The 131,439-nt window shown below is 37.0% G+C and overlaps 24 protein-coding genes across 37 annotated transcripts; 9 read left to right on the top strand and 15 right to left on the bottom strand.

Annotated features, from left to right (window-relative positions):
• Positions 1–15,925: 15,925 nt before the first annotated feature.
• On the bottom strand, positions 15,926–20,494 carry LOC105642114 (Protein kinase superfamily protein). 2 transcript variants are annotated; one of them, XM_089718229.1, is made up of 8 exons: positions 20,310–20,494; positions 19,862–20,153; positions 19,556–19,783; positions 18,318–18,653; positions 17,529–18,084; positions 17,188–17,374; positions 16,716–17,082; positions 15,926–16,304 (listed from the first exon to the last, which is right to left on the bottom strand). In XM_089718229.1, the coding sequence occupies exons 2-8, from the start codon at positions 20,132–20,134 to the stop codon at positions 16,176–16,178; spliced, it is 2,076 nt and encodes a 691-aa protein (XP_089574355.1). In that variant the 5' UTR covers positions 20,135–20,153; positions 20,310–20,494; the 3' UTR covers positions 15,926–16,175. The 2 variants fall into 2 exon arrangements, with proteins under 2 accessions (XP_089574355.1, XP_089574356.1); XM_089718230.1 differs by having other exon boundaries at positions 19,862–20,485.
• Positions 20,495–22,940: 2,446 nt separating this feature from the next.
• Positions 22,941–26,804, top strand: LOC105642115 (protein ENDOSPERM DEFECTIVE 1). Of its 2 annotated transcripts, none has more exons than XR_002285378.3 (6): positions 22,941–24,154; positions 24,608–24,727; positions 25,312–25,428; positions 25,558–25,647; positions 26,073–26,152; positions 26,391–26,416. XR_002285378.3 is itself a non-coding variant. In XM_012226806.4 (6 exons), the coding sequence occupies exons 1-6, from the start codon at positions 23,165–23,167 to the stop codon at positions 26,469–26,471; spliced, it is 1,506 nt and encodes a 501-aa protein (XP_012082196.1). In that variant the 5' UTR covers positions 22,948–23,164; the 3' UTR covers positions 26,472–26,804. The 2 variants fall into 2 exon arrangements, 1 of the variants encoding a protein (XP_012082196.1); XM_012226806.4 differs by having other exon boundaries at positions 22,948–24,154; positions 26,045–26,152; positions 26,391–26,804.
• Positions 26,805–28,004: 1,200 nt separating this feature from the next.
• LOC105642116 (aspartyl protease family protein At5g10770) lies at positions 28,005–30,023 on the top strand. The gene is made up of 2 exons (XM_012226808.3): positions 28,005–28,323; positions 28,462–30,023. The coding sequence occupies exons 1-2, from the start codon at positions 28,257–28,259 to the stop codon at positions 29,733–29,735; spliced, it is 1,341 nt and encodes a 446-aa protein (XP_012082198.1). The 5' UTR covers positions 28,005–28,256; the 3' UTR covers positions 29,736–30,023.
• A 1,158-nt stretch (positions 30,024–31,181) lies between these two features.
• Positions 31,182–32,440, top strand: LOC105642117 (uncharacterized). The gene has a single exon (XM_020682569.2). The coding sequence runs from the start codon at positions 31,182–31,184 to the stop codon at positions 32,079–32,081; it is 900 nt and encodes a 299-aa protein (XP_020538228.2). The 3' UTR covers positions 32,082–32,440.
• Positions 32,441–33,785: 1,345 nt separating this feature from the next.
• On the bottom strand, positions 33,786–40,823 carry LOC105642118 (putative WD repeat-containing protein C2A9.03). The gene is made up of 10 exons (XM_037639288.2): positions 40,685–40,823; positions 37,020–37,177; positions 36,613–36,780; positions 36,431–36,517; positions 36,132–36,266; positions 35,894–36,004; positions 35,557–35,648; positions 35,299–35,404; positions 34,400–34,486; positions 33,786–34,307 (listed from the first exon to the last, which is right to left on the bottom strand). Exons 2-10 carry the CDS (start codon positions 37,158–37,160, stop codon positions 33,894–33,896), a joined length of 1,341 nt encoding a protein of 446 aa, XP_037495216.1. The 5' UTR covers positions 37,161–37,177; positions 40,685–40,823; the 3' UTR covers positions 33,786–33,893.
• Positions 40,824–41,784: 961 nt separating this feature from the next.
• Positions 41,785–44,856, top strand: LOC105642119 (Phosphoglycerate mutase family protein). Of its 2 annotated transcripts, none has more exons than XM_012226814.4 (5): positions 41,785–42,341; positions 42,628–42,727; positions 42,872–43,051; positions 43,283–43,400; positions 44,242–44,856. In XM_012226814.4, exons 1-5 carry the CDS (start codon positions 42,068–42,070, stop codon positions 44,272–44,274), a joined length of 705 nt encoding a protein of 234 aa, XP_012082204.1. In that variant the 5' UTR covers positions 41,785–42,067; the 3' UTR covers positions 44,275–44,856. The 2 variants fall into 2 exon arrangements, with proteins under 2 accessions (XP_012082204.1, XP_012082202.1); XM_012226812.4 differs by having other exon boundaries at positions 41,786–42,341; positions 44,226–44,856.
• A 935-nt stretch (positions 44,857–45,791) lies between these two features.
• Positions 45,792–52,295, top strand: LOC105642121 (alpha/beta-Hydrolases superfamily protein). 3 transcript variants are annotated; one of them, XM_020682554.3, is made up of 15 exons: positions 45,824–45,950; positions 46,107–46,121; positions 46,421–46,822; positions 46,924–47,005; positions 47,132–47,235; positions 47,486–47,612; positions 47,685–47,779; positions 48,017–48,140; positions 48,739–48,819; positions 48,994–49,092; positions 49,173–49,355; positions 50,190–50,333; positions 50,424–50,480; positions 51,548–51,685; positions 51,941–52,295. In XM_020682554.3, the coding sequence occupies exons 3-15, from the start codon at positions 46,776–46,778 to the stop codon at positions 52,145–52,147; spliced, it is 1,488 nt and encodes a 495-aa protein (XP_020538213.1). In that variant the 5' UTR covers positions 45,824–45,950; positions 46,107–46,121; positions 46,421–46,775; the 3' UTR covers positions 52,148–52,295. The 3 variants fall into 3 exon arrangements, with proteins under 3 accessions (XP_012082205.1, XP_012082208.1, XP_020538213.1); XM_012226815.4 differs by lacking the exon at positions 46,107–46,121 and having other exon boundaries at positions 45,792–45,950; XM_012226818.4 differs by lacking the exon at positions 46,107–46,121 and having other exon boundaries at positions 45,792–45,950; positions 49,173–49,334.
• Positions 52,296–52,810: 515 nt separating this feature from the next.
• LOC105642122 (myb-like HTH transcriptional regulator family protein) lies at positions 52,811–58,409 on the bottom strand. Of its 2 annotated transcripts, XM_020682555.3 has the most exons (8): positions 58,300–58,409; positions 58,011–58,091; positions 55,524–55,754; positions 54,713–54,789; positions 54,537–54,579; positions 54,359–54,416; positions 54,020–54,089; positions 52,811–53,580 (listed from the first exon to the last, which is right to left on the bottom strand). In XM_020682555.3, the coding sequence occupies exons 3-8, from the start codon at positions 55,741–55,743 to the stop codon at positions 53,041–53,043; spliced, it is 1,008 nt and encodes a 335-aa protein (XP_020538214.1). In that variant the 5' UTR covers positions 55,744–55,754; positions 58,011–58,091; positions 58,300–58,409; the 3' UTR covers positions 52,811–53,040. The 2 variants fall into 2 exon arrangements, with proteins under 2 accessions (XP_020538214.1, XP_012082210.1); XM_012226820.4 differs by having other exon boundaries at positions 54,359–54,407; positions 58,011–58,392.
• Positions 58,410–59,603: 1,194 nt separating this feature from the next.
• LOC105642123 (protein PHR1-LIKE 3) lies at positions 59,604–63,687 on the bottom strand. Of its 2 annotated transcripts, none has more exons than XM_012226821.3 (6): positions 63,456–63,687; positions 62,283–62,359; positions 62,109–62,163; positions 60,713–60,791; positions 60,559–60,628; positions 59,604–60,284 (listed from the first exon to the last, which is right to left on the bottom strand). In XM_012226821.3, exons 1-6 carry the CDS (start codon positions 63,685–63,687, stop codon positions 59,823–59,825), a joined length of 975 nt encoding a protein of 324 aa, XP_012082211.1. In that variant the 3' UTR covers positions 59,604–59,822. The 2 variants fall into 2 exon arrangements, with proteins under 2 accessions (XP_012082211.1, XP_089573345.1); XM_089717219.1 differs by lacking the exon at positions 63,456–63,687 and adding an exon at positions 62,429–63,182.
• Positions 63,688–63,775: 88 nt separating this feature from the next.
• Positions 63,776–69,249, top strand: SRD2 (snRNA activating complex family protein). 3 transcript variants are annotated; one of them, XM_089717216.1, is made up of 14 exons: positions 63,776–63,911; positions 64,111–64,419; positions 64,543–64,601; positions 64,700–64,766; positions 64,905–64,963; positions 65,070–65,157; positions 65,281–65,336; positions 65,890–66,100; positions 66,582–66,670; positions 66,766–66,847; positions 67,308–67,406; positions 68,237–68,362; positions 68,442–68,702; positions 68,886–69,249. In XM_089717216.1, the coding sequence occupies exons 2-14, from the start codon at positions 64,273–64,275 to the stop codon at positions 69,168–69,170; spliced, it is 1,629 nt and encodes a 542-aa protein (XP_089573342.1). In that variant the 5' UTR covers positions 63,776–63,911; positions 64,111–64,272; the 3' UTR covers positions 69,171–69,249. The 3 variants fall into 3 exon arrangements, with proteins under 3 accessions (XP_089573342.1, XP_089573343.1, XP_089573344.1); XM_089717217.1 differs by having other exon boundaries at positions 67,311–67,406; XM_089717218.1 differs by having other exon boundaries at positions 65,890–66,079.
• Positions 69,250–69,645: 396 nt separating this feature from the next.
• On the bottom strand, positions 69,646–73,473 carry LOC105642125 (E3 ubiquitin-protein ligase WAV3). Of its 2 annotated transcripts, none has more exons than XM_012226825.4 (3): positions 72,858–73,473; positions 72,296–72,394; positions 69,646–71,318 (listed from the first exon to the last, which is right to left on the bottom strand). In XM_012226825.4, the coding sequence occupies exons 1-3, from the start codon at positions 72,987–72,989 to the stop codon at positions 69,951–69,953; spliced, it is 1,599 nt and encodes a 532-aa protein (XP_012082215.1). In that variant the 5' UTR covers positions 72,990–73,473; the 3' UTR covers positions 69,646–69,950. The 2 variants fall into 2 exon arrangements, with proteins under 2 accessions (XP_012082215.1, XP_012082214.1); XM_012226824.4 differs by having other exon boundaries at positions 69,646–71,321; positions 72,858–73,472.
• A 2,505-nt stretch (positions 73,474–75,978) lies between these two features.
• LOC105642126 (cell wall / vacuolar inhibitor of fructosidase 2) lies at positions 75,979–76,760 on the bottom strand. Its single transcript, XM_012226827.4, has one exon. The coding sequence runs from the start codon at positions 76,624–76,626 to the stop codon at positions 76,105–76,107; it is 522 nt and encodes a 173-aa protein (XP_012082217.1). The 5' UTR covers positions 76,627–76,760; the 3' UTR covers positions 75,979–76,104.
• Positions 76,761–77,804: 1,044 nt separating this feature from the next.
• Positions 77,805–82,134, bottom strand: GAUT4 (galacturonosyltransferase 4). 2 transcript variants are annotated; one of them, XM_012226829.4, is made up of 9 exons: positions 81,778–82,134; positions 81,653–81,687; positions 81,515–81,559; positions 81,301–81,406; positions 81,034–81,209; positions 80,150–80,412; positions 79,601–79,958; positions 78,929–79,504; positions 77,805–78,647 (listed from the first exon to the last, which is right to left on the bottom strand). In XM_012226829.4, the coding sequence occupies exons 1-9, from the start codon at positions 81,875–81,877 to the stop codon at positions 78,372–78,374; spliced, it is 1,935 nt and encodes a 644-aa protein (XP_012082219.1). In that variant the 5' UTR covers positions 81,878–82,134; the 3' UTR covers positions 77,805–78,371. The 2 variants fall into 2 exon arrangements, with proteins under 2 accessions (XP_012082219.1, XP_012082218.1); XM_012226828.4 differs by having other exon boundaries at positions 81,034–81,224.
• A 2,223-nt stretch (positions 82,135–84,357) lies between these two features.
• LOC119370677 (DNA binding / transcription factor) lies at positions 84,358–86,731 on the bottom strand. The gene is made up of 2 exons (XM_089717762.1): positions 85,029–86,731; positions 84,358–84,953 (listed from the first exon to the last, which is right to left on the bottom strand). Exon 2 carries the CDS (start codon positions 84,912–84,914, stop codon positions 84,492–84,494), a length of 423 nt encoding a protein of 140 aa, XP_089573888.1. The 5' UTR covers positions 84,915–84,953; positions 85,029–86,731; the 3' UTR covers positions 84,358–84,491.
• Positions 86,732–87,149: 418 nt separating this feature from the next.
• Positions 87,150–97,109, bottom strand: LOC105642128 (enhancer of mRNA-decapping protein 4). Of its 3 annotated transcripts, none has more exons than XM_037639313.2 (13): positions 96,877–97,109; positions 95,794–96,725; positions 94,760–94,809; positions 94,531–94,687; positions 94,162–94,380; positions 93,769–93,897; positions 91,889–93,523; positions 90,793–91,152; positions 90,313–90,432; positions 89,841–90,011; positions 88,694–88,849; positions 88,441–88,566; positions 87,150–87,666 (listed from the first exon to the last, which is right to left on the bottom strand). In XM_037639313.2, exons 2-13 carry the CDS (start codon positions 96,661–96,663, stop codon positions 87,358–87,360), a joined length of 4,302 nt encoding a protein of 1,433 aa, XP_037495241.1. In that variant the 5' UTR covers positions 96,664–96,725; positions 96,877–97,109; the 3' UTR covers positions 87,150–87,357. The 3 variants fall into 3 exon arrangements, with proteins under 3 accessions (XP_037495241.1, XP_020538164.1, XP_020538163.1); XM_020682505.3 differs by having other exon boundaries at positions 95,794–96,766; XM_020682504.3 differs by having other exon boundaries at positions 95,794–96,772.
• A 678-nt stretch (positions 97,110–97,787) lies between these two features.
• On the bottom strand, positions 97,788–100,612 carry LOC105642129 (ras-related protein RABB1c). Its single transcript, XM_012226832.4, has 6 exons — positions 100,306–100,612; positions 100,083–100,222; positions 99,874–99,956; positions 99,288–99,492; positions 99,121–99,189; positions 97,788–98,162 (listed from the first exon to the last, which is right to left on the bottom strand). Exons 1-6 carry the CDS (start codon positions 100,349–100,351, stop codon positions 98,070–98,072), a joined length of 636 nt encoding a protein of 211 aa, XP_012082222.1. The 5' UTR covers positions 100,352–100,612; the 3' UTR covers positions 97,788–98,069.
• Positions 100,613–101,044: 432 nt separating this feature from the next.
• LOC105642130 (putative galactinol--sucrose galactosyltransferase 2) lies at positions 101,045–105,217 on the bottom strand. Its single transcript, XM_012226833.3, has 14 exons — positions 104,698–105,217; positions 104,376–104,608; positions 104,009–104,099; positions 103,712–103,760; positions 103,529–103,620; positions 103,331–103,438; positions 103,125–103,250; positions 102,594–103,004; positions 102,368–102,509; positions 102,211–102,278; positions 101,996–102,130; positions 101,682–101,902; positions 101,497–101,585; positions 101,045–101,418 (listed from the first exon to the last, which is right to left on the bottom strand). The coding sequence occupies exons 1-14, from the start codon at positions 105,072–105,074 to the stop codon at positions 101,134–101,136; spliced, it is 2,427 nt and encodes an 808-aa protein (XP_012082223.1). The 5' UTR covers positions 105,075–105,217; the 3' UTR covers positions 101,045–101,133.
• Positions 105,218–105,384: 167 nt separating this feature from the next.
• LOC105642372 (subtilisin-like protease SBT5.4) lies at positions 105,385–108,772 on the bottom strand. Its single transcript, XM_012227193.4, has 10 exons — positions 108,494–108,772; positions 108,317–108,414; positions 108,062–108,226; positions 107,869–107,977; positions 107,159–107,714; positions 106,980–107,074; positions 106,641–106,886; positions 106,446–106,560; positions 106,154–106,367; positions 105,385–106,086 (listed from the first exon to the last, which is right to left on the bottom strand). Exons 1-10 carry the CDS (start codon positions 108,703–108,705, stop codon positions 105,548–105,550), a joined length of 2,349 nt encoding a protein of 782 aa, XP_012082583.2. The 5' UTR covers positions 108,706–108,772; the 3' UTR covers positions 105,385–105,547.
• Positions 108,773–110,002: 1,230 nt separating this feature from the next.
• Positions 110,003–113,392, bottom strand: LOC105642373 (subtilisin-like protease SBT5.4). The gene is made up of 11 exons (XM_037639278.2): positions 113,296–113,392; positions 113,061–113,176; positions 112,871–112,968; positions 112,614–112,778; positions 112,427–112,529; positions 111,793–112,336; positions 111,606–111,700; positions 111,276–111,521; positions 111,072–111,183; positions 110,770–110,983; positions 110,003–110,677 (listed from the first exon to the last, which is right to left on the bottom strand). The coding sequence occupies exons 1-11, from the start codon at positions 113,386–113,388 to the stop codon at positions 110,145–110,147; spliced, it is 2,319 nt and encodes a 772-aa protein (XP_037495206.1). The 5' UTR covers positions 113,389–113,392; the 3' UTR covers positions 110,003–110,144.
• Positions 113,393–115,760: 2,368 nt separating this feature from the next.
• On the top strand, positions 115,761–118,278 carry LOC105642132 (ABC transporter G family member 20). Its single transcript, XM_012226834.4, has one exon. The coding sequence runs from the start codon at positions 115,902–115,904 to the stop codon at positions 118,137–118,139; it is 2,238 nt and encodes a 745-aa protein (XP_012082224.1). The 5' UTR covers positions 115,761–115,901; the 3' UTR covers positions 118,140–118,278.
• Positions 118,279–118,823: 545 nt separating this feature from the next.
• Positions 118,824–122,028, top strand: RS2Z33 (arginine/serine-rich zinc knuckle-containing protein 33). The gene is made up of 7 exons (XM_037639319.2): positions 118,824–118,963; positions 119,571–119,684; positions 120,385–120,424; positions 120,557–120,652; positions 120,936–121,123; positions 121,263–121,358; positions 121,460–122,028. The coding sequence occupies exons 2-7, from the start codon at positions 119,578–119,580 to the stop codon at positions 121,824–121,826; spliced, it is 894 nt and encodes a 297-aa protein (XP_037495247.1). The 5' UTR covers positions 118,824–118,963; positions 119,571–119,577; the 3' UTR covers positions 121,827–122,028.
• A 3,070-nt stretch (positions 122,029–125,098) lies between these two features.
• Positions 125,099–126,924, bottom strand: LOC105642134 (uncharacterized). Its single transcript, XM_012226839.4, has 4 exons — positions 126,681–126,924; positions 126,413–126,591; positions 126,130–126,328; positions 125,099–125,428 (listed from the first exon to the last, which is right to left on the bottom strand). The coding sequence occupies exons 1-4, from the start codon at positions 126,718–126,720 to the stop codon at positions 125,205–125,207; spliced, it is 642 nt and encodes a 213-aa protein (XP_012082229.1). The 5' UTR covers positions 126,721–126,924; the 3' UTR covers positions 125,099–125,204.
• A 1,060-nt stretch (positions 126,925–127,984) lies between these two features.
• Positions 127,985–128,824, top strand: LOC105642135 (CAP (Cysteine-rich secretory proteins, Antigen 5, and Pathogenesis-related 1 protein) superfamily protein). Its single transcript, XM_012226840.4, has one exon. The coding sequence runs from the start codon at positions 128,069–128,071 to the stop codon at positions 128,651–128,653; it is 585 nt and encodes a 194-aa protein (XP_012082230.1). The 5' UTR covers positions 127,985–128,068; the 3' UTR covers positions 128,654–128,824.
• A 106-nt stretch (positions 128,825–128,930) lies between these two features.
• On the bottom strand, positions 128,931–130,413 carry ALS3 (aluminum sensitive 3). Its single transcript, XM_012226841.4, has 3 exons — positions 129,998–130,413; positions 129,522–129,767; positions 128,931–129,434 (listed from the first exon to the last, which is right to left on the bottom strand). Exons 1-3 carry the CDS (start codon positions 130,274–130,276, stop codon positions 129,120–129,122), a joined length of 840 nt encoding a protein of 279 aa, XP_012082231.1. The 5' UTR covers positions 130,277–130,413; the 3' UTR covers positions 128,931–129,119.
• Between the last annotated feature and the right edge of the window lie 1,026 nt (positions 130,414–131,439).

Below are 131,439 nucleotides of genomic sequence, written 5' to 3' on the forward strand. Positions count from 1 at the left end.
TGTCTGTCGCTTGTCACGCGATTTCGAGGCCATAAAATTTCCTCTAAGACATGCAGGAGGCATTGTAATCATTTTCAGGCCATTCCAAGCCAAAGCTTCCGGGCCCCAAAATCATAGGTATACCCCTTTGATCTTAGGAGCCCTGTGTGAAGCCCTGTTCCGGAGCTGATATCTTCTGTATGCCTGTCGGGCAGCTCCTATAGGCTCATCTAGCCGATTGTTTAGGGTCTTATAGTCAAATCGATATGCCTATCTTGGCTGCTCATTGCTTCATTAAGGATTGCAAACTGAATATAAATTAATGCGCAAAATCTGTGCCACTCCGGAACTGTTTGGCAGTTTTAGCCCAATATATCTTTGTCTGTCACTTGTCACGTCATTTTGAGGCCATAAAATTTCCTCTAAGACATGTGGGAAGCATTGTAATAATTTTGGGTCCATTCCGAGCCGGTGCTTTCGGGCCCCAAAATCGTAGGTGTACCCCTTTGGTCGTAGGAGCCCTGTGTGAAGCCCTGTTCCGAAGCTGATATCTTCTGTACGCCTGACGGGCAACTCCTATAGGCTCATCTAGCCAATTTTTTAGGGTCTTATGGTCAAATCGGTATGCCTATCTCGGCTGCTCATTGCTTTATTAAGGATGGCAAACTCAATATAAAGTAATGCGCAAAATCGGTGCCACTACGGATGCATTTGGCAGTTTTAGCCCAATATCTCTCTTTCTGTCGCTTGTCATGCCACTTTGAGGCCATAATATTTCCTCTAAGACATGTAGCATGCATTGTAATCATTTTCGGGCCATTCCAAACCGGAGCTTCCGGGCCACAAAATCGTAGGTATACCCCTTTGATCTTAGGAGCCCTATGTGAAGCCCTGTTCCGGAGCCGATATCTTCTGTACGTCTGATGGGCAGCTCCTATAGGCTCATCTAGATAAATTATTTAGGGTCTTATGGTCAAATTGGTATGCCTATCTCGGCTGCTCATTGCTTCATTAAGGATTGCAAACTCAATATAATTAAATGCACAAAATCGGTGCAAACTCCGGAAGCATTTGTAAGTTTTAGCCTAATATCTCTCTGTTTGTCGCGTATCATGCCATTTTGAGGCCATAATATTTCCTCTAAGACGTGTAGGAAGCATTGTAATCATTTTCGGGCCATTCCCAGCCGGAGCTTCCGGGCCCCAAAATCATAGGTATATCCCTTTGGTCTTAGGAGCCCTGTGTGAAGCCCTGTTCCGGAGTCGATATCTTCTGTACGCCTGATGGGTAGCTCTTATAGGCTCATCTAGCCGATTATTTAGGGTCTTATGGTCAAATTGGGATGCCTATCTCGGCTGCTCATTGCTTCATTAAGGATTGCAAACTCAATATAAATTAATGCACAAAAAAAGTGCCACTCTGGAAGCATTTGGCAGTTTTAGCCCAATATCTCTATGTCCGTCTCGCATCACGCCATTTCGAGGCCATAATATTTCGTCTAAGACATGTAGGAAGCATTGTAATCATTTTCGGGCCATTCCGAGCCGGTGCTTCCGGGCCACTAAATCGTTGGTATATCCCTTTAGTCTTAGGAGCACAGTGTGAAGCCCTATTCCGGAGCCGATATCTTCTGTATGCCTGACGGCCTGCTCCTATAGGCTCATCTAGGCGATATTTTAAGGTCTTACGGTCCAATCGGTATCCCTATCTCGGCTGCTCATTGCCTCATTAAGGGTTGCAAATTCAATATAAATTAATGCGTAAAATCGGTGCCACTCCGGAAGCATTTGCTAGTTTTAGCCCAATATCTGTCTGTCCGTCGCGTATCACAACATTTCTAGTCCATAATATTTCCTCTAAGGCATGTAGGAAGCATTGTAATCATTTTTGGGCCATTCTGAGCCGGTGCTTCCGGGCCCCAAAATCGTAGGCATACCCCTTTGGTCGTAGGAGCCCTGTGTGGAGCCCTGTTCCGGAGCCAATATCTTTTGTACGCCTGATGGGCAGCTCCTATAGGCTCATCTAGGTGATTGTTTAGGGTCTTCTAGTCCAATCGGTATGCCTATCTCGGCTACTCATTGCCTCATTAAGGATTGCAAACTCAATATAAATTAATGCGTAAAATCGGTGCCACTACGGAAGCAATTGCCAATTTTAGCCTAATATCTGTCTGTTCGTCACGTATCACAACATTTCAATGCCATAATATTTTATTTAAGGCATGTAGGAAGCATTGTAATCATTTTCGGGTCATTCCGAGCTGGTGCTTCCGGGCTCCAAAATCGTAGGCATACCCCTTTGGTCGTAGGAGCCCTGCATGAAGCCCTGTTCCAGAGCCGATATCTTCTGTACGCCTGACGGGCAGCTCCTATAGGCTCATCTAGGCGATAGTTTAGGGTCTTATGGTCCAATCGGTATGCCTATCTCAGCTGCTCATTGCCTCATCAAGGATTGCAAACTCAATATAAATTAATGCCCAAAATCGGTGCCACTCCGGCAACATTTGGCAATTTTAGCCCAATATATCTCTGTCTGTCGCTTGTTGTGCGATTTCGAGGCCATAAAATTTCCTCTAACACATGTAGGAAGCATTGTAATCATTTTCGGGCCATTCCAAGCCAGAGCTTCCGGGCCCCAAAATCATATGGATACCCCTTTTGGTCTTAGGAGCCCTGTGCGAAGCCCTGTTCCGGAGCGGATATCTTCCGTACGCCTGCCGGGCAGCTCCTATAGGCTCATCTAGCCGATTGTTTAGGGTCTTATGGTCAAATCGGTATGCCTATCTCGGCTGCTCATTGCTTCATTAAGGATTGCAAACTGAATATAAATTAATCCGCAAAATCTGTACCACTCCGGAACCATTTGGAAGTTTTAGCCTAATATCTCTCTGTCTCTCACTTGTCACATCATTTCAAGGCCATAAAATTTCCTCTAAGACATGTAGGAAGCATTGTAATAATTTTGGGTCCATTCCGAGCCGGTGCTTTCGGGCCCCAAAATCGTAGGTATACCCCTTTGGTCGTAGGAGCCCTGTGTGAAGGCCTGTTCCGGAGCCGATATCTTCTGTATGCTTGATGGGCAGCTCCTATAGGCTCATCTAGCCGATTGGTTAGGGTCTTATGGTCAAATCGGTATGCCTATCTCGGCTGATCATTGCTTCATTAAGGATTGCAAACTCAATATAAATTAATGCGCAAAATCGGTGCCACTCCGGAAGCATTTGGTAGTTTTAGCCCAATATCTCTCTGTCTGTCGCTTGTCACGCCATTTTGAGGCCATAAAATTTCCTCTAAGACATGTAGGAAGCTTTGTAACCATTTTTGGGCCATTCCGAGTCGGTGCTTCTAGGCCCCAAAATCGTAGGTATACCCCTTTGGTCTTAGGAGCCCTGTGTGAAGCCCTATTCGGAAGCCGATATCTTCTGTAGGCCTGAGGGGCAGCTCCTGTAGGCTCATCCAGGCAATAGTTTAGGGTCTTATGGTCTAATCGGTATACCTATCTCGGCTGCTTATTGCTTCATTAAGGATTGCAAACACAATATAAATTAATGCGCAAAATCGGTGCCACTCTGTAAGCATTTGCCAGTTTTAGCCCAATATCTCTCTGTCTGTTGCATATCACGCCACTTCGAGGCCATAATATTTCCTCTAAGACATGTAGCAAGCATTGTAATCATTTTTGGGCCATTCCAAGCTGGAGCTTCCGGGCCTGTTTTCGCCCAAAATCCCCCCGAAGGACCCGAAAACATCCTTTTTGTGGTTTTTGAAAAAATATTTTTATTTTGAATGCGGTGCCGATAAATCGATCTTATAAACAATTTTGAGTCGCCACCCATTGTTTAGGCAATGGGACCGTTTTTGAAAATGACTCCATTTTAAACCCAATTTTGTTTTAAGGCCAAATTATTTTAAAAGACTGGTCAGGCGCACCAATGCGATTCTGGGTAAGGGAATTGGGTACGTCGGCCTGTTGGAAGCCGACGCCCGGAAAAACCGGCCTCTATTATTAACCTATGATTTCTAATTTATTTTAGTTAGAAAAGTCCAATTGTTTATTTATTTAAACCCAACCCAAATAAATCGGACCGAGTTCCTATTTGGAAAATTATTTAATCGTCCCAAACAAATCTAATTATCACATAACAATTATTCAAATTAAAGCAATTAAATCAAAGCAATCAAACCAAATAAATAAAAGACCCGCTCTTGCCTTATGGTTCAAGGCGGGCGACAAACCGAATCAAAAATATTAAATAAATAAATAAATAACCCGCTCTTGCCTTATGGTTAAAGGTGGGTAACAAACTGGATCCAAAAAATATATACAGATCGAATCAAAAATTAAATCCATAAACCAATAAAAATTCATACAAATAATAAAATAATAAAATCCATACAAATAAATATATATAATCACATTTTAATATTTTAAGCTTAATTAAATTATAATCTGTTCATAGTTGGGCATTCTCAGATTTATTGAAGAAATTAAACTTTATTTTTGTACAAAATTTATATTTTTTTTTATTATTATTTCTGGAAAAATTGATGAATAGTACTGTTCATCGATGAACAAACAGTTACTGTTCATCGATCATTTCTGGGAAAAATAATGAATAGTGCGTGCATAGTGTGTGAACAGTATCAATTTCTGGAAAAATTAAGAACATTCATTGTTCATCGATGAACAAACAGTTACTGTGCATCGATTAAATTCTGGGAAAATTAAAAAACAGTTACTGTTCATTGAACAAATAGTTACTGTGCATCGATTATTTCTGGGAATATCGGCAACTGTAGCACATGCCTACTGTAGCACACGTTAGCTATTGTAGCACGCGTCTTTTTTTTTTTTTAATTTAATTTAATTTTATTATTTTATTTTATTTTTATTTTTTTTATTTAAATCCTTAGATTAAAAGGCTTCCAAATAGCATTAATCCACTAATCGAGAAAAATTAAGAACATTTACTGTTCATCGATGAACAAATAGTTACTGTTCATCGATTAAATTCTGGGAAAATTAAAAAACAGTTACTGTTCATTGAACAAACAGTTACTGTGCATCGATTATTTCTGGGAATATTGATGAACAGTTACTGTTCATCGATGAACATTTATGTGATTTTTGCCCAGAATCCATTTTTAAGTTTTTTTTTTTTACATTATTTCTTGTTCAAATGTAATTTAAGGACACATAAAATGGCCAAATATGAACAGAATATAATTTAAAGAAGCTTAAAATATTAAAATCACAAGAATATGTAAAAACACAAAAATATGTAAAAAAAAAATACAAAAATGTTAAGAAAATTACCTGATCCTCAGATTGAGGATTGTAAATGGATCAAGATCTCCAGAAGCTTTTTTCCAAGGATTGATATATTTTTTATCTTTTGATTTTTTTTTATTTAAATCACCTAAAATTAATATCTAACACCAATTTCTCTTCAAATCAATTCATAAGAATTTTTTGGAGAGAAATTGAGCAACACAGTATATTGTTTAGGGTTTTTTGCCATTTGTGGAGTTGTGTGTAAGAAGTTGTGAAAATTGTGAGAAAGAGATGAATTTATAGAGCTAGGTTAACACTGTAGCACACGGCTACTGTAGCACACGGCTACTGTAGCACACGGCTACTGTAGCACACGGCTACTGTAGCACCCGTTAGCTACTGTAGCACGCGTCTTTTTTTTTTTTTTTAAATTTAATTTAATTTTATTATTTTATTTTATTTTTATTTTTTTTATTTAAATCCTTAGATTAAAAGGCTTCCAAATAGCATTAATCCACTAATCGAGAAAAATTAAGAACATTCACTGTTCATCGATGAACAAATAGTTACTGTTCATCGATTAAATTCTGGGAAAATTAAAAAACAGTTACTGTTCATTGAACAAACAGTTATTGTGCATCGATTATTTCTGGGAATATTGATGAACAGTTACTGTTCATCGATGAACATTTATGTGATTTTTGCCCAGAATCCATTTTTAAGTATTTTTTTTTTACATTATTTCTTGTTCAAATGTAATTTAAGGACACATAAAATGGCCAAATATGAACAGAATATAATTTAAAGAAGCTTAAAATATTAAAATCACAAGAATATGTAAAAACACAAAAATATGTAAAAAAAAAAATACAAAAATGTTAAGAAAATTACCTGATCCTCAGATTGAGGATTGTAAATGGATCAAGATCTCCAGAAGCTTTTTTCCAAGGATTGATATATTTTTTATCTTTTGATTTTTTTTTATTTAAATCACCTAAAATTAATATCTAACACCAATTTCTCTTCAAATCAATTCATAAGAATTTTTTGGAGAGAAATTGAGCAACACAGTATATTGTTTAGGGTTTTTTGCCGTTTGTGGAGTTGTGTGTAAGAAGTTGTGAAAATTGTGAGAAAGAGATGAATTTATAGAGCTAGGTTAACACTGTAGCACACGGCTACTGTAGCACACGTTAGCTACTGTAGCACGCGTCTTTTTTTTTTTTTAAATTTAATTTAATTTTATTATTTTATTTTATTTTTATTTTTTTTATTTAAATCATTAGATTAAAAGGCTTCCAAATAGCATTAATCCATTTATCCTCGTGTCCTCATCGGATCAGGCGGGGCATAAAAAACACGCGTCAACAGGGCCACAAAATCGTAGGTATACCCCTTTGGTCTTAGCAGCCCTATGTGAAGCCCTGTTCCGGAGCCAATATCTTCTGTACGCCTAACGGGCAGCTTCTATAGGCTCATCTAGCCAATTGTTTAGGGTCTTATGGTCAAATTGGTATGCCTATATCGGCTGCTCATCACTTCATTAAGGATTGCAAACTCAATATAAATTAATGCACAAAATCGGTACCACTCCGGAAGCATTTGCCAGTTTTAGCCCAATATTTCTCTGTCTGTCGCGTATAACGCCATTTTGAGGCCATAATATTTCCTCTAAGACATGTAGGAAGCATTGTAATCATTTTCGGGCCATTCTAAGCTAGAGCTTCCGGGCCCCAAAATCATAGGTATACCCCTTTGGTCTAAGGAGCCCTGTGTGAAGCCCTGTTCCGGAGCCGATATCTTCCGTGCGCCTGACGGGCAGCTCTTATAGGCTAATCTAGCCGATTGTTTAGGATCTTATGGTCAAATTGGTATGCCTATCTCGGCTGCTCATTGCTTCATTAAGGATTGCAAACTCAATATAAATTAATGTGCAAAAAAAAGTTCCACTCCGGAAGCATTCGGCAATTTTAGCCCAATATCTCTATGTCTGTCACGTATCACGCCATTTCGAGGCCATAATATTTCCTCTAGGAAATGTAGGAAGCATTGTAATTATTTTCGGGCCATTCTGAGCCACTAAATCATAGGTATACCCTTTTGGTCTTAGGAGCAAAATGTGAAGCCCAGTTCCGGAGCTGATATCTTCTGTACGCCTAACGGCCTGCTCCTATATTCTCATTTAGGCGATATTTTAGGGTCTTATGGTCCAATCGGTCTGCCTATCTCGGTTGCTCATTGCCTCATTAAGGATTGCAAATGCAATATAAATTAATGCGTAAAATCGGTGCCACTCCGGAAGCATTTGCCAGTTTTAGCCAAATATCTGTCTGTCCGTCGCGTATCACAACATTTCAAGGCCATAATATTTCCTCTAAGGCATGTAGGAAGCATTGTAATCATTTTCGGGCCATTCCAAGCCGATGCTTCCGAGCCCCAAAATCGTAGGCATACCCCTTTGGTCGTAGAACCCCTTTGTGAAGCCCTGTTTCGGAGCCAATATCCTCTGTACGCCTGACGGGCAACTCCTATAGGCTCATCTAGGCGATTGTTTAGGGTCTTATGGTCCAATCGGTATGCCTATCTCGGCTGCTCATTGCCTCATTAAGGATTGCAAACTCAATATAATTTAATGCCCAAAATCGCTGCCACTCCGGCAGCATTTGGCAGTTTTAGCCCAATATCTATCTGTCTATCGCTTATCACGCCATTTCGAGGTCATAATATTTCCTCCAAGACATGTAGGAGGCATTGTAATCATTTTCAGGCCATTCCCAGCCAGTGCTTCCGGGCCCCAAACTCATAGGTATACCCCTTTGGTCTTAGGAGCCCTGTGTGAAGCCCTGTTCCGGAGCCGATATCTTCTGTACGCCTGATGGGCAGCTCCTATAGGCTCGTCTAGACGATAGTTTAGGGTCTTATGGTCCAATCGGTATGCCTATCTCGGCTGCTCATTGCCTCATTAAGGATTGCAAACTCAATATAATTTAATGCGCAAAATCGGTGCCACTCCGGAAGCATTTGGCAGTTTTAGCCTAATATCTCTCTGTCTGTCGCTTGTCACGCGATTTCGAGGCCATGAAATTTCCCCTAAGACATGTAGGAAGCATTGTAATTATTTTCAGGCCATTCCAAGCCAGAGCTTCCGGGCCCCAAATTCATAGGTATACCCCTTTGGTCTTAGGAGCCCTATGTGAAGCCCTGTTCCGGAGCTGATATCTTCCGTACTCCTATAGGCTCATCTAGGTGATAGTTTAGGGTCTTATGGTCAAATTGGTATGCATATCTCGGCTGCTCATTGCTTCATTAAGGATTGCAAACTCAATATAAATTAATGCGCAAAAAAAGTGCCACTCCGGAAGCATTTGGCAGTTTTAGCCCAATATCTCTGTGTTCGTCGCGTATCACGCATTTTTGAGGCCATAATATTTCCTCGTACACATGTAGGAAGCATTGTAATCATTTTTGGGCCATTCTGAGCCGGTGCTTCCGGGCCACAAAATCGTAGGTATACACCTTTGGTCCTAGGAGCCCTGTGTGAAGCCCTGTTCTGAAGTCGATATCTTCTGTATGCCTAACGGGCAGCTCCTATAGGCTCATCTAGGAGATAGTTTAAGGTCTTATTGTCCAATCGGTATGCCTATCTCGGCTGCTCATTGCCTCATTAAGGATTGCAAACTCGATATAAATTAATGCGTAAAATCGGTGCCACTCCGGAAGCATTTGCAAGTTTTAGCCCAATATCTGTCTTTCCGTCGCGTATCACAACATTTCAAGGCCATAATATTTCCTCTAAGGCATGTAGGAATCATTGTAATCATTTTTGGGCCATTCCGAGCCGGTGCTTCCGGGCCCCAAAATTGTAGGCATACCCCTTTGGTCGTAGGAGCCCTATGTGAAGCCCTATTCCGGAGTCGATATCTTCTGTATGCCTGGCGGGCAGCTCCTATAGGCTCATCTAGGCGATAGTTTAGGGTCTTATGGTCCAATCGGTGTGCCTATCTCGGCTGCTCATTGCCTCATTAAGGATTGCAGACTCAATATAAATTAATGCGTAAAATCGGTGCCACTCCGGAAGCATTTGCCAGTTTTAGCCTAATATCTGTCTGTCCGTCGCGTATCACAACATTTCAAGGCCATAATATTTCCTCTAAGGCATGTAGGAAGCATTGTAATCATTTTCGGGCCCTTCCGAGCCGGTGCTTCCGGGCCCCAAAATGGTAGGCATACCCCTTTGATCGTAGGAGCCCTGTGTGAAGCCCTGTTCCGGAGCCGATATCTTCTGTATTCCTAGCGGCAGCTCCTATAGGCTCATCTAGGGGATAGTTTAGGGTCTTATGGTCCAATCGGTATGCCTATCTCTGCTGATCATTGCTTCATTAAGGATTGCAAACTCAATATAATTTAATGCACAAAATTGGTGCCACTCCAGAAGCATTTGGCAGTTTTAGCCCAATATCTCTCTGTCTGTCGCTTATCACGCCATTTCGAGGCAATAATATTTCCTCTAAGACATGTAGGAAGCATCGTAATCATTTTTGGGCCATTCCTAGGTGGTGGTTCTTGGCCCCAAAATCGTAGGTATACCCCATTGGTCTTCGGAGCCCTCTGTGAAGCCCTGTTCTAGAGCCGATATCATCTGTACGCCTCACGTGCAGTTCGTATAGGCTCATCTAGGCGATAGTTTAGGGTCTTGTGGTCCAATCGGTATGCTTATCTCGCCTGCTCATTGCGTCATTAAGAATTGCAATCTTCATATAAATTAATGCGCAAAATCGGTGCCACTCCGGAAGCATTTGGCAGTTTTAACCCAATATCTCTCTATCTGTCGCTTATCACGCCATTTTAAGGCCATAATATTTCCTCCAAGACATGTCGGAAGCATTGTAAGCATTTTCAGGCCATTCTGAGCCAGTGGTTCTAGGCCCCAAAATCGTAGGTATACCCCTTTGGTCTTAGGAGCCCTCTGTGAAGCCCTGTTCCGGAGCCAATATCTTTTGTATGCCTCACGTGCAGCTCGTATAGGCTCTTCTAGGCGATAGTTTAGGGTCTTGTGGTCCAATCGGTATGCCTATCTCACCTGCTCGTTGGGTCATTATTAATTGCAATCTCAATATAAATTAATGCGCAAAATCGGTGCCACTCCGGAAGCATTTGCCAGTTTTAGCCCAATATCTCTCTGTCCGTCGCGTATCACAACATTTCAAGGCCATAATATTTCCTCTAAGGCATGTAGGAAGCATTGTAATCATTTTCGGGCCCTTCCGAGCCGGTGCTTCCGGGCCCCAAAATGGTAGGCATACCCCTTTGATCGTAGGAGCCCTGTGTGAAGCCCTGTTCCGGAGCCGATATCTTCTGTATTCCTGGCGGCAGCTCCTATAGGCTCATCTAGGGGATAGTTTAGGGTCTTATGGTCCAATCGGTATGCCTATCTCTGCTGATCATTGCTTCATTAAGGATTGCAAACTCAATATAATTTAATGCGCAAAATCGATGCCACTCCGAAAGCATTTGGCAGTTTTAGCCCAATATCTCTCTGCCTGTCGCTTATCACGCCATTTCAAGGCCATAATATTTCCTCTAAGGCATGTAGGAAGCATTGCAATCATTTTCGAGCCATTCCGAGCCGGTGCTTCCGGGCTACTAAATCGTAGGTATACCCCTTTGGTCTTAGGAGCACAGTGTGAAGCCCTGTTCCGGAGCTGATATCTTCTGTACGCCTGATGGCCTGCTCCTATAGGCTCATCTAGGCGATAGTTTAGGGTCTTGTGGTCCAATAGGTATGCCTATCTCGCCTGCTCATTGCATCATTAAGAATTGCAATCTCTATATAAATTAATGCGCAAAATCGGTGCCACTCCGGAAGCATTTGGCAGTTTTAACCCAATATCTCTCTATCTGTCGCTTATCACGCCATTTTGAGGCCATAATATTTCCTCCAAGACATGTCGAAAGCATTGTAAGCATTTTCAGGCCATTCTGAGCCGGTGGTTCTGGGCCCCAAAATGGTAGGTATACCCCTTTGGTCTTAGGAGCCCTTTCTGAAGCCCTATTCCGGAGCCGATATCTTCTGTATGCCTCACGTGCAGCTCGTATAGGCTCTTCTAGGCAATAATTTTGGGTCTTGTGGTTCAATCAGTATGCCTATCTCGCCTGCTCGTTGGGTCATTATTAATTGCAATCTCAATATAAATTAATGCGCAAAATCGGTGCCACTCCGGAAGCATTTGGCAGTTCTAGCCCAATATCTCTCTGTCTGTCGCTTATCACGCTATTTCAAGGCCATAATATTTCCTCTAAGACGTGTAGGAAGCATTGTAATCATTTTCGGGCCATTAAGAGCCGGTGGTTCTGGGCCCCAAAATCGTAGGTATACCCCTTTGGTCTTAGGAGCCCTCTGTGAAGCCCTGTTCCGGAGCCTTTATCTTCTGTACGCCTCACGTGCAGATTGTATAGGCTCATCTAGATGATAGTTTAGCGTCTTATGGTCCAATCGGTATGCCTATCTCTGCTGATCATTGCTTCATTAAGGATTGCAAACTCAATATAATTTAATGCACAAAATTGGTGCCACTCCAGAAGCATTTGGCAGTTTTAGCCCAATATCTCTCTGTCTGTCGCTTATCACGCCATTTCGAGGCAATAATATTTCCTCTAAGACATGTAGGAAGCATCGTAATCATTTTTGGGCCATTCCTAGGTGGTGGTTCTTGGCCCCAAAATCGTAGGTATACCCCATTGGTCTTCGGAGCCCTCTGTGAAGCCCTGTTCTAGAGCCGATATCATCTGTACGCCTCACGTGCAGTTCGTATAGGCTCATCTAGGCGATAGTTTAGGGTCTTGTGGTCCAATCGGTATGCTTATCTCGCCTGCTCATTGCGTCATTAAGAATTGCAATCTTCATATAAATTAATGCGCAAAATCGGTGCCACTCCGGAAGCATTTGGCAGTTTTAACCCAATATCTCTCTATCTGTCGCTTATCACGCCATTTTGAGGCCATAATATTTCCTCCAAGACATGTCGGAAGCATTGTAAGCATTTTCAGGCCATTCTGAGCCAGTGGTTCTAGGCCCCAAAATCGTAGGTATACCCCTTTGGTCTTAGGAGCCCTCTGTGAAGCCCTGTTCCGGAGCCAATATCTTTTGTATGCCTCACGTGCAGCTCGTATAGGCTCTTCTAGGCGATAGTTTAGGGTCTTGTGGTCCAATCGGTATGCCTATCTCACCTGCTCGTTGGGTCATTATTAATTGCAATCTCAATATAAATTAATGCGCAAAATCGGTGCCACTCCGGAAGCATTTGGCAATTTTAGCCCAATATCTCTCTGTCTGTCGCTTATCACGCTATTTCAAGGCCATAATATTTCCTCTAAGTCGTGTAGGAAGCATTGTAATCATTTTCGGGCCATTCAGAGCTGATGGTTCTAGGCCCCAAAATCGTAGGTATACCCCTTTGGTGTTAGGAGCCCTCTGTGAAGCCTTGTTCAAGAGCCTTTATCTTCTGTACGCCTCACATGCAGCTGGTATAGGCTCATCTAGACGATAGTTTAGGGTCTTGTGGTCCAATCGGTATGCCTATCTCGCCTGCTCGTTGCGTCACTAAGAATTGCAAACTCCATACAAATTAATGCGTAAAATTGGTACCACTCCGGAAGCATTTAGCAGTTTTAGCCCAATATCTCTCTGTCTGTCGCTTATCACACCATTTCGAGGCCATAATATTTCCTCTAAGACATGTAGGAAGCATTGTAATTATTTTTGGGTCATTCCTAGCCGATGGTTCTTGGCCCCAAAATCGTAGGTATACCCCATTTGTCTTAGGAGCCCTCTGTGAAGCCCTGTTCCGGAGTTGATATCTTCTGTATGCCTCACTTGCAGCTCGTATAGGCTCATCTAGGCGATAGTTTAGGGTCTTATGGTCCAATCGGTATGCATATCTCGCTTGCTCGTTGCGTCATTAAGAATTGCAATCTCCATATAAATTAATGCGCAAAATCGGTGCTACTCCGAAAGCATTTGACAGTTTTAACCCAATATCTCTCTGTCTGTCGCTTATCACGCCATTTTGAGGCCATAATATTTCCTCCAAGACATGTCAGAAGCATTATAAGCATTTTCAGGCCATTCCGAGCCGGTGGTTCTGGGCCCTAAAATCGTAGGTATACCCCCTTTGGTCTTAGGAGCCCTCTGTGAAGCCCTATTCCGGAGCCGATATCTTCTGAACGCCTCACGTGCAGCTCGTATAGGCTCTTCTAGGCGATAATTTTGGGTCTTGTGGTCCAATCAGTATGCCTATCTCGCCTGCTCGTTGGGTCATTATTAATTGCAATCTCAATATAAATTAATGCGCAAAATCGGTGCCACTCCGGAAGCATTTGGCAGTTTTAGCCCAATATCTCTCTGTCTGTCACTTATCACGCCATTTCGAGGCCATAATATTTCCTCTAAGACATGTAGGAAGCATTGTAATCATTTTCGGGCCATTCCGAGCCGGTAGTTCTGGGCCCCAAAATCATAGGTATACCCCTTTGGTCTTAGGAGCCCTCTGTGAAGCCCTATTTCAGAGTCGATATCTTCTGTACGCCTCACGTGCAGCTCGTATAGGCTCATCTAGGCGATAGTTTAGGGTCTTGTGGTTCAATCGGTATGCCTATCTCGCCTGCTCATTGCGTCATTAAGAATTTCAAACTCCATACAAATTAATGCGCGAAATTGGTACCACTCCGTAAGCATTTGGCAGTTTTAGCCCAATATCTCTCTGTCTGTCGCTTATCACGCCATTTCGAGGCCATAATATTTCCTCTAAGACATGTAGGAAGCATTGTAATCGTTTTCGGGCCATTCCGGGCCGGTGATTCTGGGCCCCAAAATCGTAGTTATACTCCTTTGGTCTTAGGAGCCCTGTGTGAAGCCCTGTTCTGGAGCCGATATCTTCTGTACGCTTGACGTGCAGCTCTTATAGGCTCATCTAGGCAATAGTTTAAGGTCTTGTGGTCCAATCAGTATCCCTATCTCGGCTGCTCGTTGCGTCATTAAGAATTGCAAACTCCATATAAATTATGTGCAAAATCGGTGCCACTCCGGAAGCATTTGGCAGTTTTAACCCAATATATCTCTGTCTGTCGCTTATCACGCCATTTCGAAGCCATAATATTTCCTGTAAGACATATAGGAAGCATTATAATGATTTTCGGATCATTCCGAGCCGGTGGTTTTGGGCCCCAAAATCGTAGGTATACCCCTTTGGTCTTAGGAGCCTTCTGTGAAGCTCTGTTCCGGAGCCGATGTCTTCTGTACACCTCACGTGCTGCTCGTATAGGCTCATCTAGGCAAACATTTGACGAGCAGCTTGTTTTTTAAAAAAATGTTCTTGCAAATAGCACATAAAATTTTAACTTTTTTTTTTTTGTTTTATTTCATAGGATGGCACTCAAAATAATTTTGCCCCCAAAATTTTTATTCAAGATTGACCATTGATTTCGTCGTTTCAATGTTTTATGTAGAATTACATACGCTATATAAATTTATCTCTAAAAATCATACCAATTCGAAAAAAAAAAAAATGGTAATTTTAACTCAATATCTTTGTATCTGGTTTTTGACACCTTATTATGAAATCTGGAACGAATTCCTACTATTTGGTCAATTTTCATGGATTTTATATTGCTTAGATATTTTCTTCATTGGAGGTGTGAAAGAAAACAAACTATTATACTTCAAAAAGGCTTGTAACTCTGGCTATATGCCATCTCGGTTACAATTACACTATCGCGTTTTGTCTCAGATAACAAATATAAAGGACTACACGTCTTGCTTTCATTGTTCAACCCAATTGAGGAACGAAAAATACTCAATGAATGCAAAGAAAATTTGAAAATGATATTAGCATAAGTAAAAAAAAAAAAAAAAAAAAAAAAAACGATATTAATCGCACATGATTATGCTCCCTTACAGGCCTAGGCATTAGTCTCCACGGAAAAGAACTCTTCACATAATATAGCAATATCCCCACAATGAACCCCCCACAGATTCATATAATAGTAGCATATAATAAATATATATATATATATATATATATAGCTTATTATTTCAACGCATCATCGTCTTCTTACATATATACATCGTATTTTTATTGAAATAATCAATGTCCAAGAAGTGCAAATTCAAACTCACATCGACAACATCTTGTATTCATATTTTCCTTCTAAAAACTATGAATAGAAACCTTAATAAAGGTCTCCGTAATATCAATCGTCCAATATTCAGCATCAATTTTTTCCATGCTTATCACGCCCCTGAAAGCTACGTGCATCTAGAACCACCATTTATTGGTGTCTAAAAAATATTAAATCTTTATCATACTAAATAAATTGCTTCATCCACAACTTCATTTACAATAAAACTAAAAATCCATTGCTGTAGGTGTACGAGTTCATGTCTAGCATATACTTTCATATCATACCAACTCAGAAAAAACATACAATTGCAGGAGTACAACTGGTTAATTATCTAATGCCACATAAATTACAAACTAAATATTTAAGGTTATGCCTATATGGATTATTATTCTCACTTGAAACCTATATAGATTATAGCATAGTTTATACTTCATACTAGTGTGACGAGTATTAAAAAAGAATTAAAATTACAGCACAGTTCATACTTCATACATTTGTGACGCAGTAAATATTGGGCTGTATTTACTAATACCACGCAAAGGAAGATATTCAATGGCTCATTTACATTCATTTCCATGAATTTAATAACAATGTGATTGCTCCAACATCCCTTCCCCAGAAATACATATTTCCAACGTCTGTACTACCAAATTCTCATATATATTCCTTTTTTTTTTTTTTTTCCTCTTTTCCTTTTCTAAGCATATATTACTTTATACTACAATCACATGTATCAGCACTACCTATGATAGAGACGTAGAAATTGTTGTTGGAGGTCGGAGAACTTGCTGTAATAACCGCGCTGCAAGACGTTGAGTAATCCCACCAATAACCCGCCCCCCTATACTACGTGCTTCAGGTTGTTGAAGGACCTGCACATTTACACGTTTTATTTAGTTGTAATATATAAAATGATGCAGTTCTTCAAATGGATTCAAGAAACATGCGTTCGTACTAGTTTTCTCAACTAATTGTCAATTAATGCAGTATCTATGATAATTTTTTTGTTCTAATATCGACAAAGGATACAACAAAGCTAGTAGCTACTGATCCAAAATAGACTACTCTATTGAAAACAAAAGGAAGAATATCAGTGTCACAATTTTACCAAGGTAAAGGAAAATGAGAGTTTCACTAAGCCCCTTAACTTTATATGTGCATAAGTATAGAGTTCGATTTTGTTGTGCCTAGCAAATGCTTTATACCTTGTAGGCATTAATTTTCACTGACCTATTGTAAATCCACATATCCTAGACATTAATTCAACAAAAACCTGTATTTACCTGTAATATGGGTTGTAACAGTGCTGGGTCGAAATCTTCAGAAGATCGCAAAAGGCCCCATATCCTAGAGATTTTGTCTCGAAGCTCCAACATGCTTTGAATTTCCATATCATTAATTGCAAGTGGCCCAGTTACGTTGCCATTAAATATTAGAGCCCTCATAACACTGGGGATAGAGTTGTAACTATCAATAATGGTGCCTAAAACAACAGCTTCAGTTATCCGAACAGCCTCTTTAATAACTAAAGTTCGAAGCTCTTCACCATCTGGGGCCAATAATAGCTGTAAAATAGGCTGTAAAGCATCCTTTGCAGAGAAGTCTCTATCTTTCCTTCCTTCAACAAGTAGGTTTTCAAGTCTATTCCATCTGCATGATAGAAAGAATTTTAAGTTTTCAAGTGAGCCTATAACAGCTAAAAATTATATACATGCTCAGCCAAAAGCATAAAACTAATGCTAGCTTAATACATACCTAAACCTTCCATCCTTGAAAAGCAACTCAATAAGAGCATCTCTAAGATATGGATTTGGATCAGTGAGGAGCCTTTTAGCAAAATAGGGATACGAAGCAGCCAACACCTTGAAATTAGGATCAGCATAAAGGGCTAGACCTTCAAGTACAGTAAGTGATCTCAATATCAATGCATAATATGCTGGAACTGCGAATTGAGAACCCAGAGATTAGATTAACACTGTACACAAGGCGGGCTTGCATCTACTAAATCAAGTCTGTTAACTTGATCTTAAATGCGAAGACCTAGAACCTACATCATGGGTATCAAAAGAAAATGATTAAAGCAAGTATTAACTCACCATTAAATGGATATTGATAAAAAACAGCACCCAGGCCATCCACTAGAGTTTTGAAGTTTAGTTCACTCACAGTGTAATTGAGTGCATCATCAAAGAAGTTCTGCAGCGCTGGTACAATTGGAGACACATCGACATCACGAGACAAGAAATCTAGAGCATAGTAATCACGAGCCATGGCTTCATAATCCCTATTAACCATGTGAACAACATGACCAATTATAGCAAATCTGGCTTCTTCCGGTGTCTCACTCATCATTCCAAAATCAAGAAAAGCAAGCTTCCCCTCAGGTGTTGCCAAGAGATTGCCAGGATGTGGATCAGCATGGAAGTATCCGTATTCAAGCAGCTGTCGGAGGCTGCATTGTATGCCTGTGTTCACTAGATCCAGAACCTTTAGACCTTGTCTCTCAATAGCATCTTGTTCATTTAATTTAACTCCATCAACCCATTCCATGGTCAAAACTTTGCCACTGGTATAATCCCAATAGATATCTGGAACAAGGATATCTTCTTTGTCAGCATACAACTTTCTAAATCTCCTCGCATTCTGTCCCTCCTGCAGGATCCTATCAAAACTTTCTTTCAAACCCAAAAGACTCGTGCTAAAGAAATTGCAAAGGCTGTAGCCAATTTAGAAAGGACATAATCATACGTTATGTACTCGGCCAAAGTTAAAGAAGCTAGAAGTGATGACACACTTTGCCTTTTCATTTTCCAACAAAAAGGATTAAGGAATCTATTCTGGACATTCTCATAGAAGACAATGATAAGAATTGAAAAGAAAATAACCTGCACATAGTTGAGCTCTTGATAAACTCTGCGAGCAAATTCATCAATAAGAGCAACAACATCACTAGTGATAATATCAACATATTTGTTGATAAAAGTTCCAATTCCTCTAATCAGGTAAAAGTCAAGTCCTATAGCTTCTTCAATGCCAGGGCGCTGGACCTTGACAGCAACAATTTGTCCAGAATACTTAAGCTGAGCTTTGTAAACTTGGCCTAAACTGGCAGCTGCAATAGGAGAAGGGGATATGGATGAAAAAATAGAATCAAGGGGTAGTCCCAACTCTTTCTCAATGCACGAAAATGCTTCTGCATCAGGGAATGTAGGCAGTGCATCCTGTTCAATGAAAAAAAAAAAAAAAGAAAACAAAAAACAAAAGAAAAGAAAAGAAAAGATAACATCAAGGTTATTTTAAGGCCTACTATAACTACTATCATGTGTGCTCAACTAATTTGTCTCTCATTTTTTAAAACATTGGAATTCAGACCTAAACAAATTAAGGAAATTAATTTCTAACTTTTACAGATTTCCTTTTTGGTAAAAGAGAGAAAAAGTAAAAGGTAGACCTGGAAAAGACATGAGATAGTAACCTAAAATCTTCCAAATATGTTAACCTAAGTGTACAATGAAGAGCAAAAGGATCCATATTGCCACTTTTAACTACTTTGGGACTACTGCTTAGTTTAGTTGGTTCTCTTAAGCATAAAACTAGTTTTTGTGTCAGAATAATTGGCTTGGGGATCCATTTTCCAGTGCAACAATTATAATTTGGGACACAACTTGTATGTGCGACATGATTTAGTACTTCTGTTTTGATAGGTATAAATTTGAAAAGAAGGTACATTGAATTTGTGTTCAAGTGAAAATTAATATATCATCAACATGACATAAATGCCTGCTCTTTTCAGATACAAATCTATTCAAATAGACCAAAAGAAAACTGTTCAGGAGAAATATTTAATTGCTTTAGCCATGATCAGCATGACAGCTATTGTTGTTCCTCTAAAATAATTGGTTCTATAAGTTGAACACAAAAAATGGAAATTTTCAAGAAGAGATTATTGGGAATTTGTGAAACAGTACTTCTACTAGAATTCAGATGGAAATTCTTGACATGAAGCAGCAGAGGTATATTGCAATGAGCACACAAACGATGTCTTTCCTTGCACTAAGCCTTATTATGATTAACATTCTGCATATAAGTGCCCACAACGACAAAAGGCTGAACTTAATTGTACCTGAAGTTCAGAGAGTTCCTCGAGATACTCAGTAGGGCAGATGTCAGGCCTGGTAGACAAGCCCTGGCCTAATTTGACAAAAGTAGGTCCTAGTCGGGTGAAAATTCTCCTGAGTTCAACAGCTCGCATTCTCTTATTTTGATCAAATACCCCATTCCTCTGGTCCAGCAATAGTTTTAAGGCAAATGAACCAAGGGCTACCAAAATTGCTAGAGTCCTTTGCAATACCTGATAACCAAATGCCAAATCAAATTGTTATGAGGTGCACATTAACCTATGAAGAAGAAGAAGAAGAAGAGGAGTAACCTTGATAGGCCTGGACCCGTATTTAATTGCAAGAAGCTCGGGGCTATAAATGGACGCATTGGCGGCACGAGCCATGGCCCTTGCCTCTGCCTGCAGGTCCTCCGTCCTATTCCCCCCTAGTACTAGATTAGTATCTCTTGGCACTGGCATAGCTTTCGGTCTCGCTTCCACCAAAGCTGCTCTTACTCTAGGTCTCGTTCTTTGCCCGGGCCTTGAACAAGGCACCGAAGCTAACCGGTGGCTGCCCACCGAAAAGACGCTCGTAATCACCATATGTTCTGCCGGTTAATTCCTGTGCAAGTACAAAAAAAAAAAGACAACTAAATCTAACGGATAAACCAAACACTCCCAAGACTAAGAACCTAAATTGAATTCAGGTCTGTAGCTGATTCTCCTGTGTCATCTAAACAAAGAATCGAAATTAGGAAAACCCAACTTGTGAACCCACCCTCTGTGCTCGAACAGCTCATAAAAGGTTTTTCCGGCGTCTAGGAAATCAGAGATCTCTAGGACATGCCAGAGTTCTAACGAACAACTCTGCAAACGAAATTGGGAAAATTTTGACCAATAGGCTTTCGAGTTTTCTTTTTCTTTTTTTTTTTTTTTTTTTTTCTGGCTTCCAGATGTTGCGTCGTGTCACCTTCACAAATCACAACCAAATGTACGCTTAATAAATGTTACCAGCTCACGCGACGAATAGGTTTAAACTAGTGGTATACGTAATTTTTAAAGGAATAAAAATTCAATTTGCCTCTTAAATTTAAAAGAAATAATTTGCTAAAAAATATAATTTTTTTAAACTATTTATCTTTCTAAACTTGCACCAAAAGGAGCCTAATATTTTACCAAAAAATTATTTTTAATATTTTTAACTAATAAAAACTATTTAAAGTTTAAAATTAGGAAAGAAAAAAGTTATTTAAAATGTATAGCAATCATTCCCAAAAAAGTATCTTACTTTGATTTAAAAATTAATTATATAAAATATTTGATTTAAAAAAATTATAGAATTAGAAGAATATTTTATTATATTGACTACTTGATTTGAAAAATATTTATTATTTTAATTTTTTTAATTATATTTCATTTAAATAAAATATTTTATTTATTTTTTAATTATATTTGACCTAAATTAAATTTTTTTATTTTTTTATTAAAAATTACAGCTTTTATTCTTTTGTCCTTTTGGTGCAAGTTTAAGGATAATTATAAAAAAATTAGATTTTGAGCAAATTAAGTATTGACTCCGAGGACAAATCGAGTCTTATTCCTCTTTTAAAAATTTAAGGAAATATTTATGAATATTTTTACAGGTATTGTATGAATAATATAATAAGAAGAAATGTCTATTTATAAAATAATAAAAAAATCAATGATCCATCCAAAAAAAATTATACCACCAATCCACTAAAACAATATTAATAGAGAAAAAAATGAAAATTTAATCAAATGTGAACATAAAGACCTGGCCTTATTTCTTTTAAATATCTAACTATTCTCTAGATTGAGCTAAAATTAAAACTACACGATTTACAAAATTTAAATAATTCAGTCATATCTCATTATCAGTGAAACAATTTAAATATGAAAAATTAAAAAGTAAAATAGAGGCACACTAAAGTATATTCTAACGATACATGTATATAAGACCGGAAAATAAATTCAGATTCAGTAAAACATTTAACAAAGACTTTTACAAAATGGATCAAGAAATTCTATTAGGAAAAAGAAAGACTAACCATTAGCTTATATCCTATAGTATCGGTCAAACAGCCATAGAAGGAAGTAGAGGTACTTTTATTTTGAAAAATACAGATAGATAACTTTATAACTTTAGTCTAAGAAAAATGTTTGATTATTTTCAATTAGTACTTATTATAATTAGTATTTTCAATTAGTCTAATGAATGGTGGTGATAAAATGGGAGCTATGAATGAATTAAGACGCATGCATCTACATATAAAAGTTATGCACTTATTTTTTATTTTTTGAAAATGTTAAATCTTGAAATTTATGAATAAGTACAAGCATTTTTATTATAGAATTATATATTTTTACTAAGTTTTAATTCTTAAGTTTTTAAAGTATTGGTTTAATTTACAACTTGGATCATTTTAAAGAAAGAAGTTTTGTTTCTAAAAAAAAAAAAAATCTTGAGGTGGTGCTCAACGGACATAATTAAAACTATTAACTAAAATTGATAACAAAAGGCTAAACTTCAAGCTTTTTGTTTTTTTTTCTATGATTAAACCTTTTAAATGATGATATGGCGTGTTCATGTGACGGTATGTTGGATCCACTGACGACTACATTGATCGGGGGATCTAGAAAAAAAGATTTATAGGGTCAATATATAATTTTTGAAAAGAGAGAGGTCAAAGACATAAATAAATTAAATTTTATAAATTGATTTAATTATATATATATATATATATATATATATATATATATATATATATATTCTTTTAAAAAAAAAAAAAAGAGAATTAACCCCTCTTTTTACATGTTGGATCTTCGTGACCACGTCAATGAGCTTCTAACGTTTCTTGGATGAATGCTGCAATTGCTATAAAAAAATTAAATTCTATGATACAATTGATAAAATTAAAAAAAAATTGCTAAAATTGTAAAAAGGGCTAAAGTTCAGAATTTTTTTAATCATTAATACATATGAAATGAGTTTTTTTTTTTTTTTAACACTATAATGGACCGAGATTCCAATTGTATTGCCCTTACTTCTATTATTCATTACATTAATCACATATCTATCGTGATATTTCGGCTCAGCAAAGCGATCCTAAGAGGCGAGTAGAGTAAAATTTATGGTTAGTTTTTAGAATGATATGCTAACTATGGTTAGTAAAATGCAGAACATATGAATGAATTGAATTATATATCGAAAATGGAAAACTAATAATCAGATTCGACTAATGATAAAATAGCATAGAGAGTTGAAAGAAATTTATTTATGCATGTGAGGTAAATTTTTCGGGGCTTTCAATTTTTTCCATTTTTTCGCCCTTTTGTACTTAAACCTGGAAGAAAACATCCACTCCTCGCCGCCGATCCAATGAAAGGTATAAATACCCTTTTCAAAAATAGAACCGTTAGGAAAAGCTCCCAGCAACGGCTAGTTTTCTCATTTTCTTTTTATTTTCCTTTTCAGTTAAACTCTCGCACGATATAGGAACAGAACAGGACGAGCGGCTACCATTTATTGCCTGGTAGGATTAATTAGACTAGTATAAACAAATCGAGAAGAATCACAATTTTATTGATTCCCAATTTTATTTTGACAATCAAATGAATGAGCCGATGGTGGAAGCTGTAGCATCGATGCAAGACCAGAGTACAAATCCCCATCTTCCTCCTCCTCCACCTCCTCCTACTCAGCGGCGGCCAAGGGTGAGGGAGGTGAGCTCTAGATTCATGTCTCCAGTAGCAGCGTCTCCTTCGTCCTCCCCTGTTCCCAATAACAAGCAGCAGCGATCCAGCTCTGTGCAGAAGCAGCGACAAATGGAGCCTCTCTCCTGTGCCGACGAGAACAAACTCACCGCTACTGATTTCACTCGCAGCCCGCCACAACGGAAGCTTCAGCAACGCGCTGTGATGAAACTTTTCAAGGAGAACGGAGGAGGCAGACAGGAACAGGCAACATCAAGATCTCACAGGCCTGACACCCCGATAGTCACTATATCCTCCTCTAAACTACGACTGATGCAGCACCATTCTACACCCATCATTTCAGCTGCTGCAAAGCTCTTGCAAACTTCTGGAATGTCACCATCTCATTCGGAAAATTTGAGTGAATTATCAACATCGCGATCCACTTGTGATGGCCATGACAATAGTAATAATCATAACATCCAAGGGAACCACTTAACAATTCCTGATATCCGCTCTTCCATGCCTGAGGCCACCGTCTCAAGTAGATATTTGGCAGATAGAAATATCAATAGGCTCAACGGGAGTGCTGTTGATTCTTCTAAATTCTCTGCTTCCCCCTGCTTCCGGTCCCTTGATTTGCCACGATCTTCTCCATCTGAATATTCTTTGATCCATTCCCTGAAAGCTGCTGAAAAAACAGCCAAACAATATAGTAATTCTGTCAAGATAGGTGGGCCTCCTCTTCCTCCAAAGCTGGTAGCCGATGTGTCCAGAAAGGGGAGGAAAATTCCCAGTCAGCAAGAAGATGTGCATTCTCTGAGATTGCTTCACAACCATTATTTGCAGTGGCGATATGTCAATGCAAAAGCTGAGGCCTCCGTCAAAGCTCAGAGAAGGGAAACCGAGGTACACAAATTGAATTTCAAATTTACCAACTTCAATTTCGAGGTTGAAACTTCAATAATCTGTTCAATTCATCACTAGGTTAGGCTGTATCTAAGTCCTATATGGGTTTTATCTTTTAATTCAGTGGTTATATGCAACTGCTAGTCTTCATTACCATAAAATGATTCTTCTTCTCCTTCTTCGTTTTTTTGGGGTTAGAATTCACCGTTTATTGGAAAGATAGAAAGTAATTGACTTTAATGTTGAATATAATTTACTATTATATCAAATAATTTGCAAGGAGTGGCTACGTAACCAAGAATGACATTATATTGTTCCACACCTCCACTTAAAAATTACAAATCACAATTGTAAAGAAGGAAAGCTTTTGGGTTGAAGGAAAAAAAAAAAAAAAAGGTTCTGCATTTTTTATTTTGCAAATTAGTATCCGACTTTCCTTCTATTTCTTTGTAGAGAACACTGTACTCTCTCGGTGTCAAGATATCAGAGTTATGTGACTCGGTGAAAAGGAAACGCATTGAACTTGGCCTTTTCCAAAACACTAAGGCTCTATCTACAATTCTTGAATCTCAGGTAAGAATGCTGGTTTGTTGGATATGTTTTGTATTTTTTCTTAACGGAAAAATTGTGCAATAGTTGTCTTCTTAATGTGTTGTTTTGAACGAGAAGATCTTTCCTCTCAAGAATATTCTGTTAAATTTGACTCAATTTCAATCAAACTGAGCTTTAACTGAGCAACTTGAGCAATTCTAGTTCAGTGTGACTTATGCTCGAGTAGCTTGCAAACCTAATTACATCCAATGGCAAGCATTACAATTCTCTTTACATTTGTAGTTTTGAAGTAATCTGTTTTCTTGAAGAAGCTACAACAGAACATATGACAGAAATGAACTGAGACAACAAAGAAAAACTTATAAGCATTGAATCATTGCTGCAATTTAGATAAGGTTGCTGAATAAATGATAGTTATGAAGTGTAGTAAATGAAATTTGGTTTTCCTTGTTTGGTTTGTGTTAAAGATAGCTAAAGTTTGGTGGTTATACAAGTCAACTCAATATTTTCTCATTCCACTTGCTTTTAAGAAACACATATTTGGAGATTCTTGAAATATATTCTTGCCCATAGTCATCATTTTCTAAAATATTTTATTTCATTAGATGCCATATCTGGAAGACTGGTCTACCCTCGAAGTGGATTATTCAGTATCTCTGCTAGAAGCAATTCAAGCATTGTCGAACGCATCACTTAGACTTCCAATCTGCGGGAACGTTAGAGTACGATTTTCTCGCTGTAAAGCAATTCAAGAATAACCTCTTCTTTTTTAAAACCATTTTGTAACTTCTTAATAATTGCCTTATTCAGGATTATCACTTTGCTCTCTATGCTGACAATGTGTGTTTCAGGCTGATGTAAGGGAGGTAGGAGAGGCATTGAACTCTGCAGTGAAGTTGATGGATACAATAGCCCACCATGTTCAAAGCTTTATGCCAAAGGTGCGCTGTGTATAGATATTCTCCTTTTATGATCAATAAAACGAAGTTCATCTGTTAGCTTTTCTATGCCATCATTAGTGGGTTATTAAGGTTAACTTGAGCCCAACTTTCCGTTCATGGGGGAATGGGAAGGCCATACTTACGGTTCCTTAGTACTCATACATTAGTGAAATTCGCAGGTGAGGACCTCTGTATTTTCAAAAATCAAATAAATGTTCCATCTATTTCGAGGGATTATTTAATTGATTTCTGAAACAGAGGTCTTGACTTTAAAATTTTCATTAAACATTAAGTACTACTAAATAGCACCCGTATAATGTGGTCATTAATGTGGTAATTGAATACAAAAAAAAAGGGATCTATGTCCATATTCTTACTCTTTGCTTCCCTGATCCAGGCTGAAGAACTGGAAATTTTGGTTTCAGAACTAACCAGGGTGTCTGGAGGAGAAAGAGCACTTGTTGAAGAATGTGGGGAGCTATTGTCTATGACATATAAATCACAGGTATTTTAGTATTTTAGATACGTCATACTTTATTATGAAATGTTCAGCTGTTGATATAGTTGTTACGTATTTCTCATACCATCTCCTTAATTATGTATTAACTGCTCGCTACCAAAGTAAAAAGTACACATGAACTAGAAAATAAATAATGGATCATTAAGAGAAGCATTTAGAGGATCATCAAGATTCAGCCCCATGTACTAGTATTTCCTGATAACAGATGATCCTGGCTTTTCAGGTGGAGGAGTGCAGCTTACGTGGTCAACTTATTCAATTAAATCGAACCTGTCGTGGTCAACTCCATGGAGATGAGCAATAATCCATTGCTATCTTTGATTTGAGCTTACTTGATGACGGTTTTCTTATGGGAGATGAGCTATAAATTTTGGTTTCAGCCTGAGGATTTCTTTTTTCACCTCTACGTCGATGTCCATATCACCGTGGCTTTTTCACTTATAAAGAACAAATCATAATCATTGAAAATCAACCATTCTTTTTCTTTGGCCATACTACCCATTTTTTCACAATTCATAGCACAGATGTAGTAATAATATTTGAGTTGAGAATGTGTAATATTGTAACTCTAATCAAGTAAGTAGTGGCGCCTGTATATATTTCCATATCAATGATTCACGGAGGTTTTTGTGTTCTATTTTATTTTCTCGTTGAGAAAAGTAAATATCTGAAGAAGAGCTAACTTGAAAATGTAAATGCAGTCTGCAAAATCCTTATCTCAACGAAAATGCAAAGTAAAGTATTTCTATGGTGAACCTTTCCACTAGCTAGAAGTGCAAGAGGATTACCATATCCAGCTTACTTCAGTATCTGTTATCTCTAAGGCCTCGTTTGGTTGGGGGTAAGTGAAGCAAGGAAGTTGAAATTTCTAAGAAATACAGATTTTGAGAATGTTTCGTTGGCACAAAGGAAAGTAACTTCCCCTGCTCACCCATAAGGAGTGGACTTCCTTAGCTCAAAAACTTCACATTCTCAATTTTACCCTTTTAGCTTCTACCGCACATGTGCTTATTTTAACTTTGTTCCATTGCACTTCTAATTCAACACATGCTTTTTCCTTATTAAAAACTTTTTCAGAGCATTATTATTCTTATTTTGTTTGTAATTATAACATTAACTAAATAAATAAAATTATAATAATATTTGCACAATATGTAATCAAAAAGTTATATTAATTACAAGCTAGTAGATCGTATAAAACGTGTTTTATTAAATTTTTTTAAATGAAATATTTTAGGTTTTTAAATCTTTTTCAATGAAATATTTTAATTATTATATATGATAGGTGTATTTTTATCATTTATAATTCCACATTTTAATAAAATCAATTTTAATTTCTGAGAATTTAATCTATCAATTAAATAGAATCGCACTTTACTCACTTTACTCGTCCAGAAGTAACTTTTTTTTAAATCTACTTCTCCATAAATAGATCGATTTGAATAATGGAATCTTTTTGGTCGTTACGTCTACGATTGGGTCCCCTTAATTGACTACATTTATAGCTTGTCCCTTCACCATCCAAATCATTTGGCCCACTAATTTTAGCTTTACAGTATGCGAATGAATGAGTCGCTCCATTGACATGAGGACGATGCATGGATCCTTGTATGCTGGAACCCACCCAAAGATTATTTGTGTATTGGTTCCTCATGTGGAGCCACACGAGTTGCAACCAAGAACCATTTGTGAGGTCTACAGGTGAAGTCCATGAATATCTTATTTGCTTTGGAACTGCAGGTGTATGTGTGTGTAGTATTCATTCGGAAATAATACAATGTAAATAAGCAAGCACCGTTGGCTAGGGGAACAATCTCTAATCTCTAATTGACCAATAGAACATTTCCGTGTCCTCTTAAGTGGTAGCTATAAATGCACCTCCCATCTCCCCAACTTATTCAAGGACTCTGTTGGTTGGCATAATGGGATGGCTTTCGCAAATTTCCAACTAATCTTATCATCATTTATAAATGATGTCACATCATCTTCTCTACTATAACAAGACCAGGGGAGCTGCTGCTTCTGCTTCTCTGTTTGTATTTAAATACTAATAATCAAGGGAGAGCATAAGCTGCACAGTCCCCAAGAGATGGGTTGTTTATGGTTGATTACTTGCTATCTGCTCCTTGCAACATCTTCTGTAGCAAAATTTCAAGGCATGTAAAATTCTCTACTCTTCAATTAAGCTTTTGAGTGCCCATGTAAATCTTTGGCATAATTTACTTATTAGTAAGAATCATCTAGTACGTGACATATATTTTGTATGCTTCATATGACAAATAAACATTTTGCAGGACACAAGTTATCAGACAACCAATCCAGCATACAGCTCAACTTGTATCATGTACGTGGCCCCGGCTCCCCTCTTTCTCCCAACTCTTCCTCGTCATCTCTTATTGATGTAATCTCACATGACGAAGATCGTGTAATGTATTTTACGAACATCGTAGCAAAAAAACGTGTCTCCCATCACAAATCGGGACATCTCCTGGCCCAAAATTCAGGGAGCATCCCCTTGAATCCTGGTTTTTCTATTGGCTCTGGTAACTTCTTTGTAAAGTTAGGGCTTGGCTCCCCTCCCAGGTACTATTCCATGATTCTTGACACAGGTAGCTCGCTCTCCTGGCTTCAGTGCCAGCCTTGTATTATATACTGTCATAGCCAGGTAGATCCCCTGTTTGTACCCTCTGCATCGAAGACCTACAGTATTTTACCATGCAACACCCCTGAGTGCTCTTCGCTCAAGGCTGCCACTTTGAATGACCCCATTTGTACTAGTGGTAATAAATGCATCTACACAGCCAGCTATGGTGATGCATCTTACTCAGTTGGCTACTTGAGTCAAGATCTACTGACCTTGACATCATCGCAGACCTTGCCCCGTTTCACTTACGGCTGTGGGCAGGATAACGAAGGGTTATTTGGAAGAGCTGCAGGTATTGTAGGGCTAGCCCATGACAAGCTATCAATGTTAGGCCAGTTGTCAACCAAGTATGAATATGCCTTCTCCTACTGTCTTCCCACAGCCTCTGGAAGAGGTTCCTTGTACATTGGGAAGATTTCTCCATTGCGCTACAAGTTCACCCCCATGATTAGAAACCCTCAGAATCCTAGCTTATACTTTCTAAGACTAGCAGCTATTACAGTTGCTGGTAGGCCTCTAGGACTCTCTGCTGCTCAGTACCAGATCCCCACCATTATAGACTCCGGAACTGTTATTACAAGACTGCCAACGTCCATATATGCTACACTGCGTCAAGAATTTGTAAAGGTCATGTCCGCAAGATATGCACAAGCCCCCGGATATTCCATACTAGACACATGCTTCAGGGGAAGTGTCAAGAGTATGTCTGCTGTGCCTGAGATTCGAATGATTTTTCAAGGAGGTGCAGACCTCTCTCTTGGGGCTCCAAACATTCTGATAGAAGCTGATGATGGTGTCACTTGTTTGGCCTTTGCAACTAGCAACCGAATTGCCATCATCGGAAATCATCAACAACTGACATATAACATTGCCTATGATGTTTCTGCTTCAAGAATCGGGTTTGCTCCGGGCGGCTGCCATTGATCAGTTTTCTAGCCTTATTGTCAATAAGAAACATCCAACACAACACGATCAACTGTAGTGTTGCTCTGTGTGTGTATATATATTGTTGTCATAAAGAAAAGAACCATAAAATCATTTGAACCATGGGAGCTAGAATACAGGAATAGCTTGCGTTCTGTTGGATACAGGAATGATCATGCAAAATTGCAGATAGCATTGTGATTATTTCCTTCTCTTCTGTGTAATTTGTGAAGCATATTAATTTACTTGAAAGTTATTTTAGTAAAAAAATTATGATGTCAGGCAAAATCAATCATGGCTCAACCTTTTTACAAGGGATGAATCTGTTTTCTGTCTTCTACAATTTTTTCCAAATCATTAACTATTGAGGTTACTCGTGTGATGGCGCTAATCACGGTCCCTTCTCTCCTATTTTCTACTATTCTTCTTCTTTCTTCATTTTGTTCTATCTTTAATTCCTCTTTAGGCTTATGGAACTTGAACCTAACAATTCTCTAATAAATGCAAATTCTTCCAATACAAAGTAAAGAATTGTACATGCGTTGTGGTTGGTAGCATCGCGGAAGAGCCAGTTAAAATTAATTTCCCATTTTGGACTTTAACGTAAAACTTACCAGTAAAGTAAAACTAATAAATAATATTACAGTAATCAAATTTGGAGCCTACCAATTAAGCAGTCAAAATCTACGTTCGATTCTTCCATTTTAATATTTGTATGGAGCCAAAGATTATAGTGTTTTAAAAAAAGAAAATGCAGACCCCATGCCAGCCGAGAGTCTGACTTTTCATTAATTAGGTTTAGGTGCCAATTTCAAATTTGGAACTTTGAATGCTTTATAAAGAATCTGCATTATGGGTCTGAAGATACAATTAGTATATGCCTGTATATAATTTATATATATATCCTTATTTTATATATTTTGCGGTTGCCTTTCCGGTTCTGAGAAAAATATTTCATAAAAGGACCAAACTTTTTACGCATAATCCGGGTTGTTAATTCATTATTTATAACAATAATAATAATCAATTTCAGCTGATTACTTTTCACATACTTCACAGGTCTCAATTCCAAGCCACATCTGAAAAAAGGATCTGGCTTTCAAATACCTCCGTTTCCATCATTAGCTGGTTCACTTCCAAAGGGATTGGTAAGATCTTGAACTCAACTGTATTTATTACGAATCTAAAACTTTTTGTGTTCTATGGTTCCAGACTTTTGCCTTTGTTTTGAATCTCCAGTTGCAGGACAAGTTTTTATTTGTTCTGCAACTGCAACAGGTAATTTTGACTTTGATCAATGTAAACCTAAGAGTTTCCTAGTAGTTGTTTCCTTTCCACCACCAGATTACATGCACCTTCAAGGTACTTGATGAAATAGTAATCTTTTATTCAAACCCTTTCTTGTGTGTTCAGTTCAACTGTGAATTCGACAAATATTAAAATAAAATGGGATGCATATCCTCAAAACTGATGCCTAGATCAATGAGTTTAAAGGAAGAGCTGAGCCAAAGAATGCAAAATAGGGATGATCAGTTCCTTACTTTCGTTTATACGGCCAATACGGATGCGATAGCCCCCAAACTCAGGTCTGACAAAAACCACCAATCAGAATCAATTGTTGACTTCAATGCATGGGAGTTTTTGTCAAATCTAGAACAAGGAAGAGACAGTACTACTGGCACACAAGCACTTCCGATGCCAAGAGTTGAGCTAACTAAATCGAAACGATCTAGCAGCTTTCATTGCATTACAGAACATGACAACCTGCAGAATTCTCAAGAGTGGAATCATAGGTGTGTGGGCCGAGCTAGGAGTTTCCACACGGTAGAGGAATTTGATGCCATAATGGTTCAAAGAAGCAGTTTGTCTGACGCCAAGCTGCAAGTTTATGAAAGCCAGCACATAAAGGATGAAATCTCACTAGAAAAGACTCCCATCATGCCTAGTTCACAGCTACACAATGAATTGAAGGCAGGCGAGGAGTCTCCTCAAGAAGGAAATATCTCAGAGAAGGGGAGTAAGAGAAAGAAGATTGCAAAAGCGCTAGACTCACTTGAAATTCCACATACAGTTGAATTCTGCACTATTGCAAGCCTCAAGGAATGGCTTCACTCTGGTGGAGCTTATATAACTCCAAAATTTGGCAGCTACTCTTTACCAAGCTCGGGGACTAGAGCAAATGAATGCAATGAGTGTGCTATTTTCAGTCCTGAATTGGTTGCCGCTTTTGAAGAACGTATGCAACAACTTGAAGCAGAAGCAGAAAGCGTTCTCAAACAGATTTCTGAGAAAAAATGTGCCCAAGATGAAATTTTATCAAATATAACTAGAGGCTTGAGCAAGTAGCAATTATAATGAACAGCATCCCTACACAAATAGAAATAGCAGTAATTGATAAGTATTTCCTGTTAGGAACACATTTGAATCGAGACAAAGAATTCATAGTTTCATCCATTACAATGTTTACAGGACCAGATCTAGAATATCATTTGTCAACAAAGAACAAGTATCATATGGATTTTTTTTTGGAATTTTCAATTTTTAGTTAAAGTACTTTTCTTATAGTTCAATTCATCAGGGTCTGAACGCAGGTTTTATTTGGCATTGTTGACCAATTGAGATTTGTTTTGTACACACTATAGCTGATTGTAATTCTGAGGTTGGCTATTTTTATATTTTAAATATAATAGATCATATTTTCAGCATGGTTTATAGTTTGTGTATGTTGTGATCCAGAATTCATGGAAGTCTAAGCTACTTTAGTTGGTGCTAATTGACCAAAGAAATCAGCTTTTGTAATAAAAATTCTCAGCCATGTATTTTGCCTATATATGAATGAAAATCGACAGATATTGTGTTGTGCCTTTCCATTTTCTCCTTTACTTCACATTTTGCAGGCATCCATAGTGGATAGCACCTTTTCTCCATTGTGATGTCACCAATCTTATAAAAATTGATGCGTAATAAAATTCCTTGCAAATGTTCTTCAATTTTGGTCGATAAAGCAAGCTCTCTCTTACTGATCTCTCACAGCTTAATTTTACTCTCTTTTACTATTGTATCTCACTCCTAACACTCCTAAGCGACTTTAACATACCATTGTCTATATGTTTTTGGATTAAAGAGGTTACGTAGTTGATTTATGAAGCTAGCTCATTTGACACGTCATTGCTGACTTGGCTAAAATTAGAGCCATTTTAATCCAGATGTCAAGTCCAGCTTGCCGCATAGGCAAAATGCAGCTGATTATAAATTTTTTAGACAATACACTTGAATCAAAAATCTCTGTTGAGACACCAGAATAGTAAAAATAAAGTTAAAGACGCCATTAGCACAACTATCCCTTTTCTTTTAAAAACAAGGTCCTTTGCTCAGTTCATCCTTTTACCATTATGGACAAATTTCACGTTCCAACATGAAACATGTAGAAAACATCCTGCATATTGGGAGGAAGTCGTGCACCCTCGCCAATATATACAAATTACTCAGTAGGATGGAGGCCATAACTCAGCTGAAGCAACTAGCGGTTTCATCCCATCACACGGGGGGGTTACCAAAGACATTGGTCAATGCTTCACGTCTACACTGATTCATCTATGGAAGTTAGAACCCATGCATCATGCTATTTCAGAACAGTCCCTCCAAACCCAGCTCATCTTAAATCATTCAATCAAACCATGAAACATAACCCTGTTCAACAGCGCGTAATGCATTTCATTCACCAATTTTAACTCTATGAAAAGGAGCTACAGTTTTTTGGAGCCAAAAATAAAAAAAAAATTAAAAAAAATAGAGGGGCTAACAAGATAAGGACCCCGAACCTCAGTTATACTGCGATCAGTCTAACCAGATACACTCACCAAAGCTTCTCTACATTCTCTCCATTATTTTACAAACCTGACTAAAACTCACACCCCATGTCCAGTCTTCCAAATTGTTTCCCTTATCATACATTGCCCCAGTATTATTTTAAACCCATGTACCATAACAAAAACTACAGCAGGAGCATTTCTCTTTGTCAGCCCCTCTACTACAGAATGAAACATGAGATATGTCACCCTTGTTCACTTAAATTTATGTTGGATCCAACATCCTCACATTCACATGGACATGCAAATTTGCCAGTGTAAATTCACAACTAGATATACACATGTTAAATCACAGAAACGAGTCAAGATATGTAAAATTCCGGCATCTGTTGTACTGAAGGAGGCTTCCATATGTGCGATCCCATACTCCTATGAAGAGGGATTCTGTGTCAGGGCTAAAAGACACACCAGAGATCTCCCCAAAAAAATCAATCTCCTGCTCTTTCTCAAACCCATTCTTCACATCATAAACATGCACAAAATCAGCTGGCTCTGCCATTGCCATGAATTGACCATCAGATGTAAACCGAATTGATCTAATGGCTCCTAAATTGCCCTTGAGCACTGCAACAGATTTTGACAAGTTTCGTGTGTCCCAAATACGACATGTCTTGTCTTGATTCCCAGTGGCAAAGATGCGGCCATCAGGATGCCATGCAGATGCAAATGAGAAATCTAAGTGTCCACATAATTGTGTAATGGTCTACAACAATGAAGGCCTAAAATTAGTGGAAGTTCTTGCATTAAAGGATAAGGAGGTTTGTGCCAAAGAGAGAGGAAGAAATATAGGACTACCTTTCCTGTTTGAGAATCCACTAGCATTCCCTCTGGGTTGTCACCGACAATGGTAAGAAGCTTACCATCAGGACTCAGTGAGGTGTGCTGCAACAGAAATTGCAGAAATGACACATTAAAGCATAAAATGAGGAACATGCTTGCTTGTTACTCAGATGCAATCTAGGAAAAGTATTCAATCAGCTGAATTATCTAAGCTCAATATAAAGGAACATGCCAGGGTCCAGTTGCATGGATTGTTTTTTCATGACTGTTGAAATTATATTTCTTTGCTTTTCAATTTTATAAACTAAAGCAACAGATAAATTGAGGTGCAACCAGGGAAGCACACATACACACAGAAACTGAAAATACACATGATATATGCATTCAGACAAGTAGAAATACCACAACACATTTAGGGGCAAGCTAAATTAGCAGGAGAGTAATTTTGATGAGAACAATGCAAGACTTCATACAGCAATCTGTAATTATTTCCAAGAAGTTGTAAAGACCATTGGACCATGTGTTGATTTAAATTACAGTAATCAATCTCAAATATAATAGGTTTCAACCCATTTGAATTTTTTGACTGGTTATACTGTTCTGCAACCGTTATTTCTACATGGTAGACATTAATGATTGGAAGAAAGTATAGATTAGACCAGCATAGAGTATGATACTAGCATGAGTTGAAACTAAATGTAATTAAGGTATGGCAAAGAGGAGATCCAACAGAAAAGTTATTACAATAACTAATTATCAGATTATCAGAAAACCTTATGCCAACAAATGAATAATAAACAGCATTTCAACTGCAAGCCTACGAACAATATCACAGCTTCACAAATCCATATAAATACATAAAAAGGAAGGAGGGGGGGGGGGGGGGGGGGGAGGGGGGAGGGAATGGTACTCACATTCACCGGCCAAGGAAAGCAGAAATGCTTAGAAAGTTGAAATTTCTCCATATCAAAGTCTCTAACTCCACAGTCATTATTTGAAGCCATAAAATGAACTGCACCACTGCAACAACAGTGTTGATTTCAGGTCAGCTAAGGTAAACAAAGCCCACTGTTACCATGACTGACAAGGAAAAGGGAAAAAGAAAAGAAAAGAAACAAAAACAATGGATAAAGGAATAAGTAAAAAAAAAAAAAAAAAGAAAAAAGAAAAACCTGGCACAATCATAAATCTCGACTGCATTTGTGATTGCATTATCATCGTAAGTTGTCCTGTAACAGAAGCTAACTCCTGGTCGATCTAAATGCTGCTCCCAATGGACAAACAAACAACTTGTCACCCATTATTCATAACATTCTATTGGAACCAACCAAATCTTACTCTAAAAGCATGTAAACAAGAACAGAGAGGTGTAACAACTAAGACAGCAAATGTATCATATATTGAATTGTTGTATTTATCAATCAAGTAGAACCTTCTTTTTTTAAAAAAAATACAAGTGAACACAAGAAGGAAAATTATCAAAAAGCATCACCATGCGAAATGTATTACCTTACAAATAAGTTCTCCCTGGAACCCCCCTGCAATCAACAGCTTATCCCGCACTGCAAGTGTGCTAACTTGGGTTTGAGTAAATCCTTCCAAGAGGCTTCCAGGATGTTTCTATAAAAGAAAAAGAAATCCAGAATACCATCAATGTAATCATAATATAAGAGAGGAGAAAAAAAAAAGGAACGCTTCAAATTTAAGATAGAATTTTATTTCATACAACACCAAGAGATTAGTGTACCTCACATGGCGCCACATGTCCAGAAACATTGAGAACTTCAGTTTTCTTGCAACTTAAAGATGACCAGTGAACAATGGAAAAATGAGACATAAGATAGACATCATGTTTTGTTGTTGACCAAACCAAGTTCCGCAACTGCAGTGCCAAAAAGGAAAAGAAAGCTTAAGTTTTCCAATCAATAATTTTGGATTTGAACAAGATTCTAGTATCTTGTCTTTAATACACATTCAAAACATTAGTTACATGCACAAAAAGCAGGGGAAAACCAAGTAAAGAGATGGATAGGAATATCAACATACTTGAAAATGAAGGATAGTTGACGTCACTGATCTTGTGTTTCGCCAAAACTCATAATACATCCCTCCCTTCTTTGTTGGTTTGCATTCCTGGAGAAGATCAGAATGGAAGAAACACGATGTGAAAATGAATATTCAGCAGTATTTGGTAGTCTACTACCACTACACCTTAGAACAAATTCTACCTTTTCAGAACCTTCTCCTGAGTGCGCAATGTTTTCATAGTTCTTATACTGCTCTAGCCTTGTTTGTCTGTACTTTTCACGGGAAATGCTCAGTCTGTCCCAAGGAATCCCCTGGATATCCTTTCCTCTCCTAGCATCTGCAGCAGATGTATCTGTTATCTTATTGTCCTGCGAAAACCAACCACCGCCAACCCAATCCCCATCCAAGGTAGAAAATGGAACAAAAAAGTTTTGTTACTAAATTGAAATATAAAAATAAAACATCGCTAACAAAGCAAAACTATAAATGCAGCAATGGAACAAAAAGAGTGTCATTGGGAGGGGAAGACCGGAAGAGGAGAGAGAAGGGAGGGAAGAACAACTTGCAATAGTGGAAAGCTAAAATTGGTATAGGGAAAAAAACAAACCAAATGATCATATTCATCATCATCATCATCAGACTCTGAATCACCCATGATTCTACCACGGAAGTACACATCTTCTTCAACTTCTGCCATCTCATAATCATCTGCCATGTAATCCATTTCATCCCCCTGGTACTGGGACATGTTTGTAGCAAAGATACCTGAGCCAGCCAACAACATATTGTAAGTATGTGATACTATGCACATGGAATATTTTCCTTGAAGATGCTTTATGCACTTCAAAAGAATATCAATTTTCAAGACATCCAACAATTATTTGTGGCAAGTCTGAATAGCATACATCACTTCGATCCCAAAATAGAATGGGTCATTGATTGTAAAGACTTGCTGCTAAATAGCATTGAACGTCTTCGCCAAGAAAAATTTTTAAGGTCTTTGATGAGAGAAAAGTGATTATGAAAATTCTGCAGTCTTACAAAATGCTTTCATTAACAATACTTAACACATGTTTGTTTCCAAATGAAGTAGTGATTCTCAAATCACGAAATACATTTCTATGTAAATCATAGTTGTTAAAAGCTTCTCCCAAGCAGTATCGAGGTCTTCCTACTTTTCCTAAAAGAGTGCAAAAGAAGCTGTGTAATGTTTTGGTGCCACTATTTATTTTTTTTCTATTTAGTTGATACTATTCAATTGGAGTTTTTTCTATTTACATAGGCTGCCCATTGCCCCGCAATCAACATTCCGTCCTCGTCTCTCTTCATTCCCCTCTATTCCTTATAGGAATATCTGATCTTTGAGTTTCCCTTGTCCCTATCTCCCCCGCCAGTCCTCCATTCTCTCTCCACCACCTTCCACCTCTTATATATTTCCTCCCACTTGCATAAAGTGAGGCACAGAACATAGGAATGCGAAAAAAAGAAAAAAATTATGCTTACAAGGACTTGATGTGAGTAACCATAAATATATTCTTCTCAACATGATAATTTGGAATAACACGTCAACTTAATAAATCAATTACTTGGTCTCTTCTCATTTGGCTATCGATCCCAAAGCCATAGCAAATTTTTAAAGGAGATTGACATCTAGAAGGGGACTTGAGATGCTTATTTGATGTGGAATATATAAGCCAGAAGTTAGGACCCCTTCAAACTTGTACAATAGATTATATCATACATTGTTAGATATTAAAACAGTGTAGGCATTGAGACTAGGTAGAGAAGTCCACAAGGATTCAAACTGTGTTATCAAATATTGTGACACCATTGTTAAAGAGTTATAGATGGCAAAAGGATTAGTCTTTCATGAAGGCTTTTTGATACACTTGATAAGAGGAAGCCGTTGCCAAATGCAAAGCAGACCTTGTTCCGTTAACATCATGCCTTTGCAAAAGAACAAATAGAGAAGCAAGGGTGGTGCTTTTAACACTATAAGACATGAGAACGTGTAATGTGAACAAATGTATGAGTTCATATTGTTATTGTTTCCTTGTGTTTCATTTGTGTTTATGATAGTTTGCATTTGCAACAGAATGCTTAAGAATTTGTTACAATTCTATCTTATGGCCACTTTGATTTGTTGTTTGTGTTTTCTGAGGCACATCTACCAAACCTATGAGGTACCACAACTTGAACGATGCTTTAGCATTTTTCGTGCATTCAAGCAACAGAGGATATCTCATGCACACAAGCAAAACATGTAAGTGTTTCCATACAAAGGAGCTATAAAAGGAAGTTGTTCCAAAAGTACAAACAGATCCCAAATGCAACCATAATCAATGAGAAATTCGATCGTTTGAGTGGGGAAGAATATATAGGAGGATCCTACCTACTTTGAGGGGGTGAAAATGGAGGAAGCAAAGGACAGAATGGTGGAAATATAGATTAAATTATCCCTTAGGAAGAAGAGTGGGGTGATTAGGAAAACAACTATGAATGTAAGATGATGTTTGGAAATATGAAGCTTTAGAAAAGGACAGTTCATAAATGAATACAAAAATTTCCTTCTTTCATGGTAGCTTGAAGAATATTCTTTTTCTTTGAAGTGATAGTGAGGAGTTGGATCACAATTGATGAGGACATCAACTTGTCTGAGTTGGAAAGAATGCCATAGTATGGTACAACACACGCCCAACATGCCATTGGGTGACCAGAAGGGCCAAAAATGAAGTATGCACAAATGATGGAAGGAATACTCTAAACTTGAATTTATACTATAAAAATGATGTGTACAAATTTACATGGGTTGATTTGATTGTGTATAGAAGTTATAGGTGTGATCGCTCAGATATAGATAGGCACATTTCTTCCTGCTAGCCCTAGTTTTGCAACATAATCTATATTATGTGGTGGGACTTGAACCTATAATCTAGCCCAACCATACTATCTCAGAGGTCTTATCATAATATTGAGGGACCATGTTGTGCACAGCTAAGAATAAGGGACTCCACACATCTATGGCCGAATTTAAGGCTTGAAGCATATTGTTGCATATAACCTCCCCCTATAAGTAAACCTTGCACTGGGAAGATACACACACTAAAGGCCTTCAGTCCTACAGTGTCCATAGAGCTTCTCCTCTATGGAGACACCAACTCCTCTTTCCTAAGTATGATGCCTGCCTCCTAGCTCACATAAGGCTTACTCCTGAATACTGACCTTAGGGTTGGTGTTGAGCATTACGCCAGGATTTCCCCCAGTAATAGCATTTTTGACACTAAACGTTCCAACACTAACTTCCACATATTTAAGTTAGAACTTAGGGTCTTCTTCAAACTTCTATAATTAGTTATCTTACATATTGGTGGATATGAAAACAGAGTTGGCATTAAGATTAGGTAGAGGAGTCTACAAGGATTAAAGCGTTTACTGTAAAATCCTTTTGTCATGCAATTGGCAAAAGGACTGGTCTTTCAAGAAAGCTATTGAATACACTAGTTTACAAACAACAGTTGGTTTACTAGCTCAGGAGGCTACCTAGAGAGGATTTAGACCATCAAAAACCTCCAGTACAAGAGAAAACAGGCTGCAGCTCATACTTGCATCATAATAGATGACAAGGCCATGAAAGCGTGTCTTTGCAACCATCATGATTTCTTTTATGACCAATTATTTACAGTTTTTCACCATGTTCTTTGATTAATTTGGATGAAAATCTAAAAGAAGAAGGGTGGGGGAACATTCAGAAAAAAAAATGCCTCTTTTAGCTTCTACAGATAAGTGGCCTTGGACTCTCAGATCTTGGGACTGCATGCAGCAGTTTCTTTCTAATAAATGACTTTACTTACACATGAGAAACAAAAAATCAGAAAACTGAATAAATAACAAAATTACAAGGCAACAAACTACAAACAGAGACTCTGACATGAAAATTTGGATATCAAATGTTTAAAGCACGAGAGAAGGAGAGAGGAAGCATATTAACTCAATTCTATTTCTAGGTTTGCATATTGCATAGAAAGTGCAAATAGTGTACGAAGAAATTAAGAAGGCAAACAATACAAGTAACAAAGAGATTAAATTGACATAAACTAGAGAAAGAAATTGAAGGGATGGTATCATAAGGTTCCTTTCAAGGATAGAAGAAATATTTTCAGATAAATTAGATCTTTTGGATTAAGATGTGATCTGTATCTGAAATAAAACCCTTGCAAAAATGTAAGAAACTGAATAACAAAAGCAAGCAATAGGAAGGATTAGAGGTGAAACCAATAGGATTCTCCGAGACGGCACAAATGGATGCGGTGGTGGTGACGGTGGCTGTGTCCCCGCAGCCTGGTCCGATATCCTTATGCTTCTGTTGATTACTGTATCCGAACTACCAAAGATCGTATCATCATCCTCATCATTTACGAGAAGAAGAAGAGGAAAGCATAAAAAGACGGGTGTAGAGATGGACAGCAATTTTACGATTCTGCCCCGTGTTTTTAGGAAAAATTTTCACCTAAATAAACATTTTTCCTAATAATAAATGAAATTATTAAGTGTACAGTTGGACGATAAATAGCTGAAGGTTTGTTTGTTAAGAATAAATGGAGATGACCCTCGAACAAACAAAATTTTCTTTATTAAATTGCATAAAAAAATAATATTTTTGTCTAAAAAAATATTTCACTTTCCATTTTCACACTGAATAAGAAAATAAAAATTATTATAATTAAAATATAAATTTATTTATATAAATATTTATTATGTTCATCTTAAATAATAAAAAAACGATTATAATATTGAAATAATAAATTTTAAATAACAAAAGAATAATTATTATATTAAAATAATAAATAAAAATTATTAAAAATAAGATAAATTTTAATAAAATTATAATAAATAATTTAAAAATTAACTGTAATAAAAAAAATTTCATTTTAAGACAAATAAAAAAAAGAGAAGATGTGCCGTCTTCTGACTACATTATTATATCCATATCTATTACTATCCATTGTCTTGAATTATTAACGCAAATGTATTTTCCCTTATTGCAGTTTCCTAGCTGGCGGGTCCAGGAGCCCTGCCCTGCCCTGCCCGTCCTGCTGTAAGAGATAACGAGATCTGGTCCAATTCGACAATTTATAAAAAATTAGGAATGACGCTATGGCATATGTTAAACGACAGCGTTTAATGTAATGTGTAAATTTTTTAAGTATTTATAACCTAAAGGGAAAACTTTTGTCCACCCAGTACATGAGCTCACTTACACCAAACTATTAATATTTTTGACTATATATAAAAAACAAAAGGATAAAAGAGTAAATATTTTTTGAAAAATCTTTTTTTTTTAATTGGCCTATATCCATTCCTGATTCTTGTGTATGCTGTTATTGCTGATTTGCTGTTCTACTGGTCTGCTGTTAGCAAGTCAGATAGATTATACAGTATAATAATGTCCATTTATCTTTATATGTAATAGTGATACATTTTTTTTTTTTGAACTGGTATTTGTCTTTTGTATTGAATTTGCTCTTGTACGCAATTAAATGAATAGATTCAGTTTTAGTTTTTGAATTCACAGAGTTGACAGCTTCTCGGCTTCTCCTACCCATATTCAACAAATTTATTCTGGATAAGATAGAAGGAAAACCGGCAGTGAAAGAAATGGAGGCGAAGACTAATGCAGCCCTGTTTCCGAGTCTGCAAACCTTAAATATAAGTGTTAATCCGTCGATGTTCCTTAAGCTCAACTCTCCAATTTCAGTTTGTTGCTGTCGCAGGAGGAACCCCAGTGCCCATCGCCGTTTGTCCGCTCACTCTAGTTCTTTGCCAACAGTCACCGAGGATGGATCCCAACTTGCTTCCTCCAAATTGGTGGCCCGTCGCCTTATTCTCCTTCGTCATGCTGAGAGTTCATGGGATAACCCTTTATTGCGAGGTGAAACTCATTTGCTTCAATTTTAGTTGCTATCTATTTGTAGTATGATTACAATTGCTCCAATTTGTTGTTTCTTCTTTAAATTCATCCTAAATTCGATAGTCAAATGTCTTATTTCTTGTTAATACTACTAGTTTGGGTTCATGGCTGCTTTCTTTTGTTTCTTTTATCTTAGACACTTCCAATAGTTAGTGCTTTATATCCTCTCTACCTGAGTTGGATTGTTTTCTTTTCGTTTTTTGTTTTCTTCAAATGTTTTATCTTTGCATTTGTGTTTTCCCATCAGATCATGATCGACCTTTGAGCAAGGGTGGAAAAGCTGATGCTGCCAAGGTGTCTCAAAAGCTCCAACAACTTGGTTGGATTCCTCAGCTTATCCTATCCAGGTTTTCATCTTTTCTTCCGTCTTTCTACTTGTCTGCAGCATCAACTGAGATAAGAATAAAAAGCTTAAAACTTTACTGCTAAATCACTTGCACCTTATTAGTTAATTGTTTTCAACTTCATACTTGATGTCTGTAATTATACAGCAATGCAACACGAACTAGGGAAACACTTAAAGTAATGCAGGAGCAAGTGCCAGGCTTTGTGGATGCAGAGGTTCATTTCATTCCAAGCTTCTATTCAATTGCAGCACTGGATGGACAGACTGCTGAGCATCTTCAGCAAGCTATCTGTAGATATTCTAGGGATGAGATCCTCACTGTTATGTGAGTTCCACTAAATTACCGTGACTGCTATTCCATGTAAATGTTCGTGATCTCCTCCACTAATAGGAGTGATGTCACTTGCGTGGTCCCAATTAGAATGAAGTCATTCTCCTCTTTTCACAAGATTTGAAATAACTGTATTAGCATTTGAAAATGTGGGTTGAAATTGTTATGAAGATAATACCAAAGCAAATGAAAAAACAAATTTTTGATTCTTAGTCAAATATACAGGTGCATGGGACATAATAGAGGGTGGGAGGAGGCAGCCTCAATGTTCACTGGTGCACCAGTAGAACTGAAAACATGCAATGCTGCTTTGCTGGAGGCTACTGGAAAGTCCTGGGAAGAGGTCAGGCTCAGTTTCATCATATATATATATAATATTTTAATACTTCATTCATTTACTTGCTTTAATTATATATTATGGTTAACACTTTTCTTGTCAGCAACACAAAGGGGGAAACAAAGTGGAGAGAGAAAATAAATTGGAAATAAAACTATTCTCTCTTTTCTTGTTTGGATATGGACAGAAGAAAAACAGAAAGAAAGTTATCCTATTAACAATTTTTGCTCCACTTTTTCTTAGAAAAATGAACTGTTCTAGTCATAAAGGGGTAATTCAACGTATTGTTTCCCCTCACTTTTCTTCGCCAGCCTGGGGAGAAAATTGCTTGTGGTTCCCCTATGTTGCTTTCACTCTTAATTTTATCTTCTTCGTATTTTCCTTCCTCCTGCATATAAAGAAAAGGAAAGCATTCTACTTCTTTTTTTTTTTTTTTTTTGAAAAGTAGTCTGGAGTGATTTGATGTGCATGTGCATGTGCATATAAATCGACGACCAGTAGTGTTGTAGATGTTTATCAAAAGAGGTTACAACCCTTCTAAAGATACTCTGAAAATTGGGATATGGTTGGGGAGTCTTTCATATGTTGCTAGATAATTTCCATGAGTGACTTCCATTTTCCGAAACGATAAACCTTTGTCCTTACACTCTAAAGGAAAGAGGATAGTGGCATTATAAGCTGCATCCTACTATTCAGATAAGTAATGTTCATTGCAAAATGAAAAGTTCCTGTGAATTAATTTGACATTTGTCGAAGACAGATCAGCGAAAGGTGATTGTTATTTTTAAGTATTTCTTTATCTTTATCTGATCCAGTGTGTTATAATGTCAGGCATTTGTATTAGCAGGAATTGGAGGTTGGAAGCTTCAAGGCATTGTAAAACCAAGTGACAGCCTGTTGCATTGACCATAAATTTTGAGCATAATCCAGATCTAGAACATCCCTTGTCCTTCTCCTTTCCAAAAAGAACAGAGAAGAGATACAACTTCTGGTTTATGATTAATTGCACGTGTTAGTGGGTAAACCATTAACCAATTTGTCCTCCTCTATGATATTCCAGACCTTAGATTAGTTGGGAAAACCACATCATTTGCCTGCTCAAGAAACATACCATGATGTGGAAAGATTAAAATAAATGCTTCCTGCGAGTGAAAATCTATCCACTAACAAAGCTATTTGTTGTATAGAGATGGTGCAAAGAGTTTGGCATGCCTGCCTGCCAGAGTTGAACATCTCTTTTTTCTGCATGGTGGAAAGGTTGCAGCGTCGAAGATATCACCTTCTGCAGTTCATTGATCTGATTGGTGTCCTTTTCTTTTAACATTATTCTTGATTTTTGAAAAATTTAGTCGGATGGATTGACTGAGCACCTGTACAGAAGCTAACATAGTTCTTAACTAGTGATTTCAACAATACAATATAGTGTTGCTATCAATCATGTTGCAGGAGTTGCATTGTTTTACTTGTGTTTACTTTGAGCTGGTGCTTCGTACTGTCGTCTGCCCACTAGGAAATTATTGTTCGGGGCAGGGGTTTTGCTCCCCTTCTCACAATTATATTGAGGTTACTGACTTGGACAGATTAAACTTGCCCATAGGGACCATTTGCTGACGATAAGCAGTTATGGCTAGGAGGCCAGAAATGTTTTGCTTGGTTTGTAGGAAAAAGAAGCAGCAAGAGCTGGAATTTTACATATGAATATATAAACGCTAATTGATGTGGGATAATTTGGAGGGGGACAAAGGCTTTCGATGATAATTAGGCGGTGTAGCTTTATACCTATATGTAATCAATTTGAAAAGTATGCTTGTGATTCAATAAAGTTGAGACTTTTACTCGGGTACTAAATGTAACGTTTTCTTAGAAAGGTACTGAGAGTCTGTTTTTGACTAATGAAAAAAAAAAAAAACTTCAAATAAAGGTAACGTGGACCAACGTGCTTTTTATAGTAATAATGGTGTATTTTAATTCAATTGAAAATTTCCTAAATGAACTATTTTGCTGTACAGCTTGGTAATCTCAAGTTAATGTACATATCAATATGCTATAATACCAGATCACGAGAAAGTGAAGTCTTGTACTTGTATTTGTAAAATGGGCCAAGTAGAAGCATGAGAGTCTAAGCAGCAAGCCGTGAGCATAATGCAAGTCAAATGCAATACTAAGGTAAAATGCGTAGCGGAGTTAATACAGTTACGCAGGTAGGTGGAATCAAATCAAATAAGTTTTGCCTTTTTGTGTGGAAAAATTATTTACTGAAGTTAAATTTAACTCTACTGCCTCTGCCTTGCTAATAAATATATTGACAAAGAAATTTTTTATTTTATTTTATTTACATAAATTAAGCTAAGGCAGAAGAAGAAATTTAAAAAGAGAAAGACCCCGGAACAAACAAACGAAATGAACTAAAAGTAAAAAAAAAAAAGGCTCAAAAGAAAAGGAAAAATAAAATAAAATCAAAAGGAAAAGTTATATCGCAGCTGGTGCCTCTCTGTCCGTGCTTGCTCCGCGTCTTTTTCTCCCAATACCCAGTTTCCGACGACACCCATTACTCAAGTAAGTAAAGAAAAGAGCTCATAACAACTTTTTTTTCTTCTTTGTTTGAAATTCCTTTGTTTGTCTGTCCCTCTTTCTCTCTCTTGACTGCTTTTCTTCTTTTGTTTACAAACACTTTGATCTCTTTCGTCAACCTCTCGCGCTCTTTTCAATCAGCATTGCTAATGTTAAGTAAGTTGTTTTTCAAAGGAACACCATTTCCTTAGAGTTATCTCTTTTCCTCCCACTTCTCCATTGAGTTTGTAGTTTTGAGATTAACTCATGAACCAAACTCAAATTTTCAGTTAATTATGTTGTTATTTTGAAGTTTTGAAGTTTTGAGATCTGAAATTTTGCTGGCCTTTATCTTTTTGCATTTATCCAACATGGGAACTCGTTTCAGCTTGTATTTATATACAAATTAAAGGTTACTTGTTATAGCAAACAGTAATTGATAATGCTATTTCCTTTCCCCTCTTTCTGGGGTTTAGGGGGCCGTGAGGTGGATTGTTATAGGAAATGGAGGTGGAAGAATGAAGGCTGGCTCCACCAATTGAACTGAGTCTTCAACTTCTAAAATTGTCAAAGTCCTTTTGGAACTCCAAACACAAAGGCTGGTTCTTTATCTTAATCTCCGGAGGAAGTCTGGCTTGATTTTGTATGTAAAGCAGGGAATATCCAGATAGCTATTTGTAATCCACTCCCACTAGCAGGAGAAAAGGGTTACAAATGGTGTAAGAAAGTAATAGTTTATGAGTTTTCTTGATGGTTCTGTTCCTCTATCTGTTTGGTTTCTATTGACGGGGAGATACTTCAGATGACCTACCAGATGCAACTCTCTAGGATATGAATATGATTGATCAATTCATCAATTTTGTCATTCGCCCTCCCAGGTTTTATTTCGCAAGTCTTTATAAATATGTATATCTTTAAAGCCCTTAAATCAACAGCTGTTATCTAATGTGTGTGTCTGTCATTTCTGTTCTATATATAGGGCGGATTATAACCCAGATCAGTATTTATGGGAGAGGGATTTCACTCTTGCCAGTAGAGCATACAAGAGACAAGACTTGGAGGCAAGTACGGACATCAATGCACACGACATTGCACTCTTTAGTTGCTGCCTTCCCCATTTACTACAATGTATGTGCAACTTTGTGCTGACTTTGGAGCCTGTCTTTCTCTGCTTTCATTTTTTGCAGCTCACTAATGCAAGGGGTCATACCTTACGCTGTAGCCATTATGTGCCTTCACCGTTCCCTGAAGACACCCCTCTTCCATGTGTTATATATTGCCATGGGAACAGGTACATTTCCATTAGTTTTTCATGTTTAATTGTAATATGGATATAGTCTAGATCTAAAATGAAATATGCTATGTTATACAATGTTGAAATGATTTTTCTCGTTCATTCCCTGTGTAAACATCTTTTTCAAAATCATTTTCTGTAAGATCATGAATTTCCATTCATCTCTTTAAAAGAACTTGAATTGCTGTCAAGACCTACTCTCTCTAATAAAGATGGAAACTTGTTTCCATCATGCACAATACTGCAGTGGATGCAGGGCGGATGCGAATGAGGCTGCAGTAATTCTTCTTCCCTCAAATATTACTGTTTTTACTCTTGATTTTTCGGGTTCCGGTTTATCTGATGGTGACTATGTCAGCCTTGGTTGGCATGAGGTATGCCTCTCCTCACTAATTCCTTATGACTCGAATTCTTTTATTTTCTTAGATTTTTTTGTTGTATAACAGAGAGATGACCTCAAGGTTGTGATTTCGTATCTAAGAAGCAACCAACAAATATCATGTATAGGCCTCTGGGGACGATCAATGGGGGCAGTTACTTGGTAATTTACCATTTAATTTCTTAACTTTTTTCCATGCCATTCTGTACTAGATGGTGTTTCACATTCTCAAGACTGTATGATATGAATTCTTGATATAATTGCCTGCTTAGTGTATGATACAGTTTTCAGCTTTGTATTCCTCCGAAAGATATGAGATGCTAGTTCATGCTATGCTATTATTTCTTTTTCCATAAACTCTTGATAGCTTATATGCAGTCTTCCAATAATATGATGCAGCCTTCTTTATGGAGCAGAAGACCCATCCATTGCTGGAATGGTGTTGGATAGTGCCTTCTCAAATTTATTTGATTTAATGATGGAACTTGTGGATGTGTACAAAATTCGGCTTCCAAAATTTACAGTAGGCCTCTCTCTCTCTAAATCTCTGTGTGTGGGTCCTCTTAAAACCAGACAGCTCCTAAGGTTGGGAGTTCAAGCCACTTCTCCTTTTTATAGCTGCTAAATCATTTGGATAGCAAGTAGCAAACCGTTCATATGTCATTTTCTTTGATTATTTCCCCTTTTGAATATTTTTGGTTGTTGAGGTTTCAGATGCTTTTGCAATTTATTCATGCCTTCTCTTAGGGTATTTATTTCCTTTTCAGTTGGAATAATTATTACCTGCATTTTTTAAAAGAAATTAAATTCAGCTCTCAAGTTCATAAACCTGTGTGTGTTTAATATGCATTTGCGTGATTATTTATCTGCCTAGGTTTCTGATTTTTGAATATATATGCTGTTTTATATTAATCAGAATCAAAATCCATAACTGCATCTTTTTATAATTCCTATGGTTTTTGAGTTCACATGCCTCTGGTTTCATAATAATTAAGCATACATAACTGATCTTACAATATGAGGTGGATTAGCGTTTTGGATACTATAGTTTTGGATTTTTATGTTTTGATTATGTCTAGTTTAACAGCAACTGTTTTTTCTTTACTTGTAACTGTAATAAGGTAAAGATGGCAGTACAGTACATGCGGCGAATAATTCAAAAGAAAGCAAAATTTGATATCATGGATCTTAACTGCCTAAAGGTTTGTCCTTTTCTGTAGATTATCAACAGACTGCTTTTGTTTGAGAAGTGTTACCCATTATATATATTCTTTAATGCTTTGAACTGAATATGACACTTTTTTTCTGTAGCAAATCTTTCAATACAATTGTTTCATTTATTTGAGCAACATGTTAATTCTCATTGATGCTTGCAGGTTGCACCCAAAACATTCATTCCTGCTTTGTTTGGACATGCTAGTGACGACAAATTCATTCAGTCCCACCATTCTGACCTCATCTTTAAGGCCTATGCAGTAAGGATATCTTTCAAAAAAATTTTACCCTTTATAATTTAAAATATTGGTTTTTTTCTGAAACTTCTGGTTCTGTGCAGGGGGATAAAAATATGATAAAGTTTGATGGTGATCACAACTCCTCTCGACCACAGTTTTATTACGATTCAGTTTCCATTTTCTTCTTCAACGTTCTTCACCCTCCTCAAAGTTCTTGTTCTTCGAGTAAGCTTGACAAGTACTACAATTTGGCCGATTTGAAGGTTGGTGCTGGCGTAGATGAGGTGATTTCCGTTTTCATCTAGACCTTTTTTGAGAAAGATTAGAACACAAACCTTGTAAATCCAATTGCTGATTTAGTAGTTAACAAGTCAAAGGCCTTTGTTAACCACTTACCATTTTTTTTGTTCATCCTGTTCCTCTTATCATCTGCATGTTTCTTAGAGTCCCTGCCAATCTCTCTCAACTTTTAGTAGCTGCATGCTGTAGCTCCACACTCAGACTGGTGATAGCAAGTTGAGATTTATGAAGTTGGGTGCTTGACACATTGACCAGCTGTGTATTCCATACACACACATATTCGTTCATTCATTTCTTCAAACATTTAATTGTAATTTACTTTTAGTGGTCGGGCTGGCATACACATACTCAGACACAGTTTCTTGTTCTGGTAATATTATAAACAAGAAGCAAGCAAATCTTTTTAAACAATTACAACAAACTCAAAATAGAGAACTAGCTAAAATTCTTAAACATAAGAATTCACAAGAGAAATCCAAATCTTCAGAGAACTAGATGAATAAATAACACCCTTCTGAATTGGAGTGAACTCACTTGGTATAGAATAAGCCAAAGTATAGAATTCTTCAAGCTAAACTTGGCTTCTTTGATGAATTAGCATGGAGGTGTAGTGTATCTTTAGAATGTTCTGATGCTAATGGTATCTCCAACATTATGAAGTCAATAATTTACATGAATTGTCACCTTAATTCTGACTTGTTGATGTTAAATGTTATAGTAATCTTGTTCTTTCCAATCTTACTATGCTAAAATGTCCTTTTCTTGACTTTTATGACATTGTTAGCGGACTAATAGAGTTCTGACTAATTTTTTCTTAGAGCCTCTTGTGTGAGATAATCACTGGCATCGGTTCAGCCTGTACTGATGCTGCGAGTTCATCTTCTGCACCTCCTAGCATTCCAAATGTAAAACCTGTTACCGAACTTCTTGCTGAAGTCATGCCTGTTACTAGCATAGAAGTGGTATGTATCTTCTCGGCTGCGCTCATTTACCCCTTGCCTTTTCTATGTTTTGGATTAAATAAATGTTAGTTTACCATATTGATAATGCAGGACAGTGTGGTCAATGAAAGTGACAGCCTTAGCAATGATGAGCCATCAAAGTTGCAGGTGATTTTTATCATTTTTATCATAATCGTTTAACTTGAAGTTATTTGGTCTGTGATGTAAACAACTAACAAATGCTTCTCCTTTGGCCTCATTGAATCTCCCTTTCCCTTAAGGCAAAGGGTTGCAGCTTCTCTGGTTGCCCAGCCACCTCCTCCCCTTCCTTTCCCTCTTTTTTCCTCTTTTTCCAATAAGATGCCACCTGCAACCCATTTTTTTCTTTCCAAAAAATGTTACTATAGATTTGATTAATTCATAGGTTTAAAAAGGTAGTGTTGAAGTGGTCTATGCCTGCTAATATTTCCCCTAGGAAGGTCTGGTATTGAAACAGTTTGCAAAATTCATGACTGAATCAGAAATGTTGTAATGTTATGTTTGGTAAGCTATAATGGAACATAGTAATATAATCAAAGGCTTTTTAGTGTAAATTTAGACTAGAATTGTCTTTGATTACATTCCATATGTTCTATCACGGCTAACCAAACATAGCCTAAAGGTTTGAATATGTGAGTTGAACAAAAAGTTAGGATCCCCCGATCTTCCCCCACCTACCCTAGAATCGCTAGCCTTTGTAGTGCATCAAATGCATAAATGAGAGGCATGATATGGATAAACTGGATCAACAACCTTATTTTTTAATCAGGCAATTGAACTCAAGGGTGCTTCACAATTTATCAAATGATACAGCATTGTTTTTGCAATCACTTTTGCGAAATTGTCGAACAGAACAAATGGTTGTGAGGTGGTTTTGCTTAAAACATCCAAAGGTTGGTCAATGGTTGTAACCAAAGTTCCAAATATATTCTTGACATGTTATTACCTTTTCCATTTCTGCAATTGGGCTTCTGAAAATCCAAGAGCACCATGAAACCCCTCTGTGCTTTAAGATTTGCTGTTGCTTCAATTAAATCCATGTAAGGCTAAGCTTCTTTAACAAGGATCACAAATGTCTTCAATGCACTTTCCTATACTCCAGATTGGACTTCCAAGATGATTTATTCTGAGTTGAATAGTGAATTGTACTTTTTGATACTGATGTTTAATGGGTTCTTGTGTCTATCATTCTACAGGATAAGCCAAATGGTCAGAGTGAGGAATGCTGTTCATATACCAGCTCAAATAGAGAGAGTTGGGGAAGATGCTCTTCTCTGGGAGGCAGTGACGAAGAATCATCTGCTGACTGCAGAGCTGCTGACAATGGCGATGAGGTCTCTCTCTCACTCATCTATTTCCTTGTCTTCATCTGGCTTGGTATATATATTTGGTTCAAGAACCTACTGAAAAGCATTGTTGCAGGGTATTTGGGTGAGCTAGAAAAATAAACTGAAGCCAGGAATATTCATTACAGTTCATGTCTCTTGCTGATCTGCTAATCTGAGCTATATATTTGTGCATGTGTTGTGTTGATTATATTTGCTTTCTTGATAAGCGAGTGATCCTTTAATTCTTCTTTTTGAATCTAGACGACTGTGAAAGCTTTTGCAACGCCTTCAAGAAGCACACAACAGAAATCCCTAAAGCCACCAAAAGAAGAAAAGAAAAAGAACAAGAAAATAACAGTTCCAAAGAAGCTCAAGGGTGAGAAGCTTGAAAAGCTTGAAGCATTTAGTAAGCGGTTGCGCCATTGCATTCTGAAGCGAGTAAACCATCAGAGACATCACACTTCATGACATCTGCACAGGAACATGTTTATAATTGTAACTTTGAAGTCATTGCCAATATTATGTTATGTGATTATGTTTCCCATGATATTCAGTTCTAGTTAGTAGATATTGGTTCTTTTATGACTACTAGGTAAATTGTGGCCAAACTTGTTAATTGAGCCTCCTCTGCAATTGCATCGCTGCACCTATTAAAGGCATAGGAATACCTTGAATAATTATAATTAAGGTTTTCAATGGCTAAAGAACAAGGAATTTGAGGCGTGCAATATCCCCTTGCTCCTTTTCGCAAATAGAATATAGGTCCAAAATTCTGGAAGGCTGTGACATTCAATTTTAAACTGGCTGTGATTCACTCTAGCATTATTGTGCTTTCATAGTTCTGCTTTTCAAGAGATTCTGCAGTTCCAGCCAAAAGAGTGATGCAGAATCACTCAGTTATAAGCTAGCACACCTGATAATCCCTACCCTAGAAACCTTAAGCATTTTCAATGCCTCTTGGCTCGTGCAGTATGCTTGTTCAGCACTACTTAATGGTAAACACCCAGCGAATTTCCCAAGATCATACAAAGTTCTAGCAATGATCTGTTTCCCATGGCAACGTCCCTTGGAATAGCAATAGATGGTCGAAACAGATGCAAGCATTTAGAGGTCTATTGTACAAACATCACATTTTAACCAACCCCACATCCCTATTCACCGCGCATGCATACTTTTGGATGAACCTCAAGCACCTACGACAGTCTACAGAAAATCAGTATAAATGAGCAGCTTTCCTTCAACCTAATTCTAATACATCTAACATTAATGGTTATTTAACCTGCTTGGAACATATTCTTGGAAATTACACAGACAGCAAATAAAAATAGTTGTTAAGGGCAGCTATCAAGTAGCAAGAAAAACTAAAGATCACTGCCTGAAACCTTTTCTATTTGATCATCATTTCCCATAGATAATCCAGATGAAGGATCAAATGGCTCTCTAGTCAGAAAGACAGAGTGTGACTGTGGATAGGAGTTTAAGCTCGACTCCAGTATCTGGTGCGTAAGGACCATCTCTGGTTTAGCATATGCAGTGGCCATGCACACCCGTTGCTTCTTCATAGATCTCTCACCTTTAGGGCTCTCAGCTGGGGAACCAACATTACAACGTGAATCTGGAGTTAATGGCTCATGGTGAGAAGAGAATGATTCGTCAATGGAAAGACTTTTGTCTGGGGCACGCTCCTTGGCAGCCTTCTCTTGAATGGGTGACTCAGAAGTTGGAGCAGGAGTTGCTGGGTCAGTCTTGTCAGATTCTGGACAACTATCACCTGATATTGGACCAGAGGCACCTGCACCAGGAACCTCTACAAGGACGCCACTGAGTCGCTGTTGCTCCTCGATTATCTTCTTCAAGTACTTCCCTTGAGCTTCAATGCGTAACTGCAGTTGTCTCTGCACCTGTTGGATTTGAAGTATAGGCACAATAAGAGCCCAAAAATTATAACCGAAAAGACCAATTTACAGTTGCTTACAATTATACAATTCCATCAGTTTCCCAAACCGAAGAAAAGAAAATACCTCTTCCTTCACGAAATTGTCTACTTATTTTTCATAAGAGAAAATATTGCCTCAACCATTAGTTACTATTTGATATATACAGGCAAATTCAAAACAAAGGAGCAGGATGGCAATTTGATATTTCAGGCATCCTTGTATGGTAAAGAATATTGTAAATGAGAGAACTTGAGAAAGGAAAATGCACATTTGAAAGCTAATATGATCTGTCTCACCCAGGGTTTGATAAATCTGACTTGTAATAGTGGTCATACCATTAGAAGAAAAACCTGATAAATAGTACAAAACTTGTTAAATGCTAAATGGCAAAGAAAAAACATGCCTCCAATTGCTCATGCAGTCGCTTTTGCACTTCCATCTGGAGCTTGAGTGCTTCTGTAATTTGCATTCCACTGCAAACAGAAAGAACAAGATTTTTCAAATCAAGTTTCAAATAGATAGCTGAGGATAATCTAATATAGTAATTAAATTGGAATTTGATTTTAAGCCTTGGTATCTGAACTTTTTTTTATGGCTAATAACAAGCTCCACCAGGCGATTCTATTATACTGTACAAATATTAATTTCCTAAGTTTACACTTCCACAAATATTTTGACATTAACAAGACCTAATTAAAGAAACTATTATGGAAAAGGAAAGGAAAAATGCAGATCTTCTTACGATGAACCATCCAAATTGGAAAGCATATCTCCAGTTTCTTTCTTGTCAGCTTTTTTCCCTTGCATTATCATTTGAATTAGCATCAGAAAACAGAAGTTTACACTGAATATTTCACTAAGTCTGCATTTGACAGTGTATGCAAAACACAAATATAACAGTAGACATCAGATAAACTTACCATCAGATGAAGAATCAGGAAGGTACTTCGCAAGTCGATATTTCTGGATGTATCAAAAATAAGAAATGAGAGCAATGAATATTCAGATAAAAACTACACAAGAAGCCACCCAAAAGAAATTCAGAAAATATAAAGGTTGAAAGTTCTAGTCAGGATAACAAACAACTCTTACAAACCTGTAAATGGCTTTTGACATGGTATATTGTCAAACCTTGTACGCCCATAACTCTGAGAACACCTTTAGGAGTAGCCCCTAGAGATAAGAACAATGGCGTACTTTTTAGTATCCACTTACACTTCAGATTCTATTTAGTCTTTACGATTTTTTTTTTTTTTTTGATCCCAAGAAAAGAAATAAGCTGTGACCTACAGATCAGCCTTCTTATGCAATTCATGAAGTTCGAATTCAAAATTGTGTAGTACAGTAGTTGCAATAAAAGGAATTTCTACTTGAAGAAAAAAACATAGATCAAATTGAAGGGCTATGATGGATCATCGTGTATCTATTTAAGTCTAGAACACGTGGGAGTACATGCATAAATGCATATGTGTTCACTTGTGAATATGCAGTGCACATGCATGAAGAACAATATTGAGGGATAGTGTAGTCTAGTAGTAATGAACTGAAATGACTTCATTTCTTAGCCAAGAAGGAACGTTTTTTCAACTTGTTTTCCCAATCTTTCCATCTCTGAAAATGCCCACTTGATGGTCCACATATGAAAAGCAATTACCAAGGTATTAATATAAGGAAACAATTAAACTGGTCAATTGTGTGTACATTTGCAAAAAATAAATAAACAAGAAGTAACAATTGAATAATTTCATTGGCTTGGCTGATTATGTGATTCATAAGTTCCTTCTAGCATTTTACTGACCATGGAAAGAAAAACATACTTATGGATTGGTGATAATAATAATAATATTTAAAGGACTCAACAATTAAAAATAAAAATAAAAAATCATCCAGATGAAAAGAAGACTCACGATCTGGCCCACCAAGTTGTGCCACTGCATCAACAAAGCGTTCATGAAGCTCATGAGTCCAGCGCAATCGCTGCTTCGAAGCAAGACTAGGGTTGTTGTTGAGACTATTTCCTCCATTGATGGGATCCATTGCAATGGCACCACAATCTAAATGCTGACCATGAACTGGAGGGCTTTTATGGACCAAACTTGAGCTCGGAACACTCTTCGGCCGATACATATGTCATTCATCTATAAATTAATTGGAAAGCCAGGCAAAGGTGTGAAATAAATAAGCAAAAGCTTCTAGTTATCCATTGTATGATTTAGAGGAGAAGCACTTCACAATCACAAGGTAAACAACATACTCAGAGAAGCAGGGAAAGATATTTAAACGAATGTACCAAATATAAAGAACAAGTTCATACTTTAACTAAAATTGCCAATTCAGTAGGCATTCAACTATTCAAGTAAGCCTCAATCTGCATCTAGCTAGGGTTAGCAGGCAAAATATTACAAATAAGTGCTAAAATATTAACAAGGATCAACCACTTTTTTTTTTTTTTTTTTGTAATTAATCACAATTGTAACACATAGACCTGAAGTGCGCAAAATATTTAAAGTTACACAGATTGATATCAAGGTAGAAGAATTGGATGAATGAAAAATAAATCAAATGGAATGTTTGAGTTCCCTACCAAAACAGGATATCTGTGAATCAAATGGCAAGAAAATCAATAGTTTAACTCTATTCTATATCAATCAGTCGACCAGAACCAAGTGCTTTAGCAACTATCCTTACTTAATTAGCCATGAATCCATATACCATAAGCCTAAACTAAATACTTTGAATGACTCTCGTTACTTCATACATGCCCTAGGTTAAAAAAAAATTACAATTTTGGCAAACCTAATCTGTCAATCATATATGTTTAATTGTTTATATGAAAAAACGTGTTCTCAAAAATAATTTTTGTCTCATCATATTCTCAAAAATGCAGTTAAGATTCTTACCTTGGCTTTTATTTTCTTAGATCTATTGTTATTTCAAACTTGGATACTTTGTTAATATTTTAGATGCAACCAAGACTTCTCTAAAATTTACTTATCCTTTTTCCATAAAAATCTGAAATTTAACCATGTACTATATTCAACAACCACTGCCTCATTCAATTAGAGTAACATTTTTTTTCATAAAAATGTTAAACGCTTCTAAAACCCAAGCAACAAAAATGGTAAAAGGGACAGGACTTGGGATAACCTGAAGACAGAAGAAGCTACATATAAACAGGCATGCCAAACATTTTAGGTAAATGTTGATCAAATTAAATATTATGTTAAAGAAGCTGCAAGTTGCAACTTTAGATGTACTCCCACAGTGCCAAAATGATAGTTCACATTACTAATTTGGGATGTCTAATTTCCTATTTTAGTTAATAGCCAACAAGTTAAAAAATAATCTCGAATCAAAACTCATTTGATTTGTGCCACTTTTTCACTAAAGCATAAAATTGATAATCTAACAAAATATACTCCATTCAAAAGACTTTTCTTAATATTCATGTGAAAGTTGAACTGAACTATTATTTTGGGACAGAGGAAATATATGATAAGAGATTGTGATGAGAAAAGTGCCCCAGTTTTTGCCATGCCCAAACACAAGATTGTCCAAAACCATTTCATATACACAAATGTATGAACATGTTAGACAGCAATGATATGACAATTGATAATAGGGAAAGAAGTCAAAATTACATATTCGCTTGTGAAATGTGATTAGCAACAGAAAACCCCACATAGAGACAACTCACAGTCAAAACATGGAACACATAGTTAATGGAAGATTAAATTTTGAATCTCCCCAATGCAGCAAACTCACATTAAGAAACAAGCTTAGTTTGAATTGCAAACAGTTCATTTCAAATTTTTAATCTAAAATGCAGCACCTTTATGTCCTAAAATACACATGAGCAGTATGTCCACCTGAACCAAGTTGAAGCAATGATTAATAGTGTGTGTTTAGAAACACGAACAATAAATAACAAACAAAAGTAGAACATGCCCAAAAAAAAAAGACCCATGCGTGATATAACTTTTAAAATTATGAAAGTTATGATCTGGGAAAAGAGGGGGAGGAGTATAAAGGTGCCAAGGTTGTAGGAGGATGGGACTATAGATTGCGCTTTCAATAGCAGCAGATACTATATCTCCTATATATAATAACCATTTAAATTAAAGAAACAAAGAAATGAAGCAACATCAGAACTTGTTCACAAAACAACCTAAGGAAATTAGGGTTACAGAAAATAAAAATGTATAGGAAGAAAAATAGAGCACAAAAAATATAGAAAATAGTGGACGTGAAGCAACACAAACTTAGGAACCCAAGCAAAAATAAAGCAAAAGAAAAAAAAAACTGTAGAGTCAAAAAATAACCAACCAAACCAAAAAAAAAAAAAAAAAAAAGGAGCACAAAAAGAGGATAACAGAAGGAAAATAAAGACATACCCAGATCTATATTCAATTAAATCCCGTGAAAGCAGAAATTTTGGAGCGATGGCCTTGTATCTACTGATAACGATTGCTTTGCTTAAGACACAGATTGAGTATGATTATAAATCAGTCAATCGAAGTGTTAATCTCAGGCGTTGAATAGATAATTATGAGAGAGGGAGGGAGGGAGGGAGGGAGAGAGAGAGAGAGAGAGAAGCAGCTGATATTGTGTATGTGTTTGAAAATGAAAAATTAAGAAAAAGAAAAGACAGAGAGAGAGAGAGAGAGAAAAGAGAAACTTGACCAAAATGAAGAATGACCAGCACCACCACCAAGTCACCCACCCCTGCCCTCCACGATGATACTTTTGTTTCTTCTTCAACTGCTATGCTAATGTTGTACTAATTCTTTATTTCTCAAAAAACAAAATGAAATGTGTCTGAATCTGAAAATTTACGTTCGAAGTGGCACCAACAGCCACGTGTCCACTAATAATACTTTAGTCATAATAAAATAAAATACTTGAGAGGGTAAAATAGGTGACCGCGGGCAGCTCTGGGTCATGGGCAGTCATTGTAATTTCAGGTCTTTCTTTTTCTTTTCCTTTTTTTTTTTTTTTTCTTTTGAGTGAGTACTGTGTTATAGCAATAGATAAATAAAAAAACTTTCCTTTAAATTTTAAAATGAATATTCATTTAGCAGTTAATTTTATTGATTATTATGAGAATAAAAATAAATGATTAAACAAGAACAACCGGCCTTTTCACGGAATCTACTTGAGGAAGATTCCATCCCGCTTCCACTAATTATTCTAGAAATTTTAATTTTAATTTTAATTTTTCCTGATTGCTACTTGTTTGGATTTTGCATGGATTGGGAACTAAATGCACAGCTTGTTTTGTTGTTTCTTCTATATATATATATATATATATATATATATATATATATATATATATATATATATATCGTTCCCTTGGTGTTTAGATATAGGATTAATTATAAGAAACTTCAATAAGAGAAAGAGGAAAAAAAAACTAACCCTCTCCCTCCCTTTAATCATCCAGACACATTTAATATTACAATAAAAATGGAGATAGACAAAAAGAAAATAATACATAATTCCTTCCTTGCTTCTAATGATAAAATGGGCCAAAAAGGCTTCGAAGAACCCGCAACCTCCATGGCCCCATTCATGCCATTCGGCTACACTCTTTTTTTTCTTCCAACTGTCTGCCAATCGATGTTCCAGGAAGGACTTACTTTTGACTTGGTTTTCTAAGATAGTCCCCAAGCCGGCTGCTTCTCTAACGTCTTTCTAGTGCCTGACAAGTGAAAACGAAGAGAGTGCTAAAATTGCCTTCTTGAAGCTTTCACCTTCGGTCTCACTCTATTGATCTGATCATATTACTTCAAAAAAAAAAGAAAAAAAAATTTTTTTTACAATCCCTGGGGCCAGCAACTCCTCGCATCGAATTCAGCCTTCATACATTCCGTCTGTTCAACATATTGATGCTATTTTCCGCGCAGATCCATGCCAATACTTGTACGTTGTAGCAAGCATAGCTATTTGCCACTTGAATTTTGTGCGCCAAAATCAGACACCATAAGTAGTATAAACGGAACAAGGAAATTACGTAGAAAAATCATCAAAATGTCTAACATGTCAATATTCAGCAATTTAAATTTACAATTTTGAGACGAGTCCTTTTCTGCTACTGCCCTCACACTGTTGCCACCAACATATTACCATTTGTACACTTAAATTGCAACTCTGAGTAAGCTGAAGAATCTCACCCTATCAAACAAGATGACCATCAACTAGCATTTTCAGCTCCATATACCATACCCAGTGATGCTGTGGGGATTAACTTGAGTCGTGTTCACCTCTGAGGTTCTCACCTTTGCTTCACCCCAAATCAGAGATGCTGTTGGCGAGTCCAAGCTTGGCATCTGCTTCTTACCTCCAGCTGGAGATCCTTCAAAAGTGAGTCCTCCAGGACTCTCATTTGAAGTTAGGCAGCTCTCAGTGGAACAATCTGCCCCTTGGTGATGCAGACTCGATGGTATTTCTAGTCCATGGACTTCACTCACTGCTTCAGTTTGTAATGATTGAAAGCCAAGTGGATCAAGAGATGCACTCCTTGGTGTCTTTGTGGCTGAACCCTTCTGACTCTCCGTGTCAATAACTGTACCTCCTAGAAATTGATCAGCAAGCATCTTACAAGCCCTCTCAAGCATCGCTAAATATCTTCGTTCGGCATCCTCACGAATTTGCAGATGCTTCTCTGCCTAGAAAATTAAAGTGGAAATACTTACTACTTGAATCTCAAGTAAAGTTTTGTTAATCATCAGTCAGTTGCTATTTTGTACAAATGTGGAAGTATGGTTTAGCAGTATCAAAAGCAATTAATAAGAGGTTCACTCAAGAATTATAAAAACCGTCTCCTTCGCCTAAACAAACCCACATCCAACAGCCACCACCAGCCAAGCATGTCTTTAACAGAACCAGTCCAACATAGGAGCAGGAAAATAATAATACCTACTCCAAAATGAGAAGATTTACCTCAACTTGTAGATATAATTTGCTTTGCACTTCCATCTGTACTCTTAATGCTTCCTTGACTTCATATCCCCTATACATAACATTTGCAGAACTCAGTAATTCCAACCATTACCAAGCACCGGACTTTTTGAGTGAAGAAGAAAATTAATCTTACTCGTTCATATCAGAAGTTGTTATATTTGGGGAACTATTGCAGCCACCGGGACTTTCTAAAAGGTAAGAGCCAGACAATCCTTCAATAAGGAAGTTGTGAATAAGTCAGATGCAAACAGGCAAAAAAGAAATATTCATCCCAGGAAGCATTTGGTATAATTGAAGTTTTTGGTTTCCCATTTTCTTTTGGGATAAAAACACATAGGGAATTCAGTAGCATGTGCTAAGTTTATTTTTTAATCGTTTATTTCAAAATCATTCTCAAAACAAAAAATTAAAAACAAGAAACAACAGATCACTGCATGCATATTACTGCTACTGCTTTTAAGATACAAAAAGCTAGTGTATTTCTTTCCTATCTTCTTTCACACTGTTTTTGTTCCAGTTTCTCTCCTTTTCCTTTGCTTTCTATATATACAAGTTAAAAGAAGAAATCAAATTCTCAAAGGCCAAAATCTGAACATGACTCCCATAATTCTTGGCTCCAAGCAATTTCATGCAAATCTTGTGTGCAATGACTGGGAATAAGAAATTGATGAGTTTCTCTTGGAGTAGCAGGGAATTGATCGCTCATGATGCAATTTTAGGATATGGTGGGTGGTCTTTGGTTGGATATTCAAATTTTATTAATGTCAAAAAAGCTAAAGAAATTGAGACTGTTGATAATTATATTAAAAAATAGAATAAATGAGGAAAATAAAACAACAGAACAGAAAAAGTGAAATGGTTTCGCAAAATCAAAAACAGAAAGTAGTTATTGTTTTTGATAAACAAAAAACAAAAAATGGGGAGTGTTACCAAACACACCCTTAGATTTGAAGTTTTTCATCAGATGATCTAATGGAAGAAATGCATTAAAATATAATCAAATTATTGATGGCCAATTTCCTTTTATCTTTCTTTTAGTTATGTATTATCATTAATTTTTCATCTTGGGGTTGGCCAAGGGGACATCACCTAGATAATATTGGAGAAATAACATCTCATCAATCTGAATCCAGTCAAATTGATTGATTGCTAATAACACATTTGTTGAGATTCTGGCTCTATATTTAGAGAAGATACTATATGGTATAATGTTATATTAAGGCCTAGATAGGTTCTAATTAGGACAATAATTCTTGTATTTCAGGTTTCTCCAATTCTATAGAAGGGGAAACAACTCCATTCTATTTATGGCAACTTATAACTTTCTCCTTCATAGTGAAAATTGCAGGTGACTATATGTGGATGGATATTAATTTCTTGTATCTTGTTCTATTTTTTATTTTTCCGCTGTTCTATGTTTCTTATTGTAATCCATTGGATTACTGGAATTTCAGTGGGGTTTTTCAACATAAATCTTGTGGATGATATCAAGAACTATGAAGAGGGGGAGAGGGAGTATCAGGGCTTACCATCTTTAGATGCTTCACCAATATCCTTTCCTGATTGCTTACCCAGTCTGTATTTCTATAATACCACAAGAAAAATTCGAGTTAATATTAAGTAACATCCGTTTTGTTTCCACAAAAAATGTTTTAAATTAAATAATATTGTATAAAAAATATTATTGAATAATGAAATGAAACCTGGAGATGGCTCTTCAAATGAAAGAGTGTGAGTCCCTTCACGTTCATTGTTCGCATGATGGCCTTTGGCGTAGCTTCTGCAATAATTATTTATGTCCTCATTTAAAATACCAAAAAAAGAAGCATCCATAGAGTTGAGATATTACCAAATAGTGAAAAGTCTTCATAGTGAATCAGGAACAAACAGATTACACACGATTGGTTTGAGCTAGTGCACATAAATATCAAAACCAGTCTATCTCCCAAGTGACAAATATGAGCTCATAATCACAAGCAAAAAAAGAGGAATCATTGACCTGAGCAAACTGATATTTAATCCAAACTTTCTTTGTTTGTCAATTAGTTAGTTAGTTCAGCTTGCAAGTCCGCCTACTTTGGATTGACTTGTAAAAGATTCAGAATTTCCCCAAGACCACAATGGAGGGGAAGACTGGTAGGTGGAAGGCTAGTGCATAACTTGTATGATTGGTTTCATCAAAAGGTCTGCACAAAGGTCTATCAAGGTTAGTGGAATTAGCCACCTCCTGAATTCCAAGTTGACCACATAAGAGCTTCATGAAATACACATGCAAAAGCTGGAATTCACATGAAACATGAGAAGAAAGAAAAGAAAAAGGCACAACTTTGCCCTCATTTAAATATAGACAAAGCACCGAAATAAAATTTAATTTGATAAAAAGGATAAAAGATTTAACGTAATGGAGTTATGAACCACTGAATACCAAACTTACATGGGACCAGACTGCTAAAAGGGAAAAAAAGTTCGCAACTTGTCTAACATAAAGAGCTTAATAGCAACACAAAGAACTAGCTGACTCGATGAACCAAGCGTATACACCATCCCGTAAAACATATTTGCATGAAACTTAATTAATAAGAAGTGGAGAGACATAAAAATGCTCATTAAGGAAAATGTTTAGTTAGAAAACAAGTTTCTGTATATACTCTCTAACTGTAGCTAGACTTGTGTGAAGAGCAAAAATAATGTCTTTGGACAAATTATGCAGGGCACATAAAAGAGAATCGTCAGATGGGAGAGAACTAGAGGACATTCATATTGAGAACACACAGACAAGTAAAATGAAGCGTTCGTGAAGATAGCAAACAAGAAAGTTAAGGAATAGCAGTAGACGGCAGAGCGAGAAGAGAAAAGAAAGGAAGAAAAGCACAGACTATTGGCGCCACCGAGCTGAGCGACGGCGTCAACGAAGCGTTCGTGAAGATCGGCAGTCCAGCGGAGGCGAGGTTTGGGATCGGAAGTCAAGACAAGGCATGGCTCTCCTCCTCCGGCTGCAATTCTCTGAGTGCTAGTAGTGTGGTTCTGATGTTGCATTTGTACCTGCATATTTTCCTGGTGACCCACAATACCACCGCCGTGGTGGGGCTGAATCGGCCTCTGGAACATTTGTTGTATCTTACACAGAAGGGGGGAAATGGGAACAAGGAAAACCCACGCCTCAACACCACCACCACCGCCGCCACCAACCACCAACGATTGGAGTGCGCGGTCTTGTAATGATATCCCAATTTCCCGATTCCCGGAGTTGAAGAAGAGCACCCCAATTAACTGTACTCTACCGTCAACTTGCTTCTCCACTACTCCAATGGGTTAAACGTGAAACTAGAAAGGCGAGCCTTTTTTTTGACTAATTGACTTTCTTTCTATATCGCTTAAAAGCTTGAAAAGATTGGTTTTGGTTTAAATGTTTAACTTCGGGCATCCGCGATCAATGGACTTGGGCCACTTGGCCCGTTTAATAAGGTCGTTGTATTTCGCTTAACGGCACCGTATTTATTTTTGTATATTTTGCATTTTTTTTTTTTGTAGAAAAACATAAAGGCAGAACTGTAGAAAAGGCGGCTTTGAAGCCTTTGCTTTGCACATCGCAGAGAGAGAAACATTCCTTGGTTCCCTCCAATTTCCCTTCTTTTCAACAGCTATATCGTTCTATTTCTTTTACTGGGAAGTGGAGTTAGAAGAAAGCTACAAATGGAGACGTTAAATTCGAGTGGTGGAGAAGGGGACAGCGAGACTAATGTATCGGTAGCTCGCGGGGGACCTATTTACGTTCCTAACTTCGTCGGTCCTCTTACTAGGGTTCCTGAATTTGAGTCCGCTCTTCTCCATGAACTTCAGGTTCTTCACTTCTCTCTCTCTCTCTCTCTCTCTGCATTTGTATCTCATGAATTTCCAAGACCATTACTACCACTTTACATTTAAATTAATTAATCAATTTACTTGCCTGATGAATTTACATAGGATTTGAAGGCTGAGCTATGTTTGGATCCTTCTTCACTTCCCAATGACGATGATATTTCGTATGTGTTTTTTTCTTTTTCTTTTTTTCAACTTCTCCTGCATGCCATTCTTCTTTTTACAAAATATTGATCGATTTCAAAAATTTAATTGGTCGCAGTGTAGATGAACTTAAAATTTTCACTGATGAAGATTTGGTGGAGATGGCCTTGAAGGATACTACTAATGTATGTTGATTTTTTTTTTCTTCTGATTTTGATATAATTTATTTATTATGGAGTATGTTTGCACGTGGTTTCGGAATGAAATATCTTGGATTAAGATAATAAGAAATTCAATGAACGTCTCATGGTTATTGACTGCAGGATCAGAACAAAAATGTAAGTTCCTCTCTGTCATCATCTGAAGAGCACTTGAATGCAAGGTGAACAGTGTAGTTAAATTGTGCTTTTAGCGTATGTGTTCTTTTTTTTTTTTTTTCAATTTTTCCTGCATGCCTAAGTTTCTATTTACAAAATATTGATTAATAGCAAAAATTTAATTGGTCGCTGTGTCGATGAGCTTAAAATCTTCACTGACGAAGACTTGGTAGAGAAGGCCTTCAAGGATACTCCTAATGTATGCTGATTTTAACTTTTTCTTCTAATTTCGGAATAATTTATTCATTATGGAGTATGTTTGTACTTGAATTTTGGATGAAATATCTTGGAATAAGATAATAAGAAATTCAACTGACTGCAGGATCAGAACAAAAATGTAAATTTCTCTCCGTCATCTGAAGAGCACTTGAATGCAAGGTGAGCACTGTAGTTAAATTGTGCTTTTACAAGCATTCTCTGTTTGCATACCGATTAAGATATCAAAATTCCATTCTCTGCCTTAGGCTTCCAATCATCCATACTCATTTTACGTTGCAGGTTTATATCTGCTGTATTCAAGATCAGATACTTCTTGATTTCTCAATGTATGTATATAGTTGCCATTTCATCTTATCAGGTTCAGCATACTGCTTGATTAGTACACTCATTCATTCCCATCCATTGGAGAGAGAAACAAAAAAAAAAAAAAAAAAAAGTGAAAGCTCTCTTGATTTCCATTGTTTCTTACATGCCAATGAAGATTGAGGTTGTCAATTTGAAATAAAATGACAATAACCCACCTAACTAGGTCGTTTTAGCTTGCTTCACAACTTTTGAATTGTATCAGTGAATTTTATTTACCTTCTATTGCTTTGCCTCTTCTGCAATCAAGGATCTTTTCCCTGTTTGGAAATATAGGTCCTTTACAATATTATATCTACCTTTCAAGTTTGCCCTATTCTTTGCTAAATGTATTTACTTTTGCTTTCAGGACAGGAAGAGGAGAGGATCCTTCAGCTGCTTTGGAACCATTAAATGGAAGAACCTGTTGTGATGGAACTATTGATGACAATAAATCAAGGATGAGGAAAAGGTCTTTGAAACCATCAGATGGATCTCATACTGGAAACAACTGTAATACTATTATCAACAACAATTTAAGGAAGCAAAAAGGAAGCAAGGCAAATACGCACTCGATTGACGTATTTTACCTCCCACTAAATTCAATTTTGACCTTTTTGTGGTTGCTGCTAATATATTTCTTTTTTATTGAAACAACACCCAATTAGAATGCTATATAAATTATCAACTTGGTTTCTTTTTTTTTTTTTTTTTTTTGTATAGTTTTTCAGTCAATCATGTTTCTGCTCATATTACTAAAAATACATAATCTAATTTTCTTTTTTTGCTGAAAACACTTGGTATTCCTGCCCACCTTAGTAATTTTCTTGGAGATGACAAGAAACATGATATTACGACTAATCTTTGATGCACTTGTTTGGAATTAAATTAGCTGTAGTTAGGAAGACTAAGGAAAAATCCTAGCAAATCTATTACATGGGTAATGCATTGCAATTGAGAATATGTTAGGCAGAACCTTTTTCTAAGATGACCCTCATTTATGGTGAGCATATCATAAATGCTTTGGTGTATTTAATGAAACTATTATTCTTGTATGTTCAGGAGAGTTGCCTTAAAAAGGTGGATGAACTGTTGAAAATCAAACAAAAGCAGGATGAAGACAAAGCAGCTGCCAGACTGCATTCACTAAAGTTTGTATTAGAATATGAGTTTTCAACTCTGTATAATATATGCATTTCTTCTGATTTTGTTTTTATTGCTACCTCTTATTTTGGTACCATTGCAGTTGCAAGATCAGTAAGGGTGTTATTATGTCCTCAGAGAGAACTGAAGCAATGAAGTACCTCAAGTTTACGAATGGGAAACAGGTTGTCCAAGAATTGTCTGTCTTTTTCTTTTCCATATACATATACACCCTCCAAGGGTTTCTTTGGATTTGGATAAGAACAAAGGGTAGGTTGTAATGAGAATGAGGCAGTACTTGATTCCTTGATTGCAATGTTCATGCCAGGTTGTTGGTGGTAGGCCATTGCTAGTGCTGGTAGCTATGCTTGATTTGTCAGCTCACATTGGAGGTGTTGACGATTAGATTTTAGGATGAGACTTAAGACGTGTTGGGAGTTATGGTGGACGTTATTGATAAGATTTTGTCACTTTAATTCTAGAATATGCTCTAAAGAAAAGGATGGAATTGGACAGCTCACCAATACCATAGTCTAATTTGTTTATCTATGATTCATAATGCTTAAGATCATTCATATTGCTGAAAAGTTCTTATTTATACTTCGTTCATCTTTTATTTCCTTTTTTTCTCTGTTAAATTAAAAGCAGCTGAAGCCCTCAAACGTTCAAGAACACATAGCGGTGCAGTATCCAGAGGTTGTTCTTTGTATTGAGGTTTACCACAATGTGCGTAACTGGCTAAAGGTATACAGTTATATCCTGGTGTCTTATAAATAAATTATTTTTCTCTTGGGTAATTTTTGTTGGCTATAAGTCAAGATCAAGATGATTCTGTCATATTGTACAAATTACTTGGACTTCCAAATAGTTTCCTGAAGTTTATAAGCAAAGGTGCATGAATGCATGTTATTTATATAGGGCATTAGGGTTTCATAATTTTGAAAGTATTCTTCTTTGTATGGCTTTTTTTAAGAAGTTTGTAGTGTTATACACGATGATCATTGTGTATCGGATTTTTGCTTACCATTATGTTAGAGGTGTTTTTAAGCAGATATTTGAAAATCACAGGTGATATTGTGTGTCATGGCCTATTTCCAGATGTTACACTTTACCTTATGGCTGTTACTGTTTTAACTACAGATCTCCCTTGTTTTTTGGTGAGCTAACTTTATGAAATAATTTGTGAGCCCATGGAACAGGCGCAATAAAACTTTATACCCTTAAAAGTTAAAAAATGCAGCTGTCCCTTCTGAAAATTCTTGTGATTTATTTGTTTGTGGAGGTTGGGAAGGGACTAACTTCAGATCCTAAAGCTAAAAATGGGATCTAACTAAACTACAATTAGTTCGTTGCTGATGCATCATAATGTACTGGTCACATATATAAGCTGCTATTGTAATAGAATCCATAAGCGATAGCGGAACACACATTTCTTTCTCTCTCTCTGTATATTTCCCTTTCTTTTACTTCTTCCTTTCCCTCCAATTCCTCCTTTTTCTGTTCTTTGTCAATATTAGGGCCCAATTTGCCTCTTTCCATGTACTCTATTGACATCATTTGGAGATGTTCTGTAGATACAAGAGTTCTTGGTGCTAGGAAGGCAAACACTAACTGAAATGAGGGACAAAATTTATTGCATGACAGACCAGGTGATGCAAAAAGCTGGGCAGCATGACCCGTCTGGATATTTTCTCATAGAAGTAAGTTGTTCTATTTGCTCATTTGGTTTTATAACGGAGATAGTTTGGCTTTTGTGTAACAGAAAGCGCAATTGTGTAGGATGTGTTTTACAATGATATGAGGAATCCATCTGCAATAGACTATAGTGATCCCATATTTGATTGGCTTAGAAACTCGAAGGATGATGCTCTTAGAAAATGGGAGTGTATCATAAGTGGTGAATTGCATCAAAAGCAGAAAGCAGTGGTGGGGGAGGCAACAACCTCGCATTTGCCTCAATTCAGACGTGCAGACATGCAGAAAACACGGTTTTGTGACCTGAGATTTCGTCTTGGTGCTGGTTACCTGTTTTGCCACCAGGTACAGTTTCACCTGCACATATTCTTGGTTAGAAATAAAGTAACTATGACATTTAGTTGACTCAATTTTTTAAGTTTCATCATCTCAAATTCATGTATTTGACATGAGCTGATGGTGATTCTTGAATTTACATGATGAAGCATCTTTATTCAATTCCTTTTGTTTGGAAATTACTTGGTACAGGGAGACTGCAAGCATACCTTTGTTATCAGAGATATGAGATTGATTCATCCTGAGGATGTACAAAACCGGGCAGCTTATCCAATAGTAATTTTCCAACTGAAAATGCGAATGCAGAAATGTAATGTCTGCAAAATCTTCAGGGCTACAAAGATGACAGTGGATGATAAGTGGACCCCGTGTAACCCTTGCTATTTCTGTAATGATTGCTATTACCTCCTTCACTACTCAGAGAATGGATCTCTTCTGTATAGTGACTTCTCAACATATGATTATTTGCATGACTAATGGCTTCAATGACATGTTAGATCTACATTTTTGTAATGTAGTCATTTATTGTAGTGAATGAGCGGTTGATTTATCACAATTTTAATTGCAGTGATAAACGCTTTGATTTCAAATACTAAAGGCTATTGAGCACCAAAGTTCTGAATCCTGCTATCTGGCATTGTTGTGAGCCCTTGTTAAGAACACTATTGAACATGTTAGAATTAGAAGTTATTAAAAATCATTTTGAGGTGAATTTGACACCATAAAAGCTACCCCCATAACAATTAAATGGCTATTTGAAGCTGCTTTTCTTTTTCCCATATCTTAAAATAGTGCTTTCAATGTAGTCCTCGCACTCCATGCGGACGACTGTTTGCAGTGTTATGAAGGGCATTGCGCTGGCTGACGTAGGTATGCATTTGTGTGAAAATGCACGCTGAACATTTTCTACTTCAAATATAGCAGTCGATGCATAGTAGAAAATGGCAATGGATTTGGGCAGTAAAGCATGAGGTATAATTGTACAACTATTTTAACTACATTTGTAAATTCTGTTAAAGCACACTCTCGTTTGAACATACTTTTCTGCCTCCGTTTAAGCATAGGTGCTTAATTAAATCATTTGGAATAGGAAGCTCACAGAGAATGTCACAAACAGGCATAGTCTAGCGCTAAGCATCGACTCAGTTTGATTCCCTTCTTCCCAGTTGCTAAAAAAAATGGAATGACTCTTGTGGATCAAGATTGATGTATAAACAAATAAATGTAATTTACGGTGGAACTTTTTGGTTGCTCGAATCAAATTCTATAACCATGCAAGTGCTTAGCCCATCTTCTAGCCATGTAAGGATCATGGTAGTCCCAACTCTCAACGCTGCTAGTTCTTCCACCAATAATGTTGGCGTCTCTCCCTGCTACTGCTGCAGCTGCAGCTGCAGCTGCAACATCTATGCTGGCGTCCTCTTCGTCCCTTTTATCTCCTAAACTTAGGACAATTTCCCCTGTTCTGGTGCACTCATCAGCTCCTTCCTCAACATAGCTGTATCCCACGCAGACATGTCCACGATCACCCATGTTCAATAACACTCTCCTTTCTTCGTTACATCTTAGCTCTCCAAGCCTTATAATCCTGCCTTCTTCCCCGATTCTCAGTTGGACATCTCTGATCATGCCTCCGAGCAGTCTCACCAAGAACTCTTCAAATTCATGCATGACAAATCCATTAGAAGTCCCAAAACCAAATCCCACATGAAACCGATGGATTGGAATGGGGAACTGCAAGTTTGTAGCATGGTATGATCTTGTAGGACTATCAGAGAGATGCAAGATACATGAGTCCGGATTCTTGTGTGCACGATCTTCAAGTATCTTTATCCCTTTCTTGAGTCCTTCAGAAGGATCTGCTTGTCCCATAAAGAAAAGACGATCAATTACTTGCAGGGCTGTGCGCTTGCCATATGATGTCATGCGTCTCAATGGGAAGACACGGGCTGCAGAGGAAGAGTAAGTCACAATAGCCAGACGATCAATGGAGCGGAGAGAAAATACCACTAATGCCATGGACTGCTTGAGAAGTCTCAAATGCGCTCCATTGGGGCTTGCAACCAGAACCAAGTCTTTTGCTCTTTGATGTGTTGATTTTACAGAGAGATAGGCAGCAGCAGGTCTTCTATTTGAGGAGGAGCATGTGTAAGGAGATGGAGGGTAAAATATTGAAGGGGAGAAGGCTGTTATGTGATGGGGAGGGTTGTAGTGTGAGCCATGACTAGTTCGTTGTGTGTATGGATGACGAAAGATTGTTGGTGGTATGGGCACGAGAGAGAAGTCAAGGCGTGGATGATTGGAGGTGTCATCAGGCTCAATAGGGTCATCGTCATTGTAACGAGCAGACCGTAGAAAGGAGCGTCTATGAACCCTGAAAGTGGCAATGGAGTCATCAAGGATTCGAAAAATGGGGTCATTTTGGAGAGAACAAGGTGGGTTTAGGTTGCGGGGGAGCTGGGTCCAATGGGCACGGCAGATGGGGCAGGTGACACTACCATGACGCACATTGGATGAGATGCAAGCAAAGTGGAATGCATGAGAGCACTGAGCTGTGAATATAGCCTGGCCCGGGCTGTTCCCCGTGCTGTAAGTCAGAGCTTCCAGGCATATTGCGCACAAGTTCTGCTGCACAAAATGAAGCAACATCAAAAGGATTAGATACATTACCCAACTAAGAACCCCTCGTGACTCGTGAACATGCTTCAAAAAATGTGTTAAATCAGCAGCAACTGCATCAGTTACTGCTATTGCCCTGTGAAGCTCTTGGAGAAGTATAACTAAAAAACCATGGGAGATCTAGATGTCCTACATGGCCAACTTGAGAATTACACACATCAGAATTTGATCTACATCCAATTGCTGCTCTATGCTGCGTGAATGTTAGAAAGTACTCTAGAAGGTTCATGTATGTTATTATTGTTAAATAGCAACCATTGCAACCGAACAATTATTATTAATTACAGCATAAAAGATACAAACTTTTAAATGAAAGAAAAACAAAGTTAGCTGCGGTTTGACAAATAGGGTCATTATTGTGAATGATTTAGCAACATCGTGATACTTAGATAAGGCTGTTGATTTTAAAGCGAACTAGGTCAGGAAATCTTGAAACTCAAATCTCTCAAGCCAAGATTTAAAATCGAACTGAAAATAAGACAGTAGGAAAGGGGGAACAAAATTATTTGAAGTTGTTAACAGAGACATGAAATCATGTGATGGCATAATACCTGGTGCGTAGAGGGGACCTTAAGCAGTAGGATATGTCATGATGGGAATTTGTAATGTGGCATTATATGCTTAATTAAAGAGTAAACTATATGAGAACTGCAATTTCTGTTCATACCTAAAATGATTGGTGTCGACCTTTTTGGCGTTCTCAAGTATGGCGGATTTGAAACTTGAAATTTGAATTATCAGATATAAATATTCAAATTAGAAATGGACAAAAGAGGCAAAAGCATAGCACAAATAAACATGAAACTGTTGAGAGTTGAGGAACATTGGATTCCAAAAGTAAATGCAACGGCTCTGAATGCTTCCAATTAAAAATCACAGATAATTTTTTATCTTTTTGAATTCTGAAGCCAAACCTAGCCTACCTTAGAAGCCACGCTATTGTCATTGTCGATGGCGGTGGATTCTGTTTCCTCTAAGGTATTCTTTGGCTTTGTAGGAGAAATAACCGTAGAATCCGACCCCTGCATTGACAATCATAATTTAGTTTACAGATGTTAGCCCTTTCTTAGTCTTTCATTCATATTTTTACACAAAATGATAATGGGTTTTTAATTTCGCAAGAAATCAAGAAAAAATTGGTTATCATCAATCAATATCATAAGCTTTACTAAGGAAATTAAAAAGAAAAGGAAACGGAGAGGAAAAGAAGTGGGGAAGGGAATGAGAGTAAAGTTGGGACTGTTGAAGTGAAGAGAAATGAAAAGGGAAATTTGTCTTTCTGGATTGCTTCGTTAATGACTGATTGATTGATTTCTTAAGAAGAGAAATCTTTAAGCTTTTGGTAAAGAAACAGGGGAAATAACCAGAAATGAGATAGTATTGGGAAATTAAGAAAAACAAGAAAGAATGAATGCTATACTGTCTAACTCCAATCTTGGATTATATATATATATATATATATTGACAAAGAAAAGAAAGACTTACATTGATGGAGTTGTCAATGGAAAGGGGATCCCCAAGAGCAGGAGGCTTTCTAGAGGAGAAGGAAGCGCAGGCAGCAACCACCATTTTCCTAGCTGCCTTTTTAAGCTTTGAGGACGCTTCTCCCACCCCCATTTCTCTTCTTCTTCTTCTTCTTCTTCTTCTTCTTCTTCTCCTCCTTCTTCAAATTTTATTTCTTTATCCTATGAAGAAAGGAATAGAAGAAGCCTAGAGAGTGAGTGACATATAAGGAGCTGAAAAAAGTGCAGACAAGGTTCTGCAATTTCTTCAGCACTTGCCGCTTGCTTTTCTTTTCTTTTTTTTTTTTTTTTTGAATTCTAATCCTTTCTTTTCTCTTCTCTTCCGTTCCTTCTCTGATCTTTCGCACTTCAAGTTTGATTTAATTTAATTTAATATTTATAGCACTCACTGTGACACTCTCTATCCCTTTCAAAAGTCTGGCCTTCAGGCTTCAGTCCCTCACTCTCCTATCATATAACATAACATATTCATATGCTATTACTACTGCTGCTGCTTTACTCTCTCACTAGAAGTTGAATAATACCCTTCGAAACTACTTTTTGGTTTTTACTACCTCCTCTCTCTTTCTTTCTTTCCTTTCTTTCTTTCTCTGCCTTCTTTATTATTTTATGGTCTTTTTCTTTTTCTTTTTATCCTTTTTCTATTCTTTATTATATTACTCGATTACGTTTTCCTTTCTTGGATTTAACTGAAAACTTCAGTTTTCTGCTGCCATACACTGTCATATTCTTCTGTTTTTATTTTAATGTAAAACATTGTTTAATACTAATTTTATCTGCAATCATTTTTTTAAACACAGATTCAAAATCCCATTTGTGCTTTTGCTTTATATCTGTAGGTAGAGAATGATAATAAAGGGAATTACTTGTTATTGGGATGGTGTCTTAAACTGATTCCATTGCCAAAAAGAAAAATAAAGGTAAGTCTACCATCTTTTTGGGTGTATGACAGTGTTCTGTAAAATCTTTACCAAAATAGTGTTTTCTAAAACTATTTACCAAAAATAGTAGAATTTTTTGTTGAAGAATTTCAAAAAATAATGCACATAACACAAGTAGATTTAATGTAACCAAAACGCGAATTGTATACAAAAATATTAAAACTGAATGAATCTACTTAATTGAACACCGTAAAATTAGAAGCTCAACATAATAACAAATGATAAATAGAAGGACAAGAAAGGCAAAAACGCAAATATTAGATGGAGAGTAACAGTACGAAGAAGGGAAAGGTGAGGAGAGGGCCAGAGGGGACCAACCTGACTAAAATTTGTTTTTACATGTCCCTCCACTGTGACGCTGTCCACTCTCTTCTATTATCCTTTGTATTACCCCAAATCCAACGTGCGGCTAATATTTTACCCATCACTTCCCTTCCAAATTTGTATTTGTATTTCTATACCCATCTCTGCTCACTTGGCTGTCAATATTAACTATGTTTGCTGTTTAGATCTGTCTATTAATTGTTCAAAACTAGATTTTTCCCTCCTTTGATGACACTTTAGTGCCACATTTTTCAGCCAAAATGCTGCCAAGTCCAAATTTCTTGAGAAAAGTAGGAGAAGAAGTAAAGAAAAGACCGTTAGATTTGAATTTAAAGAACTTCAAGTTGAGCAAAAGAGATCAAACTCTATGATGGCTTGGGGCCTTTGGCTTTTAGGGAAAAAAAAGAAAAACAAAAATTTGCTTTCACTCATTGTATTCCATCTCAGCATCTTAGCCACATGCTTAATTTCAACTTGCTTATGTCCATAAAAATAATTAGCCAGCTCCCCCTTCAAAAAGGTTTCGAGTTCCCTGCACCTTGATAATAATTTTTACCACAAAAAATATATATACAGATAACGGAAATCTTTAGGTTTGAACGTCTAACAACCAAGAAAGCAACATTCAGCCTCATTTTAGGATTGGTTTGTCTAAAATATTTGGCTTTTGGTTGTTAATGTATATATATGATCAATGGTATAAGCTTGTTTGTTCTAGAAATATAATTAATGCATGGATGTGCACTGAATATGGTCCATTACACATCAGAAGACTGTCTAACATATAAGAACTCGATGTTGATTCTGATTAGACAATCTAACTAATAGCAAGGGAGTTATTAGTGATATGGAAACAATTACAGCCTACCTACCAATCTGATGATTTGCAGCTGAAGACAAATTTAATTTTTAATATGGATTGAGTTTGTTCTTGAAAGGGTTGTTCAACCATTACAGGCTGATAAGTTTTAATTAATCCCAGATTAGTCAACTAATGTCTCTGTCTAATCATGTTGTTATAATTGAAAAAATGGGTTGATTGAAGTCTAATGAATTCACAGAAACTAAAAGAAGAGAACAATTTCCCACAAGTAGGAAAAGGACAGATGAATATAAAGGGTGGCATTGACAGTATTGAGATGTTTTAGAATCTCTTCTTTAGTGACTGACAAGTGGAATGGCTTTTGAATGATCATCAAAAGAAGTAAAAGAGGAAAGCAAGCTTGATCACTATTCATTATTAGTGTTGTCCTCACTTTTCTTTTCAGTCCTCATCCTATTTGACCATTTCAAACTTGTTTTGTTTCTTAAAAACTTAAAAACACACTTGCTTGTATCATTGCCTTTGTCTTGTTTGAGGTTTGTTTGTGTTTATTTGATCAAAGATTCTTTATTCAGCGTTTAATATTTAATTTAAGGCTACTTGCTCCTTAAAATCTGTAATGTGATGTCCCAATCACGAGGGCTTATGACCAGAACTTTCCATGCTTACCTACAAGATCTAAAAGGCCAAAGCTGTACTGTATCAACTTTCAAGAGTTTGAATGTTGAAAAAATGAACGACATATAATTGAACAACAGAGGCCATTGCTATTTTCAATTGGGCCATGGGCCTTGTCTGACATTATATTTTGGGTTGGGCCTCGCCTTGCAGACAGCGTATCAATACATGCGATTTTGGACTTCAAACTACGTTAAAATTAGTATATTCTATCAATACGAGAAAAAACTGTAGAATCACATGAAGCATGGAGTGGGCCCCCGCAGTTCGGCTTTAAGGATCGATCCAACAAGTTCCAGTTGTTGACTTGTTGTCAATGCAATCAAATCAATGCTTTGCTTCTTTCATTTAATTTTTTTTTTTTATGGTTCACAATTACAGAGCAGAACAGAACAGAACTGAACAGAACAGAACAAAACAAAACAAAACAACTAATTCAATAATTACAAAGGTGCTGGTCCAGTAAATAACTCTGCAACAATTCCACAAATTTCACAGAGACCCATTAAATCCTTATTCCGGTTTCCCAATGGCCTCCATTCGTTTCCCTTGAAAGCCGTTTCGCAATGATTAGCGGAGCGAGCGGCTTGGGTTGTCAAATTAGCGATGACGAAGAAGGTCTCGGAGTTGAGATCATTGTAAGCAACTTCAAGAGACGAAACGGCCTTCTTGTAATCGCGGAAGCATGTCTCGAGAGGCTCGGATTTGCCTTTGTTGATGAGCAACTTTGAGATTAGGTCTCGGGTGTCGGTCGCATTCGTGTATGCCAATCCGACCGAAATGAAGGCAAGTGTGTATTCATCAGCTTGTCCGGCGCGTGAGTCGGAGTATAGAGACTCCACACAGAAGGAATAGTTCCATGTTTGTTTGCAGACCTTGTCCACCAGTTTGGTGGCGGCATCGGATGGACTGTGGAGGAGTGTGAGAAGAAGCAAGACGGAGAGGAAGAAGAGAGAGTGAGTCATAGTCTTGATTCTGAGCTTGATTTCCAGTGAAGGAATTTGTAACTCTCGACTCTCAAGCAAAGTCTGTCGTATTGGGCTATTAATTATCAGAAACAAAAGTCACGTGCAAGCAGTACCATATTATATCTACAATACATATAAGAGAGAAATTTTGTCCATTTATTAATGCCAATAAATAATAAATATTAATTTAATTAAAGATATTAACTCAATAAGTTGAATTTAATTAGGAATTTTTTAATAAAGAGAAAGCCAATTGTGTTTTTACTTCCAAGGCAAAACCCCGACTGAGGTGTATAGTGTTAGTTTTAACATGGTCTGTCTTAGAATATTTTGCAAGCAGAGACAGAGGAGATTGTGTCCAAAAAAAAATGATGCTGAAGTTAGAAAAATATAGGCAACCCCCTTTGCTTTTGGTTTTGACTATCTTCATCTACATTAAAAGTTACCGTCTTGCTGATAATACATAATTTGGAAAGCTTACATTTTCTTTTCTGCATAACAGTCAAAAAAAAGTCTGAACGTTTGCCTTTTTTAATTTTAATTTTCAATTTCGACCTTAAGAATTGATTCAACAAATTCCAGGAGTTCGTTGTAAGCAATCAATACTTCTTTAAACAAAACAATTAATCACAAAGGTGGTGGTCCAGTAAATAATTTTATCAACAATTGCACAAATTTCAGACTCACTAAATCAGAATTCAGAATAGCCAATCTGAAATGGGAGTCTTACACATGCCACATGAATTTGGAAGATAAAGATAACTTTAACGTTAACCTAACCTAACACCAGCTCACTAAATCAGAATTCAGAATAGCCAATCTGAAATGGGAGTCTTACACATGCCACATGAATTTGGAAGATAAAGATAACTTTAACGTTAACCTAACCTAACACCAGCTGCTTTGTTTGGACAACAGCCTGTCCACAGGCTACAATTAATCCCGTCACACACAATCTGTCTGTCCACAACCACCAATTTGTTATTACTGATGCAGCTGTCCTAATTATACAACTCTTTGCTCTTCTAACCCCACAAATCAATAACTATAGCTAGGGAAAGAACACACACTGATGCTCCTGTAGCTAGGATTCTTCCAAAAACCACAAGGCCCCCCAACATATATAAGATTGAAAAAATTCGGACCTCCATAATCTCAGCACAGCAAAACACAGATATCAAAAATATAGTTCCTTTCATTAAAATAGAACAACACTTGAAAACAAATCCTTGAAATAGAGAGAAGACAACACATCAATTATCAACTTTCTATAAGTTAACCATCTAGTTATTTCTACTGCATATAATATACAAAATAGTGCCCCAAGTTGCGAAATCAGTATTTGCTGCCAACACCAAATTCTTATTCAAGAATGCGAAGGACAACACCAAATCAGGGTTCATTATCTTCAGCAAGCAGATGCCAAATGAGGAAGCAGTCTTTAAATTGTGACACTAAGAGACGACTATGCACAGAATGTTGACACTAATATTACAGCCAAAAAAATGTAAGCACTCAGCAATCATTTACAAATACAACTGCCAATTTGCAGATATATAATTAAGAGTCCCAAAATTAACTACCATGCCATAAGGAGAGGAAAAAATTGTGTACGGAAAGAATTGAGCTAGAAGCTTCAACCTAGCAAAAGAACCTAGACAGAGTGATGCAGACCTGTAAAAATATTTGGCCACATGAGGCATGCAGTGGAGCTCTATGATTGGCGTACCAAGAGGTCCCTTCTAGGGGTTAATATTGCATTCTCTCAAATACACATGATCATAATCTACATATTTCGACCAGTAGTTGCGGTACTTTGGTATGCCTATCTCAAGCCATGGTTTCATGTTGCCATTGTAGTGTATAACAGCGGCTCGTTCAATTTCTCTTTGGTTCAAACTGGGGTTATAGCCAAGGCCCAACACATGCCAAGAACGTTCAAGGGAATAAGTCCATTTCCAGAAAGTAATGAGGCCAGGTGGAAGGGTCCCCAACTTCCACAATGTTCTGTCATGATTCTGCACATAAACAGAGCTTGCTTCACAACCAGAAACAGTAAAACAATATAAAGCAAGTAAAGTAAAATTCTCCAGCACAAAATGATGGAGTTACTAAGTGACATACATGCATTTTTAAGAATAACTAATGCAAATGAATTCATATCCCAAAGTTCTAAACAGAATTCCACATAGCATTAGTTATCACCAATTTAGGAATTCCAATAATATTTGGATCCCACATTATTCACACAAAAAAAAAAAGAAAAGAATGAAAACACTTATTCGAGTACATCACTTACCAGCTTCTGCCAATTATGATATACATCAGTGATGTTTTGTCTCCTCCATTCCTTCAAATCAAAGATATTCATTCCATATGCCCATCCACAAGCACGAGGATCAAAATTCTTTGAAATAAGAGGATTTGAGAAGTTAAGATATCGATCAAAACGATGAAAGTTCTCACCACAAGTCTCTACAGCGCCATTAACATTACCCTTCATATCAAGGGACCAAAGGCCTGTAAGATCCTTCTGTACCACTATATCATCATCTAAGAACAGCACTTTGTTGAGCTTTGGGAAGATCTCAGGCAGGTAAAAGCGTAGATGGTTCAGGATGGATAAGTACTTTGGGTTTCGGTACTTCAAATTAGAATCAGAATTAGCACGATGAGCCCTAAAGTAATAATCTATCATAGACTGAGAACCCAACTGCTTGAGAACAGGACTATAACTTGAATTTAACCATGTAAACTCTTCAATATTCTGAACCTGAATAGCGGCTCTGCCTGGTGGATTCACTAGAAACCACATTCTCATTGCTGCATAATTGAGTCTATCAGTAACAATGTGGAAAACATGTTTTGAAGGGTCCTGCAAATGATTAAAGTCGATCAAATAAGTTTGAGGATGTCAACTAAAGCAAACCCCAAGCATAAATAAATAAGCCTTTGAAAGAAAATTGTCAACCTTAGCATGGGTAATTGTGGAGTTCACAACAACAGCTGCTGCCAGAACATTATCAGAGAATAATGCATAATGATACAACCGAGGGTCTTCTAATCTCTCTTGATTTGGAAATTGTTGCGCAGAAGAATTCAAGCTATAGTACTCAGTAGTCAAGCGTAGTGGAAGACAATGTAGACCTTTAGGAAGTGTTTTTGCTGTTAATTGGGTCAAAAACATGGACTGCTTCTTATGCACTCGGAGCTGCTCTTCAGTTGAGTGGAGCATAGCCCGAAGCTTCTTAACCACAGTAGCACAGTCATCCTGCATCTGCTTGCCTTTCGCCAATGATTGATCCATGGCCTTCAATTTCTCATTGGCACTGCATTATTTAATACGATATTCATGTGTAAAATTTGAGAGTTAAATTAACATAGATATTAAAGAAATTGCAAGATTGTGTACCAAACAGAATACACGCACGCACAATAAAACATTCAAAGAAAAGAAATGGAAAAAATAAACAAAAGTTTTGTTAGCAAGCAAGGGTGATGCATTGAAATAGAAACTTACTTCTTTGGCAGATCAGAATCTTTAGTTGCGTCTCCAAGTACACGTTGAACTTCCTTTATCCGCAATCGAAGCTCCCTTGTTAATTGCGGATTGTTCTTTGTTGCTGGAAGAGACAGGTATACCCTTGCCCTAATAAGTTGATCCCTGAGTTGCCGCACTCGAGCATCTGGAAAAGGTGTCTGAAATATCTGTTTATCAATTTTTGGCTTGGGGGAGTCTTTCTCATTGACCATTCCAGAAATTAGAGCAGATTGCTGCTTAAGCTAGCAAAAAAATAAAAAGAAAAACTTTTTAGACCTCCAGTGTATTTAAAATTTCTATAACAGTCCACGCTTGTCTATTCTGACCTGAAGGCAATCTAACAAACAACCTACTAATTTGAAATCATAGATTGTCGTGAATAACTATGAATGTCCTTAAAATAATAAGAACGAATCTCAACTTCACTGGATAATCAATATTGATCAGCCCCATTATCCACTCAATAGATTTATCTAAATTTTACAACAGAGATTTAAGCCGATCTTAAGTGAGAGAATTTGTTATTCTGACTGCACTTCTATCGCAAGGAACTGTGACCCACTAGAGGAATAATCTTTACGCATCTATTCAAGTTAGTAGAGTTAAATCTGATAAATTGACAAGAACTATGAGCCTTTTGAGATGAATATGACTATTTCCAAGAAAAGAGTAGACTTATAGCGGAAAATAAAATACTGAAAATCACAAACAAACATCAAAATCAAATGGTCGTCATGAAAAGAGTTGAAAAATACATTTCAAACCTAAAAGGGAGACGACTTTTGAGCAAAGCACGCATACCCTTGATCCAATACAGAAATAAAATAAATGGAAAGGAAATTAAAAAGAAATTGATGAAGTACCAGATTTCGAGGGGAATTGTCCGACACTCCGTCCTTTTTCTTTGCATCTCCAGCATCATTCTGACTTCCGTCTTGATTAGTGGTGTCAGTGACTTGTCTGATGGTATTACCAGTTTGGGATTGATGTCCATCGTCGGTGGCGGACAATACTCTAGCAGATTTATGTTCTCTTGTATCTGGTAAATGCAAATCTAGCGTAATAGATTAGTGAAAGTTGGTCATATTTGTCGCAGAAAAAAGTTTTAAAAAAAAATATACACGTCATACCTTTAGGTGATGAATCTAGAATTTGAATGGTGAAGTTGTCTGAAGCTGAATTGGTAAAGTTATCGGAATATACAATCCCAATGGGCTCTTTCAGAGCTGCAGCCTCCTGCAGCCAAAGAATTCAACAGGAGAGTGAGATCTGGAATTCAGCACAGGCAAAAAGAGCAGTTCTTTTAAATTTAAAATAAAAATTAAACAAAGAAAAAAAGATTGCCTGGGGTAACACATTGAGATGCTCCCTTGTATCACCGGAAAGAGTCTGAGAAGACAGTAAAAATTGTTCAGATTGTGAGATTTAGAATATACGTATTATTGGAAAAGTAGAAAAAATAAAAATAAAAAGAGCACTTACAAAAGACGTGACGTCTTCAAGAAATTCAGCTCTAGCTGCAGATTCGTAATAAACAAGAAAAAGTTAAGAAGAGAGAACAGAAGAAGCAAAAGGAAAAGGAGGAAACGAAAGAATGAACAAGTTACAGGAGGAAGCCTTGAAGGCAGCGAATCTATCAGTGTAGAGGACAATCGGAGCAATTACGGTGACAAATAGCATCCCAACCACCAAATTCCTGAGCATCATCTTGTTTTCGATGTTATTCCTGTGATTAAATCTCGATTTCAGTTTGTGAAGAAGGAAAGCACCTAGAGAACAGTGTCCTCCATTCAAGGAAAGGAATTCCCCTTTTTTCTTTTCCTTTCGAAATGATCAGGCAGCGATTAATAAAAGCATTGTGATGCAAGATCAAAAACAGGGAAGAAGAAGAAGAAGCAGAGCAAAAGCAGCACAGAAGAGAGGAAAGAGAGTGCGGCGAAGGCGATGATGAATGACTGACAGATAAGCCGATGTTTTATTTGTTTTAATTTAAAAGAAAATCCAATTAATTAAAAGTTAAAACTCATTAATGAAAAGGAATCGCGCTTTTCCCAAAAAAAAAAAGCCACGCGTCGTAGATTGAGACCGGGAGACATGAATTTTGGGTCCTCCTATTGATTTTACTTTCTGTTCAAATACTACTTGTCTATTTTACCCTCTTTTATCCTTTTTATTTTTACTATTACTACTTGCAACTTAAAATATATTTGTTTGTATCTTTCAACTAAAATTACATTGTCACCGTTTATTACTGTTACTGTATTTGACTTTTTTGTTAGGTCTAAATATATAAATTTACAGCCTATATACTTTTTCTGTCTGTCACTTAACTCAAAAATTATAAAATTTATTCATATTGCATCTGTAAATAGTAATAATAATTTTTCAAGAAAAATAAATAATTTGAAAAATATTTTTAATTTTTATAAAAATATTTTTTAGTAAGTTATTTTACAGAATAAACGAAATCTTCGTAAGTGTAATCTATAATACTATTTCAGCATTTGCAGTCTCCGTTGAAAAAAAAAAAAGTGAATTAATTTTATAGTCAACACTTGCATGTTGGATAGTATATGCAATGCATGATGAAACTGAAACAGTAAATTTGGATTCATCTTATCTGTTTTTCCTTTAACGAGGACTTAATTTCCCAAACTATATAATAATAATTATAATAATAAATACCTGGAATTAATTTATTCCATCTCTTAGAATTTATAAATAGATTGACAATACAAGAGGCGTAACCAGCGGCTCCCTCATCCAAAGTCCAAACCGAGATCAACAAATTAACCGAAAAAACTGCTACAACGTGCAAGCTATTTTAACGGTACCCTTTTTAGCATTAGCATTCTTAATTTATTTAGAGTTATTAATAATTTGGCAATCATAAAATTTATTATACACCATTAAAGATTGAAAAAAACATAAAAAAAAAAGATTATAATGTTTCTAAATTTTGATTTCATTAATACTTTAGTTATTCTCTTTAAAAATGTTAACAGAATCATAATTTAATGAATTTATAATTAGTGTTTAAAAATAAAAATCTATCATGTGTTAATTATATAAAAATAAAAATAAATAAATTTATCTTTTTTTTTCTATTTAAAATGTTCCTCTTATACATACATGTTATAGTTTTTTTTTTTTTTTTTCATGTGAATATTAGTGAATTGATGACCGCAGAATGAATAAGAAGCCCCCATTTCTTTGAATATTAAAAATATATATAAATATATATATATATATATAAATATATATATATATATATATATCTTTTGGGGCACCCCACCTGCCCCAAAAATAGTGCCGGTAATCTCTACACATCACATATTAATGATGTATGTGCGATTTTGGAAAGCCAAAGTGTCGGCACAACGGTCAATAAGGCCTCGTCCACTCCAATCCACAGTTAGGCTCAACTTGGTTGATTGCTGCTCCTCACTCACTCTCAAGATATATTGAAGTAATTAATTGTCTTTAACCTTAAATTTAAATATCATAATTGATATACAATTTTTTTTTTATTTTGGATTTTATTTGAAATGGGTTTTCTTCTCACAAAATTTTTATCTTTAACCTCTAAAATATTTCCATCTCGATTTTTAAATGAAATGCGACCATTTAATAAAAAATAAAAATATATTGGATTGGATAGATCGTTTGCTATATTGAATCATTCAAATTGAAGAGTCGTTTGAATTTAGTCAAGTTGTGCAGATCGGGTTCTTTTATAACATACATGTGCATTCGGAGAAAATGATGATGATGATAAGAAAAACTACATATAAATTCATAATTTTGGAATAATTAGCATTTTTTTAAGGAATAATGCTCATTTTTCCCATGAGCTTATGTGAGATATTCAATTTGATCAATAATAACCTTTTTCATCAATTCAACACATAACTTCATGAGATGGATAAATTTACCCAAATTCTTACCCCAAAAAAAGAAAATAATAACATAGAGGAAATCAAAGATAGAGTGTAATGAACAGGAGATTTTAGAATTGGTCAATGCAAGTAACCTAATTAATTATCTTGTGCTGCTAATATTTGAAAAGCTCAATGTGTGAATGAGTAAATTATTACCTCATCCCTCAATCTTCTAATGCTTCGGTTGTCTGCGGCATCGCTTTAATTATAGTTAACTGCAAATATAAATTTGACAAGAAAAGCAAATTGAAAAGTAAATTTCACCTGTCCTGTTGGTTCCTAATTAATTAATTTAATGTGCATTGAAACAAGAAATTAAAGAAACGGGGGAAATGTACATAATATGATATACGGTCAAAAATCAAAATAATTTAATTGAATTAGGCAGCCTCTTGCTCTTGATGTTGATCTTGTGCAAGCATGGAGCCCAAGGTGGTGCAATCCCACCACACGATCTCCTCAAACTTGTCTAATGGAATATGAGTATCTACGCACTTTTCTTTTTCTGTTGTTTCAAACAAGCATTGACAGGAAAAATCACCCGCTGCTGCTGCTGTTATGTAACTATTCTCAACATTTTCATGCAGAGATATCGAAAATGTGTCCTCAAAATGCCACTCCTCTGATTTTGAGAACGTTCCTTCTTTCAGCCATGGAAAATCGAATACTCCAAACCCCAAATAATTTTCTGCCGATTCTGATTCATCATTATGATATTGCCTTTTCGAGTTCTTCTGCAACAACTCTTTATTGGCCTCTTGCACATCTCTTCCTCTCTTCTTGCTGTTCTCCTCCATCTCCATTTTTATTCTTTTGATCTGCTTATTTTCTTTCTTTCTGATCTGTTCAGACAAGACAACAGAATCAAATCCAAAAATAATTTCTTTTTGAAAGAAATAAGATTAGTTGATGCTTACCTTATCTGTGTTTTGTTCGCAAGATGGAAATGGCAGGGAGGATTATGTGATGGGTGTTGAAGAATGATATATGTAAAATGATTAAGCTTTGCTCTCACGCTACGCGATTTTAAGCTAAACCGTCTCAATACACATACACACTCTCTCTTGTGTCACGCCATTTACCCTGTGTTTGCCCTTTTGCTTTTGTTTTCATTCTCTCTCTCTTTCTAGCAACGGCAAAGAATGAAACGAGATGAGGGTTGGTTCCTGATTTTGCGTTCCTTTCTTTCTCTTGATCCTTTCTTGCCTCCATTTAATACTCTATTTTTAGTGCTAATTAAGGGGCCTCCTCCTCTACCACCACCTTTCTTGCAGTTTTCACGTTTTCTATTCTCTTCTACTTGTAAACTAACGCTTTGCTTTGCTTGCTCCACTCGTTTGGTCACATCATTTTTCCGCGTTAACAAGAATACTCTGCCCATTATATTTGCTTCTCATCTTCTCAATGCAGTTTTTATTACGCTTTTTCACCAATACAGTACAGTACAATACAAATCAACTCAACTCTTATTGTGCTTGTCTATTTGCACCAACTTGCATTTTGCCTCTCATTCTTGAACAATATGCATGATTAACTCCCACGACCAAAGGAGGAATTTCAATCTAGTTTTTAGCAATCGCTATTATAAGACTATACCGTTGTCCAAATTTTGCATGTTGTGAGCACGCAACGCAGTCCAAATTTTGCAGCTTTATTAGGCATTTCGTAGAACACCATACGAGCATCATTCAGAATTCTACGCCTGGAATACACATTAAGAATGGTATGTTGCATAACAAGGTCATTTTTAAACAGAGCATTGAGTTTGTTGAAATGGGTAATTCTTTTTAGCAACAAATGATAAAGAGTTCTATCGGATACCAAAGAACCACAGTAGATGAAATAAAGAACATGAAGGCCTGTTCCCGAATTAGTCAGTTCTTTTTTTGTCCAAATCTCCGGATGGAAAACTGTGAAGCAAAAATGAGTAATTTCCCAATAGATTTCCATCTGTGTTTTGAAAACAGAAGTAAGATGTTATTATTGGCCATAATTTGAGATACAGAACAAGAATTATGACGCTTCAATATATAAATATAAAAAAAAAAAAAAAAAAGCTACAGCTTTTATTCCAGTTTTTGCATACATAGTAATAAGTAATAAAAATAGATCAATCATCTGCCCCATTTGATATATGCGCTCCTCTTTCTCCCTTTTCTTCATCCTTGTACGGCTCTAGTCTCCATTTGGGAATTTGGGAACCGTGGATCAATTGTCAAATTGAAGGTCATCAATGGTGATTGAGCGCCACAACTGGTAGTATCGCAATAAGCTCCCTGGCAATTTTTTTTAAAGAAAGGAAAACCATTTCCATCTGGGTCTTCGACAAAAACAGAAGGGAGCAAAATACCAGTTTCGCTTTTCAGTGAATCAGTCACCTGGAGAGCAATGGGGATGGTTGAATTTGGGCTATGGTCAGTCTGGCATTAGATTGGAGATTTTTGTTGGTTATTTTAGTAGCTTTAATGATTTGGTGAATGACGTGTTTCGTTGCGGGCATATTGAAAAAGTTAGATTTTCGTATTTGATTGGTACCTTTTCAGAAATACTCCTAAATTTAAGAATACATAAGCCACATTTATACTCCTCATGTATATGAAAAAGTCTTACCCTGTCTCAAATGGTGAGAAAATTACATCCAATTAAAATGTTTTAAATTTATAGTTATGTTACTTGTTTGAAAAACTTTTCTTATTATCAAACACGATAATTCGATTGAGTGGCAGTGGCAGTGTAGTCGTACACACATTTCGCAATTTCTGCACAAAAAGATAACAAAACAGGGGTTTCAACCACCATGAGCTTCCAACTTCAAGCCGAAAAGGTTGGCCGCGCCTGCTGGCCACTGCCTCTCCCTACCTTTTGTAAGTTATAACTGCAAACTCAACTATCCATTTCCAAACCTCTTAGCTTCTCCTTTTTGAAGCACCCTTTTACCTTCTCAAACCAAACAGCATCTTTTTCCTTGCATCCATTACCATACACAAGTTAAGCCTTTACTTTTCACACTTTTATGGCAACGAAAAGATACTATAAAGGATAGCAAATCATATGCAACCTCAATTTAACTGGGCATGCATTGAAATACACTGTTTCAACAATAGCAAACGCGGAAAAAAAAAAAGAGGTACTTTGACTAATTCATACAAATTGTAATAATGACAATCCCCTGAAACTTCCTAGATTTCCTATACAAACCAAAAGTTTATCTTACATATTTGCACAGACGTAGGGACGAGGGAAGAATCATTTACAGCTCATTAGCACAGAATTTATAACATGCATAAGAAGACGTATACTGGCAGATTCTGAAGCAGATGTAATAGGCAGGTTCCTTTGATGGCTCAATATCTGATAGACCTGATCAAATATTGGTCTCACGTGCACTGCGATCACAGGATCTGCAGGGTTTATAGCAACAGCCACATCTGTCATCCATGCCAGCTTTTTAGAAGTATCATTGCTGATATCGCAAGCCAATTGCTGTAGAAGAGCCAGTAGTACTCCTTGGCTTAAGGGTAGTGGTACCATGGACAAAATCCCCTGTAGATCAACCTGGTGAAAGAGGGAAAATATGAACTGGGAATTGGTCAACTGTGCATGACATAGTGTTGTCAAAGAGCAGCTTAATTCCCAACAAAGTGAGCAGCAGCAATTTAATTTGATTTCTCAACCATTCACTTAAATATATCAATTCAATTTGATCCTCCAACCACAATCAATTTAAGTTATTAGACAGATGCCACAACCAAAGTTTTCCACTGCCAGTTGACTTGGTCTATCTGACAAATTGGCCATGTGGAAAAATTTGCAGACAAAGCATATAGAAACTTGTAATTTTATACAAGTAAAACCGGTATGAGAAACTTGGTAAAACTTCACAAATGCATAACCATGAGTTTGTCTGTTATTGGCATTACTTGGCTGTTCTCAATTCTCAAGTGGTGTCAACCCTGTTATCTAACAATTTGGTTCAAATTGACAGTCTACAAGAACAGCTTTGCTCATGAAGATCATGGATAATGTGGGAAGGAAATATCCAAAAAGCTATATCTAGGATTTCAGATGAAAACCTTTGTCATATAACTTGTCCCAAGTTAGATAGATGGTTCAATTTCCTCTTCCGCCTCCATTTCTCATTACTGATTTGAACACATTATATATAAGATTCAGCACTTACATGTGGCTTTTAATTCATAGGCAAAGTTTACCAGTCCCTAGGGACGCACTTCCACAAGGCTTAACATGTGAATCACTTTATATGGACTCCGATTTAGATCATAACTACTTATCAAACTATGTGTGTGCACAAGTAATGGCAAACAATACCTGAGAACATAACCAGGAAACTATTGACACATCACTTCTCTGAAGCGCTACTGTGAATGCTTCCTCAAATTTACGTTCAGTTATCAATCTGGACAATTCTTTTGTTGGATCGAAAGGTGCTTCAGCCTGTTAATACAAGCAGAAGACAAGTCAGAGAAATGAGAAATTCTTTACAACTTGAAACTACAGTAGATTATCGCTCTCTGCAAGTAAAACTATGTATTATAACCTCAATGATGCTCAAAAAGCATACCATCTCATGTGAACCAGCTAATGGTCCATTACTCAAAGACGGATTTCCAACTTTTGAGTTTGCACCTGCAGCCGCAATAGCTAATAGCTTGCGTTGGCCCTCAGCTAATTCTCCACTTAGAGTCTGAGTGATTGACGATGCTGAATTGATAGCATCCTGCAATTGTCAGAGCATCCCAATTTATATTCAATTTCAATAACATATAATTGTAAACACAAAACGCGATATTAACCACAAACCTGCTGGGCTCACAAAAAGTAAATTCTGAACCATCTTGGTTCTACGTTCACTACAGGATACAGTGCCTAAAAGGTAGTTGCTAAATGCTATAGAGCATGCAATTGAACATTTTAACATCTTGAATCTAGAAAAACATGAAATAATGCAAAATACACGAACTACATTAAGACACCAGTGCTTCAACAGGTTTATGAAACAGTTCAATAATAGCAGTGCAACATGGATTAAATGCTCAGTCAATCCCAATGTTATCCATTTCCCATGATATCCCCTGCTATAACAGTATTAGAAAAACCAAGTACTTTCTTGTATTATCAAACTGTTCAATTATTGGATGGCGCTGTTATTCATGTCCAATGCACATGAATTTATCTTAAGTTCATTGTTTCCTTCATAATTAGCTTAAATTAAATCTAAATAGTGTAAGCGACTCCTTTTTTTGATAAAGCTTTTAGTTCCACTCATACTAAGAAACTGTTGTATGCATTAGCTCCTTTGAATAATTCTGCCAGATATTTGTGAAAACAATTACTGTTTCTAAAACCCATCATGAGTAATTCTGGAATGTCATAATTTATAAATAACCAAGATTATTTTAGAGACCTGCAAATATATGAGAGATACTTTTGTCTAAAGTGTTAATACTTCATGACTTTCATGCGGAGTATAGATACTAAATATAGATTTTTGCCAAAAGGTCAAGCAGAAACATCATAGAGAAACATGTATGGGTGGTTAAATCTGCCTAAGCCCACACAGAGAAGAAAAGTACACATGCATGGTTTTTAAAATCCAAGGGACTCTATCAGCGGAATTATGCTCAATGCACTAAGAAACAAAATTATAGCAAACAGTAAGATATAAAGGGATGTTTAATCGGTATCTGCGGAATCACAACTACACTCACCCTAAGAGCAATGGCCAGGTGAGAATGTGTTGAGTCAAATTGCTGTTGAGTGGCAGTTATATGATTAATAAGTCCTTTCTGAAATGTGGCATCAATTTGATCAAACATAGATTTGCATGACATCTCAAATGCAGGAATAATTGCAGCTTCCAAACTAGATCTTAGTGCATCCTGCAAGTATAAATCGAAAAGAATAAGCAAGGAAGAAAAAGATAGTTCCACAGATGCATATGGAGCATGGCACTGTACCAGCAATGAACAACTGAAACCTCCCTCAAGCTATCCAAGTAAATAATAATAAAATATTAGTAATAGTAAACAAATAATAAAATGTGGGCAAAAAAGGGTCCTTTAAGATCCTAACAGTGGTTTTCCACATAGCTCTACTCGATATACAACTAATGAACAAAAAGGCTTGTGCCAGTTAAAAAAAATGTTTAAAAGAACTGCTTCGTAGTTAACTTCAAATAACCTGAAGAACTTGCTTTCCAGAAGTTTGAAATTGTGATTGGATTTGCCTGGCTACTGCACCTTCAAGTTTCGAGCTGACTGATTTCTCTAGTTGATTCACTGCCTTCTCCCCCACCCCTTTCTGCAAATACACACGATGAAGCTTCAGTCAGTGGAAATATATTATAGCCTACAAACTATTAAGTTACGTTTTAATGGACCATGAGAATTGGAAGGTTCTGTTGCATTTCAGAAAGTAATCATTATATCAAGTCTATAGGCAAAGGAATTACTGGTTGGAAAGCTGAGATTGCAAATAAAAGTAGGATCAATGGGTTCTGGCATTGAAGATATTAAAGTGGGGTATCTTAAGTTAATAGGAAACCTAAAAGAAGTACCTTGATTCAAAATGTTACAAAGAACAAAATTGACTTTTGTGACTCAGTAAGAAAAACAAAATAAGACCAGCATTCTTGATAGCTGAAAAGCTTTAACATTTAACCTGGAATGACTCTGTAATAGCTGATGATATGCTTTTCTCCAGGGTGGGAGTAATTGCACGAGCTACAGCAGGTCCAACTGCAGCTATCTCCTTCTTCAAAGTTTTCTCTAAAGTGCTTGGCAAATCCTTATTTACACAATTTGTAATCAAATTTGTCAACAGCTGCATACGTTCCCGTTCTAACTTTTCATGCTTTGTGTTTTCTTCTTGAAAACGAGCCCATAGAGCATCTGTATTAGCCTTAACAACTTTCTCAATACTCCGCCCCAAGGATGCCTCTAGCCTTTTACCTTCTTTGGAAATTGGAACAGAAATCATCATATTCATCTGCTTTTGCATGTCTTTCTGTGTACTCAGTAACTATGAGATTAAAACAAATCATTAGTTCTTGTCTTTCGGTTAAGACATACATGTGTACAGCAGCAAAACATAAGCCTAATATTTCATATCAAGAAGAGACGAGGAGAAAACCAAATAATGACATTTTTAGCAAATTTAAGAAGTTTGGAATCAGATTTGAGTGCAACAATTGGCTTTCAGTAGAAAAGATCCAGAACTTACATTCAGCATGCAAATCCTGCATTGATTTACGAATTTGCACCTAATCCTATAATTAACTTAGGCATAAAAATGGAGATGCATAATATCAAGGATGGAAGTGTTATAAACAACCATGTCCAATGCCATTTCACAAAACATAGCAATACAACCAACCACCTATATTTATGACCGGTATGATTCAGTATTATTACCATCTCTGATCACCCAATTACCTATTCTCTCGATACCGTAACTATATCTCCACAACCACTTCTCCCACCCTTGAAAAGAGAGGAGAGGGAAAGTTTTCTAGAGAAACGAGCAACAGATATTTGGCTCAAATCTCTGACATTCAAGAATAACTGGGGACCTTCTCAAGATCAGGAGATACAGCAACCAATGTGTCAAGCAAAAGTCTTCAACAATAGGCCACTCAGACAAGTCAATTCATGGAAGCAAACTGATATAAAAGAATATTTCATAGAACTCAAGAGTACATATATGCAGAATGGCAAAGCACATATTCAGAACAATTCAATTTCTAAACTTCAATCACCTGATCAAGCATATCCTGCATTGCTGACAATTGAGATAGAGCAGCATCACTTGATTGGGCACCTGAACTGCAACCTGGTTCATTGGATGAATCCGTAGAGTTGAAAGGACTTGGGGAAGGGGAAGACAGACCCAATAATTGAGAGCTTTTTCCCCTCTGCTTTTTTGCTTTTGCAGATGGGGCTGCGGACTGTGGAACTACCATGGGGGTTTCCAGTTCACGAATCTTACCTGGTATGTCTTTTCTCACATCTTGCTCTTCATCCTCACCATTATTACTAGGTCTTTCTGGTACCTCAGCAACACCAACTTCACCAGACTGCCGAATCCCAGCAAAACTATAAGCTTCCACGCAACAATCTCTGGCCATCTGAAGACTTAGATCTGAAGCCTGAGAGTAAAAAGATTTTTCCTTCTTCTCTGGCACAGTGACATGGAATTCTCTAGGCAAGTCGAAGGCGTTATTCTGAGGGGTTCCTGTCTCGCCAACAACTTTAACCTCTAACTCAACACTTTCCGCATCATTGTTGACAACCACATCCTGCACCTTTGCCTCTCCTATATTCAGGCCCTGACTAATTTGAAAATTCTCAGAAGATGAGGTAGCCCTTGATAGTATCTCTGATGGGGTTATAAGATGGGTTGGGTGTTTAAAAATTACAGGAGGTTCAGGAACTACGGAGATGTCAGTTTGTGCAATGTTTTTCTCACCCTTCCCCAGATTGTCACCTGAGGAGGGGCTATCAGCTAAGTTGTCCTTTGCTGTTTCCATTCTATGCTCAACCAAATAATCCAGAACAGGCTGGTCAACTACATGATCATTGAGTTGCATGCTCGATTCAGCGTTATTTGATGGACCTTGGAAACCCGACAACGTTTGAGATAACTGTGGACTCAAAGGAAGTGGAGGAGACATGGTATTGAGATTTTCGATACTGTTATGAGAAGGCAAAGCACTAGCCTTAGACTCTACACCTGAAGCAGCAATATCTGGTAAGCTAGTGATCTCAGAAGAAACCAAGCTTTCAGGTTGGCTTGCTTTGGGAGCACTTTCAGAAACACTCGACACCATAGGTGGTGTGGAAGTCCCTTTACCTATGGAAACCTTTGTTGCTTTGCTTCCATGAGATGATTCCATGATATTGGAACCATCAGAATTAGCAGCATCAAAAGCACGAGAAACATTGGATTCTGTTTTCTCCAACTCCATGTTCTCCAGTGGTGGTGGCAAGCACTGTGACAAATCCAATGCATACTGCTGAATAGCTTGTGTTTGGACACAATAAACCTGAACAATATGTTCTCCATTTGGCAAAACATCACTAGTTCCAGTAAGACTCAAAATAGGCATTGTTACAGTAAACTCAGCTATGTAATCCATGCGGGTTGCAGCTGGACAAGATCCATATTCAATATGTATTGCATAAATAGCATTCTTCTTGGCATTTGCCAACAAAAATAAGCCAGCACGGGGAAGTGCTACAACTTGATTAAAAAATGCACCATCAGCACTAGATTCAGCAGAACTCTTTAAGGTCAATGTCTGACTACACTGCCATGACTCAGCATCACTGGGCAAAAGCCAACCCTCCTCACCTGCAGAGGCCCAAATCTTCACTTCCTGGTTTAGTGGGCCCTGCAAAGGATGCATTTAATAAAGGTTTAATTCAAAACACAAGAAGAACGCTATATAAAGAAAGAACCAATATACATGAGAATGCAAACACTAAATTACTATTGCCATCAGGCCATGTTACTAGTTCATTTGTGTGATTCAAAGTAAAACACCACTCAAGTTGCATAACAAACTATTCCATGGACCTCCAACCGGTCCAGTATGTTTGCACCATCTTTCACTGAAAGAGAAAGGCTAGGGCCTACCCCAGTGATAAGGACAATATGATCAGGGCGGTGAGGGGCAGTCAAGAATGCCACAGAATTTACAGGGTTACCATCATGTGGTCTCAATATTGCTAGTGGCACTGCCTTACGATCTTCCCAAATTTTAACCTGCAGAGGAAAATAACTGCTAATGAGCACAAAAAGAGAATAAAGGAATGAACTACTCTCACTGCCACATATCAACCGTAACCAAGGCTTGTGAATAATTTTCTCAAACATGAACTGAAATATTCAAGTCCTTATGGCACTATCACTGCCACAGACACAGATCTGCCAAATATGGAGAAAAGTGGAGATCAAGTGCTTGCCAAAAACTAGACAATGTTTAACTATTCAAAAGGACATATACAAGGTGAAAAGGACAAAACAAACCGTGCCATCTGCCGAAGCTGAAGCTAAACGGGTGGTCATCCATTGACACATTGACAACTCAGTAATTTCACCATCATGCTTACCAGCAAGCTGGACCCCATCAGTTAACTTTTCAATGGGACAATTAAGAGGTTTCTCTGCTGAAAGCCCTTCACCTTTTCCAACTTTAAGAGTATCAATTTTTAGGATATGATTTCCAATTGCAACCATCAAAATTTCCTGTAATTGATTTAGACCATAAAGAGTTTATTTAAAACTAAGAATCATAAACCCAAACCAAATCAAAAAGTTGAGAAAAGATAACAAAACAGTATCAAACCAGTGCTGTGATAACTTATGGATAAAACGAATAACAAAATCGATTCTTACTTGTTTGTGAGGATGCCAACACACTCGTGGATGCACCGGCCCTCCCTCTACTATTATCTGAAGGGCAAGAACAATTCTTTCAAAAATTTGAGGTTTCTCTTCCTCATCTGGCCCCTCACTGATCTTCCGTATGAATACCCGCCCATCAATGCATGCACTGCAGGAATTAAAGTTAGTACATTTCACTTATGTTATGCATTTTTAAATTTTTAACAACACAAAAAATTACCTGGCCAGAAGGTGGACATCCTCAGCAAAGAACACCATATCTGTTACTTTCTACATTTAGAAAAACAAAAAAGTGCCTGTAAATGACTCAGAGAGAGAGAGAGAGAGAGAGAGAGAGAGAGAGAGAGAGATATGGAAGTTTAAATATTGCATGCTGTATATGGCATCACAATTACAATATGATTAAAAAACAAGAAAGCCTAAACATGTTTCAAGATAAATGATAATTACAAGAATATAATCTAGCACTTAACAGCTAACAAATAATTATCAGACAAAAAGGAAAGTAAAATACACAAAAATTTAGCCAGTTGTGGTCCTCACTTAAGAGGCAAGAATTTCAGCCAACCAAAACAATGAAATTATAACGAGTTTATCTGTCTAGAGTTCAAATACTATAATTGACTAGAACTATATGCAAAACAGTAAGCAGTGGAAAACGTTTGCAAATTAAGTCTCTGCCATAGAAAGCAATATCGCAACAATTCTCTTCTTTTTACTTTTTAATAAGTGAAATCACTATAGACAGAATGTAAGAGTGCCCAAACTAGAATTCCATCTGGTTGGGAAACTTACCCATCTTTTCAAACCACGTTAAGCAGTGGAAAACCTATTAGCAATTGATAGGGGAAAATAAGAATGGACGATAATCAGCAAGAGTAGATTTGCTCATATATCAAATGGACAAGACGGCCTCACAAAGTTCATCAAGTTAGAATCAAGAAATTACCAAATCTTAGGAAGATATTTATAAAGAGATAATGGATCCAAATTATTCGTTGAGGTATTTGGCATGCCCATATTGGAATTGTGAATGGTTATGTGAAATAAATGGAAAATCACTATCTAGTTACATAGAGGTAAAAACTTTTGCAGCTCTTACATTTCAACTCCATGGGATGAGTCTATAACAAATATTCTTCAGATTCTTCTTACTTTTACAACAAAACTAAAGGTACATACTTTCATGGGACGAAATTAAAAATCACTTTACCCAACGAGATAGGAATAGCTTTTCTAGAAGAAATGACTAACCTGATTATGACCACGAAGCAAAGATCTCAAGGCAGTATTGATATTGAGAATGCGGATAGCTCCAGGCTTGAGTCCATAGCAAATGTAATTTCTATTGACTGCAATCTGACGACCAAGTACAAGGCCAGGATCAGAGACATACTTGGTAATGGGAGTGACTTCAAGTTGTGGCTGCACCTCTCCTTGCAATCTGACATCAATATCATACACAACATGGTTGCCAATTAAATGGCGCCCTTTGGGGAGCTTGCTGCTGAGCATTCTCATAGGAGTTGGGCTGGGCTGCTGCAGCTGATGAGTTGGAGATGCCAAACTGACAGGCGGAGCAGAAGGGGCAGGAGCATTGAAGCTGGATACAGCTGATGAAGAAGATGGCGAAGAGAATGGCATAGTCAGATTAGAGGGAGGAGGTTGTTGCTGCTGCTGATTCTGATTGTTGAGGATGTCCATCAATACACCACCGGGGTTAGGGTTATTAGGCGAGAATGGAGGAGGCGATGGAGGAGTGGAAGAAGCAGAGGCAGCAGCAGAAGGAGAAGGAAAAGAAGAAATGGGCTGAGGTCTATTCTGGTGGTGCATGTTAGTGAGGAACTGATTGTGATGCTGTTGAAGTTGTGGAGGAGGTGGAGGTGGATAAGGAGAGAGATAGTGAGGATTATAAGGGTGGTAAGGCCCGGTGGGAGGAGGATAAGAGGAAGACGGAGTCAAATAAGGAGGAGAAGAGGAAGGGAGTGAAGAAGGAAGAGGAAAGGAAGGAGAAGTTGTGAGATTGCCAGTAGCTGGGTTTGAGTGGCTAGGACTGAGAGGAGGCTGCTGCTGTTGCTGTGGTGATGGTTGCATCATATTCATATTATTCAAATTCATGTTCATAGGGCTCGAAGATGGCTTGAACAGCTTATTCACATCAAAAGCACCACCTCCGCCTCCACCTCCTTGATTTGGAGGATTACCAGGTGAAGCCATTAAAAAATAACTGCAACTATAAGTGATCTTTTAATTGAGATTAATTAGGTTGATTGATTGATTGATTACGGATTTATATATAAGGCGAGAGAAGAGACAGAGATAGATTTTGAAGCTTACGCAAAATAATTCAATGGATCCGCTGATTTTGATTCATTTCAGATCAGAAATGGAGATTGGATGGATTTCAGATTCTCCTTAAATTGAATCTCCACTCCCTTTCTCTCTCTCTCTCTCTCTCTCTCTCTCTCTCTGCGGCTTTCTTTCTCGTCTCCGTTTCTGTTTCTGTCCCTGTCTCTGTCTCGTCTCGACCGAAAGTGGAAGGCGAGTGAAAGTTGAGAGAGTTTTTATTTGATAGTATAAAATAATACAAAACATAACGCCGGTAAAATTAAAAATGAGTCTTCTCCTAGATGAACAAACAGTAAACTGACGGCGACGGACAACAGAACAGAGAGATGAGACTAACGGAGAGTGGAATTTTTTATTTAATTAATTTCTAAGGCAACTACTAGTTTTATTATTAAATTATTATTATTTTTTCTTATCTAATACTATTAAATAATTGTATTCATCGTCCTCTTCTATTTATGTCACCTCCAGAGGCAGACATGCATAGCTACTCCCAGCTGTAGCTGCTACACGTAACCCAAGTTCGCATCTTTTGGGGCTCCTCTGCGTTTTGCCATATCGGCGTCTCAGTTTCTTTGATCCACCTTAGATAATTGTTTCAATGTCGTTCTAATCATAAAGAACTTGCGAAAGAGCAGAAGTTAGCACGTCCATGTTATTAAAAAGCTTCTCCAAAGATTTAATTTTCTTGATCAACCAAATGGGAACCAATAATTCGACTGCTTAATCAAAATTAATGTTCTGGGTACAAGCGAGAGAAACAGTATCCAACATTCCAAGGTATACTTATTATATCATAAAGTTGAAGGAGGCAGAGGGAGTTTACAGATTGGATCCAAAATACACATAGAATCCCACTGAATTCAGCTTGTGAACATCATATGTTAACACATAACACATCAAGTTTAATGAGACTTTCTGCTTTTCACAATTCAGAGTTTCCTTCAGCAGTGGCAAAGAAGAATAAAACTAATACAATCCAACAAAAGAAAGAGGAGAAGAAAGTTAAAGAAACTATAACATCTGATGAATTTACAATCAATAGACATGACACCAAAGTGGATTATACAAGGATCACATGCCCCAAATCCCCACATACCAAAAACAGTCATAATATTCAGTTCCAAAAGGCACAAGAATCATAAACTGGTTGTATTCAGTATATCAAATGAGTGTGAATTTCAACCGCAGCAGCCTCCTGCTTGAGAAGAAGAACCATCTCTGCCTCCTGATGGCCCTGGAATTCCACCATATCCAACTTTTATTCCGTAAGACTGAAGAGAACCAAAACAGAGTATCAGCAACATCTAAAACTCTCATCCAACAATATTACATGAAGTGCACATGCATGCCTCTACAAACATGCTTCAGACTTGGTTGCAAACAAATTGAGATCATGAAAAATGGGATCAATAAGCAAAACCTTGAAGGTTTGAGAATCCTTCATACAAAATTTTTATGGAATTAACCAACATCACTTTTTATCTTTTCGTAAGAACAATGTCAATACAGGTAAATTCATGAGTTGTAAACGATTAAGCTCTTGGATAGCAACAACATGAAGATCAATAAGCACACCTTAGCCACTAATTCTCTTGGCACAAACCATTATGTACAGAATGCATTGCATCAAGGATGAGGGAGGCAGTACATGATTGATGAGGTGGACTAGTCCAGGCAATGTTGTTAGCGGTTACTGAAGTTAGTTTGCTGATGTAGTGTACTTAACAAGTCTTATGTAGTGAGCCATTTCCATATTTCACATTTCATAATTCAGCAAAGCTAGTATAAATAGCAAGGAAAGAATGTATTGGGCAGTGGGAGCTGTTTGGATACTAAATTATTTTTGGATTTTTCCAGATGGTTCGTCTTTTCTCCTTTTATTCTTATATGTAATCTTGCCTTTTTTCCCCCTTTTTCCTTATAAACACTCCGATAAAGGACTGTGCCTGCCACTAACAAAAAGTCCGTCGGATCTTTTCATGAGAAGAATATAAAAAAGAGCATCATCATAGCAACCAAAACAAATAGCTAACTCTTTGCCAGTTTTTCATAACCCATAACTCTAACGTGGGATGACCCGTACATGTACCAACCAATTGAGCCAACTTCAACTGGCAGGCAAACTTCAAAATTTTTATAACAAATATGCTTTACTAAAAGATAATATGCTGAAACAAAATTAGAAAACAAGTGAGATGACCATGAAAACTAAAAAATAAAAAAAAAAACCTCATTTGATACGTCAAAAACTCCATCTTGAATCTTCTTATATATTGTTGCAGCTGTTTTGATAAATGCCTGCACAAAGAATCTTGCTATTAGAAGAGCTACCATATGAAAAGATAAAATTTGTTACAGAACATGCTCTATCTCATATAGGTACTGTGTTTCTTTACCTCTTCAACATTTTGAGCAGTTTTTGCAGAGGCCTCCATGAAGATTAAACCATTCTCCTTAGCAAACTGCTCTCCTTCCTCTGTGCTCACAGCCCTTCTATGAGCAAGATCACACTTATTACCAATGAGCATAATAGTCATGTTAGCATTTGCATGCTGCCTAGCATCCTCTAGCCAGCTAGCCAAGTGATTAAAAGTTTCCCTCCTGTGAAACAGCACAAGCAGACATCAAGCTTTACCACACTATGGAGAGCACATGTCATATGTAGTTTGTGACTTTCAACCTGGCCAAGGCTTGCCCGTCATCACACTACACTGTCTCATGATACTACAAATTAAACTAGTTCCTAAATAGAGGTCCCTTAGGCAATAATAGTTTTAAGGAAAGCATATGAAGAAACAATACCAAAACTATGATATTTAAATAGAATCCAGATTTTAGTGAGCGTATTAAAGTGGCTAAAGTATCAAAAGTATAATTTTTCACACATAGTAGAGAAGCCCTAATCTATCGAGAGACTCGCGTGATGAAGTATATATATATATATATATATATATATATATAGCACCTGATGACTATAAGTACCTGGTGATGTCATAGACAAGCAAAGCACCAGCAGCCCCTCTGTAATAGGACCTGGTAATGGATCGAAAGGACTCTTGACCCGCCTGTGATAACGTGGAGAAATTACAGCATCTAATAAGTTAATATTTTGAAATTGAATAGATGAACAAAAAAGGTTAGGAGAATTGGAAGTTCAAGTGTAAAGTTAAGAAAAAGGAGGAAAAGGAGACCGTGTCCCAAATTTGGAGCTTGATGGGTTTGTTGTCGATGGTGATCATCCGAGCCCCAAATTCGACACCTATGGTGAGGTCGTGAACCGGCTGGAACCTCTTGTCCGTGAACTGAAGCAGAAGGCATGATTTTCCGACTCCTAGAAATTGAAGCAAGCAACAGTAAGATTAAAGAGAACATGGATCAATCTATGGAGAAGAAGAAGAAGGAGAGAGAGATTACCGGTATCACCGATGATGATGTATTTGAAAAGGTAAGCGTATGACATTTTTTCTGTCTTTTTATCAGATCTCGCTGGAGAGGAAGTGCTTCGAAATTGGAATTTGGTTCTTAACAACAACGAAATTTTTTTTGGAGAAGAGTTAGCATTCGTATGAATACAGCCGTGTGTATACGTCTAGATTAACAATTTAAAAAAAAAAAAAAAAACAAGTATAAGAAGAAGAACCGACGCCAAGGAAAACAGAAAACTGAAAATTATTTAAAATAGTTTGGAAATTGGGACTTTGTTAACTTAATTGAGTTGTTAACTTGCTATGTATTGCTTTTGCGAATCCCGTTACAGCGAAGCAAATACGTCTCGTGTGTATTGTATTTGTATGAGTTGCGTCCTCGCTGTCATTTTCTATTCACCCGTCCTCTTTCTGGGCCCCCAATTCCTTTGGGCTTTAAGACCCGAATAGTTTTTAAAAAAAAGAAAACAATGTCCATTATTTATTTATTTTTCTATAATACAGTATAAATGCCACGCAACTATACTATAAATAATAAAAGCTTGGAAACATTAACTGCTACATTATAAATTGTTGCTCTGTCTAGCCTATGACTCACACTATCTCACTAATTATAACGGTCGAGTAATCTTTTAGTCTATTTTAATTGGTTAAAACAATGATTGTAATATGTTAATTTCCTTATAAATTCTTGCCTATTTTAGTTGCAAATATAAAGAATTTGGAAATTGTACAAATAAAAACAATTATCACTTGATAGCTGATGCTGAAGCAGTCATATTATATACAAAGGAAGCTCTAACCAAAATTTCAGACATCAAAAAGAAATGTGAATGTCCCAAGCAGAGGTTCCAAAGGGAACTGTTACTGTCAAAAGATTGTCCTCTTCTCTGAATATAACTTCCTCTCCTTTGGAATTTACAGTGCAGGACTTGGGCTTCACAGTGGAGAATGCTCCAAAGATGCCTCCCCCTCTTCCTTTGATGCTTATTGTTCTAAGACCAGAAGAATCTCTACACTGTTGAACTGATTCCATTGCTCCTCCAGAGTTATACATGTTTACTAATCCAATTGGTGCAAACTCGACATTTTCATAGTAAACCTGCAGAGAACATATCAGGAAAAAATTGACAGTTCACTTGCATTATGAACCTGAAAAAACTAGTCACAGTTAGCTAACCTTGATAGGTGATATAGTAAATACATCACATTCCAGAGTTTTTAATGTGACATCAAAAGTTTCTTCCTTCTCTAATCGCAACATTGATCCTGAAAATTTGTAAAAACAAACAAAACGTGAGGATGTAAGAGTTTCATTCAAGGAAATAATTATTATCGTTCAAAATGTAGAGAAATAGCAAACACCTGTCTTGAAAGAATAAATTGCACAATCTCCAGTCCACAGTTTCCCTGAAACCTCTTCAAAATACTCAACATCAGCAGGAGATACCCGTCCATGTATTTCTGCCCTCTCTTGTTTCTGTTGTGACTGTGTGTCTTTCAAACAAGGCCAGCTTCCTTCTCCTTGGCAATTGAAAACACCAAGGACTCCACTACATTCGTTCAGGTTCCAGATCTTCATAAGACTAGGAAAAGAAAATTATAAAAAGGGTCATGCCTCATGAGAGAATTAAATCAAATCTCATAATTCAAGCAAGAAGGAGAGCAATAGTCAGTACCTCTTCCCATCCATTACTGGATCACTGAATAAACAATCTCTTGAAGGTCTTCCTGGATATTTAGCTCTAAGTACTGATCCATCAGTAAGTACAAGCCTTTTCAGAATGTTGAAATCATGGTGGCCTGGTTTATCACTGATAACACAATTCCCACATATAATATATATATTAAGTATTAACCTTTCCAACTCGAATGGATGTACAAAAATCCCTACCTAACATACACTCCGCACCCTCCGACAGCTCTAGCAACAGCATGAAATTCAGCTGCATCATGTAGGCTCTGCAAGTTGTCAGGCAAATTTCACTGATTCTCATAACCAATTTAATAAAGGAGAAAAAAATTAATTGTGAGAAAAGCCTATGACATACATAGAACATGTCCCAATCAGGGACTACTACTTCACCAAGGAATATGCTGTTAAAAGCTACAGCAACTATATGCAGTGTCTGTGTGGTTGGATTTTCTGGGTAGTAATCATCAGATGCTCTAGTTATGGCACTTTGCTTTGAACTACAATAAAGCCAAAAAATAAATGTTATCAATTACCTCTTGGAAACATAATTGGAGGCCATACACAAACACATATATACTAACTGGTAAATGGAGTCTGTGCTCTGCCCCATGCAGCAGATAATGCTGTTGTCATGGAAATTAGTGGCTATAGACTCCTCAAGTGCCTGTTGGAAATGTCTGGTAAGTGAGACTCGACCTCCCAAGCCAGTTGCGATTGTTTCCAGTATGTTCTGAACATCAACCTTAACCCCATCCACATTTTGTGCAACAAGATAACTATGAAGATCATGAAAGAATTCAGATATTCTTGCAGGATCAATAGCGCCAACACCATACTTCTCCATGCAGTCCATTGAGATATCCCTCATATTTGCCAAGTTCCCTGGTGACTGCACTGGATATGTTAATTTTGGACTATATTTTTTAGTCCCTTCTGCATCTGGAACAAGCCCTCCCCAATATCCCATCAAGGCATGCCATACATAGACGTACCTGAAAATTAGAAGAGGAACAATATATATATATATATATATATATATATATGAAGGATATTTAGATGAGTAGAGAGCATATTCAAGAAAAGAAATTCAAGAACATTAGGATATGGCATACTTAAGGCCAAAAGTGCTCTTAATATCAGAAACAAAATGCTTTAGATCAATTGGAGCATCACTTTGAGCTTCATTGGTTCTACGAAATTTGTTGTTCTCCTCAATACTGGCTAATCTGCCACCAAACCTGTAAAGTGAATGAAATTAAGAGGTTTACATGTGATGGGATTAGCAATTAGTACAATATGAAAAGTTGGATGAACTTACTGTGACCCTTCAATATATGGCTCCCCTTCCTTTTGGAACTCATTAGTCGTATCTTGCCAACCATCATCTATTATCAAAAACTTTGCTGGCGTGCCTCCTTGGGATAAACTATCAGAATGAAACAGATAGAATTATTTGGAGCAAAAGTCAATACCCCATTACGTTTGGCGTACAAATGTTAGAAAGAATTATGTCAACCTTCTTAGACCTTCTTTTATTCCTTGAGGATTTACTTGGTGGTAAAATGCATCCCAAGTGCACCAACCAAAACAATCTAACATTCCTGGCATCTGCATCAGAAAGAATAAGAGAACTGAATTAAATTTTTTTTTTCGCTTTTTTTTTCATATTCCCACAAGACAATATAATGGTAGGCATTGCCTGTTTTTTTTCACGAACTGTAAAGGTTCCAGTCTGCTCCTCCAAAATCCTGCATATGTTGCAAAACACGTGAGACAGGACAAGGAAAGTAAGAGGCCTATCTTAAAGCTAAATTGACAACCCAAGTAGCTAGATTTCAGTTATGATCGCGTAAATTAATTATATGTTATATATGCTGCTTAAATTCTCACCAGAAATTAGCTGACACGCTTCAGTGACATGAAACTAGTGCCGTAACTAACTACTGATATTTCCCTAAGATTGAAACTGAAAATTTTGCTCAGAAAGCTGACCTACTTCATGGTTTCCTTCATCAGATCAAACGGATGGTTTCCATAATTCACAAAAACTGCTTTTAGGCATTCTGAAGTAACTACAGCAGGGTCACCTATCAAGGTAAACAAGACTTCATTATCGTTATATTAGTCTAGGAAAATAAAGGAAATAGATGAGAATATGACCATTATATAAGAAGCAAGAAACTTTTGTGAGCCAATAATTACCGTCAGCCTTTAATATAACCTGTGCTATCATGCAAGTTTTTAACATCTATCAGAATTTTTATTGGTAATAGGTAAATTTCCAGTGGAATTGAAATTTACAATATAATAACCATAGACATAGACTGATGGATTAAGCAGATGTTTGAATTTCGTTTACATACCACTTTCGACACAGAATTCAAGTTCATCAGATGAATTTCCCTGCAAGCTGGTCCTAAATTCACCATCTAGCAGAGGCAAGAAAACAACATAAGAAGGAGAAGCCTTAGATGGTCCTTTAGTATCTTCCATAAGCAACATCTGAGTTTCAACAGGAATGTCGCTTCCTGAATACCCGACTCTAGGAATCATCCACCACAGTTTGAATCTAAACAAAGATAATAGTCTGACATTCCTGCATCCATATATATGAACCATGAGCTAGGAAAAAAATATATAAAACATAAAAATAATGCAGTGGGGAGATCCCGCCAGCTTGATTACCGAATAGCTCCAAGCTTGAAAACATGTCGGGAACTGCTCTCAGTGGAAGTAGCCCCCAGGTAAGCAGATGAATCGGTCAATGGTGTCAAGAAGACATTGTCAGGAACTTCATTCAATGCATCCTTGCCATTAATACTAAGAGTCCCATCTTTCAGAACAGGTTTAGTACTGATAAACATGGAGTGCCTCCATATATTGGTTTTACTAGTCCTACTTAGACTCAGCAGAGACTTATGAGAGAAAAGACTCAGACTTTGAGCCTGGAAATGAAAAGGTGTTAAAAATGATGTGGAGAGGCGAGAATTAGGCCTAGACAACCTAGAACTAATATCCATGCTCATCACATTCATACTCATGTTCATAGTGATATGAGCCATGATGGTTAAGATTCAAGAATGCATTAAGGTAGAGAAGAGACCTGCAGAATTTATGTATAAGGCGTATTTTGATCGGGGAAAAATGAAAAAAACAAAAAGAATGAAAAAAACATAACCTTTGCTTATTATTGGCCACATTTACCTTCCATATCTACTTTAAAATGCACTGTCTTTTTCAATCTTCTTTGAAATTTAAACATCCTCTCATTTTTTTCTGGACAAATATGCCCTTACAACTTGCCCATGAAATGACATAAAGGAACAGTATCCTTGAGTATACTAATAAAGTCTTTCTTTTGAGATCTGAAGCTTGGCATGTAAATTTATGTTTTTATTAAAAAAATTCAAACCAGAATCACAAGGAATTTAAGACATTTACTTCCTAAACCATAATTTACTTCCTAAATGTGTGGAGAAAATTTAAAAAAAAAAAAAAAATCCTAACAGCTACATGCTAAAATAGTCTTTCCTTGTCATATCTGAACTGTGGAAACTACAATTGGACTTCTAACATAGTGGACACCATCAGTCCATGTTAGTCCGCCAAATTCATAGTTTTTAGCTGCTCCTTCCCACTTAGCTTTGAAAGTTGCCTTAAAGCTCTTTTCTTCTCCTGTCTTTTCAAATGTTAACGCACTTGGCTCCACTGAAACTGAAATTCCATATGGTTCTTTGATACGAACTGCATATTTGCCTGCCGAACCAACATTCTTCAATTTCCGACTCACAGTTACTGAGCCTGATAGTTTAGGGATTGTAATTGAAGGGTAGTTGAAGTCTAGAAGACTGGCTGATTTAGGACATTTGTGATCAGCAGAAAAAGCATCAATCGATGATTGGTTGTAGCCAATAGCACAAAGGAAGTCCAAGTAATCATTCACAGATAAGTCATAAACAAGCCCTGGATTCATGGCACGGTTTGGCCTGATATGTCCAGAACCGTAATTGAATGGGGTTGCCTTTACAGATGATCCATCAAGCAATGGCTGGGGTGTGTTGTCTCTTGTTCTTGCTGCGGTAGCAGAGCATTAAATTAGGATCAGATATTAATTAGAAAAGGACATACAATGTTTAATTACCAGTTGTCATAATGGCTGATTTAATTGCAGCAGGACTCCATTCAGGATGGAGTGTTTTCAGAAGGGCAACAACCCCAGCAACATGAGGGCAAGACATTGAAGTGCCAGACATAGTGATAAAAGGCGTCCTGCGCTTGTCAAAGTCTAGACCCGTGGGGCTTGATGATCCTGTGTAAGAGGCTATGATATCCACTCCAGGTGCAGTAATGTCAGGCTACAACAGTTAAGAGACATCAATAAATAAAAACCCATTGGTTTTGACTGATTATAAATTACAGATTCACATTCAAACCTTGAGAATCTGAGGTGTAACAGTGTTTGGCCCCACAGAGGAAAATGCAGCCATGAACGGAGCAGGCTTTGTGCCAAAAATTTCCGATGTAGGCGTAATAAATCCCAGAGGATCACTGTTGTTATTTGATATGGATAAGAAACTGATGAACTGAACAACAAATAAAAAGGGGGAAAGAGAGAATTGAACACACACCGAGTAGAGTTAATGTATGAAAAGAGAGCAAGGCCATCTTTGTAAGTGATATGCGATGCCGGCAGCAAATGAGCATCGGTATTGATTGAATCCCCATCACTCTCATCGTTGCAAAGGATCATCCCTACTGCACCAGCCAAAGCAGCTTGTGCACCTTTATCTACTCTAGCAGTTTCTCCCCTCAGACAAGCCAAGATCTTACCTTTCACCTTGGCAGGATCCAAGGTTCCTGGCAGACATAGTTCACTGCATACATATACAACCATAAGGGAATTTGAATGAATGGGTAGAGAAATTGCATGTTGTGGAGTTGGGAAATGAAAAGCTTTTTTATCTTACGCATCTTTAACGGATGCATTAGCAGCCTTGGCCTGCACTGAACTAATAAGTGGATACAATTTATTTTCAGGCATTGCTTTAGAAATGCTTGTTCCCTGAAATCAGAATCGGAAATGAGAAGAGACAAAAATCCAGATGATAAGAAAGAACTAATAAAAACTAAAGCTGGGATGAGGAACCTTAAGGTGGTGGCCATTGCCAAGTTCAACAATAGTCTGAATCTTTCGGTCTATAGTGCTAGCTCCAACAGTTATCATCCAAGGGGCAACATTTGACACAGTTCCAGGTTCTGGCCCAGAATTTCCTGCTGAGACGACAACGACAATACCCTTCTTGACAGCATGGAATGAACCAATTGCAATGCCATCATTAAAATAATCCGTCTGGTCCCCACCAAGAGAGACTGAAAGAACATCGACTCCATCATGGATGGCAGCATCAAATCCTTCTATTATATCAGCATCATAGCATCCGTCGATATCCTTGTCCTCTACTGCAGACCAGCACACCTTGTAAGCAGCCACTCTAGCTTTAGGAGCACCGCCTTTGGCAGTTCCACTTCCTATACCAACCACACTGGCTTTTGGGACAAAGTTACCAGCAGCCGTTGACAGGGTATGAGTTCCGTGACCTTCAATGTCTCGAGGAGTGTTGAGAGATGGATCCCAACGACCTACTTTCAACTTGTATTCCTCTATATAACCTTTGTTGAAGTATCTAGCTCCAATTAACTTCCTAAAACAGTTAATTACTCAGTTATTATTTAGTTATCAAATGGATTTTACGTAAGATAAAAATTTGATAAAACAAACTACAAACCAAAATACACAATACATAAACTTCAAAGCTTTTAACGAACTTAAGGTGCAATAATATGTATGCAAGTAACCTGTTACAAGGGACTCCAGAGGTGGTGCCATTCTCGCATATGCCTTTCCATCTTGAAGGTACGGGGCCAAATTCTTCATCACTAAAGCTCTTTGATTCGGGCCAAACACCTAACAAGATCAGTGTGTTATGAAATAATAACTAGTCATAGCACAAGCAATACCAAGTATTACATATACGGAACACGAAAGTACCGGTGTCAAGATTAGCTATAATGGTGTCTTCACCAAATCTGGCTTTCTTCCACAGGGAAGAAGGATGGATCACGCCACTCTTTTCTAGCAACATAAATTCCCATGAGTGTGTTGTGTGTAGCTGTCGTGCTCGGTTCAAGAAGACGGATACCACTTTTGGATGCTCTGCAGTTAATGTAAATTATTATTATCTTTTTGATGAAACGGTTAATCATCAACCAAAAACAAATGGTATTATTAAAAATCTCAAATTACTTGCAATTTCAGCTGCCTCTTCCTCCTCAAGAAAGGCAGCAAATCCATTGATGTTTCTTTGGTAAGAGTAGAAAATTGCATCTTTAGCTTTCTCAGTACTGCGAGGAGCAGATATTATTATACCATACATATATAACCATTTTAGGAACTAAAGTCATAAAGGAGGAAATTTGATACCTTCCCAGAAAGGAGGAGAGAAACTCATAATGGGAATTTGTAACTGCATGAAGATGAGCCTCAGAAACTTGAGAATTGTGTTCATGAGATCCCAAGTACACTATGTATGACTTCTTTTTGATAGCCAAAGCGGGCGTTTCAAACAAACTGCAAAGAGTCAAAAATAAAAACACTACTGAAATTGAAAGCTTTGGGAACCACATCCTTGCCATTGCTCAGATTGCTCAGATTGCTCAGAACTCAGATTAGTATATATTTGAGAGACAGAGAGATATATAGATATCTCAGAATCCTATGATATATGCAATTCTTTTATAGTAGAAGATCATCCAACCGGTTTTAAAGGGATTGAATAATATTCAATGCATTTGATTAGGTAACAACCTCTATTTTCCAAAAAAGAAAAAACAAATTTAAAGTGTTTCCTTTTATCTAAAATATCTTTTATTTCATCTATAATATCTACTGAAAGAGGAAACAAATTAATCCTTGTTCTAATCCTTGTTTATATATCCCTAATGCATTGACTCCTAACATTGTGAACACCATCTGTCCAAGTTAGTTCAGGTGTTGTAATTGAAGAAATCTTGAAATCTGATTCAGGACATTTGTGGCCAAGAAAGAAAATGTCAATCATGGATTGGTTGTAGCCAAGAGAAGAAAGGAAGTCCCAAGCAATCATCGACAGACAAGTCATAGACCAAGCCTGGATCCATGGCACGGTTTGGTCTAACATGACCGGAACCTAAACTAAATGGGTTGCCTTTTCAGAATCGCCATCAGGCATTGGGTGGAAAATGTTGTCTCTGGTTCTTGCTGCAGTAGCAGAGCAGAGCAAAGAATTAAAAATCAGAAATTATAAATGAAAGACAAAAGGCAATCTCTGTTTCTAAAAATAGAGTGTTCAATTATCATTTTTATTGTAATGATTGATTCTAACAATTAACAATAAAATTGAAATCAAAACAAAAGTTCCTGCCCAACTCAAAGTCAGGCTAGCTAATAATTTTGTTGTGAAAAAGAATATATTATAATCCAATCATGAATCTAGCATTAATTAAACCAGCAAGTTGAATATATATCTCTTGATAAATTTTCTTGCAAATTTCCAGTCTTTCTGCACCATTGTAGAAAAAAGGAATGTTTTTCATCTCTTCCATGTGAGTGAACCACAGGGAAACTTTTCCCCCCCGTTTTTGTATATTTGTGAACCGATTCTTATCTCAGCCCAAGGCCACAGAGTTATGAACCTGGGATAGGTTCCTGCATTTGGGGCCATAATACAGATTGTTATATTTCTGTATTGATACAGAATTTATTAATACTTGGCAAGGAAACCACCTAATATCCAGGAACAAGAATTGGAAAGCCAAAACAACTAGAATTTTCTTTCTTGTTTTATTTAGATCATTAACAAATTACAATGCGAGTATGCAAAAGCCATAGTGCGTAATATGGTATTTCCTTCTAGTCTAATTACTTTGAAGTGCCTATCATAACATAACGATCTGACTTAAACCACTGTTTGTATCAAGAAATGAAAAAACAAAAGAGAACCTAACTAGAACTACCCTCTTCAAAAAAACTAGAACTACCTCTAAAGAAAATGAAAAATCAACCTTCTATCAAATTGTCCCAACCAATTACGTATCTAAGCCGCAGAAACTACAATTGGACTCCTAACATAGTGGAGACCATCTGTCCATATTAGACCTCCAAATTCGTATTCTTTAGCTGCACCTTCCCACTTAGCTGTAAAAGTGGCCTTAAAGCTCTTCTCTTCTCCATTCTTGTCAAATGTCAAGACTCTTGGCTCTACGGAGACTGAAATTCCATATGGTTCTTTGATACGAACTGCATATTTGCCTGGCGAACCAACATTCTTCAATTTCCTACTCACAGTTACCGAGCCTGATAGTTTAAGGACTGCAATTGAAGGGTAGTTGAATTCCAAAAGGCTGGCCGATTTAGGACATTTGTGACCAACAGAGAACGCATGAATCAAAGTTTGGTTGTAGCCGATAGCACAAAGGAAGTCCAAGTAATCATTCACAGATAAGTCATAAACCAGTCCTGGATTCATGGCACGGTTTGGTCTCATATGTCCGGATCCATAATGGAATGGCGTTGCCTTCTTAGAATATCCATCACGCATTGGATGAATAGTATTATCTCTCGTTCTCGCTGTAGTGTAGATAATTAAATTAATAATTAAATTAGAAAGAGAAGTTAAACAATGGCTGCTTCTAATACTAATACTAGTAAAAAAATATTACCAGTTGTCATGATTGCTGATCTAATTGCAGCAGGACTCCAGTAAGGGTAGAGGGTCTTGAGAAGGGCCACAACTCCAGCAACGTGGGGGCAGGACATAGATGTACCAGAATTAAGGTTGAAAGCAGTACGACGCTTATCAAAGTAAGATTCAGATGGGCTTGCTGCTTCAGAGAAGGCGGCTATGATATTCACCCCCGGTGCAGTAACGTCAGGCTGCAATTTAGCTTTTTTTTTTTTTTTAATTTAATAACAATGGCTATATGCTTGATTATAACTAAGACACGTTTAGTTTTAAACTAACCTTGAGGATCTCAGGTGTAATAATATTTGGTCCAACAGAGGAAAAGTCAGCCATGAACGGAGCAGGCCCAGCAAGCATTTCAGAGGTAGGCGTGATAAAAGCTACAGGATCACTGTCAATTACGGATTATTGATTGATAAGAAACTGATGGACTAATTGAATGCAAGAGAAGAAGAGAGGTAGACAGAGAATGAGTATGAGTACTCGGTGCTATTGATGTAAGAATAGAGAGCAAGGCCATCTCTGTAGTTGATATGTGAAGCAGGCAACATATGGAGATCCTGCGAGATTTCATCTCCAAAGCTTTTATCATTGGAAAGAATAAATCCAACTGCACCGGCCAGAGCAGCTTGCTGACCTTTTTCCATTCTGTCACTACCTCCCCTCAGACAAGCCAAGATTTTGCCCTTCACCTTGGCAGGATCCAAGCTTCCTGCCAGACACTGCTCACTGCATAGATTTATGGTAATAAATAAATCGAACACACGTGCATGTGGTTGAGGAATTGGAAAATGAAATATTATTTCTTCTTACGCATCAAGAGCAGATGCATTAGCAGCCTTGGCCTGTAAGGAACTAATAAGCGGATATAATCTATCTTCAGGCAAGGGTTCAGAAATGCTTGAACCCTGAAAATCAGAATTCAGAATATGGAATTATAATATTAGAGATAAATTGTAATTTGTATAGAAAAGAAAAGAAAAAAAAGATTAAAAAGAACCTTAAGGCGGAGGCCGTTTCCGAGTTCAACGACATTCGGGAACTGTCGGCCTATGGTGCTAGCTCCAACAGTAAACAACCAAGGGGCAATATTTGCGACAGTTCCACTTTGAGGTCCATCATTTCCTGCAGAGCAAACTACCACAATACCTTTTTGTATAGCATGGAATGAACCAATTGCAATCCCATCACTGAAATAATTCTTAGGACCTCCACCAACAGAGAGCGAGATGACATCAACCCCGTCATGTATGGCAGCTTCAAATGCTGCAACAATATCAGAATCATAGCATCCACCTTTGTGCTCCCGTACTGGAGGCCAACAAATCTTGTAAGTAGCGACTCTAGCTTTGGGAGCACCTCCTTTAGCAGTTCCATTTCCTACACTAAACACAGTGGTTCCAGGGACAAAGTTTCCGGCAGCTGTTGACAGTGTGTGAGTTCCATGGCCTATATAGTCACGAGTAGTGTTGTAGAAGGGAGAGAGGGGTAGTTGATGAGCAGTTAAAAACCCTTTATTGAAGTGTCTAGCTCCAATTAACTTCCTGCAATTGCATCAATAGTTAAATATTGTATATTTGCAAAAAGAAACATTATTCTTTACTGTTTATATGTAAATATGCGTATAATATAACCTGTTACAAGAGAAGGTGGTGTCATTCTGGCATGTCCCTTTCCACCTTGAAGGTATGGGTCCGTAACCTTCATCGCTAAAACTTTTTGATTCGGGCCACACACCTAGAAAAACCACATATCATTTTTAATCAATCAAAAAGATGATTGATAGCAATATCTATATAACATATAAACATATAAATGTACCAGTGTCAAGATTAGCTATAATCACATCTTCACCAAATCTTGCTTTCTTCCACAAGGAAGAAGGATGTATCACGCCATTCTTTTCTAGCAGCATAAACTCCCATGAGCGTGTTGTGTGTAGCTTTCTTGCTTGGTTCAAGAAGACCGATACCACTTTTGGGTGCTCTGCAATTAATATAAACTACTACTTAATATTATCGGTTTCTGAGAAAAGACAGAATATGGTACCATCGGAATTAAATATTAATCTTAATTACTTGCAATCTCAGCTGCCACTTCCTCTTCAAGAAGAGCAGAAAATCCGTTGATATGCCTTTGGTAAGAGTAGAAAATTGCATGTCTAGCCTCCTCGGTACTGCACATGAGTTCAAATTGTATTTGTAAGGCGATCATATATAGTGTATATATATATATATATAACCTAAATGATGAATAGGATAATCGTACCTGCCAAGAAAGGAGCCGAGAAACTGGTGATGAGAGTTGGTAACTGCATGAAGATCAGCCTCAGAGAGTTGTGCATCGGGTGCATGGGAATGAGATCCCAAGTACACTACATAAGACTTTTATACAGTACAAATGTGATTACATTAATTAATTAGCGTGCTTAAAAGAATTTATCTAGATATATAAATCCGTGGATATTATAATGCTCAGGGGATGGACGTCCATTTTTACGTACCTTTTTGACAGCAAAAGCTGGCGTTTCAAACAAACTGCATAGAATGAAAAATAAAAACAATGAAAGCTTGGAAAAAGACATTGTGCAGTGCATTAATGTCTACGTTGAGATACAGTATATACAAATATATAGGGAAAAGAATACTACATTGACAAAGATATTTGAAGATGGGAGGAGTTCTATGTCATGTGCAATTCTTTTGTTTATAAAAGAGTGCACGAACTCTAATTGGGATTGTCATTGTACGTAATTTTCTTCGTTTGATACAATTAATCATGGCAGATAATCATGGATGGATGGATGGTATATTTTGAATCAACAAGAATATCCTAAGAGCTACTCGTTTATCAGTTAGGGATAATTTAGTGAAATTTGAATATAATTTAAACTTTCAATTGGATTCTTTTTCTCCATTTTTGAGAGAGGTTAGGCGATCAATAAATGAAAAAAAAAATATATATATACTAATCATTAATATTATCAAAATTTTCTAACCCAAATCAAATATTCAACCTAATCATGAAAATAAATGACAAACTTGAAAATAATATGAAAATAAGGAAATAGAATCATGTTCTTCATTTGCTATGTATATGGCTTCAGTTTGTTGCAGATTAGACAATATGTTTTTGTTGTTAACCTTAAAAACACCGCAGCTGAGAGACGATTGGGACATGGCAGCACATGTTTGCTTGTATAGGAGTAATAATTCCAATACCGAAGGGGAGATATTCTTTTTGTTGTGGCCTGATCGTATCCTGGTTTGTCCAAGTCCAGCATGAATATTTGGGTCTAAGTGCATTTAAACGAACCCAGTAATTGGACTAAGCGGGACAAGGCCCTCAATATGGTCCATCCAACTCCATTCAGTATGTACAGAATAAGTCTCACCTAATCTCTCTTAACTTTTGACCAAGTCTTCTCTCCATGTGAACATTTGAGTTTCAGAAACAGAATGTGCACAAGTCAAATAATGCCATTTATGCTTATGCTTACAAGAGAAGATAATGACATAGCCAATGTCCCATCTATTTGACCAGGCCCAAATTTATTTTTGCCGTTTTCTGTCTACACCTAAATGTATTTGGCAATCAATAATTCTGGTCTTTCGTTAGAAAAAAAGAAAAAAAAGAAAAAAGAGAAAAGTAGCAATAATCAATAATTGTATTTCTGACTATATTGGACAAAAAAAAATAAAAAATAAAGTCGCAATAATTTTTAAAAAATTTTTATTTTTATTGGTTTCGTCTATAATTGGGATCATAGATTTGGTCTAAATAAGTATTTTATAGTTTGTAAAAACACAAAATAGTGATATAGAGCTTGAAAAATACTTGTAGACTCAGTTCATGACTCCACTTATAGACCAAACAAATAAAATTAAAGATTTTTTAAAAAATATTCTCACTTTATCCTTTTTTATTGTATAGTCAGAAACATTCTCGTTTCGATAAAAATCCTTAATTTTTTGATTTGATCAATAATTGAGATTATATGGACCCAATCTAGATAAATTTTTCCCTGTCAAACTTACCAATATCAATATATGTTGAGGTTAAGGGAGAGATAAATAATAAATGGATATGTGGTTTTCTCAATTAGTGCTATGAATAATATGCTAGCTAAATCCAGAAAATAAAGACCACTTGCTCTTGTTAATTAAATTGAAGCAAACAAGACAAGACTAGCATATGCATGCTTTGAGGCTATTAAATGATTCCAATTGATACGTGATTTTCTTCATTTATATGGAAAACTTATTGATAGTGCTACAGCCTATGGGGGGAGATTTCTTGAAATGACATATTGTGTAGTGTGCCCCAGCTTCTCTTTGAGTTTTGTTTATCAAAACCCACTTGTCTAAGTTACTGCAACACGCACAAACACAATCTATTTCTTGTTCTACTTTACATTTGCATTGAGGTTAGTCCACAGAAGATATAACACCCGCACCAACCAATCCGATTGCAGTCTATTTATTTATATAAGAATATTGATTGGGGTTTCGTGAGGGAATGAAGGCGTGTGTGGTGAATAGAATGCACAGATTAGGAAATGTAGGTAATACTCAGCCACCATCTCAGGCGCTTCAAGTCTAACCATAAAACAACAAATATATTTGTAAAATTTGCAAAATACACGAAACTGATTAATTTTAAAATAACAACAGTGGAGTTTGCTAATTCATGCTAATCAACAGCAAGTTTGTGCTTTTAGACTTTGACTTTTAATGGATACATTTTGCGCTTTCCTTAATGAAGACATGCATTTTGATTCTCACAGCCCACCAAATTAGTCATGCAAAACAATTTATTATCTTCATAAATATGCATTAATAACATGAAACTGAAGTTGAAGAGTAGCAGGTCAGTAGATTCCTAATATAAGTAGATCAAAGACCATCTTTCTTTTAGGACTTGGTAATATGGAAAAAGTGTAGTAGAGTGTAGAGCTAACAAACTGAATATCCGCACAACTCCCCCCACCTACTACGTACACTGAGATTAAATTTTAGATTCACCAAACGTACTTACTCTTCTCTTTTTTTTATAAATTCTTCGCAAAAGAGTGTTGCAACTAAACACCAACAATAAAAACCTTCACAAATGTCTCATGTCGATGTAGCTTTAGAACATTCCAACATGTCGAAGCAGCAGCAGCTGGGAAATGCTTCTGCTCTTCCACACCAAATGGAGCTCCAAAAATATCCTAGGAGATCTAAGCCTTCTCTCTCTCCTACCCTTGCGGAGCTTCTAAAGCGTGTTGAAGATTCTCAGAGTGACAATTCCATTTATAGCACTCCTGTTCCCCATCACGCCCTGGAGCTTGGCTATGCTTGCAGCTCTATGCCTCCTTTAAACCCTTTTGTTCTTTCTTTTAATCATTTATCTTACAGCGTTAAAGTTGGTCAAAAAATGTCATTTCCATTTTGTGGAAGCCACTCTTTTGATTCTTCCGGAGGGGGCATGAAGGTTTTGTTGAATGATATATCTGGAGAGGCCAGAGAAGGAGAAATCATGGCCGTTCTTGGTGCTAGTGGATCTGGAAAATCAACGTTGATTGATGCGCTTGCAGACCGGATTTCGAAAGAAAGCTTAAAAGGGTCTGTGAGTTTGAATGGTGAGGTCTTGGAGTCGAGGCTTTTGAAAGTGATATCTGCTTATGTCATGCAAGATGATCTTCTATTTCCAATGTTAACTGTGGAAGAGACATTAATGTTCTCTGCTGAATTCAGGCTTCCTCGTTCTCTTTCCAAATCCAAAAAGAAAGCAAGAGTTCAAGCCTTGATTGATCAATTAGGCCTGCGTAATGCGGCCAAGACTGTGATAGGAGACGAAGGACATAGAGGTGTTTCAGGTGGTGAAAGAAGAAGAGTTTCTATTGGCATTGACATAGTTCATGACCCAATTCTTTTGTTTCTTGATGAACCAACTTCGGGACTTGATTCCACCAGTGCTTTTATGGTTGTTAAGGTTTTACAACGAATTGCACAGAGTGGAAGCATTGTTATTATGTCCATACACCAACCCAGTTACAGAATCTTGAGCTTACTTGACCGTTTGATCTTCCTTTCGCATGGTCAAACAGTCTATGCTGGCCCACCAGCCGGTGTTCCACAATTCTTTGCAGAGTTTGGTCATCCAATTCCAGAGAATGAAAACAGAACTGAATTTGCTCTTGATTTGATTCGAGAGCTTGAAGAAATTCCAGGTGGAACCACAACCTTAGTTGAATTCAACAGGTCATGGCAAGCTCAAGCCACGAAGATTTCAAGAAATCAAAACTTAAGCAATTCATCAAAGGTTTCCCTTAAAGATGCAATAAGCGCAAGTGTTTCCAAAGGCAAACTAGTTTCTGGAGCCACAAATGACTCCACCAACTTGTCATCTTCAGTTCCAACATTCGCCAATCCATTTTGGATTGAAATGTTAGTGATAGCAAAAAGATCAATCATAAACTCAAGAAGAATGCCCGAACTGTTTGGAATTCGCTTCGGTGCTGTTTTCGTTACAGCACTAATCTTAGCAACCATTTTTTGGCATCTCGACAACTCTCCAAGAGGTGCTCAAGAAAGATTAGGATTCTTTGCTTTTGCCATGTCCACCACTTACTACACATGCGCAGAATCCATCCCTGCATTTTTACAAGAACGTTATATTTTCATGAGAGAAACTGCCTACAATGCGTACCGCCGATCTTCCTACGTTCTTGCTCACTCGATAATTTCAATTCCCTCTCTAATTGTACTCTCTTTTGCTTTTGCTGCTACTACCTACTGGACAGTAGGGCTTGCGGGTGGAGTTTCAGGCTTCTTATTCTTCTTCTTCACGGTATTATCAGCATTTTGGGCGGGAAGCTCATTCGTAACCTTCCTTTCAGGCGTTGTTTCTCATGTAATGCTTGGTTTCACAATAGTGGTTGCCATATTAGCATACTTCCTTCTGTTTAGTGGATTTTTTATATCTCGGGATCGGATTCCTCCATACTGGATATGGTTTCACTATCTGTCTCTAGTGAAATATCCATACGAAGGAGCTTTACAAAATGAATTCCAGGATCCGACAAAATGCTTTGTAAGAGGCGTGCAGATGTTTGATAACACGCCATTAAATGCAGTGCCACTCCCGCTTAAACTCAAACTGTTGAAGAGCCTGAGCAGCACCCTAGGCAGGAACATTACAAGCAGCACTTGTATTGTGACTGGACCAGATATTCTGAGGGCACAAGGGATCACAGATTTAAGTAAATGGAGTTGCTTATGGATCACTGTTGCTTGGGGTTTTTTCTTCAGGGTCTTGTTTTACTTTACTTTGTTGGTGGGAAGCAAGAACAGGAGAAGGTAAAAAAAAAAAAAAAAAAAAAAAAAAGAATTATTAATTTTTGGCCTGGGGTGGTATTTCACTTTATATGTATAACATATTATTCTGCATATCCTAATTGCTTGCTGGAATGGCAGCAAATTGAATAAATTTTTAAGAAAAATGGAAGTGCATATCAATCCATTTAATCCCTTCTAGTTCAAAACAATTAATTATTCCATAGGAAGAGGAATTATTTTCGAGCCTAGGTAAGAAATTTCCTTAGAGGAATTATTGAGCATTTTAGAAAAATGTCTGTATGGACGATAGAAGATATGGATATCATACATGTGAATATATTTATTTTATTATTTTTAAAAATTATAATATAAAATGGTAATAAAAATTATAATGATTGCAGAGCCCCATTTTAGCAATTACGACGTAAAACACATGTCATATCATATAATAAAAAAAGATATTATATATATATATATATATATTCTAAAATATGCTATTGGACCAGCCTAACAAAAAAGTGGATCTACATAATTCTAAATTGTAATGTAGTCCATATCTTATTGGGCTAAAAGCTACATTCAAAGTTGAGCCCAATCATCCACAGCAAAACGCGGCCGAAAGAAAAACCGAACTAGCGGTCGGCTCATCAATTTTCCTCGTGTATTTCTAACCCTTGGATTATCATAAACGTATCGTAGCCGTCTGAACCTTTTAGGAGCGATATTAAAACCTGTCGGTTTGTTAGGGCCAATAAATCTGAAAATCGCAAATCTCACCTAACGTTTTTCGCAGAGAAGACCTTAGCCTCCGGAGGCCTTAATCGTATTTTGGGGCTTTCACGTTTCCAGGTAGCGACTTCGCAGATTGCCTCTCCCTTTCCAATATTTTCGTTTAATTAGCTCGTATAGTTTTTGTTTCTTTGTTTCGAATTTGAATTTCTAGTTTTCTTCTTTTGTTATGTCTTTTGGGAGCTGATTCGATTTTTCATGATTCTCTTTGAATTGATGCTTGAAAAGTCTGTTTCTTTGTCTTTTTTTTTTTTTCCATATTCGTTTCGTTCTTTATATCGGGGTTTTGATGCATAATAGCTGCTGCTTTAATATTTTTACTGTTGAGGCCTTCATAGATAGATCTGTTCTACTTCTTCGTGATAACCCTTGATGCGTATTGGCATATATGTTTTTTATATTTTTACCCACCAATATGTGTCTTCTGAGAACAGTGCCAAAATTCATTTACATTCAATTGGCTGGGATATATTTTTTAAGTTTGGTTGGAGATATTAATGTTTATTTGTGTTCCACATTTACTTATTCATGGGGAAGTCCATGTTTAAATTGCCTTTAGTTTCAAATTTTTAACCATACAGCCTTTGCTGGTTTTAAAATTGAAGAAAACTGTAAACTTCACTTGCCCATGTTATCTGAAGTTGATGGAAATATTTACTGGATGCAGTTTGAAAATGCCGCGATATGATGATCGCTACGCTAATACACGACTCTATGTTGGTCACCTGGCTTCTCGAACACGATCTCGTGATCTTGAATACCTGTTCAGCAAATATGGAAGGTAACTTTAGGCTTATTGTTTAAATTTTGGGAAAGTATGAAATTGTGATCTCGGGATGTCGATCCAACTAGTATTTGTTGATTTGTGCCTGTTCCATGGAATAGGGCAAGTATTTTATTTATTAACGGGTTGCATAGGGTTGCATATCCTTTCCACGTGCTCCATAGCTTTCCTCAATCCGTTGAATTAACCACCAACATCAGTTGAAGTCTGTCTTTTCATCCTTGCAGTGGGCACTGATCATTATGTATCTGCTCATTTCTTTTAACTTAGTAATTCGTTGAATTATCAAATATTGGTCATAGGTTGTGCAGTTTGCCTCCCTGCAATACTTGGGGACAAATAGGTCCTCAGAAGCTTGTTTTTTGCGTGGATTTCTGTTAACTATCACGTTATCTGTGTGGGAATCTTGTGGCCCTAGGTGTCATGTTTTTTTTTTAACGTGAATGATCTTGTTGAAGGTTTCTGGGCTTTTGCCTAACCTGGAGGCCTTGGTGAGAGGGTTGCCATGGTGGAATTGGTGGAAATTCTTGCCGAGTTATAGGAGATTTTGGCGATACTTTCTATTATGTTATTGCGTGTTTTATTGGAATTGGCAACAATCTCAAACTGGTGTTTAGTTCGTCTATGAGGGGTGAAGTATCATACATGCAGTACTTAAGTAATGATGGCCTTACTGTTTGTGGCAACCGTTTCGCAGAGTACGAGATGTGGATATGAAGCGTGACTATGCATTTGTTGTAAGTGTTTTTCTGTTCTTCTTATGTGTTTCCTGTGTTGGTTTCCATTTGCTTGATTATTTTTATTTTTATATGAATATGTTGTACAAATATGGTGTGCATTGTTGGTTTGTGTTGTCGTTTCTTAAACAGGAATTTAGTGATCCTCGAGATGCTGATGATGCACGATATCACTTGGATGGTAAGGATTTTGATGGAAGCCGTATCATTGTGGAATTCGCGAAAGGGGTAAGTTTATGGAAGTTGATCTTTTTTCAATTAAAATATTTGTTTTATGGGATCATGCAATTGTAAGATTGGAGTTGCCAAAGTTTGTCACATTTAAGGAATAGTTAGTAGTAGGGACACTTGTAACGGTCTCTTATTTTTGTTGTTTTTCAATCATCATTACGGAAGCTTCAATACTAAAGTTTGAGTTGCATGTTTGTCCTTGCTCTTCCAATTAAGAGGATTCTACATACCAATTAACCTACTGAAAAATCTGTTTCTTGTTTTGTGGCTATTTGACTAGGTACCTCGTGGTTCTCGAGAATATTTGGGCAGAGGTCCTCCCCCAGGATCTGGACGCTGTTTTAATTGTGGCATAGATGGCCATTGGGCTCGAGATTGCAAAGCTGGAGATTGGAAAAACAAGTGTTATCGGTGTGGAGAAAGAGGCCATATAGAGAGGAACTGCAAGAACAGTCCCAAGAAGCTCAAGTAATTAGATATTATGTGCATTTTTCTGGCACTGTACTGTTGATGCTTTTGTGGATTTTGCAAGAAATCATGTGCTGTAGAAATTCAATTATGCAAACACATTTATTTGCTTATTATATGCTCTGTGTCTATTGTGCAGACGCGGGCGGAGTTACTCCCGATCACCAGCTAGGTCACACTCTCCTCGCCGTGGAAGGAGCCGTAGCCCAAGTTACAGCAGAGGTCGTAGCTACAGGTTTGTTGAACTTGTCACTGGCTCTCCTATCAAACAAATGATTTATCCTCCTTTGTCTTTTACTTGTTTATTGCAACAACTGATTCTCCTGTTCTTATCAGCCGATCAAGATCTCCGCCACCAAAGAGAGACCGAAGTGTTGATATTGAAGACAGGTCCCCAAGCCATGAGCCAAAGAATGGTCTCCCCTCCAAGAGCAGGAAGCGCAGCCCAACGCCTGATAATGGTAGCCCACGCCCTTCTCCCAAAGTTCGGAAAGTGGATGATCAGCAAGATAGATCATATAGTGGTAGCCCAAGGAGGAGGAGCAGAAGCCCTGAAAGACAGAGCCCTGCAGATGGGAGGTATGAAAGTCCAGCTCAAACTAATGGCCGCAGCCGCAGCCCCAGTCCCAGGGATGATAGGAGCCCTGTTGATGATGATTACGAGGACAACCGCCGCTCCCCTAGAGGCAGTGAGTCACCGTAGAAGTGCAGCCTCGAATGGAACTGGGGGTAGCCCATTTGTGCCTTGTCATCTTTAAGACCATGTGTTTACTTGCTTTACTTAAAGAACTCGTAATTATTCAATATGCTTTGGATTTAGGAAGTGTTCTCAAAAAACTTGGATCAAGGAAGCATATTTTGAATTTTCTATTAGCTGATTAATTTGATAATGTTTGTTGTTTTGATTTTGATGGATGCGTATGGTAAGATAATGAATCAGGGTGTTATAGATTTGATTTTTTGATTTGATTGGGTTATGGCATGCATATGATCAACTATTTTGCTGAATATCTACGCAAAATAAAGGGGCCTAATTTTATAAATGACGATCTGCCTGCTTTAAGCAGTGATGATTTAAAGTTGAGGTAAATGGTTGAAGTATCGCCTGTATTCATAAAGGGTTACGCTAGGAATCGAAAAACGCTACTGTAATTAATTTTTGCGAGTTGTCTGTATCTGAAATTTAACATAAGAAAATGTCGACCATGCCCTGGTTATGCTTCCTAAGCATTTGTGGAGCGGGCGTCCTAAAGAACGACACAAAACGAAATGATTTGGATCTTGGATTTGGTGAAACGGAGAAGAAAGGATGATAGGAACGAAATTTGGATTTGGTGACACGGAGAAGAAGGAAGGATGATAGGAACGAAAGGGGGTTTGGTGGAAAGAGGAAGGGGCAGCTATGGTGGAGGTTTCTCCTTCGATATACCTAAATAAGCACCCGCTGACCCTTCAGACATTAAGGCATTGCAACGTTCAATATTTGTCATGTATTAAGACATTAAGACATTAAGATTTCATCTATTGACCCGTAGGAAGCATTGAAATCATTTATGGATTATTCTGTGTCGGAGCTTTCGGGCCCAAAAATTCAAAAGTATACCCCTTTAGTCAATGAAACCCTATTCCAAAAGATATCGACTCCGGAACAAGGCTTTTTCGACCAAGGGGTATACCTTTGGATATTTGGGTCTGGAAGCTTCAGGATGGAATGACCCAAATTTGATTTTAATGCTTTGTACAGGTCAATAACGAAATATTATGGTCTCAAAATGAATGTAAAGCAACGAGAGAGATATTGGGCCAAAACTGTTGAATGCTTCTAGAGTGACACGGATTTTGTACATGAATGTACATTACATATGCATTTCTTAATTATGCATCGAGCATGCGAGATAGGCATGTCAAGCTGACCAAGAGATCCCATCACCCAAAAGACTTTACATGAGCTGTCAGTCAAATGTACAAAAGATATCAACTCTAAAATATGACTTTTTAAACCAAAGGGGTAGACCTTTGGATTTTTGAACTCGAAAGCTCCGGCATGGAATGACTGAGCTTTATTCCAATGCTTCCTACAGGTCAATCGATGAAATATTATGGTCTTAAAAATGTGAAAAATTATTATATTGTATACCCAAACTTTTAAAATAAGATTAAACACTTATTAGTTAATTGAAAAATATGGATATTATTGTTCTAAAGATTATATTAACCACATACACAATAAGTGAATATCTTACATATAAATGCTAAAAACACCAAGAAAATGTTGTTGCTGGTATAAAAAGGGATATAATATTATTAAAATTCGTAACTTAGTAAGTATAACAGGTCCCTCGTAAAATTTGGAGTACTGACGAGTTTTTTTAGCAAAGTTTACGATGTATTTGTGCATTTTTCCTTTTTTCTGTCAAAGATCGTCCATACTTCTGGCACTCTTTGGCAATCAGAAGAAGAAATTCAATCAGTAGACTTGCAGGTTCTAACTTCCAATAAACCTCTTCTTTTTCTTTTTTGGACTTTTTAGGGTGCGCTTAGCCCATCATTCTTGTTCTTATTCATTGTCGTTGGAGGAGTTGGATCATTTCAATCGCTCCTAGAACCACTCTGACTTCTGCTTAAATTCTCCCTTTCTTGCTTTCTGGTCTTTTACCTTCTTTTCTGTAATTTGTTCGCTAAGCGGACTAATGCTTATTGACCATGTAAATTTTGTATCTGCATATTGAAAAAGACCGTATAAACTAATAGTGCCAAAAAACAAAAAGTATATGTATGTCTATCGTTTTTCTTTGGAATCATTTGATTCTGTTAAAATGGAGATGGAAAGAAGCTGCACAAGGTGCTCTTTCTGGCAATACCCTCTTTCTTTTTGTGGTAAATCTTTTCCCTGCCAAAAGAACATATTAACATCCTGAAAGTCTATAATGATGCTCGGTTATGTGAACCAACGGAATTCGTAAAAACAGAATCTTATCCATACATGGGCGGTGCTAGATTATGCTTTCGGCGCTGGCCAAAATGCTACTGCTAAATAGCCATTTCTCTTCCCTTCATTTGCAACTACAAATCTATAGTCTCAACTACTAAGTTTGTGCAATCTCTGCCATGACCTCTTCTGCTTATTTTACTCTGCTTAGTCATAGTTCTGATTCTGCTAACATGTCTGATGTACCAACATTATTAGAAGCTATTACCTACCTTCATCCAGTATCAATAGACTCATACTCTCCTTACCGAGAGGATGCTTTCCTCGACGACTACACCTGTTTACCATATGAGAGAAACCAACTGCCATACAGCAGCTGGAGGAATTGGGACGGCGAATATGACTCTTGCTTCGCGTTCACTGGCTATGAAGTTGATGCTGCTACATATAAGTATGAAAATGCACTAGAGACGGCACAAGATTGGCCTCAAAATGAACATCGAGACACTGGTGTCGGTCATCATGACAACGCAGAAAACCAGCTTTCTTATGATGATGGTATTTGGCCTGCATATGAATCTTGGTTTGGATATCTGGGGGAGGATGATTCCTATTACTATGCTTATAACTGCAGTCCTGACGAAGGGGAGCTTTTTCAAAGTATTTTTGATTACTGATTTTGTATGTTTCAGGTCTATCAGTGGGCATTAAAGCCTAGAACCAAAATATGTTTTGGAGGCAGCGTTCAATAAAACCCTTCTCCTGCAACTATTAAGTAAAGAATGTGGTACTTATATACGAAGTTTATCTGTGTTTTTCAGTTGCCACGTGTCTAACGTCCAAAATACCCTGTACTCTCATCTTATTGTCCTGGTAAATTTTACTTGCCTGTAGAACCAATAGAACCAAACAAGATGGTTTGTGCTGTATTAGGACACAAGGGAAATGAATAGGGTAAACATCGACCAACGATGAACAACAACGTGTGTAACAACTGCTTATACTCTTGCTATCTCAACTAATTTCTTTCTATCGACCAAGTAATCTTCTAATAGTAAACTAAGTATAATTTTTCATTCTTTTGGAGCACGTTTTATATGAAGTTAAAAAAAAAAAAACTGTACAGATGATTACCAAGTTAAATATTGCCTATCATATTACATTGCCAAGGCCTAGTTCATCCTCAATGTCATCTCCATCTTCAAATAGCTTCAAGAACCGAGCTTGATCTTGCTGCCTTTTCTTCTGTAACCAGTATTTGTACGCCCCCACCACCCCAAGAATAAATACAACTGACACCAGGGCACTGATCAATATTATCACAGCAACATGCATACCCTTCCCTCTATTATGTGAGCCTGAGGCAGAGGTTAAATCTACAATCACAGAGAGAAACAAACCATAACCATGTTTCTAAACAAAAAAAAAAAAAAAGATTGTATCTCTAACTTTGAACGCGGAAGACAAAAATTTATATACAATCTAACATATTAATATACATATCGCAAGCGAGAACATTACAGAAAGAAATTTTCAAGGCCTTCTTAATCCAACGATGTAAAAGGATGCTTTACCAATGCAATCAGTGTAAAAAAACATGCAACAACTTGATTAAGATAGTCAGCAAAATATCAAGAGCATGAAAACATTATGGATGAGACTTTAGTGCAGCAGGATCAGGCAAAGTTGTAAACATTCACACAATCAGAGTCATCCAACACAACTAAAAGTTCAAAACTATTGTCATCTGTTAAACAAGACCAAAACCAGTTTCTGCCACCACCAAATATATCTCTCTGGTTTTCTGGGACAATGCCTAACAATCATCCATTCAAGTAATACGCTGTCAAACATATCCTACCTTCAGCAACATAAGAGTACAGGAACCTATTTGGATGAAAATAGTCGTTATGCAACCTATTGAGGTTCAGTCAGCAAGATACAACTTTTCGCAAATGGGATTAGAACTTCAAGCCCCTAAAGTAACCAGTTAATCATACAGAAGACAAATAAAAAGAAATTAATAGCAATCAATATTAGAATATGTTTAGATAAAGGAAAATAAGAAACCACTTACCAGCGCCTAAAGATACACAGTCTGGACACAAGAACGTAGCATCAAATTCTTTCTCCTTGATTCTCCTGTATTTCCCATCAGAATCCTCAAAATCAGAAGCGCAAAATTCCCATTCATCATATACATCGTCCGATTTGAACTTATCCTTCTCAAAGAATCCACACCTCTTGCATTTCGAACTCGTAAGTTCCGTCAGAGGCTGAGAAATTAAAAGAGATTTCATTGCCTGAACTTATGACCACCATCAAAATGAAGAGAGAATTGAATTATTAAAGACATGCACCTGCCAAGATTCTTCGCCTTTGAAAGCATAAGAGACATTCACCTCCTTGACATCAGGCAATTCGGTCCCGTTCTCTCCCTTACAAGAGAAATATACCGTTGGCTTCAAAGTCTTCAGCCACTCGTGCGTATTATAAATTGTAATAGAATCAAGAGTCACCACAGCTGATAATACAAATCCTGCAAAACAGACCCATGCCCTAATCGATTAGAATTAAACACGATTTCTATTAATTCAATTTTATGAAATGAAGAAATATTTATTTTACCTGGAAAACAGCTCAGGAATAGCAGATACCAAACCGACATGGCGAGCTTTTACTTTGATTAGAAAGGGGAACCGGAGAATCAATAACCCTGACGACGGCGATGAGATTTGACGTTTCTTCAAATGGCGGTTTGGAAAATTGGATTGATTGCGTTCGTTTGCTTGCGAAGATGGCAGCTGACTAGTTCCCGCTGCGCGTTATGAACGGAGTTGGCCTCCAAAGTACGCTTGGATGCGCAGTTTGCACCACCAAAAATATGTTAATATATTATAATATATAGTTGTTGCCACGTCAGGAGGAAATATTAATTACGTGCCAAGAAAAAGGGTGGATCCAACGGTGCTGTTTTATTATCAATGATATATATATATATATATATATATATATATATATATATATATATATATATATATATATATATATATATATATATATATATATATATATATATCCATTTTTTTCCAACGTTCTAGAACTTTTTTTTTATATAATTATAAATTCTTTGAATTAGTTTTTTGGTCAATATTCTTGTTCCTTAATCATATTACCATGATCATCGATCGAATGGTTTACTATTGCTGTTTTAATGGTTTTTTGGACCATAAAAGATGTTTTATGATTTCACTAATGCTCCTAATAGTTTTCTTTTTTTATTACTATTACTTTAAGATTTTAAAATTTTAATTTAATAATATCCTAATACCCCTCGTATTTTTTAAATTATAATTTTTCTTATGAATAAGCATCTTTAAGGATATGATCAATCATTATTAAAAATTTTTACAAAAAAGTTATATTCATGAATGCCGAAGTTTAAGGTGATTTAAAAGTTATAATTTAACATAATAGATCTTTTAAAAAAATTTTAAAATGTTATTCAACATAATAAATTTAATTAATTACAACATATTAATTAGTTATATTAAATGGGCAATTCTTAGAATTTTTTTTTAAAGATGGTTTCATTTGAATTAGAATTTATTTCAAAAAAAAATATTAAAATTAGTATTAATTATTTATTTGCTAAAAAAAAACAGTAAGTATTAGAAACTTTCTATATTGATTTTATAAGCATATTTTTCTTTTGGGTAATTAAGTTGTCATTGGAATTGAATTTGATAAGCACCTTATATTTTTTTTTGTGTGGATGTTTGTGAATTGTAAGATAAAAATAGGGAATTTCTGGCCATGAAAAAACAATATGAGCAAAACAACGGGCTCCACGACATTAGGTGCCCAAATATAGTATAGTAAGACAAGACATAGATATCTAAATATAGGAGGATTAAGGTTGACGACAGAAATGAGATAAAACACATTTCTTTTCCCTCCTTCCTGCTCCCTCTCAATTGCTGGGAGCGACATTTGATAATAAAAAATCGTCAAGCATGTCGGAATTTCGAATCTACTCTGCCATTCTCTTCCTGGCCGTCTCCGCCACACTCCTAGGTTCCGGGTCTTGTACTAGACTGGGTATAAACTTGGGCGGCGGCATAGGTAGACAAATAAGTAAAGCGCTACTGTCTCACGAGTTCATCGTTTCCCACAATGCCGTCAGGATATCTATGGGAATGAAACCTCTGCTCTGGGACAGAAAATTGGCCAAATATGCTCGGCGGTGGGCCAATCAGCGGACTGACGACTGCGCATTGAAACACAATCCTCAAAGCCCCTACGGCGAGAACATGTTCTGGAGTTTAAAACCCCACTGGACTCCGGCCGCCGTTGTTAAAGAATGGGTTGACGAAAAGCCCTATTACGATCGGAGCACAAACCAGTGCACCAACGGCCGCATTTGTGGTCATTATACTCAGGTTATATGGCATGATACCAAAAAGGTAGGTTGCGCTCGCGTTGAGTGCAACGCTGGTAAAGGCTTTCTCTACGTTTGCTCTTACGATCCGCCTGGGAATATTTACCATGAGGGTCCCTTCGGTGGTCAGTTTAGCAAATCTATTGTAAGTCCTCCCTAGTTATTTATAACATCGATTTTGCTTTTGCAACAGCTCTCTTTCTTCCTCTCTCTGGGCACCTGTCGTGCTCTGTCCCGGCAGCGTTATATTATTAATCCTTATGTATTAATCAAATATTATTTCCTTCCTTCTAAATTAAGAAAGCATGTGTTTATCCAGCACTTTTCCTTATTTATATGTGCTTTTCTGGAGTTTTTGTAATTCTCATAGTAGTTCTTTTTAATAATTTCTTCTGTCATTTGTATATTGCCCTGTTTCCAGTTTATTATGGATGTGATTCCACTAAATCAAATCATAGCAAAAACGGAAATACTCGATACACCATATACAATCCAGATATATATAAAGGTAAGATAACTAGTGGATTGATTTCTACGTGCCAATCAACCTTTTTAAGGAATTCGTTGAAAATGGCAACTAGCTGTAGCTAGGAGGAAACAAAATCTACATTAGCGATCTTCAGCCATCAATCTGAGTTGAAGACTTTAGTTTCTAATTGATAAGCAGGGGTGAAGAATGCAGGCCAACATAGGTACGTTGACATGATGCTACTAACAGTTGATGCGCCAACAAGCATGTTCATTACCACAATCTGTAATTGAATGGCCTCTAGTGGAGAAGCTCCTCCCATTATAAGACCAGTCATTGCACCAGGAAGAGAAATGAGACCCACTGTTTTAGCATTATCTAAAACAGGAGAAAGAGCAATTACTAAAGCCCTTTTCACCTGTTGAAGTGTGGCCTGGCGAGGAGTTGCGCCAAGTGCCAATGCCGTCTCTACCTGCAGTACTCAAATAGGCAAGCACTTAACAAATGGAGCTTAAAGAATCAAACTTTGAGGGTTTTATTTTACAAGTTACAAATATACCAGGCTAATCTGCACTTTGATGTCATCACGGAGTCGTTTCATTGTAACGCCGGTGACAGTCATTGCATTGCCAACCATCATTCCTGCAACAGGGATGATGTATCGCGGAGTGAAGGGGAAAACGTTGAGAATAACAAGAAGGAACATCGTCACTGCAGTTCCAGCCAGGATAGAAATCCCCGCCACATACTTTCCTCTAGGAACATGCTTAGCACGTTGACCAGCTGTATAACCAGCAACACAGACCTACAGGGGATTTTCAAAACTTAAAATGTCAAAAACCCACCAAAATGAAGCCAATAGCTGGTTTTAATTAGTTAGATATGCTAGTTCTAGGAAGTAACTGCACAGAAAAAACTAATTTATATTTCTAATTTCTCACAGAAACATAAAAAAATGTCAACGGTCTATATCCCCTGTTTCACACAGAGCGAGAAGTTAAACAAGATAAGTTAGAAATAAAGAGGAACACTAACCATGAAAAAATAAGCAAGAATGATCCAAATGCTACGATCCTGACTGAAAATGAATTGCAAAACAAATCCAATAATTGATAACTGAAGAAACGCCCGAAATATAGAATAGATCATCTCTCCTTCCAAACCTAACTTTTGCATAAAGGATAGTGAGACCGCCATCAGCACCACCGCAAGGGCAGCCACCGGCTTTATCATACCCGTAAGAAACTCAAGTAGCCACCCCATATCTATTGCTGAAAAGTCGTAAACTACCAGATCAAGTAACTGAAAAGTCATTCCTAATAGACTGGGAGAGAATAAAAGTTGTATGATCGAATGGTAGGTCTGGTGTTACTATTGTGATAAAGAAACGACCTTCCCCGGATGTAACTTAGATTTGTCGTGGAGTTCCTATTTTGATGAGGGGAACCGTTGGGTGGCTTGTAGGATAACCTTTTTAAGGTGGAAAAGATCTGGGTATGGTCTTTTTCTTTCCTGTTCATTATTATTATTATTTTAATCATAAATCCCGCAAATGACTTCACGTACGATTTGATACGAACTTGCGAGAAAGAAAGTCTGTCCCTGAGGGTCCACATCTACTGCAATTTGACGTGGCCATCCCTACGGTTGTACTTATGCTTGGATTCTTCTTTCCGTCGTTGAATCAAATAAATTAAACCGTTATTCTTTTTGTTTTTTTTTTAATTTAAAAAAAGCAAGAAGAACATAAATCAAAAATTAAATTTTAAAAAAAATAATAACAATATTGTAGTTAAAATGATAAACGACTTCAATCCCTCTATTTATTCTCGAAGATGATAAAAATTTCTACGTCTCTATGATAGGGTGTATTCAAAATATAATTCATTACAAAAAGATTTTTATAATGGAAATGAAACCCAATTGTGGTGGATGATATGAAATAAAGGAATGTATGTCTCTCTCAAGAATTGACTAGGAGTGAGTGCAGGAAGGAAGGTTACAACTAGCCTTGCTTTACCTGGATCATCACTATTCTATTCCCTGTAGATCCAAATGCATGATCTCTTATCGCAAAAAAAGCAAAACGCTTGGAATATATTTGCACATGTCCACTACCGTAATTAATTCGTCTTCTTTAATTAAATATAATTAATTTGATATGATACTCCTATATAAGCTGCACCGGTTATCATTATAATTATAATTATTAATTATTAATTATTAATATATGCTATATGAGTACGAGAAAGCCTTCCAAATTGTATGTGATCTTGTCCAGGTCCAAGCAAGGACACGACACCTTGCAAATTTCTAATTTCCACCTCCCATTCTCATCCTAAAATAAAATCCCATTTTTAATAAAAATTATATATTGTAAATAATTATAACGTCAGCAAGAGTTTTTTTTTTTGAAAGCAAATAAGAGCATATATTTATATTAATTCTCAGAAATAAGAGTTGCAATACAATGGGGA

This window comes from Jatropha curcas, chromosome 2, assembly GCF_041381405.1.
Source record: "Jatropha curcas cultivar XTBG-Jc1 chromosome 2, XTBG_Jcur_1.0, whole genome shotgun sequence".
NCBI classification, from domain to species: Eukaryota; Viridiplantae; Streptophyta; class Magnoliopsida; order Malpighiales; family Euphorbiaceae; genus Jatropha; species Jatropha curcas.

What these genes read in the sequence shown, in the direction of transcription:
- LOC105642114 (XM_089718229.1), bottom strand. Translation starts at nt 20,134, where the DNA reads ATGGTGATTACGAGCGTCTTTTCGGTGGGCAGCCACCGGTTAGCTTCG. An exon ending in AGGAACTCTCTGAACTTCAG is followed by an intron (nt 18,654 to 19,555) that starts GTACAATTAAGT and finishes TTCATTGAACAG; the next exon opens with GATGCACTGCCTACATTCCC. An exon ending in TTATCAATATCCATTTAATG is followed by an intron (nt 17,375 to 17,528) that starts GTGAGTTAATAC and finishes CTCAATTCGCAG; the next exon opens with TTCCAGCATATTATGCATTG.
- LOC105642115 (XM_012226806.4), top strand. Translation starts at nt 23,165, where the DNA reads ATGAATGAGCCGATGGTGGAAGCTGTAGCATCGATGCAAGACCAGAGT. An exon ending in CTCAGAGAAGGGAAACCGAG is followed by an intron (nt 24,155 to 24,607) that starts GTACACAAATTG and finishes ATTTCTTTGTAG; the next exon opens with AGAACACTGTACTCTCTCGG. An exon ending in TTCAAAGCTTTATGCCAAAG is followed by an intron (nt 25,648 to 26,044) that starts GTGCGCTGTGTA and finishes TCCCTGATCCAG; the next exon opens with GCTGAAGAACTGGAAATTTT.
- LOC105642116 (XM_012226808.3), top strand. Translation starts at nt 28,257, where the DNA reads ATGGGTTGTTTATGGTTGATTACTTGCTATCTGCTCCTTGCAACATCT. An exon ending in TTCTGTAGCAAAATTTCAAG is followed by an intron (nt 28,324 to 28,461) that starts GCATGTAAAATT and finishes AACATTTTGCAG; the next exon opens with GACACAAGTTATCAGACAAC.
- LOC105642117 (XM_020682569.2), top strand. Translation starts at nt 31,182, where the DNA reads ATGGGATGCATATCCTCAAAACTGATGCCTAGATCAATGAGTTTAAAG.
- LOC105642118 (XM_037639288.2), bottom strand. Translation starts at nt 37,160, where the DNA reads ATGTCCCAGTACCAGGGGGATGAAATGGATTACATGGCAGATGATTAT. An exon ending in CAGGAGAAGGTTCTGAAAAG is followed by an intron (nt 36,518 to 36,612) that starts GTAGAATTTGTT and finishes GATCTTCTCCAG; the next exon opens with GAATGCAAACCAACAAAGAA. An exon ending in GCTTTCCTTGGCCGGTGAAT is followed by an intron (nt 34,487 to 35,298) that starts GTGAGTACCATT and finishes TTTCTGTTGCAG; the next exon opens with CACACCTCACTGAGTCCTGA.
- LOC105642119 (XM_012226812.4), top strand. Translation starts at nt 42,068, where the DNA reads ATGGAGGCGAAGACTAATGCAGCCCTGTTTCCGAGTCTGCAAACCTTA. An exon ending in CCTCAGCTTATCCTATCCAG is followed by an intron (nt 42,728 to 42,871) that starts GTTTTCATCTTT and finishes GTAATTATACAG; the next exon opens with CAATGCAACACGAACTAGGG. An exon ending in GATGAGATCCTCACTGTTAT is followed by an intron (nt 43,052 to 43,282) that starts GTGAGTTCCACT and finishes TCAAATATACAG; the next exon opens with GTGCATGGGACATAATAGAG.
- LOC105642121 (XM_012226815.4), top strand. Translation starts at nt 46,776, where the DNA reads ATGAATATGATTGATCAATTCATCAATTTTGTCATTCGCCCTCCCAG. An exon ending in TGGATCTTAACTGCCTAAAG is followed by an intron (nt 48,820 to 48,993) that starts GTTTGTCCTTTT and finishes TGATGCTTGCAG; the next exon opens with GTTGCACCCAAAACATTCAT. An exon ending in CTGCTGACAATGGCGATGAG is followed by an intron (nt 51,686 to 51,940) that starts GTCTCTCTCTCA and finishes TTTTGAATCTAG; the next exon opens with ACGACTGTGAAAGCTTTTGC.
- LOC105642122 (XM_020682555.3), bottom strand. Translation starts at nt 55,743, where the DNA reads ATGTATCGGCCGAAGAGTGTTCCGAGCTCAAGTTTGGTCCATAAAAGC. An exon ending in TCCTGATTCTTCATCTGATG is followed by an intron (nt 54,417 to 54,536) that starts GTAAGTTTATCT and finishes TGATAATGCAAG; the next exon opens with GGAAAAAAGCTGACAAGAAA. An exon ending in TCCAATTTGGATGGTTCATC is followed by an intron (nt 54,090 to 54,358) that starts GTAAGAAGATCT and finishes TTCTGTTTGCAG; the next exon opens with TGGAATGCAAATTACAGAAG.
- LOC105642123 (XM_012226821.3), bottom strand. Translation starts at nt 63,687, where the DNA reads ATGTTCCAGAGGCCGATTCAGCCCCACCACGGCGGTGGTATTGTGGGT. An exon ending in ATTTGAAGAGCCATCTCCAG is followed by an intron (nt 62,164 to 62,282) that starts GTTTCATTTCAT and finishes GTGGTATTATAG; the next exon opens with AAATACAGACTGGGTAAGCA. An exon ending in AATTATATCTACAAGTTGAG is followed by an intron (nt 60,285 to 60,558) that starts GTAAATCTTCTC and finishes TTAATTTTCTAG; the next exon opens with GCAGAGAAGCATCTGCAAAT.
- SRD2 (XM_089717216.1), top strand. Translation starts at nt 64,273, where the DNA reads ATGGAGACGTTAAATTCGAGTGGTGGAGAAGGGGACAGCGAGACTAAT. An exon ending in CCTTGAAGGATACTACTAAT is followed by an intron (nt 64,767 to 64,904) that starts GTATGTTGATTT and finishes TATTGACTGCAG; the next exon opens with GATCAGAACAAAAATGTAAG. An exon ending in GTTACCTGTTTTGCCACCAG is followed by an intron (nt 68,703 to 68,885) that starts GTACAGTTTCAC and finishes TACTTGGTACAG; the next exon opens with GGAGACTGCAAGCATACCTT.
- LOC105642125 (XM_012226824.4), bottom strand. Translation starts at nt 72,989, where the DNA reads ATGGGGGTGGGAGAAGCGTCCTCAAAGCTTAAAAAGGCAGCTAGGAAA. An exon ending in CCATTGACAACTCCATCAAT is followed by an intron (nt 72,395 to 72,857) that starts GTAAGTCTTTCT and finishes TTGTCAATGCAG; the next exon opens with GGGTCGGATTCTACGGTTAT. An exon ending in ACAATAGCGTGGCTTCTAAG is followed by an intron (nt 71,322 to 72,295) that starts GTAGGCTAGGTT and finishes CATTTTGTGCAG; the next exon opens with CAGAACTTGTGCGCAATATG.
- LOC105642126 (XM_012226827.4), bottom strand. Translation starts at nt 76,626, where the DNA reads ATGACTCACTCTCTCTTCTTCCTCTCCGTCTTGCTTCTTCTCACACTC.
- GAUT4 (XM_012226828.4), bottom strand. Translation starts at nt 81,877, where the DNA reads ATGATGCTCAGGAATTTGGTGGTTGGGATGCTATTTGTCACCGTAATT. An exon ending in TCTAGATTCATCACCTAAAG is followed by an intron (nt 81,225 to 81,300) that starts GTATGACGTGTA and finishes CTATTACGCTAG; the next exon opens with ATTTGCATTTACCAGATACA. An exon ending in ATCATAATTGGCAGAAGCTG is followed by an intron (nt 78,648 to 78,928) that starts GTAAGTGATGTA and finishes GTTTATGTGCAG; the next exon opens with AATCATGACAGAACATTGTG.
- LOC119370677 (XM_089717762.1), bottom strand. Translation starts at nt 84,914, where the DNA reads ATGGAGATGGAGGAGAACAGCAAGAAGAGAGGAAGAGATGTGCAAGAG.
- LOC105642128 (XM_020682505.3), bottom strand. Translation starts at nt 96,756, where the DNA reads ATGGCTTCACCTGGTAATCCTCCAAATCAAGGAGGTGGAGGCGGAGGT. An exon ending in GATGTCCACCTTCTGGCCAG is followed by an intron (nt 94,688 to 94,759) that starts GTAATTTTTTGT and finishes TAATTCCTGCAG; the next exon opens with TGCATGCATTGATGGGCGGG. An exon ending in ACCTGGCCATTGCTCTTAGG is followed by an intron (nt 88,850 to 89,840) that starts GTGAGTGTAGTT and finishes TGACAATTGCAG; the next exon opens with GATGCTATCAATTCAGCATC.
- LOC105642129 (XM_012226832.4), bottom strand. Translation starts at nt 100,351, where the DNA reads ATGTCATACGCTTACCTTTTCAAATACATCATCATCGGTGATACCG. An exon ending in CTTGTCTATGACATCACCAG is followed by an intron (nt 99,493 to 99,873) that starts GTACTTATAGTC and finishes GCTGTTTCACAG; the next exon opens with GAGGGAAACTTTTAATCACT. An exon ending in CTGCTCAAAATGTTGAAGAG is followed by an intron (nt 99,190 to 99,287) that starts GTAAAGAAACAC and finishes TTCTTTGTGCAG; the next exon opens with GCATTTATCAAAACAGCTGC.
- LOC105642130 (XM_012226833.3), bottom strand. Translation starts at nt 105,074, where the DNA reads ATGGCTCATATCACTATGAACATGAGTATGAATGTGATGAGCATGGAT. An exon ending in CAGTTCGTGAAAAAAAACAG is followed by an intron (nt 103,621 to 103,711) that starts GCAATGCCTACC and finishes TTTCTGATGCAG; the next exon opens with ATGCCAGGAATGTTAGATTG. An exon ending in AATTTATTCTTTCAAGACAG is followed by an intron (nt 101,586 to 101,681) that starts GTGTTTGCTATT and finishes ACAAATTTTCAG; the next exon opens with GATCAATGTTGCGATTAGAG.
- LOC105642372 (XM_012227193.4), bottom strand. Translation starts at nt 108,705, where the DNA reads ATGGCAAGGATGTGGTTCCCAAAGCTTTCAATTTCAGTAGTGTTTTTA. An exon ending in TCTGGAGTCCCTTGTAACAG is followed by an intron (nt 107,715 to 107,868) that starts GTTACTTGCATA and finishes TAACTGTTTTAG; the next exon opens with GAAGTTAATTGGAGCTAGAT. An exon ending in ATCAGCCATTATGACAACTG is followed by an intron (nt 106,087 to 106,153) that starts GTAATTAAACAT and finishes CTGCTACCGCAG; the next exon opens with CAAGAACAAGAGACAACACA.
- LOC105642373 (XM_037639278.2), bottom strand. Translation starts at nt 113,388, where the DNA reads ATGCACTGCACAATGTCTTTTTCCAAGCTTTCATTGTTTTTATTTTTC. An exon ending in GAAACGGCCTCCGCCTTAAG is followed by an intron (nt 111,701 to 111,792) that starts GTTCTTTTTAAT and finishes TCTGATTTTCAG; the next exon opens with GGTTCAAGCATTTCTGAACC. An exon ending in TTACACCTGAGATCCTCAAG is followed by an intron (nt 110,984 to 111,071) that starts GTTAGTTTAAAA and finishes GCTAAATTGCAG; the next exon opens with CCTGACGTTACTGCACCGGG.
- LOC105642132 (XM_012226834.4), top strand. Translation starts at nt 115,902, where the DNA reads ATGTCTCATGTCGATGTAGCTTTAGAACATTCCAACATGTCGAAGCAG.
- RS2Z33 (XM_037639319.2), top strand. Translation starts at nt 119,578, where the DNA reads ATGCCGCGATATGATGATCGCTACGCTAATACACGACTCTATGTTGGT. An exon ending in CTGTTCAGCAAATATGGAAG is followed by an intron (nt 119,685 to 120,384) that starts GTAACTTTAGGC and finishes ACCGTTTCGCAG; the next exon opens with AGTACGAGATGTGGATATGA. An exon ending in TTGTGGAATTCGCGAAAGGG is followed by an intron (nt 120,653 to 120,935) that starts GTAAGTTTATGG and finishes CTATTTGACTAG; the next exon opens with GTACCTCGTGGTTCTCGAGA.
- LOC105642134 (XM_012226839.4), bottom strand. Translation starts at nt 126,720, where the DNA reads ATGTCGGTTTGGTATCTGCTATTCCTGAGCTGTTTTCCAG. An exon ending in AAGGCGAAGAATCTTGGCAG is followed by an intron (nt 126,329 to 126,412) that starts GTGCATGTCTTT and finishes TTAATTTCTCAG; the next exon opens with CCTCTGACGGAACTTACGAG. An exon ending in CTGTGTATCTTTAGGCGCTG is followed by an intron (nt 125,429 to 126,129) that starts GTAAGTGGTTTC and finishes CTGTGATTGTAG; the next exon opens with ATTTAACCTCTGCCTCAGGC.
- LOC105642135 (XM_012226840.4), top strand. Translation starts at nt 128,069, where the DNA reads ATGTCGGAATTTCGAATCTACTCTGCCATTCTCTTCCTGGCCGTCTCC.
- ALS3 (XM_012226841.4), bottom strand. Translation starts at nt 130,276, where the DNA reads ATGACTTTTCAGTTACTTGATCTGGTAGTTTACGACTTTTCAGCAATA. An exon ending in TTCTTGCTTATTTTTTCATG is followed by an intron (nt 129,768 to 129,997) that starts GTTAGTGTTCCT and finishes AATCCCCTGTAG; the next exon opens with GTCTGTGTTGCTGGTTATAC. An exon ending in TCAAAGTGCAGATTAGCCTG is followed by an intron (nt 129,435 to 129,521) that starts GTATATTTGTAA and finishes TGAGTACTGCAG; the next exon opens with GTAGAGACGGCATTGGCACT.